Source organism: Thermobia domestica, chromosome 9, assembly GCF_964235325.1.
Source record: "Thermobia domestica chromosome 9, izTheDome1.hap1.1, whole genome shotgun sequence".
Taxonomy (NCBI): domain Eukaryota; kingdom Metazoa; phylum Arthropoda; class Insecta; order Zygentoma; family Lepismatidae; genus Thermobia; species Thermobia domestica.
The window spans coordinates 86,026,955-86,171,133 of record NC_137462.1 but is presented as its reverse complement, the minus strand read 5'-3'; the positions used below and the strand labels follow the sequence as shown (position 1 = coordinate 86,171,133).

Here is a 144,179-nt window from a genome sequence, read left to right as displayed (position 1 = left end):
AAAGCCATAAACTTTTTTTATCTATACAAAAAATGAAACATTTCACACGAAAAAATATGCTATACGATTTACTACATTCGGAATGAACAATTTGTAAAATGGTCAAAAACTCGCTGTTAGAACCTAAATGTCTCTAGATGCTACAGGCTAGAACGGCCTGTCTCAAGTGGGAGTGTACCTTTTGCATACTTGGAGCGGAGCGTTAGAACAATACTGAATAGAAAACAATATAAAAAGACACCTTGTAATCTTATGCACTCTAGCTCAAAATCTTGTCTACGCCGCTGCAAGGGAAATATTGAACGAGATACCTGTGGCTAGTAGTTTGATAATTGAAAATGAGGAGTAATGCTCTGAATTTCCTGAGTGAGTATTTTCTTGAATGTGAGTGAAGTAAGTTCAATTACATTCTCAGGTGAACACAATTTTATTTTTCTATGTAAGCCTATTATGAAGCATTATATTTTGATAGTATTCTTTTCTTTTTCAAATTTTGCCGCCCATTAGACTTGCCGCCCTGGGCGGTGGCACGGCTCGACCCCCCCTCGCGCCGGCCCTGTGTTTCCTTAGAAACCCTCCAAGTGCATTTTCAAAATTGATATTGCCTACAATTTGTTTGTGTTCGACTGTGTAGCCAACGTTAAATCTAGGCATATCATCAGGACTAACAATAAGAGGGTATAGGAATCCCGATAAATGGGGACCCAAACCTTCTAGAGGGAGCGCGATACGCGAGATATATATATATGTATATATTTCATAACCTTTCTAGAGATCAAATTAAAATTAGATTTAAAAATCTGGATTTAGCGATCTTTTAAACACGTTTGGTGAAAGGAGAAAAATTTAGTCTATTGGTAATACAAAAATTTAGTGACTTATGTATAGTTACTGGGGTATTTTCAAGTCCACACAAAGGGCTCCCTAGTGGATGAGCGTTTAGCGTAGGGACCTAGGTTCGATTCTTGGCGGGAGCTTATTTGGTTCGGATTCCACGTTAAATTGTAGGTGCACGTCTCATATAGCCTCAATGATGAACGGGACGCTAAGACTGAAAATCAAATTTGTCCCACAGAGATTATTAAAATACAAGGGTCGGCAATCCCTCCATAGCATTTCTGAAACAAGATGGAATGTACACGAATTGGAGTGGATTTGAGCTAAGCATCCCATTCAGCAGAAGACTATGAGCCTTGGGCCTACAACTTAACATAGTTTCCAATACACATGAGTTTCCGCCGGTAATCGAACCCGGGTCTCCCATACCAAAGGCGCGTACGCTATCCACATAGCCACAAGGGAGCCCTGTGTACGATTTAAGACTATAAAACCTATGGCAGAAGAAACGGGTAGGTTACATTTCTCTAAGTTACAACCATTAATTCTTCCGGACGTTTGAAGATAAAATCTAGATCATATCAATGTAAGAAATTGAATCCCGCATTTGATACTGAACCACTCCGAGAAGAAATCGGAGAAGAACAATTTAAAATATTGGCTTTTTGATGTAATCGTACACAAGATCATATCTCAGGTGGATTCTCGGTGTACAGAAATGAGATATATTTACTTGACTTTTCAAGCAATTCTCAGAGTAAACACTTTGGATGACAGTGTCACAATTAAGAAATTAATTACAATCTACTCTGATGACTTCAGTTCTAATTTTGTCAAAGAGAAACAAGTATATAAGTCAGTCTCTGTGCAGCTACTTTCTCGGATCTTCACAATAAAAATTATAAATTGATGTTATATTTGTGTTTCCTGAACTTCAGAATTTCCTCGCGCGAAGTGGATTCTGTGGTGGACAAACACAGTGTGTCTGAGGTTTCTCGGAGTTCTTCTTCCTCCCATTTTCTTCATTACACTATTTTTCATTCATTCTTATCATTACCATATCCTTTAGCTTACACGGCATAAGGGTAGGACGCATCGGCGCAAATCTGTCTTCAACATTGGTTGGGACGAGTAAGACCGTTCTCATATATATATATATATATATATATATATATATATATATATATATATAAGCGATGTTCAAAATATTTATGAAGTTGAAAAACAATGCTGTGAAGAATCAGAGGAGCAGAATTGTCTTCAGTGGCGTATTTAGGAGGCTATCGGGCTCAAGTCCCCCCCCCCCCGAAATAAATTTGTTAGTTTTTCGCATTCCACGTACAACAATAATCCTTCTTACCATTTCTAAGAATGCAATTGACTTTCCATTTTCTTATGCTCTTTGTTTAGAAATAATACTGTATTTGTCAAATTTCATTCCATGTAAGAACTGCGTTCTTTTGTTCTTTCTTTCGTCCTTTCTACTTTTCTGTTTCTTTTTCTGGACGTTATTTTCTTTCATTTCGCCTATCATACTTTATCGACCGTTGTCAGTTGTGATTCAAGTCGGCCGTCATCGGTAACACCAAAACTAAGAGGAGTTGATAAGCGAAACTGGTGTTCCACACCAACATGCGCGGATATCAACATGACAGGACTTTAGTTATTATAATAAAGGAAAAAAAATATATCGTTTAATTATATTTAAAAGAAGGAAATTTTTGAATTAAAGAAAATCAAACCGGGGGAATAATTAGTCAAGGAAGTTAGGAAGGCCAAGAGGATGCTTCCTTTTTCTTGTATGAATAGAATAAAGGGTTAGATTCACTCATAAGTTTTTGTATCATATCATATATAGGATTTATCGGTCTGCAATTCTTGCCACTATAACTTCAATTTATGCATAAATTAAAATATATTTAATTCTCAAACTCAGATGGGCAATTGCACTCCGACTTCCTTCCTTGTGTTGGGCATAACCCTCGAAACAAAATACTAAGTACGCCTTATTCTAGAGAAGGGAGATGAAACTCATATTACGGTAGATGAATCTGATCAACTGTTGTGGAGTATATTATATATTAGGCGATGTAGGTGAAGTAGTTGTACATATCAGTATTACAAATCACTGCCGTGAACACATTCTTAAATCTGAATACACGCATATTTATAATTGGTATATTTCTAATTAGGCATCCACAAAGATCAACGTTAAAATTGTTTTATAATAATATAATAATATAAATGACTTCCCCAAAACTATGAAGAAAGAATATCAATTATGTATGACGCAACAATACTGTTTGAGCAAAATGATGATAATCTCAATAACACTACATGAATCGTTACAGAAATCTGACGCATGTCATATACTCTTTAGTTAACAGATGTAACCTTAAGATTATGGAGAAAAATATTCCAGCAATTGAATTCTCTTCTTTGCTTACGAAGCATCCTCTCTCAAAAGTAAAATTGGTACACGGAAATACGTAGGAACAAACCATGGTTCGATCTAGCAGAGAAGAGAAAACAGGCAAAATTATGTTGGCTAAAAAATTCGAATGAAATAACTACACAAAATTTCGTCGATATCAGGCGGGAAACTTCCAAACAAAGAAACGCGATTTTTTGAAAGCTAAAATTTAAGAACTTGAAAATAATAGTAAAAATAAAAACATTCGAGACATGTATAAAGAGATCAACGGATTTAAGGAAGGCTATCAACCTCGTGCTTATACATTAAAGAAAGCTGATGGAACAGTTTTCACTGATACAGATAGCATTTTAAATAGATGGAAAGATTTCTTTGACGATTTGCTTAACACCCAGTCAAAAACAAATGTGCGTGGAGAAAGGGATATACTCACCGCAGAACCGTATATTCCAGAACCCAACCGAATAGAAGTAAAAATCGCTATAAAGAAATTAAAGAAACACAAATCTCCGGATGTAAACGAAATTCGGGCAGAGTTAATTTTAGCTGGAGGCGAAAAATTGTGGAACAAGATACACAAACTCATTCTCCTTATCTACAACAAGGAAGAATTGCCACAAGAGTGGAAAAAATCAATCATTGTTTCAATCCACAAGAAAGGCGACAAAACTGACTGTAATAATTATCGAGGCATCTCTCTTCTGTCAACATCCTATAAAATCCTTTCGAACATTCTATTAGCAAGATTGACCCCATACGCAGATGAAATTATTGGAGATTATCAGTGTGGATTTAGAAGAAATCGATCAACTATCGACCAAATATTTACCATTCGCCAAATACTCGAAAAGAAGTGGGAATACAGTAGCCCGGTACATCAACTATTTATTGATTTTAGAAAGGCTTACGACTAGGTTAGGAGAGAAACATTGTACAACGTTCTTACAGAATTTGGAATGCCGGAAAAGCTAATTAGATCAATTAAAGCATGTTTAAATAAACCCCATAATAAAGTCCGGATAGGAAAATTTTTGGCCACGAGCTTTCACGTCGAGAATGGCCTGAAACAAGGAGATTCGTTGTCGCCATTATCATTCAACTTTGTCCTGGAATACGCTACAAGGAAAATCAAAGATAGCAACCAGGGCCTAGAGCTGAACGGTGTTCACCAGGTTATGCGTACGCTGATGATGTAAATTTAATAGATGATAGGAGAACAATAGAAAGAAATGCAGAGGTGTTATTAAACGCTTGCAGGGACAAGGGTTTAGAAGTAAATGCAGAGAAAACTAAATACATGAAAGTGCGTCGGGACCGTAATACGGGAAATTATGAATGCGTTAAAATATTAAATAATACTTTAGATAAAATGGATACTTTAAAATATCTAGGATCAATATTAACAGACGAAAATCTATTCACGAAGAAATTAAATGTCGACTAAAAACAGGAAATTCGTGTTATTATTCAGTTCAAAATCTCTTGTCGTCGCGAATTCTGTTGAGGAATGGTCGCTTATTCTGAGGGAAGAACATAGACGTAAAGTATCTGAGAACAAAATGCTCAGACGAATATTCGGACCCAAGAGGAATGGGAATGGGAAACTTCATAACGAGGAACTACGTAAATTATACTTCTTATCAAAGATAGTTAGGGTCTTCAAGTCTAAGAGGCTCAGGTGGGCAGGACATATAGCCAGGATGGAAGAAAGTAGGAACGCTTTCAAAGTGTTAGCGGTAAGACAAATCGGAAAACGACTATTAGGAAGACCTAGGCGCAGATGGGAAGACAATATTAACGCAGCATTGAACCTCCGGGTTCCATAGGCTACAGAGGTAGTTAGCTTACGAAGCATGAGTAGATGCCTAGGCTGATACTACAAATAGATTAAATACGCATTTACTGAAAAGATGGGTTCTACTGACGTTGGATAGTCTATACTCTTCCCGTGCTAGGGCCTAGGGGAGAGGAGGAGATAAGATTTCATATCAGGTTACGTCACACACAGTTGCACGCCTTCATTTTCATTAAAAATGGAAAAGCCAAGAGAAACAAACTTCATTTCACTTTCCTTTGTGGCAGTCGGACACAAATCATCACACTTATCTGCAAAAAGGCACTTTTCAAATCGGATTATTGGGAGAGTCTCTAGTTCCTATTTTGGGGGGGACATGTCTCCCCATTTCCCCGGAATTTGTCTTGGGGTCAGTGACTGAATGTTGGCTTGAGATTCTCGGATAGACCTCAACGGTTGACTATCCCGAGAGGACTTTAGTCTGGTTTTCTCAGTCACAACAGTTGAATACCGGAACGGTATTTTAAATATCCAGAACCGGGCCGCTATTTTGCCCAAGTTTATCAATTGTGGAAACAGTATAGAAAAATCTCTTCCAAAATACCGCTTCTCTAATAAAAAGTGCACATGTTTTCTGTATGTGGCATGTTCTCTCATTTCGGTAACAAACAGGCCCGTATCCATAGGGGGCAAGGGGGGCCGGGCCCCCTAAACTTTGGCTGGCCTCCTAAAAGTTTCACGGTAGGCTTGCAAATGAACTATAATATGGTAATGAAGTATACTATGATTGGGTCGGGCCCCCCTAACTTCTACCGGACCCCTCTAAATTTTTGGGCTGGCTACGGGCCTGGTAACAAAGCGAATAAAATGCATATTATTTTGCATTTGTCCACTGCAGTCACGTTAACAAAACTAATGAATGACAATAGTTGATGCGATAGACATACGAAAGTAATTATTAAAGAATTTTCCTTCGTCTTCCCTTAATTGTGGAAACAGTATAGAAAAATCAGGGTGAACCCATATGTGTCTGTGACGTTTTTCTTTTCTGCCTGTGTCTTAACAAGGCGAGTAGAAAACACATTTTGCGTCTGTCCCTTACAACCACCACAACACGACAAGAGTCACAGAGTTTTGTTTCTTCCGTTGCACAGCAATTCTGCTCGCATATTTTTCATCCACGGCAAAACGCTGGATAATATGAAAGGGGCCGAAACCGGATCCGGCAAACAGCCGGAAACGGATCCGGCAAATCGCCGGATAATGTGAAAGAGACCTAAGTGCAGGTCCTATAAACATTATGATATTATAACGACTCACCAAGGGTAGTCGTCAACCTGGTTCGATCGATGATATAAAGAACTTGAGTGGTAGTAACTGTTTTCATGTAAAAATATTTTTAATAATTATGTATATAATACTATTCTCACCTTCTCTATCAGAATTATAAAGTAGATGAACGGTTTTAAATGGTTTATTAGTTGATACACTTTTAATGTATTTTTCATTCGCACTGTCGTGCACATACACGAGAATTCGGTATCCATAAACAATTACATAGCAACGAACTATCTATTTCTCTCTAATATCTTACAGATTTTAAAAACCTTCTTCTTTTGTTATTATTAAATTACCATTCTATAAGGTATAGTGCTTATGTATGAGCACTTTCTACCCAAGGTACAGGTAATTATTAACCTATCCAATATTTCGTTATATAAAAATGTCGCCCGACGATGGGACTGAATATAAAAGTCATAAACGAACTTGGCTTTTATCTTCAAGAATCACTGGTCCGTTTACAATAGAGATCTTACATTACATATGTCCTTTACATTTTGATCGCCCTTCGTATATCTTCATTACATTTCATATATATATATATACATTTATAACAAATCTTTCATTTCATTACTACTTATATTTTATTACATTAATTATATTCATTTCATTATCATTTATTACATTATTATATTTTATTATTAAATGTCGTCGCTTAATATATAATTTTTGAAGGGTACGAAGTCAAAATCGTAAGAATCAATTACGTTTTAATACATGAGTCACCGTGATGCAGGGCGCATTATAAGGAGTGCGATTTAAGTTAAGGTTATTGGCAAAAAGCATGCATAAAACGAAAACCACTCGTTCGATCTCAAAGAAAGTTTCACCCTTTGCTTGTCATAGTATCTCACGAGTGTATGCTAAGTGTGAGCGCGTAAACATAAACGGGAAGTGAATGACAGCCGAACAGGGCAAGGCTGTGCGCGAGAGGCTTATCCAAATCTACGAGAACCAATGGACATGTGATTTTACGGCTGCTTTAAACCATTTTAAGTGTGAATATCCTTATAGTACAGTGCATAGAATGTTGAAAAATTATGTGGAGACTGATGAAGCATCACGAAAGAAGAAATCTGGTTGCTCGATTTCAAAATGTACACAAAAAGTGAAAAGTTCGATTAGACGAGAACTCTTGAAGAACCCTAACTTGTCAAACCGTTTTTTAGGACGAAAATATCAAATTTCTGAATTCAGTGTAAGTAAGATCAAGAAAGAATACGGATTCAAGGTTAAAACATGTAAAAGTGCACCATTTTATACAGACGAACAGAAGAAGCGCGCTAAGATCAACTGCCGCAAACTCTCCGACAAGAAGTTCGCGAACAAGATTGTGATCATGGATGATGAAACTTACTATTACCAAAACTTAGCATTCGCACTTGTTTCCAAGTATGTATCGTACATCGGTAAACGTAAAGTTAATCCTAGCAAGTTCGTGAAACCTAAAGACAGGTATACGAAAAAGTTTTTGATCTGGCAAGCAATCGCGGTAAACGGTAAAGTTTCGTCTGCTCTTGTTCGAAGTGGGACAATCAACGGTGACCAGTATTTAGAGTACATTGAAAAGGTTTTGTTTCTATGGATACAAAAAGAGTTCACCGGACATGACATTGTGTTTTGGCTTGATATGGCATCCTCGCAGTATGTGAAAAAAGTGCGAGACGCGCTTACTGATGCTGGTATCAGGTTTGTCAATAAAAACGAGAACGCCAGAATTTCCTCAGGCTAGAAACATTGAGCATTTTTGGGCTCTAGTTAAACAAGAAATGGCTAGAAAGCTTACTTTCATCAAGGATGTGAAAGATATGCAAAACAATGTGGTCGGAAATATCAAAAGAAGTGGCAAGAAGTAGTGGACAAGCGCTTTTCCAGAAGTTCATGTTCAAGCTTCGAGAAATCGGCCGCAAGGGTGTCTACAGCGTCAAATAGTAAACTACTTCTTTTTTCAGATATCATTTGTTTATTATATTAAAATGTGTTGTGGTTTCTCAAGAAATAAAAAAGTTATTACAAAAATTCAAAGTTCCCTTAACTTAAATCGCACTCCTTATATATTAATTATTTTAGATGATATTTCAAAATAAACATTGGATCTATAAGGCATCAGAATAATGAAGAATCTTATTCAAGATAGTCGTTGAATAATTAGCTTAAAAGAATGAATCTTATACTTAACATAATCTCTGACAATTAAGTTTTCAACACAAGTCAATCTAATATAAATAATCTTTGCTTTTAATCAATTATGAACCGAATTATAATTCCTCATATTGTCTGTATACCGAAGTTATAAGAATTGTTTTCATTATTGATATTAACACATAAACTTAAAAATAAAAATTCACAAGAATATATAACTGATATGGGTTTAACCCTAACTTCATTAACTAGAATCAATTTAAATTTGTACTAGTATATGATTCTAATAAGGTACATTGTACGGCACAATCTTGATTAGGTTCCACCATATGTGGTACATGTATTGCATCGTGATTCTGATTTTGATACGAAGTGCCATCTCTTGAACAGCGATTATGTCTATCCACGTAATTTGTCGTATTCCTGGAATTTCGCCATATCTTTCGATTGTTTTTATGTCTACTTCGATCGGGTGATCTGACATAATTATTGTTGTGATTGGTTAGGTTAGGTTGATTTCCTACATAGCTTTGCCTATTTTGCTCGTTTGGATTGCTAGAATTTACTCGACTTCGGTTGTATTCCGTATCGTTCATACTACGGATATCTAGATTCCTAACAGGTACAAAATGATCTGAATTATTCTTATTTTTACTCACACCTGCTTGTTGATTCAAAGCATGGTATTGGGTTTCATAACATTGAACGAGCATTAACAAATGGTTGAAACTCATACACTGTGTAGAAAACAAGATCTGTTGTAACTTAAATGGAAGCAAATTTCGAATGGATGCTATTATTCTAGATTCCGACTGCAATGGATTAACAACTTTTAATTCGTTGTAGGTATTTACAACAAACTCGACAACAGATTTGTGTAAACGAGGATTGAAATGTTGATTTCTAATCGTGGCATCTCTATTTGCAAGCAAAAAATCATTTTCATAATTGGCGATCAGTGCTGCCTTGAATTCCTCATATGTATTGATGTGATCACGTATTGCCTTAAACCATAAGGAACATGGTGGGAGTAATAAATGAGGGATTAGCTTCATATATTGTGATCTATCTATACACATTATATTGCATTCGTCCTGAAATTTTTCCAGGAACGAAGTAGCATTCTCATTACATTTACCACTGAATTTACTCATGGCACGTATTTCACTCATCTTAATGCTTAACTTTACCTTCCTTTTATCGTTCCGAGTACTTATTGGGTGACAATTCCTATCCATGACGTGATGTGTTGTTGCACCGTCTCTTATCCGTCCATCAGTACTCTTCGGATGAATTTCTTCCAAAATAAGGTCCTCATCAGATGTGGGTGGAGGCGAGGTCATCTCTTGTGAATGGGGAAACTCCAAATGATCACTGACCGTATGATTGTGGTGTGAGTTGTCCTTGACCTGTAGCTTCCTCATTTCCTCCTGTAGAGTAGCTATCAGTTGCGTATTTGCACGTATGTTGTTTGAATTATTGGTGACCTGAATCTTTTGCTGACGAACAGAAGATTCCATTACTTCTAAATCCTTTTTTACACCACTGATTTCTTGAATAATGTGGTCGTGATTATCCTGACAATCCTCAGATATTCTTTTTAACTTTTCCTCGAACTGTGAGGTGATGTCATCCATCGCCTGGATAATTGATTGTTTCGTTTCGTCTGACTTCTGTTCCATTCGTTTACTTAATTCCTCATATCGCTTGTTGGATTCTTCAGACTTCTGGTCTATCGTCTGTTTCAATTCTTCATATTGCTTGTTGGATTCTTCGGACTTCTGTTCTGTCGTCTGTTTCAATTCTTCATATTGCTTGTTGGATTCTTCGGACTTCTGTTCTATCGTCTGTTTCAATTCTTCGTATTGCTTGTTGGATATATGAACCAAAGTTTGTTCCAGTCGCTTCATGGCTTCCGAATCGTCTTTACGATATTGTTCTTGCCGCTGTAAGGCTAACAAGATTCGGTCTTCTAGTGTCATTCCTGGTGTTACACTATGTTCAACGTTGTCACTATCATTGGGTTCATTCTTCATAGCGTTACCGTTCATTTTTCTTATTATTATTCTACCACTTCTCAGTCTTGTGAAATTTGTATTCATTAACTTTATTACAAAAGTAAATTCACCCTTACTTTGCTTCGGGTAGTGAATTTACAAGAAATCCCGGGTGAGGTAAACCAAAATTTTTATAACGACTCACCAAGGGTAGTCGTCAACCTGGTTCGATCGATGATATAAAGAACTTGAGTGGTAGTAACTGTTTTTATGTAAAAATATTTTTAATAATTATGTATATAATACTATTCTTACCTTCTCTATCAGAATTATAAAGTAGATGAACGGTTTTAAATGGTTTATTAGTTGATACACTTTTAATGTATTTTCCATTCACACTGTCGTGCACATACACGAGAATTCGGTATCCATAAACAATTACATAGCAACGAACTATCTATTTCTCTCTAATATCTTACAGATTTTAAAAACCTTCTTCTTTTGTTATTATTAAATTACCATTCTATAAGGTATAGTGCTTATGTATGAGCACTTTCTACCCAAGGTACAGGTAATTATTAACCTATCCAATATTTCGTTATAATATTAAGGAAACGAATAAAAAGCAAGAAGAAAAGAATAAAAGAAAATTGGACTAGGGAATGATATTCAAACGTAAGAGTACTTTTTGTTTCTTTTTCATAGTATTGGAATGTGAAATTCCCGTAGAATGTCTTAACAAAATTAAATCAGACAATTTTTTTTTTAAAAAAAGAAAGAAAGAAAAACAAAAGCTAAATGCATGATTTTGCGAAAGCAGTAATTGAATTTAATATTTTTTTCCACTAAATTTGTTAGATTTCTCGAATAAACAAATAAATCTACCCTCTGTGGCGTCACATATCTCATGGAAACAGGGCCTACCATTCAGCTTATGTCACTCATGTCTTTAGGGTAGGGTGCGAATCCCGGGGCGGAATTTCCTTCTATTTTATGTAATCCCTTTCAAAAAGTAACAAACTGAAACATTGATTCTTCACAAAACAACCAACTATCTCCTGTTAGGAACTATTTTATCCCCCTTCAAATATACACAACCTAATTCGCGCACTGCTTTTGGGTAATATATGCTCAGCATCTGCTGCTCTTGTAGAATCTAGTCCTTAATGAAAGGGTCAAGAAAAAGAAGGAAAGTCAACCGTCTCTAAGTACAAACAAACTAAGGTTTTAATTTCGAAGTGTGACTTGACAAGTTATTTAAAAGTTACAAAAGCACATTTAGAATAATTAAAATTTAATATATAGAAAACGAACTATCACTTGATCTGAAGTACAACATAACCAAATCAAAACAATATCAATTATGTTGTTGTACTTTACTAATATGAAAGGCGGCAACTAATTCACTCTCCTGTTTTCTTTCCCAATCTTTCAAGCATGTTCTAACAGTGACGGTATAAATGCACCATGCTACATTACATTGGATAGTACATTTGCTCATAATAATAAGTTCCTTGGAAGTAAAATATCTTTTTAAGATAAAAAAAATACTTTACCTTAAATACAATTAATTTTTAAATGTGTAAGTGCTTGTGTTATCTCTTATTCGTTTAGCAACTGTAGAATAGATTGCTGTATATTTAGAAAAGTTCTCATCAGAGCCGCAGTTAGGGTGCGGGCGAGCGGGGCGGTTGCCCTGGGCGCTGATAACAAGAGGGTGCCGAACGAGCAAGAAGAAAGAAAAGGTATTGGAAATGAATAAACGACGCGTCGACCCGAAAAAGTACTGCACTTATTAACAAAATAAGTGCAGTAACTACAAGAAGTACAGAACACCTATACAAGATGGTGTTTATCTTCGGTACATATACAATGAGCAACACCATCTAAGTATTGCATTAGAGAAATCTGTTTACTACTCATTCTACATTTCAAAGTACGCAGGCGAATGTTTAATTGTTTTCACTTCTATTTCTGGTGTCTCAGTGGTAGAGCGTTCATCTCTGGTGCATAGGATCCTTGGTTTGATCGCAGCTCACGCCAAGTGAGCTTTGTTGTGGACAAACACCCTGTGCGTGTGTTTTCTTGAGATTCTCCCGTTTCCTCCCACTTTCTTCATTTCATCATTTCATTCATTTCTGATCATCACCGTCTCCTTTAGCCTAGCCGGCATAAATGTGGGACGTAAAACTTTCATTTCATTTCGTATGAGAGAACTTTCAATCTGCTCATTTCTTGGAGGATGTGTGTATTCACCAGATAAAGATTCAAATTCAACACAAATTAGAATAACAGTAACCTTACACCCTTCACTACAATTGCAATATTATTTTGACTCACGACAATAGTTTATCCGATAAATATGTTCTTCCTAACACAGTAACCTTCCCCTTCGTTTATATGCAATGAAAGATATAGCCATTTAACACACTTTAACACACTTGCACTTATACACTTTCCAGTGACGAACTCAGTACTAATCAGGAACTTTTACTCATTATACACAGTGTGAAACTACTTGAGCAACGTACAGATCTTTAAATGTGAAATCTAATCTGAAACCTGTTACCTGATTGACTCGTAATAATCAATAATCTTACAGAAAACAAAGTTACACAAAAATTCCAAAATCCCTTCCCTTTCCTACTCTACCTTCGCAAATACATAGAAATAATCTAATTACATGAATATAAACATTAATTCTTATACCTTTTCAATAATTTATCCCACTGACAAGAGCGGACTTGCCTACCTGGCTACCCGGCAATCATTTCTTTCAACTATTTTAACGTATTAGCATTGTTCATATTTTTAAAAAGTACTTCATTTTATACTATATTCTTCATTTGCTGTAGGCACGGGGTGTGCCTGGGGATCCGAAAACCCCTCCCCAAAATCACGACTTTTCTTAAATTTTGTCTAATTTTAGGGGCGATATTACAAATTTTAATACAATTTGTCCTCATATTGAATTTGGACAGCTTCCCCCCGAAATGAATTCCAGCTCACTCACGTCCCTGGCTGTATGTAACTATTAAAAAAGTTTAATTAAATATAAGCGAACTCTATTTGGCAGGATATGGTTTGAAGGTCCAGCTCTTCGTTCCACTCTCTGGTTACCCTTCTGTATTGTACTCCTATTGCAAGTTCCTTGTTGCATTTTTTTGTCAACTTCACCAAATAAACCTATCCTCCCTTTAGGTTGTGAAAGAGTTCATTTATATTTTTTTTCTGCCTAAGTATAGTTGTACACTTCTTGCTTGAAATTTTTTGTATACTATGGAACTAGGGATGCGCACGAGACAAGATTTGTGGCTGTCTCGTCTTGAAAATGTGCTGTAAAAGTGATGTCTCGACTCGAAAAATGTATATTTCTCTATTGGAAGAGCCGTGTCTCGACTCGAATTTTGTCAGGAAAATCCTGTCTCGACTCGTCTCGTGTGCATCCCTATATGGAACGTTAGGCTCAGACTGTTTGATATCTGGGAAGTTTTCTGAATCTGAATTTGTGCAAAAATGTTTTCATTACGCAATAAATGAAACATGATTATGAGAACTATCATTTTAGTTTGTCTCTTTTCTTTACACATAAGCATTGAGCATCGGTGAAGACTTTTTTCACTCTTCAAAAATTTTCTGCGTTCCTGATCCAAATTAAGTTGTTTTCGAGGAGTTACAATTCTATTTCTGTAGGCAGAAAAAACGATTTATATTGAGGTAAAAGAAATAAAATCCATGTAAGGTGGATACATGTAAGGTTAAAAGGCAGTGGCGGATCCAGGATATGATCAAGGGAAGGGCTAAACCATAATTTGCCGTTTTATCCAGTGTAAAGCAGAATTGAAGCCCATTTTATCCAGTGTAAAGCTGAGCGTCAAGGGGGGGCTATAGCCTCTTATCACCCCTTCGATCCGCCCTTGTTAAAAGAGATTCTACTGTTTTACGTACAAAAACAAACACTTACGCACTCCAGAACTTGTAGGACTATGTTCATGCCGTTTTTCTTTTCTTTTTTCTTTTTCTTTGTTCTTTTCTTTTTTCTTTCTTTCTTTATTTTATTATTATTATTATTATTATTATTATTATTATTATTATTATTATTATTATTATTATTATTATTATTATTATTATTATTGTAATTATGTATAACTTTGTTCCCATGAATTGCAGTAGGGTGTCGAAAATCCGGATTCGTGAGCCATAATGGTCGGATTCATGGGTCAAAATTTTGATGGTGGGCCAAAGTTTGCCAGTCTACCCCTGCTCTGTGATAATTAATTCTTAGTTCTGATTTCGAATCCATTACATTGTTACCTTCTTTTTCAATGCAACTTATTTCTTTCCAGTATTTCAGTATCCTTCTCTTGAACATTTTAATTACATTTATATTTGCTAAAACAGGGCTACCAATATATGAAAATTATTCTAAAGCGAAAGGGGAATTCCCATTTTGCCTTATGATAACAAGTCATTAAGTACCAATTTTTGGTTGACGTTTCCTGTGATAAGAATCATAAGGCAAAACGGGAAAACGCGAACAGTGAAGACACGATTGGGATCTTTTCCCCATCAACCACTTGTATCGCCAGGATTTCTTTTGTGTGTGTGTGTGTGTGTGTGTGTTTACGTATCTAGTTGTGTGATATTTTGTATGTTTATTAATAATAAGTAACCTTAAATTCAAAATTTTCAGTCATTAAGAAATTAAGTAAGTACTATAATTTTAAATGTATATAGTAGCCAAACTATATTTTGGATTTCAAGTACAAACATTAAACTATTCTTCACCTCTATCGATCAATATTAAGAAATTCGCAAAGAAGGTCCATTCAGAGCTTCCGTTACATTTCACAAAATATTTTTTACTGTAAAACAATCAAAATTAAAATCTTCTTTATGTGGTCACATACAGAATAAATTTACAAAATTTTACAATTATTACTGGAAATTGAAGCTGTTACCCATTTCGAACATTTCTTTTTAAACACATAGTTTCAAACATATTAAAATTTCATTTCTTCTAGATAGTATGAAACGTAAACATTGTAAATTTTCATAACTGTTCTCAAGGTGGATGTGTACAGCCAGAGGCAGTTTTGTAAGTTCAACAAAAAGTCCAAAATAAGCCTCTTGAAAACAGCTTTTATTTGTAAAAGAATAGAGAATGATCACTTTTGGCTGTTGCAATAATCTGTGCAACTAGACAACAGCTGTTTGTCTTATTTGTAAAAAAAAAAAAAAAAAAAAAAAAAAGAAAAAAGAAAGAAAAAAAAAGAAAAAAAAACGAAAAGCTCGATAAGGTGAGTGTAGGGGCGCCGAAGTCTATAGCTACGGCTCTGTTTTTCATCTCCCTTCTAAACATTTGTCTAGTTTACTGACACTTATCGATTCGACTGTGATATTCCTCATTGTTGTAAATATATATATATATATATATATATATATATATATATATATAGAGAGAGAGAGAGAGAGAGAGAAAATTTTTCGAACATTTAACATTCCCCTTCACCGGACGCAAATTCTTATTAATTAATACACTGAGAAAAGTCGGTTATCCGGACAGCGATACATTGTACAAATATACGGAATCATTGTTTACTACAGGAATCTGCAAGGAGCACACGTTATCCATATGCTACAGATTTTCCTCACTTAGATGCTACTTAATGCCGTTTTAAGATGTATGACATCTAACAGTCTTCCATGTATCACATACGTATACGTATGTTACATACGCCAGCTGTATGTTACATGCGTATATCTGTATGTGACATCCTGATCACTTATATACAGTTCTTTCGTTCGTACAGAAAGTACGTTTATTCGAAATATTTATACGGAAAGTATCTCTTAGTTATACTTTTTTAGTTATACGTTTTTTTAGTTCTACCTTAAGTCCAAAAACTACAGGATTTACACATGTAACCTACGTTTTTACGTACGCCACATACATTTTTTCTGAGTGTATAACTTCACAATACGCCCTATGTCCGTCTCTCATGTTAGTGTATAAGATACAATAAATTTACAGCATTCAATGTAAGGTCTACTGAAAACATTTTGACGCAGTAAGCAGACACTTTTGATCGATGTAAACCAACTTTTAAATTGAAAAATTATTAATTCAAATGACTGGACTAAACCACATGTTCAAATTAAATATAACAAATTTGGTGTTTTTTTTTTTAAATTATTTAGTTAACTGTAAACAAATTAATTTAAGTTGTTGGCCAATGCAATGATTGTTAGTGAATATTCTATGTTTGAACGCATCGTTGGATGACTATCAATTAATGAAAATATAATGAAACTAATTGTAGATCTGAAGTGAAGTGATTCAAATAAAAGCGTATAGATATAATTATATACTACTAAAATTATTCCTCAACAATGTCTTAAAATTCAGTTAAATTGGGAATAATATTAACAAGTTTGCTGTCCATCGGCGATTAGGTGCGTGGAGGTAATTGCTGCTCTCACTTTTTTACCTTTACACTATAACCTAATTACATGGCCCCTTTATATTAGTAGTGTTTTGTCCCCCTTTTTAGTGTTCATACCCAATTGCCGTACTTTCTATTACAAGTGGATGGATCTGTTTTTGCGCAACTACAATCGATCACGGAAAGTAAGATAAATTTAACACTTTATTAAAATTGTTATGGTAAGTTAGTATACTATATATTGATTTTTTCTAAGAAGAGAGGTTTGCACGTGTATATTATATGGGAACAACATATAATGAAATGTAGGGTTGTTACAAATCATTGGAGCTGTTTCATGAATTTGGCGTAGATATGATATTTGGCATATTATCACGAAGCTTTACCATAATATAGACCTTAATTTAGAGCCTATTTAATTTCGAATTTATAGTAGTCAAATTCCGTTCAAACATTAGCCATTCACAACTCTCTATCCTACAATTCAACTCAGATTAGGTTATTTTCAAACAAAGTTAAACTATTCTGAACTACTAGTTTGTTTAAATTTTACTACATGTTGGTACAAACATCTAACTGCTTAATTAAATGAATTGAGAACTACCCAATTTTGGTTCAGATTTTTTCTTTCAAATGTTTAAACTGTTAACTCATTAAAGACACTTTGAACCAAATCCATTCGTTGATTTAAATTTATTTTTTTACTACATTTGTTTCACAACTTATGAACCAATCAGTTTGAAGGAATCTAAGTCGAAAGAGTTTCCATATTGGTTCAGAAAATAAACAGGTTTGTTTTATTTTAAATTTTCATTTCTCTCAGTGTAAAGATCCCGTCGAATTGTATGTTTTTAATACTCATAGTTCTTATATTCATTACATAAGGCATATTTCACTGTAAGAAATCGTGGTTATAAGGAATTAAGGAGAAAGTAAAAAGAAAAATGTAAACAAACTTGTATGTTATACGAAACTGAAAACAATTAAATATCAATTAATTTCGAAGCTCTAGTAGTTAAAATACCACTAAAATAACACACTATTAAGTAGGAAGTTGCGTCAATTATTATATCAATTCTTCTGACAGTGATGGACATGCTACTTACAAACATAGTAAAACGATATAACTTGAGTTGATTTTGAGTTTAACGTCCCTTTCAACAGCGAGGCTATATGATATGAGACCTACTGATTAACGTGGAATCCGAACTACATGACTCCCACCAGGAAGCGAACCCGGGTCTTCCACGCCAAAGACACGTACGCTAACCGTTTAGTGACATAGGAGCTCAGTAAAACGATTGAGTTGTTCAGGAAAGAAATTATTTAAGTGTCAGGTATTCATTGTTATTTAATATTTTGTGGTAATATACCTTAAGTTAACGTTTGCCTGGGAAAGATTGATAGTAACCATACCACAAAGGTTGAGAAATGCTTTAATGGAATACTACAAGTTAACATGAACTATTATGAGTGTATTCCTTTTTCCTGCAAATGGGTGTCATTTAAATTTTGATGTTAGGTATGTTCTGTTTTGAACCTACATAAGTTTTCAAGTAAGCGGTGGTACAGTCCCCATCATGGCGAGATATAATATGATGTTGAAAAATATTCAACATAGCTGGTATCCTGGATTGAACTAGAACTTTTATCACTGGAAAGCAAGCACACTAAAACAAGCGGTACAATGATTCTTCTATTTATACTTAGTATGTGAGCATTAATAGAGAAATAGGATTATTAGGTCTATTAAATTTAAACATGTATACATTCTGAGGTTTGAAATAATACTCAAAGAAAGAAACATTAGGCTATGTATTGTGGTTTATCAAATTTTCTTTCTCACGAGTAAAGTCACGTGGAAAAAAATAGTGACTTTCTGAACCCATTTTGCTACAAGTTCTTGTAAGATTGAGAAGATACTTAAAATAACAAGCAGCAGGTGGTCGAAATAGCAAAAAAGTTTTATCGAATTTCGATACTCAAACGCAAATTTTTGCTCAGTTTTATCAGGCAGATATCGAGATAGTATCTTGTTGAAGGTCAGGATTACTACTTTTTATCTTAAATATACCTAGTAGGTACCTCTAGCCTCTATACTGGTGATGATTTCTTCTAAAAGTATTGTATGGGTAGCGTGGGACAAAACAAACTATCAGAAAGCTGCACTTGGACATTATTTGGTGAAGTGTTCTTCACAAGAGTGAAATGTAATTTATCTTTGCTACTGGGGACATTTTTATTCATATTTGACTGAGAGAACCAAGTGCCCGAAAGTATATCTGGAAGTAACATTGCTGTTGGTTGCCCTAACCTTCCTTCTTTCCCTTCTCTTGCTTTCTCTCTCTTTTATAAATAGCGTGACATTTTCAGTTTGCCGAGAATTGGTCACACCCTATTAAAAGTCATGTTATACTTCTCTTTTTAATAGCAGAACATGAGCAATTCTAAAGGGGTGACTTCATCTTTATAACCATCTCGACCTCTGTGTCTGTGTGTGGGGGGGACTAATATGCAAATACTAAATTTAATGTTAAATTCGTAGTCGAAAGACATCATGTTCGATTGGATTGGATTTCAATTTAGCGACCTCTTAAACAGCGAGGCTATATGAGAAGTGGGATCCAAACTGCATGAGCTCCTGCCGAGAATCGAACAGGATGTCCCGCGCCAGAGAAGCGTACGCTGACCATATAGCCACGGAGGAGCTCTCATCATTTGCGAATTCTGATTAGGAAGTATTGGATTTAAATAGCTTTTTCTCTATGTACTGAAAATTAATTATGAATTTTAATTAGGAAATAATATCTCGTTTTGTGCAATAGAAAATATTAATTTAGCCGAAATCATGTATTGTATAGAAAGACTGAAACTAGATTGGAATGATGATTTCTGGTGAGTCTGCCAGCAAACCTCAGCAACGATCCGCGAGGACAACACAAGAACAGGTTTTCTCTTCTGAAAACAATACAACCAGAACGGGGAGAAGGCCTGGAAAGGGCAAGAGACCACCTACTGCTTGAAAACTCTTTCATCTGAGCCGTTTTTACGCTCGAAGTTAAAAGCAGACAGACTTTTCCAGCGTATAAAAATTCGTTACGTAAACTTACGCCAGGTCCCATACACTAACGTATTGACAGCTGCTAACAAGACTAGCGTATGAAATTTTATGGTTACGACCGAAAAATACATCAATGTATGGTAGACTTAAATGTGCAATTCGCATTTCCTGAGCAGCTGTCAGTCTCTTAACTCGCCCCAACTGAGACAATATTCTCTGTAATTATCTTTTAATTCTAATTGTACTGAATGAGACATGACAGAGACACGGACACAGAAAGATCGAGGACAGTTAAAATCACAAAGAATCTCCACTGCGGATGAAACCTCGGACCCATACACCAAAAACCCACCCACCAGCCACTATACCAGCTTAATTTCCTTTAATTAGTTGCAACAGCGACACCCGATTGTGTAGTCATCTTTTTTGGTTGCAATTCAACTTAAGCATACACGTTAGTGACAAACAGAAATATAACGGACAGTCCAAATCACAAATTATCTCTTACCAGGAATCAAGGCCGGGACCCCTTATACAAAATGCTCACGTACTAGCGACTAGATTAACGCGAAAGCTCAAAGGGAGGGTTTATAGATATTGTAGACAAATGTGCAAAAAGGACATTCAGAAGATTACAATATTAGTTTAGGACCATTTTAACTCTTATATACTCCGAGGATTACAATATTTGCTTTAGACCATTTTAACTCTTATACCCTTTGATGTCTGCCCCCATTCAAGATAAGTACTTAGAATAAGAATTCATTCATCTATACGATAGCTTGCTGAAAAGAAGAAGGAAAACTTGGTGTTCATGACTGCATCACTTGCTCGCATCAGACATACATTATAAAGGCTGTAAAAAAAAACGCATAGTACTCATGTTAATATCACCTTCCAGCACAAACAAACTGATATTTGAGCAGGTATATAGTCTTAAAGTAGCTAGGTGGTGGTCGTAGGAAATGCTGTCATAATCATGTGTCTGTCAGAATCGCATGCTAGGGCTATGTTTGATGAACCAAGGGTAGGTTATCAAACGAGAGTAGAAGGTGTACAGTGACTAGAATACACCTGATTCATGTTATGAAAATGTGTTACCCTCTTCGAAGATGAAATCGCAAAAAGTTGTTCAAATATTTATAGAGTTGACAATTGAGGATGAAAGCACCCATAGCGGAACAACAGATGTGTGAGATATGTAGCTTAATGCCCTATAGTAAAATTTTGGTATTCATCCTATATGCGAAATTCATACACACTTAATAGTCGTCATTGTGTTAAAGGGTAAAAGGGCAATATTATCGAAATATCAGCGTCCTCCATGTGCCTAGTCAATGACGAAGATCCTGTAAGCGATGAACAGATGGAGAAAAATCGTAGGAAAAGAACATAAACGTGCGATTCAATAGTAGATTGGTTACTGTTCGTGCGTTCACATGGGCCCACACATGTTCCAATGAAGTTGGTAGTGATCGTCCTATCAATTATGGTTATTCGCACGTGTCTTACTTACGACTTACAGCGAATAACTATATACATCATTACCCACGAGAATGGTCTATAAATAAATACGTAAAATAGTGGTAACATTCAGAGCAATATTTTAGTTTACCTTTAATAATTCAAGTAATAAATTACTTTCTGTAGAAAGGAAATAAATATATCTATAAAAATTATCTTTTTTTTTTTTTTTTTGCTTCAGAGATGAAAAGAGTTGAAAATTAAGTATATGTAAACAGTTACTGTAAGCAATAATGAAAGTGATGTTTAATTTTGTGTAGGTGAAAATTCTTTGCATCTCCTTAACATGCACAACGATATGTTCAAAGAATATTTCTAACGTTAAATAAACCACCTGTAGACCTTGTAAATAAATTTTATATTTAACTCAATTGTCATGACAAGGTACAGCATTTTTAGTAAAAACACTATAAAATGTAAAGTTTCAATACTATAATAGTATCTTCACCAGACTTAACACACTTATCTAGAATGTTGTTTCTACTCTTTCTACATCTCGTGGTGTAGCTCAAGGTTATGGTTGCAATGAGGTACCTAAAAGAACACCAAAAGCGATGCAACAAATGGGTCTAGGTCAAAACCCCCACAGCCAAAACCCCCACACTCAAGAAATGTCAAAACGCCCACACAAACGGTCATAACCCCAACACAAATGAACAAATCTCCCAAATACACGAACGGTCATAACCCCCACAGCCAAAACCCCTACACTCAAGAAATGTAAAAACGCCACACGATCGGTCATAACTCCCACACAAATGGACAAATCTCCCAAACGCACGAACGGTCATAACCCCCACAGCCCAAACCCCCACACTCAAGAAATGTCAAAACGCCCACACGATCGGTCATAACTCCCACACAAATGGACAAATCTCCCAAACGCACGAACGGTCAAAACCCCCACAGCCAAAACCCCCACACTCAAGAAATGTCAAAACGCCCACAAAATCGGTCAAAACTCTCACACAAATGGACAAAACAGCCACACATAGCAATGGTCATAATCCCCACATAAACTCCCACATGGAGAAATTGTCACAACTGCCACACAAATGGACAAAACTCCCACACAATCGGGCAAATCCCCCACACTCTGACATGATCGTGATTGCACGTCTTTGTTGCGGCTCTTTATGACGCCCACTTTAGTGTTTCTGTCATTAGAAAACAGTGCAAGAAGAATAGTTGCAACATCAGTTTAAGTGGAATAAAAAATGTTATTAGAAAGTACAAGGGCAAGACATACAACCAGGATCATTTCAGAGTGTGGGAGATTTGTCCGATTGTGTGGGGGTTCTGTCCATTTGTGTGGCAGTTGTGACAATTTCTACATGTGGGAGTTTTGTCCATTTGTGTGGGGGTTTTGTCCATTTATGTGGGGATTGTGACCGTTGCTATTTAAATATGTGTGGCTGGTTTGTCCATTTGTGTGGGAGTTATGACCGTTGGAGGTTATGACCGATTACCAGTGTGGGGGTTTTGGCTGTGGGGGTTATGACCGATCGTGTGGGCGTTTTGACATTTCTTGAGTGTGGGGGTTTTGGCTGTGGGGGTTATGACCGTTCGTGTATTTGGGAGATTTGTCCATTTGTGTGGGAGTTATGACCGTTTGTGTGGGCGTTTTGACATTTCTTGAGTGTGGGTGTTTTGGCTGTGGGAGTTTTGACCGGTTCCCCAACTCTAATGTAATGTCGTATAATGCATTGCCCTTCTTCCTAAGACGCCACTATTGATACATAATGGGTTGTAATAACTTTATCAAAAACGTGGTATTTATAAGCTTTAATGTATGACATTTTAACGAACATTTATAAGATATTATAATATTTATATGCCATTAAATTGTATCATTGTGACTCTATATTACGTCTGCAATTGTAAAAAAGACACAGTACATTTTTTCTGAAAGAAAGTGACTGAATGAGAAATGGAAGAAGAAAACATGTTGATTTCGAAGTTATGACTACTTACTTTATAAATTTATAGTTTACAACTATTCTCAGGTTATCGAAATGAATAATGAAAAATATATAAGTAGTTAGTAAATCAAAGAAATATGAGTCGAAATGTTAAGTTTTGTATGAATAAATTTATAAGTACAGAAAAGGGAACATGTCATACACATCGTTATTTTAGAGAACCTAACCTATTCATTGAAAACCATAAAGTAAAAATTGTATGTAAGAGAATAACACCTACACAAATAATAAGAGAATCTATATACTTTATATATGCTGTATTATAAGTAGGCAATTTGTGATACTTTTATTGAAGTTATAGCATTTGTTCCAAAGGATCAATCTATATATGCCCATGAATATATTATAATGAAAGATATACAAGAGAATACGAAGATAGATATGTGAGTAATGTGTTGGGCTATCGTATATTATTTATTCTTAAAAAGAATCTAAAGGTATGTCGAGGAAATATTATCTTGTAAAGGACAAACTGCGTTTCTTTACTAATGTGACCACAAAGGGGGTAACCGTGGCTAATATTGTGGTTTTTGGGGAGCCAGTTTATTTCTTTTCTTTGTTTATTTTGTTTATTCCGTTATGAGAGCTCCTCCGTGGCTAAGCGGTTAGCGTACACGCCTTTGGCGTGGGATACCCGGGTTCGATTCCCGGCGGGAGCTCATGTGGTTCGGATTCCACGTTAATCAGTAGATCCACATCTCATATAGCCTCGCTGCTGAAAGGGACGCTAAACTAAAATCAACTCAACTCAATTTATTCCGTTATGAGTATTTCAAGTTTGAAATTACCGACGAAGTGCCTGTGGTGCATCATCATGTAAGTAGCCCACTATGAGAGGGATACACTTTACACAAAAGCTCTTTCAATTTTCAAATTTAAAAGTAGTAGAAGAAATAATAAAGAAAAAGGACTTGAACCGTATAAATATTGTTACTTGACTATTTCAACAAAAACGAAGTTGCAACTGTGCTGACGACCTTTACGGGGATGGAGATTTCACAAGTTTGGTTGGACCTCGCATAGAATTTGTGTGAAAGACCATGAAATCTACGAGCTATGGCTGACCTAATTCATTAAGCGGATGTCTGCTTCTTTTTTACATTTTCGAAATAAACCAATATATGTATTCCTTATTATAAGTAGAAAAATACAGTCGGTAAAAGTTAATAATAAAAAGTCTTGAACAAGAAGCTATAATCTTTAACAGAAAATGAATAAAGAAAGTAAGAAGAAACGCAATTATTTTAGCAATAATAACATCGTTAATAAGTAGGCAGTAGTTAGTATAATCATGACTTGTTTGCAAACACGTACCTTGAGATCTTTTTTGAGTACTCTATTTAGAACGTTTAGAATATATAGTTTTTTATATATATAATTTATTAAGTCAGGTTTGCGGGGTTCTTAGATTGTAGGAACTTTGCCCATATTACAAGTAACTTTTGTCCTCTTGACCTGATTTACAGTCGTGAATTTTAAAATCGAAAGTTATAACAGAAAAAATTCTTTTACAACTATAAATTTTGGTATTTATTTTTTATACGATCTTGTACTTGGTGAGAAATTCTAGTTTGTAATTGTGAAAGTTGTGAATATTTGAAAAAATGTGAAGAAATATTTTCATAGCCTTGTAAAATATAAAGTAAATATTTTAAGTAAACACTTTTGTAATTTTCTTTAAAAAGATTCTAAAGTGACGGCTTATATTTTGATGTCCCTATTCAAATTACCCGTTCCGAAAACAGGTTCGTATTCATTTTAACCAATTTGAAAATACTTATTACCAAGACTTTTTAATTAACTTGATTGTTATTACCTACGATTACAACTAGCTATCATGTTCGAAAAAGTGTATGTGTCACCTTACGAAAAGACAAGGAAACTGCTAGTTCACTACTGCCAGGACAATGAATAAAAGCTGCCACTGATTATTGGCAACGAAAGATACAGTTGTTAGTGCAGCATATTTTTTTTTTATATAAACTAAACTTGTATTCGAGCATCTCATTTTATTTGGTTCGATGTGATTTATCGATTTATACATATATAATGTGTTTGACAATGTTATTTTTAAAGGAAGAAAATCAATCAACAGTGTGGACTATATCTCATTAACTGAGTAATGTAGTCTTAGAATTGGTGTAATAAAGATCTTAATGACAGCGACGACGACTTCTGTATAATTTTGGGGAGGCATTGAAATATGTGTATTTCCTTGTCACAAATTCGAATAAAGATATCTACATTCAGGGAGGCCAATCTCCAAGATCAGTGTGCATGGTTAATGACGATGTAATTCAATTTCACTTTTATATCAGTAAGTAGCTGTAACAGAGCATCAATGTTCATATCTACGAATACGATATTTTACTACATGTTCTAGGAAAGTTTACATGGGTTTTTACACGCATGTATAACATTTTGTTTACCTCAATATTATCAATGGAATGATATATGCCTCGTCATTGGAAGACTGTTAGAACTACGCGTTTCATTCTTGGAAATATGTGTGTCAGTGTTAAGAGGAAATCAAGTAACAAAAGGTACAATCCGGTTGTTAACAGTTAATATTTTTTCACTTTAGAAATCTGTAATCAGGATCACAAAATTATTACAAAATCACTAAGCATACAAGTTACAAACACTAGTTACTAATGTGTATTTACTAATAGATGCGAAGTGAACTCAATTATACTAATTTTCCTTTTATATGAACTAATCTTGGATCATATTCAATCCACTTTAAACGTGTTAACTACATAAAGAGAAACTTACTCTGAAAATTATTTGTTGGCTATCGAATAATTACAACAAACATTAGTCTTTTCGGGTTCGATTCCTAGTAAGAGGGCATTAAAATTCAAACGCGTTACTTCACGTCTCATATAACCTATGTACAGCAATGGGATACTAAACTCCAACAACCAACATCAGTAAACATTCATTTTGAAACATAATTGCGAATTAATTAAAGTAAAACACATCAAAATTAAAATACTCTTTTCCGCTTTCTTTCATAAATAATTCTTCTTCTCTTTCGTAATATTGTAGGATGATGATTGAAGAATACATCTAAAATAAAATGATAGTTCGGTGACTTATCCTTTGGCAGATTTGTCCATTGGCAGATTTGGTAATTGGCGGATTTGGTAATTGGCGGATTTGGTAATTGGCGGATTTGTCAATTGGCAGATTTGTCCATTGGCAGATTTGTCCATTGGCAGATCTGTCCATTCTCACGATTGGCGCATTTGGTCATTTTCGCGATTGGCGCATTTGGTAATTGGCAGATTTGTCAATTGGCAGATTTGTCAATTGGCTGATTTGTCCATTTTCACAATTGGCGCATTTGGTCATTTTCGCGCTTGGCGCATTTGGTAATTGGCAGATTTGGTAATTGGCAGATTTGTCCTTTTTCACAATTGGCGCATTTGGTCATTTTCGCGTTTGGCACATTTGGTAATTGGCAGATTTGGTAATTGGCAGATTTGTCAATTGGCAGATTTGTCCATTGGCGGATTTGTCCATTGGCAGATTTGTCCATTTTCACGATTGGCGCATTTGGTAATTGGCAGATTTGTCCTAGGCCCATCGCAGGGATAGTAGACAAAACAAACTCTTTATTAATAGTAGTTTCTGACTCACGAGTCCAACCACCAACAAATGTAATAATGAATATCTTTCACTTCGAAGGTATATACAACAAAAATTATAGACTGGTTGGAGTGGAACAACAGTAGATTTTTAAACATACACACGAGAATTTCAGGAGAGCGATATGGTTGTGTCCGTTGTATGACTTTATTACCTAACTTATGGCTTGCCCTTCTGAGGTCGGAAGTTTGTTGAAGGAGTAAATATAAAAGAGATTTCTGTTATTTTTTCTTCACCCTCCTGGCTTCTTTAATCATACATTGCAGGACGTAACCAAAACATATCCATGCATCGTATCATTGGACCGTTTTGTGTTTTATATATTAAAGTGTTCAAAAATATTTAACATATTCGCATTTGTTCATGCGATATCAGGTTCAATTCTCGGTAGGAACATACATGAGAAAATTGAAAGCTGAAACAGTTACTTGAATAGATATTGATGCTATCGTAAAACAATGCAGAAGAAAAAATAATAAAATGACTGTTTATATATGAACCAAGGAAAAAAGATTACATTTTCATACGAAAAAATTAGAAACATAATGAAATTCATCTCCCAAAACAGAACTAATAGAGAAACAAACAAAACTATTACTGTTTTCTACAAGTCCTAACGATGCACTATGGATTGCACTAGATTTTGTCGTTAGTGCTTTTTGGTGAACTAACGTGAAGTTAGCTCTTTTTTTTTCTTTTTGCTCCTAGCATCCAAACTAATGAAGCATTAATGTTCGGATTTGGTGCTCTAAGAAGTATTAACGATTGCACTGGAAGAGATCATTAGTGCTTTTGAATTTGTCGGAAGTTTAACTCAACGAAAAATTCAGAATGTTTTTCTTACGTGAGTTTCGTGAAGCACTAATGAAACTATTAGTGTTTTCTAGGACCACCAACAATGTATTATCAATTGCACTAGGTTTGATTGTTAGTGCTTCCTGGGGGGCTAACTTCACGTTTGTACTTCAAAGTTTTTTGCTTCTAGTGTCCAAACTATTGCAGCACTAGTGTTAAGAGTCACTGCACTAGGAAGCACTAACGAAGCACTAACGATTGTATTAAAAATATCATTAGCTGTTTTGAATTTGTCGGGAATTTGTCCCAGTGAAATATTCTCCATGTATTTATGGGAGTTTCGTAACCAGAGGTGACCACTTTGACCTAACCTCACTCAACCTCACGCTCAAAAACTAATTTCGACCTGAACTCACGAACTCACTTCGACCTCACGCTCACACAACCTCACGCTCACATCACCAGTCTGACCTCACGCTCAAATAACCAGCCTAACCACACGCTCACTCAACCTCATGTTCGCATCACCAGCCTGACCTCCCGCTCACTCAACCTCACGCTCACATCACCAGTCTGACCTCACGCTCAAATAACCAGTCTCACCTACAGTTCACTCAACCTCACGCTCACATCACCAGCCTTATCTCACGCTCACTTCGTGAGGTTGAGGTCGAGTGAGCGTAAGTTTCGAACTCGTGAGTTTGGACATCTTTGTGACATATAAGAGCGCAGATCTACAATAATATTAAAGCAAAACAAAACCATTAGTGTTTCCTGGAAGCACTAACGATGCACTAACGATTGCACTAGGTTTAATCGTTAGTGTTTCCTGGGGGGCTAACGAGAATTTGCACCCCAAAAGTTCTTTGCTTCTAGCGTCCAAACTATTGCAGCACTAATGTTTCGACTTGGTATTCTAAGAAGCACTAACGAAGCACTAACGATTGCACTAGAAGAGGTCATTAGCGCTTTTGAATTTGGCGGGAGTTTGTCCCAATGAAAAATTCCCCATGTATTCCTTACGGGCGTTTCGTGACATGTAATTCGAAAAAGCCAAACTAATAGTGAAGCACTAACAAAACTATTAGTGTTTTCTGGAAGCACTAACGATGCACTTACGATTGAACTAGGTTTAATCGTTAGTGCTTTCTGGGGGAGCTAGAGTGAAATTGCCCCCAAAAGTTTTTTACTTCTAGAGTCCAAACTATTGAAGCACTAATGTTGGCAGTTTCTGTTCTAGGAAGCACTAACGATTGCACTAGAAGAGGTCATTAGCGCTTTTGAATTTGGCGGGAATTTGAGCCAATTAAAAATTCCCCATGTATTCCTTATGGGAATTTCGTGACATATAACTGGCCATAACCACACTAGTAGCGAAGCACTAACGAAACTATTCGTGTTTTCTGGAAGCACTAACGATTGCAATAGGTTTAATAGTTAGTGCTTTCTGGGGGGGTTAACGTGAAGTCCCCCCAAAGTTTTTTGCTTCTAGCGTCCAAATTATTGAAGCACTAATGTTGGGGTTGGTGTTCTAAGAAGCACTAACGATTGCACTAGAAGAGATCATTAGCGCTTTTGAATTTGGCGGGAATTTATGCCAATTAAAAATTCCCCATGTATTCCTTATGGGAATTTCGTGACATATAACTGGCCATAGCCACACTAAATTTGAAGCAGTAACGAAACTATTAGTGTTTTCTGGAAGCACTAAGGATGCACCAGGTTTAATTGCACCAGGTTTAATTGTTAGTGCTTTCTGGGGGGCGCTAACGTGAAGTTGCCCCCCCAAAGTTTTTTGCTTCTAGCGTCCAAACTATTAAAGCACTAATGTTGGGGTTGGTGTTCTCAGAAGCACTAATGAAGCACTAACGATTGCACTAGAAGAGATCATTAGCGCTTTTGAATTTGGCGGGAATTTGAGCCAATTAAAAATTCCCCATGTATTCCTTATGGGAATTTCGTGACATATAACTGGCCATAACCACACTAGTTGTGAAGCACTAACGAAACTATTAGTGTTTTCTGGAAGCACTAACGATGCACTAACGATTGCACTAGGTTTAATCGTTAGTGCTTTCTGGGGGGCGCTAACGTGAAGTCCCCCCAAAGTTTTTTGCTTCTAGCGTCCAAATTATTGAAGCACTAATGTTGGGGTTGGTGTTCTAAGAAGCACTAACGAAGCACTAACGATTGCACTAGAAGAGATCATTAGTGCTTCAATGGGGGGGGGGGGGGCAACTTCTCGGACGTAGTCATTTGTACGGAAACGGTTGGATAAATGAAAGGCTCGGCTAACACGTATCCTATCATTTCAAGGACACACTTTTACGGATAAAAAAGTTTGCCCCAGGGTCCCCCGTAGGGTCGAAGACGGGGTCCAACTCAAAATTTTCAAATGACAAGGGGGGTTAAGTAGCACATCGTTTGAAAGCTGTTGCAAAATGAAAGAAAATGGAGCTAGTCCTGACTCTCTACGACAACCCTGTGCAAAATAGCGGCGGATCAAAATGTAAACAAAAACAATTGAAAAGTCCATAGTCACCCCTATAAATCGGAAACGGTGAGACAAATGTGAAGACAGGAAAGGAAGTGAGCCATTATTTTCAAAGTACAACGATTTAAGTTAAAATATCTTGTCCCAGAGCCCCCACAGGGTTCCAGGAGGGGTCCAACTAAAAAGTTTCAAATGACAAGAGGAGTTATGTAGTACATCGTTTGAAAGCTCTTGTTAAATGAAAGTAGATGGAGCAAGTCTTGGTTTTCTACCACAACCCTGTGCAAAATGGCGGCGGGTCAAAATGTAAACAGAAGCTTAATTGAAAATCTGTGGTCACCTTGAATCCAAGATGGCCGCTTAAAACCCATGTCATTCATAACATTACAAATCTAAATCTCTATTTGTCTCTATTATGTATTTAGAAACAATATAAAGACTAATGAACAATTGAATTTCGATTCACTTCAACTATTATTTCATTCTGTAACAACACATACAATTGTTTTATTCCTAATGCGCGTTCGTCACGGTTCTCTCGATATCATTTACGTAAATATAACGAATATGCGATGAACACACAACTCTGACTTCCTACTCATACTGCTAAACAAAAGTTGAATACCTTTTGATTGAAGTTGATCGAAAAACTTCAGAAAGGTTTCTTCATTAGACCGTCCTGATACACTGGCGGCTCCAATACTTCCTGAGGGACTGCCAAATAACATTCTGTCCTTGAAGTGTACCTGGAGAAAAATTAACATTGGTGGAATTGAATTTCCAACTGCGTTGACGGCCGTGATCATGGTGATCAGGTTACCTCTTTCTCCTGATGTTGCACAACCGACCGGCTTGACACCTTTAGGGGCACCTATTTTGGACTGTCCCTGGACAGTGTTGAGCCCAATTTCATCCAAGTTCCAGATCTTTTAATGAGGAATGGGACCAAATCTATTGTGAACGTCTTTGATGTTGTTAAAAAATCATTGAACATTTTGGCGATTAAAGCTGGTAGCCCGACTTAGGCTAGTTTCTTCGGGTTTCCTTATCGAAAGTTTTGTGGAATGTCTTTTAAGAAACACACGCATCCATTCTTCTGCGGCTATTTGATTTTCTTCCCATGTTGCTGGATACTTCTTTTCATTCGCTTTAGCAAATGCAAGTACTCTAACAAGTTTCTTAGTTAGCCCGTATTGCATTTTTGCAATAGTTTGAATATAAATTACAAGACTTTCTTGTTCGACTTCTGTAAAAACTTTCCTCATTGCATAATTCACTTTATATTTGAATTATTTCTCTTTACTGTTTTTAAATTTAAGTAAATGTCGAGTAAGAGTAGAACGGCCTACATTAAACACTTTCGATGCTTTTCTATAGGATATCTTCTTATTTGGAACATTGGAACGAATAGCTTCAAGCGCATTTCATAAGGCAGTTGGATTCACAGGATCTCTCTTCTTTCCAGATTTGCTACGGGGCATCTTTGTGGCAAGAAGTCTTCCTGAATTTTTTTTTTAAAAAGAAAAAGAAAACAATCTTGTAACCTCTTGTACCATGAACCAGTTTGGTCCATTTTACACGACGTAGGTTTGGCCCAAGGTATCATCTGTCAAGAAAGTAAATGTACACCTATTTTTCGAGTCTGGCATCCGTGGAGAGTATGAGAATTAAATCAATCAAATGTTTACTGAGGGGCAAAAACAAATGTTTAATCTGAATAAGACATTGCAGAGGGGCAAAAGCTTTGAATACGAATAGTGCATAGTGTAAATAAAGGACGACACCGAAAGAGAAAGCCAGACACAGTTGTTAAACTTAGAAAAAAAGAGTAAAAATTGTCAAGTGGAAACATAAAACACAAATACAACAAATACGCCGACAATTAAACGTTCACCATGCCATGATCTTGGTGTAGTGGTTAAGGTGCTGGCTTATAAATGCACAGTTCACCAGTTTGCATCCTCGGCAAGGACATTTTAAAATTTTTTTGTTAATAATACATACAGCTCATGAGAGATGGTAAAAAAGGTCGTATTTAGTTTTTCGTAGCAATTATTATTGGTAATGTTTAGTACTGATAATACCCTTGCGTATTGCTTTTATTAGTTTCTTCATTTCGAAAGAAAAGAATATCCGAACAAATGCCACCGAAATTCCTCTTATTTTGAATGTAAACGCCATTTGCAATTAGTAAAGAATAAAAATTGAACGTTCCGATGTAGCTGCAAAAAATAAAAAGAAAAACATGGAAGTGGAGTGTTCGAATCCATACTCATGGTTATTAAAAATACAATTTCTACATGTCTTACACCTCCCGACCACGTTTCTACGTTAGCAAGTAAGAGGTTTGTGTTTAGGTTAGGCTGGTCAATACGTTTTGCAAAGGGTCCCGGTTTAACTCTGACGCACCACAGGTGCGAGAAGTAGTGTTGCCACGAGACGAGACGAGACGAGACTTCAGGGCGTCTCGTCTCGTCTCGTGTCTCGTCCCGAAAAAATTTGCTCGTCCCGTCTCGTGTCTTGTCTCGAGAGGTTCTGTCCCGTCTCGTCTCGTTTGTCTCGTTTTGTCTCGTAAAAATATAGCAGCATACCATAGGAACGAAAGTAAAATGTAGCAGGCTGCACCATGCTAATCAAGATACAACTAACTTGTAAGTTACAAGTATTACCCAGAACACACAAGACAAGAAATGTCACGGTAGCTACACCGTGAAGCCTTCACCTCTGGTGTATGTGGTAGTCGGTTCGATCTCGGTTAGTGTCATGTGAACTTTGTGGTGGACAAACATTGAATGTGTGTGGGGACCGCGGTGACTCAGTGGTAGAGCGTTCACCTCTGGTGCTTGGGGTCTCGTGTTCGATCCCAGCCCCGCCAAGTGAACTTTGTGGTGGACAAACACCGTATGTGTGGGTTTTCTCGGGGTTTTCCCGTTTCCTCCCACTTTCTTCATTCCACCATTTCATTCATTACTCATCATCACTGTCTCCTTTAGCCTAACCGGCATAACCGTGGGACGTAAAACTCAAAGATTTCATTTAATTTGATTTCATTTTTCGAATGTGTGTGTTTTCTCGAAGTTTGTCTAGTATCCTACTACTTTCTTCATTCCACTAATTTCCCCATCATCATCCATTCGGCCAAAGTTGCCTAAAGGTCTTAAAAATAAATTCAAATAAGCTCACAAGGCAAGGACAAATAGTTTACAAGATAATATATCTCTGCTGTTAGTTGTCTGAGGCTTCTCGACCTTGGCTTCTTTTTTTTTTTTTTTTTTTTTTACATTCTGAAACTGAAATTTGTTTCACCAGTTTCAATACACGAATATACAGTAAAATGCTCATAGGTACGTCGAAGATGAAGACACTAATGTCAAATAATGTTTACAAGACAAGCACAGTTCGATGTAAAGGTGTCACCATCCCCGACACTACGGTATACTATCAACCCACTTGCTTTATAGTGTCTGTATATATATATATATATATATATATATATATATATATATATAATATCAGAGAGAGAGAGAGATGGAAATATACCGTATTTATCCGTGTATGCCGTGCACCTTTTCTGCACAAAAACGAAGTCAAAAACAGGGTGCGCGGCATACACGAGGAAATGTAGAATTGACTGAGCCACCAAGCATTTAAAATCACGGGGAGTTTTTATTAGCCTAATACTGGAATATTGTGAATAATTTTACAAGAGTAGAAAAGTTTTAACATAAAATGACAAGTTGCAGCTCATCTTTCCTCTAACCGGCCTTTCAAGAACTACTTGCGGCGACTGTACACTGAATGGATGGCAACTGCAGTACACGAAACTACGCCAACTGGCCGAATTAAGAAACCTGCACTCCGCCTTTTGTGCGAATGGATTATTGAAGCATAGAATTCAATTCCAGAGGATCTTGTCGTCCGCAGCTTGAAAAAATGCTGCATTTCCAATGCCAGCGATGGGAGCGAAGTCCGATATTTAGTCCGATGGTGATACGTGCTCCAGCTCCTCGGCGACGAAGAAAGCTACGCACGGGAGTGATTTCTGTTAATAAATACAGTATTGTTGGATTGTCTCTGTGTATAACAATTTTAATGATTAAAAGTAGGATGAAAAATACAGAAAATCATCCTTTTTTGTTCAGAAAATTGATGTGCGCTGCTTACATGAGTTTTTATTTATTTATTTATTTGTTTATTTATTTATTTATTTTCAATTTTAACGTTCCAGAAATTGGGGGTGCGCGGCTTACACGGGGACGCGTTATACACGCGTAAATACGCCATATAGATAAATAGAGAGATAGATATGTGAGTACACTTTGATTTCATATATTCCAGCCTTTAGGTTTCACAGTGTTAACCCATACCAATCAAAAAACTACTTTCCATTTTAGCATGTTTAGATTTGTTGCAATTATTATTTTTTTTAAAAAAACGCTCGGAACCAAATAATTTTATTGATTAATGGAAAGTATTTGATTGAAATTTTATATGTTACTGCACAGTAAGCTCTACTTAAAGTGCCATAGTAATGGGAGCTGAACGACACATCGGACGAAAGAATGCTTGGAGCCAGTCTTCACCTCCATGGTTCAAATCTGTTCCCATAACCGCGGGATGTGTGATACTATATGGTGATTGCCCCGTTTGTGTAACAAACTCATGACAACAGTACACCCAGATTAGCTAGTGGTCTAAAAAAAGTTGATTTTTGGTGGCCATGGATTAAAGTTTCTTATATTGTCGTGATCTATTCGCAATCATACAACGTACATCTTCATACCAAGCCGAGCGGTCTGCGGCGATAGACCATCGGCTTAAAGTCCCCGAGTTGAGTCCCGGAAGGGTCATGTGTATGGATTTTAACAGCATTTGTTTTTTCGTATTCTGACAGGGGGTGGGGGTAAGTCGTACGGGATAAAAGGATTTCAGTCTGAAAAAATTGGAGAGAATATCCTTCCCCAAGATACTTTCATGGGGGTAAGGAATTAGTAAAAATATAGGATATACATTTTATAGCAGGTTTAAAAACATGGTTTGGGTATCCTATTTCTTTTCTGTTAATTATGTTCTTCAATGTTCGAATTTTGATCATTCTCATGATATTTTCTGCTTTCAACGGAGTTCCATGAATATTATACCAAATGTTCTTTACATTTATCAAGTTCGAAAGGTTTTATGCGCCTGTAAGAAACCATTTTTGAAGATAATTCAGGTCCTAATGAATATTATTCACTAGGAAAGGGAAGTATTCCAGTCCTCTCAACATGGAAGCAGAGGGCAATTTCGCACTCTGGTCAGATCAAACATTTGCGCGCAACAAAAGGAAGGCCCCTCTGTAAAACCTCTTCGCCTCCACTGGTATTGTTAGTACCATAAATTTGCTGAAAGCAAACAATTCGAAGGCTTCGTCGACAGTATCTTTGCTTTCCTTTGTCCTTCGACCGGCTTCCAAACAAAGAGGTGAATTTTACAACATGACTGCTGTATAATAAGCGAGCGATTGGTAAAATGGTATAAGTGTGTTTTTATGTGTATGTGTGTGTGAGAGAGAGAGAAAGAGAGAGAAAGAAGAGAGAGAGAGAGAGAGAGAGAGAGAGAGAGAGAGAAGACAAAATTTTAGTTGCAAGATGACATACTTCAATTGCCGTTTTCGGTTCATATAGCAAAAAGAATACCGCAACTACAGCCTGTGATGAGTGTAGACCTTACCCAGTTTTCCAATTGAATAGCTGGTGGTGGTAGTTCGGTTTCTTGACCTTGTAAAAATCTTCCCTGTCTTTGATTTTGTTTGTCACCATTCCAGCCAGAAATGAAAAAAATGAAAATTCTTCAGTTTACACCAAGGGGAATTGGGGACAAGACATTAAGGATGATATTCCTGGAAGCTCATGTATCACGTTTGTTTCATTCAATAGACAGAGGACACTTTTCTATGAAGGCTTTTCAATATGTTTTCTCACAAAGGGGATTTTCCTTTTGCAATCTATATGACCACTGCCAATTTCAATCTTGGCCATTCCCGCCAGCGTTTTCATTTTCGAGACACGAGACGAGGCGAGACATTTCACGAGACGTCCCGTCTCGTCTTGTTTTCGAGACGGGACAAGTAGCCTGTCTCGTCTCGTGTCTCGTCTAAAAGCGTTCTCTCCCGTCTCGTGGCAACACTAGCGAGAAGGGAGCAAAACACTTTTTCTCTCTTCCTCTGTGTGTCTATTTATCTATCTATCTGTATATATATAACGCTATTTGTGAATGCCATAACCACCCTAATTTTCAGCGGATTGAGACAAAACTTGGCACAAACATTACTTGTTGAAATATCTTGATGAGTTCGTTAACCAGAATAATCAGATGAAAATGTTCAAAATGGCGGACCTTCAAACTCTTAAAAAGTTCAGAAAGTTTGAATAACTTTTCCTCTTTTACTGAAATATTTGTGTGCAGGGACTTATTGAAATATTGGACCCGATTAATCGCCTAAAGAAGGTTCACGCCCTTTCGGTACAGTCAGGCTTTTTTTCTTTCTTGCAGGAGGGGGGTTATTTTCCTATCTGAACAAGATGATTATTAGTGATAATATGGAATTACACACTGAAAATGAAGTAACTTGTGAAACGTGTTATTTGAAAGAATAATATAATAAATGTGCTTTCCCGAACACAGAGAACTGTAAATCACGTATTTCGAGTTCGGGAGCGTTAAAGGCGAGGAGTGTTATTTGATTTGCTTTTTAGTAACACATTGCATTGCAAATAAAGGTAGGCAAGATTAGTGGTAAGTAAAACAATAATAATAATAATAATAATAATAATAATAATAATAATAATAATAATAATAATAATAATAATAATAATAATAATAATAATAATAATAATAGGTGTTTGTGGCAAGGCAATATCTTCCTCAATTCTTCTTCAAACGTAATGTTTGTAACGCCATATCTCCCTTAGAAACAAAATATTAGAAATTTATTTCGAGACAACGGGAAACTGTAGAGTGATGGGAGCAACGTCGGACAGTATGCACTCATAGTACTCAGAAAAATAAGCGATTTCAATGCAAAATGAACGAAGAGTCATTGTCATGGGTAGTCATGGGGCCACGGCAGAGCCTCTTTAGGCAAAATGTCGATAATTTATATCGAGAGAACAGGAAGTGATAGTGGGATGGGACCAACATTGGACACCGTGGACCTACAAGGCGCATCGAAAAAAATATTGGGGGGGGGGGCGCCAGCCAGCCTTACTTATTTCCATATAATAATATAAAATTATATTGTCGAAATACACACGCGAGTTAGCTACTAATATTTCATATTATTATTATTATTATTATGATTATCGACAGCGTCTTTTCATTACGTGTGCATGTTTCACATGAAACCAAAGAGAAGATCCATCATTCGTAGAAAGAATAAGAATAGCCAGTTACTTTAACTGTGAACAACGGCGAAAAATACGAAAAGAGTGTCTATCTGTAGCGAAAAGAAACATTACTTTCTCTCAAATGGATAAAAAATAAGCCGAGATAGATTCGAACTCGCATGGACGGCGCGAATAGCCAGTGCTTTGTCCACTTTTTTTTTTAACTGACTCACCGGACGTGTTTCAGTAACTTACTTATTGCTAATTTTACTTGCTTCACTCGTTTAACTTGCTTTTTCTAATAACCTACAACGACAGGGACACGAACACAGAAACATCAAGAACAGTTAAAAATCATAGATGCTCTCCCGCCGGGAATCGAACCCGGGACACCGTACACCAAAGGCGCACGCGCTAGCCACTTTTTTATTTGCCATTTGCAGAAGAATTACATGAAGCTAAAACAGCTTAGGACAGATATTCAGTACATAGTATACGTAAATAATTTGAAAAATATTTGTGAGCTACATTTACAGAAAATTGTTTACAAGCAGTTTTAAGAAACATCACATATGCATATTCATTTCCATACGGATATGTGTCCATAAGATAAAAAATCGTTTGACCAATTAACCATGTGACGCTATTGTTTTTCGTGATTGGAAAAAACTTATAGTCTGGGAACAAAGCATAATTATGATCAAACTTATGTGCAGGTTCTCGGCAAATCACACTTAACAGGTGTTGTAATTTAGCCCAGATAGAAGAAGAGTGAAGACACAACGTCAGTCTGTGTTGTAGCGTGTCTTCCTGATTACAGTGTTGACACATATCCGTAGGGAGTACACTAATACGTTTTAACTTACCATGAGTAGGTACGAGCTCATTTACTATCGTATACCAGACACTCACGACCGCTGATGTCAACGTGGTGTTATGAATATTGAACCAAATTCTGGACCAATTTTTTGTTGGAAATTTCATTTGGATACGCGGAACGATATTATTGCAAAGAAGTGCGTGGAAGTGTGTGGATAGAAAGCGGATATGGGAGTAGTTTGTAGGATCAGAGATAGGAACATAGGACCAACCTTGCACGCAGTGTTGAATATACACCGGGACCTGTTTGAGTGACATCATATTAGGAGGATTAGGTGCAGGGAGGGAAGAGATCCAACAAGAAATCCATTGGTGGGTGATTTGGTCAGTAACTTGAAATTGTTTATAATTATTAGCTAGAAAGAATGCAGTACATTTCGCTCTGACTGATATTAGGTTCAAGCCCCCACGGTCAAGGGGTAGGGTAACAGTGTCACTCTTGACACGAAAATAATGCCCTGCCCACAGAAACCAACCAATCAGGGAATTTATTTTACGAACATACAAATCACTAATGGGATATATATGAGCGGAGTACCACAATTTAGCACATAAATAACTATTGATGTACCAAATACGTTGAATTAGGTTTAAGTTGCGCAATTTGTGATTTAGACTGAGCATTCGTAATTTTTGAATGAGAGGATCCCAAATATGTTCATACTGTAAACTGTCTGAATTACTAAACGTTATGCCCAGGATTTTCACTTTCGTAACCAGTTCAATTTTGGCAAATGGTAGGGGTATGCCGTCCATAGTCCAAGAATGAAAGGGCAACACTTTCGTTTTTTGTAAATTAAGCAGTTCGCCACTAAGAGCACTAAATTGTTGTAATTGGTCAATAATATAGTGAAATTGTTGTAGAGTGGTACAGCTAAGGCTAACATCGTCTGCGAAGGCAGTAACCGATATATTTTGCAGGTCATTCAGATCAGGTTGTATATAGGCAGCTAACTTATATAATAAAGGTTCTAGTGCGAGGCCAAACAAAACATGGAAATTGGACAACCCTGACGTACTCCTTTCTGTAATGGAATGGGAGCAGTAGAAAAACCATTTATTTGAAGCGTAGCCGTGGCTGTGCTGTAAATATGAGTGAGAAAGTTAAGAAAAACTTCCGGAAAATTATACACTCGTAGCACAGCAAACAGAAAGGCATGAGATAATCGATCAAATGCATTTTGAAAATCAAGGGATATCAGGCAAGCCGGTTTTCTATTAAACGTAAAATAACCTACAACATCCCGAATCTTGGTCAGCGCATAATAAACATTCTTATGTGGGTTGAGAGCAGCCTGAAATGGACTAATTTTGTCTTGAAATATTGATTTGAGGCGTCGCACTAGAACTTTACTAAGCAATTTGAGATCGGTGTTGAGTAAGGTGATTGGCCTATATTGTGTGACAGTGTTGGCATCAGAAGACTTAGGAATAAAGATCACATGACCATCATTTTGAAGGAAGTGCGGAGTAGCATAGAGTTCATTATATAATGTTACCATATCCACGCCTATGATATCCCAATACTGTTGATAGAGTGCATACGGCAAACCGTCACTCCCGGGACATGAGGTAGGATTACATTGCTTAAGCGTGTGAAGTATTTCCGCTTCTGTTAGTGGTGCAGTTAATGTCTGATTATCAGCCGCTGATAATTGTGGGAGCAACAAATTTAAATAATCGTGATACCCATGGGGAGGGTCCGTAGTGGCAGTATATAACGTTGTATAATGGTCAAAGAAAACTTTTTGAATGTCAGGGAGGGCCGTAAGTTTGGTATTATTATGATTCAGGGTGTCAATCACCTTCCCAACACGACGTTTATGTTTCGCCATATAGTGATAAAATGTAATGTGTTCATCGGGCAGACAGTCTCCGTCTGGCAGGGTATGAACATATTTGCGTACATCATTAGCATGAAGTTGTTTTATCCATGCCTTCGTTTTGTGAATTGCAATCATATTTTGCGGAGAGCTGGGCAGGATCCAAAGTTCATGCAGCGCTCTGTAAAGATACGCTAGGGTGTCACGCTGGTCACGTTTCTTTTCATCTCCTTGCCATTTGAAAAAACTTCTTATTTTAGGCTTCACATATTTGACCCACCAATCATTTAGTGTCGGGTAGTAGTGACGTTGGCGGAGCCAGTACGTCCATTTAGTTCTAAACAAACATTTCGTGTCGGCGTCAGTAAGTAATTGAGTATTCAATTTCCAAACTGTTTTTCCATAGGTTGTAGTAACACCTAGCGCAAATTTACATGTCCAGATTACTGCGGCATGATCACTGAACGGAACTAATTTCAAATGAATATCAGTGATGGAGGATACTAGATTAGTCGTTGCCAAAACTCGGTCCAACCGACTGCTCATAGTAGAATTTTTAAAAGTGAATTGGAGATCTCGCCGGTGGTGGACCCAGACGTCCTTGAAAGGTATTGATGAAACTAGCTGCTGTAGGGCAGGTGATGGAATAAACTTTCCCGTGGTATCAATTGCTCTAGAGACAGCATTAAAATCGCCTGCAAGTATTATGTTATTCGAAACATTTGGAAATAATGGTAAGATTTCAGTAGAGTAAAACTGTTCCCGTGCTATTCGATTATTAGTGCCAGAATACGAATAAATATTAATGATCATAATATTGTCACAAGTAATGCTAATACCCCTGCCAGACGGCAAATGAATAACATTTGAGACCTCTATACCTCGTTTACATAATATAGCTGTACCCCGGTGCGCTGGTCCTATATTGACAAATGCAATATATTGGGGTAAAAAGTCAAATTCTGCAAACGCCACTTCTTGTAATAAAATAAAGTCAGTCGATGTTTGGTTGATAAAGCTTCGTAAAAGATTGCGATTAGCATCACTTTGAATTCCATTCAAATTTAAGGTAATATATGATCGAACATTTGGCTTAAGAACTTCTTGCATTGACCCGGATATAGCGGACAGGAACAGCAGAAACAAAAAGAAAGGAAATGACCTCGCTGGTACGTTTCTTAACAGACGGTACATTTGTAAACAACCTATATAACAGCATATAATAGAAAACAATGTAAATAAAGCTTTCGTATCGCAGGCACTATTACGTAAATCTTACTTTAGAGTCAAAATGACTATCAGACCGGGAAACTATCAACCTTGAAAAAAAGAGAGAGAGAGAGAGAGAGAAGAGCTGTGCGGTGTGTTGTTGGTCTCGTGTCTGAAACGTGTAAGATCGCAGAACGATATAAACACTTGGAACATGGTTTGTTTACGAATTCACTGGCTAACATTGTTTTCACCATTTGCTAGAGTGAGGGAAGACACTGCACTAGAAGGCCACACGGATAAAGCACTTGTTACGTCATTCCGTTCAGTAGATACTTTTGTTTTCCTTTTCTTTGACACGTTTTCACTTTGCACTGGCTGTAACGGAGGCTCTAATACAACAGGGGGAGTCACATGTGCTTCTTGGTTAATAGACACTTCAGGCTGTTTACAGTCGGGCGAGAGGTCAGATGACAGGGTCGTTGCAGTAGTGGGAATCATCTTGGAGGTAGCACGAGGGGCACTGCCCTCTTTACTCTGCTTCTCGGATACAGCTGACTGAAGAGATTCACTTTTGAGGGGCAACTGGGGAAAATTCCTCTCATCCTGTAAATTAGGAACCGAAGGGGAGGGGGTGCTCTCTAGGACCATTGGTTGGGCAGTAGAAACCGTTGGCAACTGTAAATCGGGTGAAGAAGGGCAATAACTAGGAGTTGTCGGCATCTTACCACTGAAAAGTTCAGTCATCTTAAAAGCAGTGGGAGCTGAAGTAGATATCACCTGGGGTTTAACTTTCCGTGGACAGGCACTTGCGACGTGGTTCGGGGCCAGACAAATAAAGCAGGTAGGCGGTTGACCTTGATACATGACACTAGCACGACACCCACGAACCACAATTTTAGAGGGAATATGTTTCCCTAAAATCATTTGAACGAGTCTATTGCCATTATAAACTGGAAATGGTAACGTACTGGACCACAGTTCCTCCGTGACATGTATCACTTGTCCATAGGGGCGAAGCACTGCACTAAGTTCATCATTAGTGATTTCCATGGGGAGATCCAATATGCGTACACGGGTATATTGTATACTTGCACTGGACAACTGTACTTGACTTATTGTGCCATTTTCATGCTCAAAATTCATGGTTTCCGGGTGCTGACGAAGAAAGGTGTCCACGTGATCTTGACATTTAAACTTGATGTACAAACTATAATCCTCATTATGAAGTTGAATCGCTGCAATATCCTGAATATGTAATTGCAATTCGGTAGTTAACCAAGCCTGTATCCTGGCTACACTGGGCCTGATAGTACGCGTCATCTTGTCAAATGCAATTCGAACTGTATTTTTACGTAAAGCATTCATTGTAAGTGGTACAAAACTATCGTAGAGTGACACAACAACTAAGATTCACTAAACAAAACTATTCAGAAATCCGGGTTAGGTACACTGACAGACACACTACTGAAATTGTATCAAACACAAAGGCCGTCAAGGCGAACGTATAACCTAGTTACAGCGGAGCTCACACACGAGGTGCACTACACCGCGTCTCACAACGAACTGTGCCACTAGACCAGCGGGGAAGGCACCGACTCTCTGTGTCGTTAGGGATTACGACCATTGTATTGCGAGCTATCACTTCTGTGGGTTGGAACTATGATCACATGTTTCTTCTTTGCTGGAAAAGTTAAACCTACATTCTATGTAATACATGAGGTATTTAGACCTACATGCTCTTCATATAATGTAATAAAAGGGTCATGCTGGGAATAAGAAAAAGAACATTCCTTGGACAAAACGGAAACTATTGGCATCAGAAATATTTATTTACGAGGCATGCGCAGTAGTATATTTCAGAATAGTTACTGTTTAGTTCAGTAAACGAAGAAAGGGGTATAAAAAACAAATATGTCGCGTCAACGAGATCGACCAGAGTTGACAGAGGCGGAAGCAGATGCGTAGTAATACAACAACTTGGTTAAATTGATAATTGGTTCTTTATTCTGTAGTAGATTGTATCACAACTTTACGGAAGAGCAGAGAAAGACTTACTAACGTTATTATATAATATCATATAGTAAGCTTTAGTAACACGATCATATAGACACAAATGGATGTAACTGTGAGTACTACAACCAGGCCCGTGCTGGCCCACCGGGACACCGGGACGTTTCCCGGTGCGCCCTCCGAAACATCATAGTATAAATAAAGGTACAAGTTTTTAGTAATAAATTCTTACAGTTTTATTGGCAAAGAACCCGTGAAAGGCGCAGTGCGCCCTTTACATTAGGCGCCCTTGCGAAACCACATTAAATATGAACGACTTTATTCACTCTTCTGTATACCACAGTTCTGTACAATAAATACATACAGTTACTGATAGTAAAGAACCCGTGAAACGTAAAGTGCACCCTTTACATTAGGCGCCCTATGAAACATCACATTATAGATAAGTGGTTTTAGTTATCCTGTATACCAGATTTGTATAATAAATTCAAATAGCGACTGTTAATAAAGAAGTGGAGGATACAAGGCGCCCTTTATATAATATGTCCTGCGAAATATTATATTATATTTCTTTTAATTTTATTCTTCTATAAATCCGAACGAAATAACTACATAAAATTCCATTGTCATTTGGTGGAAAACTTCGAAAACTCTTAGAACAAAGAAACGCGATTTTTGAAAGCTAAAATTAATTAACTTGAAGATAATAGTAAAAACAAAAACATTCGGGACACGTATAAATGCATCAACGAACTAAAGAAAGACTATCAGCCTCGTGCTTATATATTAAAGAAAGCCAACGGAACAGTTCTCACTGATCAGGAGAGTATCTTAAATAGATGAAAAGATTTCTTTGACGATTTGCTTAACACAAAGCCAAAAACTAATGTTCGTGGAGAAAGTGAAATGCATACAGCATAACCGTATATTCCAGAACCTAACCAGAGATAAATAGAAATCGCTTTAAAAATATTTAAGAAACACACATCTCTGGGTGTAGACGAAATTCCAGCTGACTTAATTTTAGCTGGTGGGGATAAATTGTAGCGCAAGATACACAAATTCATTATCCTTAACTGGAACAAGGAGGAACTACCACAAGAATGAAAAGAATGAATCATTGTTCCAGTTCAGAAGAAAAGCAACAAAACTGATTGTAAGAATTAATGAGGCATTTCCCCTCTCCTGTCAACTTCCAATAAATCCTCTTAAACATTCTGTTAGCAAGATTGACTCCATACACATATTAAATTATTGTAGATCATCAGAGCGGATTTAGGTAAAACCGATCAACTATCGTCCAGATACTTAACATTCGACTAACACTTGGAAAGAAATGGGAATACAATATCCTGGCACATCAATTATTGACTTTAGACTCGGGTAAAAGGGAAACATTGTACAACATGCTTACAGATTTTGTAATATCGAGAAGTTAGATTGATAATATTAAGATATGCTTAAGTGAATACCAAGTTATTATTGACCTTTATTCTGGAGAACACTATAAGGAAATTCAAAGACAGCAATCAGGTCCTAGAGCTGAATTGTATTTACCAAGTTAGGCTGATGATTTAAATTTAATAGGGGATGATAGAACAATAGAAAGGAATGCAGAAATCTTAAGTACCGCTTGCAGGGATATGGACTTGGAAGTAAATTCAGAGAAAACTAAATACATGGAAGTTTGTGGGATCGTAATACTGCATTTTATGGATGCGTTAAAATACCAAATAATATTTACTTTCGACAAAGTGGATACTTTCAAATATCTAGGATCATTATTAACAGACCAAAACCATAACAAAGAATGGGAAACGAGAATGGGGAATGGCGGAAACTTCATAAGAGGAAGTGCATAATTTATACGTTTGCTAGACATCGTTAGGGTCATTATGTCTAGGAGGCTCAAATGGGCAGGTCATGTAGCCAGAATGGAAGAAATTAGAAACACTTGCAAAAGCTCTAACTGGAAATCCAAATAGGAAAACGACCATTAGGAAGACTGAGACGCAGATGGGAGGATAATATTAAAATGGTTCTCGCAGAGATTGGAATATAAAGTAGAAACTGGGTCTAGTTGGATAAGAACAGAAATCAATGGAGATGTTTTGTAATCAGTGGAGAGCACTGAACCTCCTGTGTTCATAGGCCATAGAGCTATATTACGTTATTGATATGTTTAACCTTTTTCCAGAGTTACATGAGCACTTTCTTTTGTATATATATTCCCGTTTGTATGGTCGCCCTTTTAGTAGATTTGTCCACCGCCCTCATTCATATCCCAGCAAGGGCTGGCTCTAAGGGATTTCTACACGCAGATTGGTGTATACTTTTCGTTTTCGTTTTATGTTGGGGACAGGAACCATCTACCGACGTTTACTACATTGACAAAATTACACCACACACACACACACACACAAATATTATATATATATATATATATATATATATATATATATATATATATATATATATATATATAAAATACGTATTCATCTTTGTATGGGCGCCCTTTTGGTAGACTTATCCACCGCCCTCGTTAGCATCCCAGCACGGGCCTGACTACAACTTGGATTTAACGAAAGCCGTTTAGATATTCAGTGGTTTGCAGGGTTGTATAAGACACAATAAGATAAGAGACAATACAATTCTTCATACCTCAGCTTCCAATAGCTAGATACATGCAATTTTTGGTTAGATACTGAAACTGCTGTCGAAATTTAATACATGACGTATTGCAGGATACAAAATTCTTTGAGTTACTTGTTTGTTTGTAGACAGCTATCAGCTTAGTGTTCTGAAAGGTTGTGTATAAACTAGGGATAGTCAATTCCGGAATTATTACTTTTCGGACTCCCGAAAGTAAAACCGGACAAATTCCGGAATTCGGAAAGTTCCAATTTTGGAATAATTCCGGAATTCGGAAAGATCCGGATTTTTTTCGAAATCCGGAGTTTTTCTCAATTCCGGAATTTTCTAAATCCCGGATTCTTTCCGAGTTCCGAAATTCTTCTGAATTCCGGAGTTTAACTGAATTCCATAATTTTCCGAAATCCGGAAAGTGAAAGTTCCACTTCCAAAAAATGAATTTAATTTGGTTAATATGAATCGTGGCGGAAATAAGTCTTTGACCAGGTAATTGCGACTGCTTTGAAAGAAATGGGGCGTATGAGAATTCAATCTGTCATATTTGTAGTTTCGTGTGGAGAAAAAAAAACAAACTTGTGAACCAGCGGTTTAAGAAAAATTAAAGTTATTAATGTAAACTTTGCCGACTTCATAAAAAAAACGAAATACATTTTGAATCGAAGAAATATAACATACACGTTTGCAATCGGAGACAAAAAAGCTAACGTAACCAGACTAAAAACGAATCGCTTACCGCGTAGCGATCGCGGTTCAGTGGTCAAAGTGCTTGTGCGAATGCACGTTGTAATTTTTTTCTTTAGGATTTTTGATGGCGATAACATACGTTTTATTATATTCAGATATTTGAATACTCGGATGTTTCAATACTTGAACTATCAAATCTTTAAGAATAATAATAGTAATAATAATAAACTAATAATAATAATTATTATCTCGTAGAAGATTAAAAGCTAGGAGGTAATTATCGCTCAGGTCATACCATTACAAGCAGAAACATGACATTTGGAAAGAATATTTCGGTTTGGTTTAATGTTGCTCACGAGAAGAGGAGTTTCTCATCTCGTTTCTAAAACAAATAAAATAACATGAGAATTAACATTTTACATTCGAGACAGGTCAAGGCTAACTCAAAATTTTAGTCTCTCTTTGGAGATGAGAATCGAGACGAGACGAAAAGTATCGTAAACATTTCCCGTCTTGTCTCGATTCTCGAAATAGTGTATGTCCATTCTTTAACTAACAATTGCTCTGTAGACTGAACCTCATAGGCTATTTCGTTACATTGTATTTCAGAGCTCATTGAATTATGCTCTGTGTAGGTATTTTGTAGCAAAGCTTTTATATTTACCTCTGCATATCCTAAAAATTAGTTTATTACCTAGGTATATGCCTTACTGTTGCGTGATATTCAGTTATATTTATTATAGTTATTTTCCTTAAAACATACAGTAGAATACTATCTACATGAAACTTCAATGGAACGTTCTAGTTTAAAATGTTGGTAGTTGCAGAGGTGTGTCTTGAAGGTACGGAACCCTTTCCCCGAAATCTCTACTTTTAAGTAAGTTTTGCCAAATTTCAGGGCAAGTTTAAAACTTTTATTATTATTATTATTATTATTATTATTATTATTATTATTATTATTATTATTATTATTATTATTATTATTATTATTATTATTATTATTATTATTATATCAGCACCGTGTATAATCTTTAAAAATATACGGTTTGTATTTGAATAGTAAAAGCTAATTGGCTGTCGATCTCGATCGTCGAGAAGTTTTCAGAAGGCAAGGACATCGGTCACGTTCTGGGTTTGAGTTCCGAAGAGGCAAGTATTCGGGCTCGAGCCAAAAATTGTTAAAAGTTATAGGCTTCAGCCAAACATGTTCAAAACAGCTGGGACCGGGTTTAGGCTTCTCAACGGCTCGAGCGGCTCGGCACAGCTCATTCACTATCGAACCGAACCGAGAAGTGAGCCGAGCCAACAGCTCACCCAACAGAGCCGACTTGAGCCATCGGTTTAGTTGAGCTGAGTCGAAACGCGCCGATGGACTAGTTTCAACTTAGCTGGCTCGAACCGGTTCACATGAGCCGAGTATATGACCCGTCCCAACCTAGAAAGCTCGATCCATCGGCCCAATTAAGCTGAGTCGATGGCTCGTTCCAACTGAGCCGGCTCGGGTCATCGGCTCATCCCAACCGAGCTGACTTGAGCTGCTCGCTCAGTTGATACGAGCCGAGCCGGTTGATATCACTACCCGAGTTGGTCTTCTGCTTGGGCTCAAGAATTCGACCGTGCAACTTTGGGATTCGTTTAGTTACAACATATCAAATGCAAACACAATTGTCTCGTTCGGATCTCAGCGGACTCACTGCGTGACCCTCCCTTGTCAGACGAGTGATTCTGAGTTAGTAGTCTCGAGACAACTACTGTGCTACTTTTTAAGATAGTAGTCATTGAATTAGAGAATTAATTAGGAACTCTTGATATTTTAAAATTAAAATGTATTCGTTTTATGGATATTGGATTTCTTGTTCTATCAGAGTCTCCAATTCTATATGTTTTGGTTCTAGTCCTCCAGAAGGCAGATGACGTATACAGCCTGTTAGATAGAGTGTGATAAGCCTTACTCTTAAATAATGGAGTTTCAGGACCATATTTTTTGTGTTATACCTTTGAATTACCTGTTCTGTATTAAGAGACATTTCCCTATATCTATGAGGGAATTTCCTTTCTAATATAAACAGAGCCGTAGCTAGAGATTTCGGCTCCTGGGGTGAAGTAGAATTCGGTGCCCCCGACAGTCATCTTACCAAGCTAAGTCTATGGCTATTCGAGGATGCGTTTCCGATGCGTTACCCCCTACTGCGAACGCGATCTAGGTGGCTACTCGGTAATTCTACTTTCGCCAGAGATAAAACATACGGTACTGTGAGCCGGTCAGAGTTTCCAGGTTCTTTTTCTTTTTTTTTAATTTCCTGCGCCAGAAGGTAGAATCAGAATGACTTGCTTCAGTTGGTTTCTTGTGGGAAGACATGAAGGTTATCGAAGAAGTATTGCTCTTAGCTGCAGATTCTTCTTATGTAAAGAAAAAACGACGCCCAGGCAAACGCCGATTTAAAGCGTATTGCATTAATAGACAAAGACTACTGCACAGCAAATTTCACTGCCAACCAGGTCTGAATCTCTCCCCTCCAAAAAAAAAAAAAAAAAAAAACTTTATAACTTGACACATATTTTTTTAAATAAAACTATTTTTGTTAACAGAGAAATGATAGACCTTATATGTAGACTAAAGATTTGACCTTACTTATTACCCACACTTTTTTTGTTAAAAGCAATCTAGTTTTATCATTTTTCGTGAAAGTGCAAGTGGCAGTGCATAGAAACTACTTATCTTTTTCTCGGCTGTAGAATAACATCTGTTCCATACTACATAAACTTAGTATTTTGTATTATTGGACCTCCCCAAATCTTGGAACCCTGCCAACAAAAATTTCTGGGTGCGCGCCTGCTACAGGTTTTTCCGTTTTTCTCGAATTCACTCAAATCATGGTGGAAAGACTACAAGGTGGTTGAATGCGCATGTCGCCTGGAGCGCTGTCGTGGCTGTGACGTCATCTGGTTTGCAAGAGACAACGGGAAAAGGCGCGGCTTTAAGTGACAAGTGGAAATCCTTTGTTACTTTGTTCTTTCAAATGATATCGAGAATGCCTAACTGTGCAGTATACGACTGTAGTAATTATTACAGAAAAACTAAGGGAACTAATATAAAATACTTTAGATTTCCCCAAAAAGAGGGGGAATGTCTCTAGAAATGGATTTTAGCTTGCAGGCGATAGGACAAAATAATCTTAAAATATGGTAAGTTTTACATAAAAGTAATAAATAAATGCAACGTTAAATGAAATTATAAAAAAGCGATTTCATTATGTAGTTTCTTTTTAGTATTAATAGTATGTAATAATAGTATATAGAGCTACAGTAGCGTGTGTTAATTCTGCATACAAAAATCCAATAGTACGATTTAAAAAGACGAACTTTGAGGCAAGACCCGGATTCGAAATCATGAGGGAGGAGAACCGACAGAGGTGATCATTTCTATCATCATTTCCTTCTACATAAGATATTGAGACAAAATTTTCCCCACAGAGGCAGGCATGTAACTCGAGAAGGGAGGCACGATGATCTAGGAGGCTTACCTCCCTCGAGTTACGCAAATGGAGAGCATTGAACGCGTTAAAGTAGTTCAGGTCCCATTTCATTCTGGAGGTCTGCATTCCCTGTAGCTTCGGGGCTAAAACGGGACGTTGCACTTCAAATTAACTAACGAATGGAAGGTTCGTAATAACGATTAACGGTTACAAAGATATATAACAATGTATTAGATCAAGAGAATAAAGTATCCACCTACCATGTCAGGGCGACATTGTCGGGACATTTTTACACTCAGATTTTGAAATTTTTATTCATTTTAATCATAACTTTGGATAAATTACATATACATATTTAGGGGCCCCTTCCAGAATTACAAGATTAAGAATGACTGCAGTAAATTTAAAAATATGATAGATTCTCAACCAATCAAGGAAGCACGGTGGCTTAGTGACAGAAGGCTCACCTCTGGTGCAAGGGATACTGGTCCGATTCTCGGTCAAGTGAATTTGTGGTGCATAACATCGTGTCCGTGAGTTTCTCGGGGTACTCCCGCATTCTCATTCCACCAAATTCCACATAATCATTCACTTGCATTTATCTTTTGTCTTCTTTAGTCCACAGGATAGAAAAGAGAAAACTTATCAAGAAAATTAAGAAAATTATGTAATTTTATGGTTTATATGTTTTCTAGTCTAGCTGTAACACCCCTACATCGCCTTCACCTACGCCTAGTACTTTGTTTCTTGCTTGAAATAGCCAAGTTGCAATTTCTTTGTTTGAGGTGCTTTGTATATACATATTTATTTCTGTATATTTTTAGAACACAATAGTATATGTAACGTTTTCTTTCGTACAAATGTTTAATAATACAGTTTGTTATGGCGTAAATTTTGACACTAATATTCAGAGAACTGTCAGTTTCACCAAACCTTTTGTTTAAATACAAATTCTATAAATAAGCGGTCAGCGACTTCAAATAAGATTATTTTTTATAAATCAAAAATAAAAACGATGTTTAAAATATTAAATACGTGCGTTCCTGCTCAATAAAGTTTTTAACCTCCCCTGAGATTCTGATGAATCTTACGTGGGAGCAACCTCTTAAAAAAAACTGTCTAAGCATAAGGAAAATATACGTACGTGCATTTCTGTTTACGAAAACCATGAATTCTTCCTTGAGATATTCTCAAAATTTATATGGGGTCATCAGTAAAGAATTCTCTTTCAAGCACAATAATATTGATAGCAAATCAAAACCGATCAATGTGTTACGAAAATATACTTGAGCATAATGCATTAACGACACACTGTGTTATAGATTATTCAGGCCTATACATACTCGAGTGTATTACTTCAGATATTTAAAAAAAGAAACGAAAGAAAGAAAGAAAGAAAAGAAAGAAAAAGCAGAAAATGTATTGAGTAATATTGGCTTGTTCAAGCTTCAAAGTTGTTTAATATGAACTGGTATTGCTGTTTCTTTTGCTATTGTAAATATCTTCCTTTGAATTCACTTAGCTTAAGCATTGATTACATTACGTTTATATAATTATTGTTTGTACTAAAATTTTTACTTCGTTGAAGATCACTATAAATAGAAGAGAAGTTTGCGTATAAGATACCAGCGAGCAAGCGCTTGTTAAAAGTTCATCTGACTCTCGCTTGCCACGTCTGCGACCAGGATGACGTCATGCGCCAGAGGGACAAGAATGTAGCACTGCATTGCATCCACCTTGTAGTCTTTCCACCATGACTCAAATATGCCATGCAGCATTATTCGGTGGGATGCTTCAATGTTTAGTGTAAAGTGGCTTCACAACTTTATTTCGAACTTGTTAATAAATAAATATATACTGTAGAAAGTATGTTCATAAGAATAATTACCAATATGTTTTTAAAAAGATTTGTAGCTTATATCACAGATCTTTTGTTCTTTTTTAAAGTTAATGTGTTCACTTCTTTTTCCATAGGTAATACATACAACTATAGGGAGGTAGTAAGCCTTTCTATTCTGTTCTATGAAGCTCAAAGATCTGGCAAATTGCCTCCAGACAATCGCATTCCTTGGAGGAGAGATTCTACTCTTAATGACAGCGGACAAAATGGTGAAGATCTAAGTGGGGGCTATTTTGATGGTAAGTATAAGCCAAATTAGTTTCAAGGAAATAGTATATAAGCTTTTAGATTTCCATTATTGCAGTATGATTGTGCGTGCACAACACTAAGTGGTGTACCCTCTTTATGGCCAACACGCTGAGTGTCGGGTTTGATTCCTGTTTGTGGTATTTTCATTTGGTTATTTGTTGAGAAAGAGCATACTTTTCCGGAGGTTCAATATAAATTTCGTGAGGATGTAATGAGACCAAGGAGCTAGATCATAAAACACATAAATGAATTAATATGAAAACCGTAATTAATCGATTTCCACATAGATGCACCGATTTTAACGGTTTCTTTTTGTTTTAAAAGAAGACTCTTTTCTTGTGGTCCTACGTATACTTCATAAGGAGCTAAATATATCCTCTGACGCTAGACTACGAAATTCCTCACTGAGTTACAATGTATTTCATTAATTTTGTGTATGATTAATCATAACTTCCACAAAGGTGCACTGAGTTTAACGATTCTTTTTTGAAAGAATTCTCTTTCCTTGTATACAAGGATCTAACAATAGTTTCGGAGCTAAACCATAAAACTCCTCAATGCCTGACTCCTCACTATTCATCATATTTTTTTATGTATAATCATTCATATCATCGACAAAGGTGTATCGATTTTGATGGTTCTTTTCTGTTTGAAAGAGTATTCTTTCCTTGTAAACTTCACAAGGCTCTATCGATAATGTTCAAAGCTAGTTCATGAAATTTCTAAGTGACTGACAGTGTTCATACTATAGTTGTGACTATCATCACCCATAAATTCGACATGCATGAGTAGTAACTTCAGGAAAATTCGTTCTCCGTAATCGAGTTTATTGCGCCGTCGAAAAAAAATATCTTTCTCTTTGTCCTGAGGGCAGGTTTACTCGTTTTGTGATATTGGATAAAATGTTGTAAAGGGTGAATGTTTTTTAGTTTTATTTTCATTTCACACGATATTTTAACCGGGGTGAACTATGCCACGGTAGAATTGGCAGAAAATTATATTTTTAATTACGTATAATGTGTACTCTCCGTCAGAATGACGTCGTTGTAAAAAATGGCGGGAAAATACTTATTCATGTAGGAGGACATGGTCTTAATTCGATTAGCATGTATGACCTGAATGGGTAAAAATGGCAGGGAAATATTTACTAATGTAGAACATTGCTTTAGGTCGCTCGGTCAGCATGACCTCGGTGTAAAAATCAGACTAATGTAATTTTTATTATTATGTACACATTTTAGCTCGGGTGGAGAGCATAGCTGCACTGTAATTTTTATTGATACGTAAACATACATATTGTGTACTTGGAGTACAGATCGACAAGAAGCACTGTGATGGTTCGTCTGCTTTCGATGGATACGCTGAACTGAATGAGAACTAAATACGTTCGCTTGAAACAATCTTGGAAGGAGATCCCTTGCAGTGGTGAAACTTGTTACAACTGCAAAGAACAATAACTCTGACGTTGACATCAACAAGAATACCAGTTGAAATGCTAAGTGATGTGGATTATCTCTCTGAATTACTGAAGAGTTTATCAAGAAAAGACATAAATTGGGCACACCATTTTAAAACTATATTTCAACAGTAATACTGGCGGTAGTTTTTCATGCGTTTTATGCAGTGATGAAAACATTAATGTGAATTTTGTAACTTGTGTAATAATCCGATTTATTGTGATATATGGGAAATAAGTGTTCTTCATAAGTGCTCTTATCTTCATAATATTGAAACATTTGCAGTGAAGTGTCTATCCATTCATAAAAGCCTTGTTGAACTATTTGAACAAGAACATAGTGAAGTTTCATTCATAAATTTAGCTTAGAATTTGTGAGGTTTTAACAAATACAGAACTTCTTGAACAAATTAGGCCACTTTTTGTACTACGTTCAAGCGAATTTTCACCATATGTGAATCAGTTCATTATTGACATTTAAGAATTTAAAATGTCCTATAATAAATTTATAATTCATTAATTTTGTATAACTACATGCGGTGATACAGTTGATTTTTAAACATCAATGAATGAATGTTGCGCAATATACATGTTATAACAGCTACAAAAATGAAATCAAAACCCTAATAAATGTATAGTTAACCTTATGTCATGTGAGGTTTGGGTGGACAATGTGGCCTAAAATTTTCTCTCTGGAGTTACTCCATTTTCTTTCAATATCTCCTCTAATTCTTCCGCCTCCTTATCACATATAGAAATAAAAGTAGACTTTAATATTAAATTAATATTCTTTTGTTTGGTGCTCTTTTGGTGGTATTTATGAATTACGTTTATAACAGTGGCGTATATCCCATAGAGTACACGACATGACAAATAATAAAACATCCCATGCCTTCAATACATTAAAGTATCTATATATATAAAAGAGAACGTACAATTTTTTGTCCGCTCATCACGCTAATACGGCTGAACCAATTTCTTTCATTTTTGGGGGGTTATTAGGATTTGGACCCTAGATGGTTTTTATCATATCACTTTAATTTTTAATTACCAGTGTCTTGAGATAATTGACCATTCAGGTGTCCATAACGTACAAATCCTTTGTTATTAGTTCATCATAGGTAAAAATAAACGTATTTATATGCAACCCGCATGACCGTGTCACTCGGCGGGTTAACATAAATGACAGGCGATATACAGCGGAAAATAGCTTGAATCTTCTGTTTAAAATTTTTTAATTGATTTGCTTATTTTTACAGACACTTTTACAATATGCCAGCACCGGGATGACCGCAGCGAAGCGGGGCGGGTTAACATAAATGACAGGCGATATAATGTTAAGATTTACTGCAATCTTCTATGGTTTTTATCATATCACTTGAAAGCGAAAAAGTAAAAATTATCTAAGTAACAAAGTTTATTGCGTTCCGGGGTGACCGCAGCGAAGCGGGGTGAACGCTGCTAGTAGCCTATGTAGCATTGTGAACGTCATGGAAATATGTCATACAATATATAAACATTTATATATTTGTGACGACGAAAACTGGATAAATTAAATATACTTAATAAAAAAATAACCGACTTCAAGAATACACTAAAAGCAAAAAATAACTTTTGAAAACAAATATTAACCGACAAAAACGCTAAACGACAGAAAACAGATAATAATAATAATAATAGTATTGAAGTTAAAAATAAGGATACATTTTCACCCCTATCCCAAGCTGAAGTTTGAAAAATGGTTTCGTAGAGCATTAGATCTTGTGAAGATCTTTTTATGTATAAAATTTGTTGATTCTAGGTTACTCCTTTCTGTGCGAAAAGCTGATGATAGACATGCTGACACACACTCAGATTATTTTATTATTATTAAAAATAAAATATATTGTTGAAGACAGAGAGGACGCAAAAGGGATTAACCCGGTTGCCAGAAGGGTCCTGTTCACCTCTGCCTGTTTGTAAAGGACATGAATGAAAATAACAAGCAAAAGGTTGCGGAAGAATTAGTGGAACGGAGATATTGAAAGAAAACGGAATAACTCGGGAAAGAAAATCTTACATCTACATTGTCCACACCAAGTTCACATTGCATGGGGATGACTATACGTTTATTACAGTTTCGGTTTCATTTTTGTAGCTGTTATAACATATACAGGGTGTTTCAAATCAACACCGACAACATGTGGGAGGTGATTCCTGACATCAAGATAAGACAAAAAGTATAGACCAACCTGGGTGTAAAAATGCTTCCTGTCGGAGTTATAGGCTGCCGAAAATATAAGAATATCAACTTTAATGGCCCATAGCTCAAAACCATGGGACCTACCGTAGTCGGGTCAAGACTTCACTTAGAAACTAGTATTACCCTATCCAAAAATCCATGGTTTAGAATTCTAAGATACTCACGCGACGATTTTTATAGAGGTAGTACGACTACGGGCATACAATTTGAAGTACTCACCAACTACTTATATAAAAGTTATTGCGGAAGTACCGCAGGTTGGTCTATACTTTTCGTCTTATCTTGGCGTCAGGAATCATTTCCCAAACGTTGTTGGTGTTGTTTTGAAACACCCTGTATATTGCGGAACATTCATTCATTCATGTCATACATCAATTCGACTCCCACATAGTACAATTTACATCTATATGAGTTAACATAGTTTATTTTTATTTTACAGCTGGAGACTATGTGAAGTTTAATTTTCCTCAAGCATATTCTATGACTGTGATTGCGTGGGGTGTCATATCTAACAAAGAAGCTTATCAGGTGTCCGGTAAGTTTCTCTGTAATATATTAGTTTCACACTACACATGCTTACCATAGAGGTAATAAACCTGCATCCAAATGAAAAATTAAACGAATGGCCATTTGTATCAATAATCAGGATACTGGAGAGATTTTATGTTAATATTTTATTACTAGAATTTCTGGGAAAAATAAAAACAAAATATTCCCTTATGTTGTATATAGAGAATTATGCACAAAAATGTCAAAAAACGAATTTTTGTATGAACGATTTTTAAACAATTTCTCGCGGGACCACTCCCGGACCTCTACTCAACTGAGGGTATTCTAGATCCCCAGAAAGTTCGCCTGCTTCCATAGCAGACAACCCCTATATTCGCTCATGCTCAAATTTTCAGATTTTATGTCAGCCACGCATGTTCTTTAAATTTGGCCTACCATTGTGCTTTAGTAAGATAATAAAGAAATGCAGGAAAATTCATGTCATGAGGATTAAGTTCCTCATAAATGAATTTATCCTGAAAGGATGTAAGGAACTAAGAACTTTTCCATATTGAAAATATTTAACTTCTATTCACTAACAATATCAGATTAAATTAAAAGTAATCGGCACAAAGATCTAAATATTAGGGATACTCATGCACACAGATAATGACCACACACGTATTCTCAGTGTTATCCAATTATTGGAAAGACGTAAGAATACTTTTTTAATGAAAATAACAATTTTTTGATTGGTTAACTTTTTTCAACATAGATACCGGACTTAGTAACGCATTTCTTTAATATTGTAGGTACAAAAGAAATACCTACCAGTACCAGTTATACATGTGCAACACATGCATTTCAACGGGGCAGCAACATCTGTCATAACTATATTATTTAAAATAAGTATTTCTTGTTGAAAACAGACTTCATGATGATGGTAATTAAATTTACTAAGCTGACCTTCTATTTGAATACTACATTCGTAAATCATGTTTTGGTCGATTGAAGCTTGATATTGAATTCTGTATAAAGGATTACAATCTTTCCTCTGCAGGCGTGTTTTCTATATCTTTCACTAACATAATAGATTATTATTTACAGAAAAATAAACACAACGAGATTGTATTTGCAGTGCTTAGGCCTTTCTGAGTGCGAGTGCCTCTCCGTTCCCTTCGTTGTTCATGATGGGGTAGCACACTTAAAATCGTAACTTTTTCTTTCTGGAGAAAGGGGGCGGCAAATCATGCCATTGCACGAGACGCCAAATTGCCTAATGCCGGCTCTGGTCCCGGTCCCGACGAATTCATAACAATCCTTTCCGATTTCAGTTTAAACGAATTGCCTCAATATACTATCTTTTGTTTGGATTGTGCCTAATACTTCCTTTCTGTCATGACTCTTATCGGCAACAAACACAAATTCTTGTATAGGAGAAAGAAGTGAACTTCTTTGTATACATCTCATTTTAAAAACAAAAGGCAGGGAAAATAACAAAAATTTCGGTGTTGGCAACTTAGAAATTATTTCTAAATAAGAAATTAAATCTTTGACGTGCAAAATTATTTGTCAATTACTTTAATAAAAACAAATTTATTAAAGGTATAATAGCAGTGATGAAAATTTTCCGGAAAATTTTGAAACGGAAAATTCTTCGATTCATAAAAACATACTCCACTTATTCCTACATCGTTGGTTAGCCGTGATGTGAGGTGGAAAATTTTCTTCTATATTTTTCGGGAAAATTTTCCATTCTTAACAAATATCAGTGATCAAGTAACAATTCCATGATCACTGATATTTGTTAAGAACGGAAAATTTTAGTAACAGTATCATCAAGTATCCATTAAGTTCCATCAAGTATCAGTGATCAAGTAAGTACTCATAAAATCGATTGAATTCATGTATAGAAATGTTAAAAAGTGAAAGATCGTTAAAACAATCTGAAAATTTTCATGGTACAGACAATTTTCAGTACTATGTAGGAACAAGTGAAACAATTTTTCATGAATCGAAAAATTGTCTGTCCTGTACAGTGATGAAAATTTTCCAGAAAATTTTGAAACGGAAAATTTTCCGATTCATAAAAACATACTCCACTTATTCCTACATCGTTGTTTAGCCGTGATGTGAGGTGGAAAATTTTCCGTTCTTAACAAATAGTGATCAAGTAACAGTTCCTCAGTATTCACAAAATTGATTGAAATCATGTATAGAAATGTTAAAAAGTGAAAGATCGTTTAAAGAATCTGAAAATTTTCATGGCTCAGACAATTTTCAGTACTATGTAGGAACAAGTGAAACAATTTTTCATTAATCGAAATATTTTCTGTCTTGTATGGAAAAATTGAAGAACTTTTTATGTCCGAAAATTTTAATTATTTTGAAGCAAAAATTAAAACAACTTTTTGTAAATCGGAAAGTTTTATTGCTCTGTAGAAACAAGTGAAAGAAATTTTCATGAATCGGAAAATTTTCATCACGATGTAGAAATAAGTGAAAAAACTTTTCATAATCCGGACAATTTTGGATATTATGTATAGTGATGTTTGGTGGAAAATTTCACTATATTTAACTGCACATTCAGCTATAAGATTCAATTTCTGTAGAGGAAAGTTAGACAGCAACAAATTATAATTTTCCAATTAGCTTTCGGGAACCGGAAAATTTTCTAATATTTCAACATGGGAAGTAAAAATATACAATATTTCTCTCTCTCTCCTCTCTCTCTCTCTCTCTCTCTCTCTCTCTCTCTCTGTGTGTGTGTGTGTGTGTGTGTGTGTGTAAAGTACAGGGAACATATATCGAGTTCGTAGAGAACAAATATCCCACTCCAATATTTAAAATGTAACAAGATATTGAAAAGAAACCTTTGTGAACTTATCAAGTTCAGAAACAGAAAATTCCACAATTTCTTCACATGTAGGCCTGCCTATGTAGTGAAATAACTACATAAAAGTTCCTTATGACGATTATTTTTGTAACAGGAAATAAGTGTAATGATTTTATTGTTTAACACTCGTAAATCATAATTTCAATATTGGAATTTTGTATAATCAACATCTTAGAGCAGATATTTGTATTGTAAAACTACCATTATATATAAAACTGTATTTAGAAATAATGACGATTCGATAGAACATCTACATATATATATATATATATATATATATATATATATATATATATATATATATATATATATATATATATATATAGAGAGAGAGAGAGAGAGAGAGAGAGAGAGAGAGAGAGAGGGAGAGAGAAAGAGATAGAGAGAAAGGAGTTGAATTGAGTTGATTTTGAGTTTAACGTCGCTTTCAGCAGCGAGACTATATAAGACGGGACCAACTGATTAACGTGGAATCCGAACTACATGAGCTCCCGCTGGGAATCGAAGCCAGATCTTCCATGCCAAAGGCGCGTATGCTAACCGCTTAGCAACGAATTAGCTCGAAGAGGAAGAGAGAGAGAGAGAAACACTGTAAAATTTTACTTCCCAACTTGAAATATTAGAAAATTTTCTGGTTCCCGAAAGCTAACTGGAAAATTATAATTTGTTGCTGACTAACTTTCCTCTACAGAAATTCAATTTTGTAGCTCTATGTGCAGTTAAATATAGTGAAATTTTCCACCTAAAATCACTATACATAATATCCAAATTTATCCGACTTATGAAAAGTTTTTTCCATTCGTTTCTACCTCGTGATGAAAATTTTCCGATCTATGAAAATTACTCTCACTTGTTTCTACAAAGCAATAAAACTTTCCGATTCACAAAAAGTTTTTACTTTTTGCTTCAAAATGATGAAAATTTTCCGACTCATAAAAAGTTCTTCAATTTTTTCATATAAGACAGAAAATATTTCGATTTATGAAAAATTGTTTCACTTGTTCCTACATAGTACTGAAAATTGTCTGAGCCATGAACATTTTCAGATTCTTTAAACGATCTTTCACTTTTTAACATTTCTATACATGAATTCAACAAATTTTATGATTGCTGAGGAATTGTTACTTGATTACTGATATTTCTTTAGAACGGAAAATTTTTCGGAAAAATATAGCGGAAAATTTTCCACCTCACATCACTGTATATTAGCATCTACTTTCCAGTGACGGTATGTCTTGATCAATGAAAAACCAGAGACGGTATGTCTTTATCACTGAACAAACAGAGGCGGTATGGCACACCACTGCATAGTGTCTCACTTCGACCACTGCTTCTGACAAAACCGGCACACATGATGTTGACCATGACATCATATACCATTGGACCGAAGTAGGAACTGTTCGCTCCTGAAATGAGCGCTCTACCAGTGAATCACATGCCCTTTGGCTTGTATGAGTTATCAATGGAAACACGTGCAATTGGAAATACATAAAATGTCTGGGTTGACAACGGCCAGGCAGCAACAGTAGCACAGCACTGTTGGCAGTGATGTGTTAAGCCAAACTTAGTACCACGTCACAAGCAATGGAACGGCATTATGCAGTGATCTGAGGAGACGCTGATAAGGTAAAATGGGCAATTTCTCTTATATCTAAAGAGGGCAAATTGTTGTCGTTTGGTAATGTGCGAGCATTAATACACACATCGCAGTTGTATTGGAAAGAACAACACGAGAATTTAAATCTCACGATCAAATTTAATTATGTGCACTGAAATCTCACATTGTGTACCTCAGTCAAATTCATTGTCTTTTTCTTTTCAGGAGAGCTTAACAATGTTCGAAAGCTTTTAAAGTGGGGGACAGACTACCTACTGAAGTGTCATGTGAGCAGCAAGGTGTTGTATGCACAAGTAGGGGATCCAATAACTGATCACGGTGAATGGGGAAGAACTGACGAAATAAAAATTGCTAGACCAAGCTTTAAAATAGACGAAGAGCATCCAGGTATGATACCTTTTTCTAACCGTCTTCAATTTGTATCCTAAGATTCACGAACTAATAAAGCAGTAAGAAAACGGTGCTTATCAAATATATCCCTACCTTTTCTTCAAAAACTAATTTCTCTTCACTTCCACATAATTTCTTTTGTTTTAGTTTAACATCCCACGGTTATACTCTGAGTCTAAAGAAGACAATAATGATGATGATAAAGAGCGAAGTAGTGGAATGTAGAAAGTGGGAGGAAATAGGATGACCCCGAGAAGCCCCCACACGGTGTTTGTCCACCACAAGGGATCTCATTCACCAAAGGTGAGAATTCTACCATTAAGCCATTGTGACCACGCCACCTGTCTATGTTGGCCACTTTTTATAGAAACGATAATGGCCAAGATAGACAAGTTTAACTGTGATTCACTTTCGAAAATCCAAAAGATGAATCAATTTTCTCCTTGCGCACTACCATGATTTGGGGTTCCTTCTAGATCTCGATTATCCCATTCCCTGATTAAGTAGTGACACTGTGCATTGTTGTTGCAAACGGTCGCACTTCTAATTAATTTCAACCCCGATCTATAGAAATAAGTCTCTAATATCCAACAAAACACATAGAAGTTTATACAAAGATTACGAAGTCATAAATAAAATGTTCATATAATATACACCAAAGTCGATCATTCTTTAACAAAAATATCGTGGAACATATTTTTTTTTTAAATTGGAAGAGGGGCAAATTCACAAATACATTTTTAGGAGATTTTAATCACAAACCATGAAGATCTTTACACTATGATATATATATATATATATATATATATATATATATATATATATATATATATATACGAAGTTTTGTCATAGTTGAACAACTTTTACGTAGTTTATTCATACTCAAACTTAAATCATGTGGTAGATTTTACCAAATTTTGTTTATTCTTAGTGATTGTCATCATTACCATCATCAGCATCATAGGTATTCTATTCTGCAAGTCATTTACTGCAACTGACTAGCGACAAGCCTCCATTCTCCATGGTCTTCAGCTAGCCTCTTCGTCTTCACGTACAATTTTTCTGTTTCGATATCGTCCATCAATTGTAGCCTTTTTTGTCCCCTCCCTCCCTTTCCTGCCATCATACCCTCTGGCACGTCCATCATGATATAGTTTCTTCTTAACCAATATCCCAGCCAGTTTCTTTTCATTTTTTTCAATAATATCTAAAATTGTTATTTTCTCACCCACCATTACTAACACCCTCTCATTCATTTTCCACTCGATCCATTTAATTCTCTCCATTCTTCTTCACACACACATTTCGAAAGCTTCCAGTCGTTTTTTAAATTTTGAGTTTCTGCCCCATAGAGTTCAAAACTCCACATGAAACATTTTATGAGTCTTTTTCTCAACTCTTTATTCAAGGTTCCACAAAGTAAACTTTTCTTCCTGCTAAAGGCTTCTTCTATCCTTGCTTTTATTTCACGTTCGCAGTTCAAATCATAACTAGTAATATTACCTCTAGAATTCGAAAAGTAGTCACCTATTCTCAGTGTTCGAAGTGCAAAAAAGCAGAGGTGGTATGTTTTATTACAATTTTCACTCGACATATCGCCTATCAAAATTTTGAAATACAGTGATAGTACGTTACCTCAAATATTGCACCTCTATTTGCATAACTCAAAACCATGGGAGAACTTTTTGTAGTTACGAGTGGGGCATGGAGAGGCTTTACACCTCGTTCCCAATTTTCTGCGAATAATAAAAAAAATATCCCCCTTCGTTGTTGAATGAAAATGCTCTAAAGCCGATTTTTTAAAAGATAATTACAATTTTTAAAGAATTTCCCGCAGGTACACTACCAAAGTGCTCACTCGAATGAGGGGTATTCCAGACTCCTGGAAGGTTCTTATCCAATTATTAGAGAGACACAAAAATCGTTTTAATGAAAGTATATAAGCTCCATCAATTTAATCGTCTTAACACATTACACAATAACTGATCATAAGCAAAAGAATAGATTTTTTGATTGCATAAACTATATGTTTTTCTCGTAAATACCGAACTCAGTTATGTTTCTTTACCATTGTAGATACAAAAGAAGTCCTGGCGAACTCGTAACTATACTTTCCGATCTCAGTTTAAACGAGTTACCTCAATACATTGCCTTTTATTTGGATTGGGCCCATGACTGATTCCTTTCTGTCATGTGACCCTTATCCGCAACCAACACAACTAACATGAGTTCTTGCATAGGAGCAAGGGTAAGGGGTGAATTTCTTTGTAGACACCTCATTTTAAAAACAAAAGAAGGAAAAAATATATAAAAAATGTTGGTTTTGCCAACTTAGAAATTGTTTCTGCATAAGAAATAAAATATTTGACATGCAAAACAATTCGTCAATTACTGCGTATGAAAATGGATTTATTAAAGGTATATTAGCATCTACTTTCCAGTGACGGTATGTCTTGATCACTGAAAAAACCAGAGGTGGTATGACATACCACCGTATACCGTCTCACTTCGACCACTGCGTATTCTACTTTCTCCTCTCCAATTTCTATATTTGATATCGACCGCTTCGTTCCAATCATCATGGCTTTTGTCTTTCAAACATTTATTTTCATCCCATATTCTTCAGAACCCTTCTTCAAGTTTTCTAGCACCTTACTGATTTTCTTTTGATTCCACACCAAGCGCTATATCATCTGCAAACCGTATACACCTAATCATTCCACCTCCTACCGAAATGCCGTATTCCTTATGTAAGCTCTTTTTCACTACCTCTTCTACATAGATGTTAAATAATGTTGACAAGAGATGAACTCCCTTCCCAACTTCATTTGCCTTTGTCATTTTCTCCCCTATTCCAACACTTACTCGTTAGTTCATATATAAACTTCTTATGAGTCTTCGATCTTTCCATTCTAACCCAACCTTCTTTAGAATTCCCAATAATAATTCCCAATTCAGTTGCAGCTGCCGAAGATAGGGTTATTTCTGAAAGTCGAAAGAAGCCGACTTTATTATAAGTTTTATTAAAATCAGATAAGTTTCACGAGCGTTATTGTGGAATAGCCGGACAGAGACACAAATGCTGATCGAGTCCAATGGTAGAAGATTCGCTACGTTCGCCTGCTTACTATTTCCAATATAGCATTTTTTTTTTCAAGAAGCATGTGACAAATAGTTATTGTTTGGCCTTGTATTGCACTATAGTCGAACGCTTACAGACAGAAACCAAGCAACTTAATTCTTTCACAGTATGTTGGATGAATCGATAGATTGATAGGGATATATTTTTACGACTCTTTTTTGGTACAGAGGCTATAAACATAAAATGCACCCCCCTCAGAAGGCATCAGGAAGTTACTTCAGTTAGATTCAAGTAGGCTGCTTGGCCGATAATACATTGCTATTTTTGATTTTATCTTCCATGAGGAATAGTCTAAACTTTTCCTATTCTTCACGTCTTCGTACCTGGATATTTAAGTGTGAAACAATCGATATCTCGATTAAAAAAGAGAGAAAAAACTATCAACAGCAATAGCCGGAAAGTGTATTTTCGAAATTATCAAGCAGAGTTTTCGTAAGTAGAATTTCTATAAAATACATGGCTCTTTCATTTAAATTACCGTAAAACCTGTATAAAATAATCTAAAGTGCGACCGAGATTGTTATACACGGTATATTTGACTCGAAGTGTTAGGTGCACACTTTTTTAACTTTGGAGAAAAAACGAGCTCTGAAAGTTCTCAAGCTGTAAAATATTATTCTCTGAATTTGACCCCGTCCCCCACATAATCACTTTTCCTTCCTACTCTTTTGCTACTACGTTCAAAAAATAAAAATAAAAATAAAGAAAATAAAAAGAAAAAGAAAAACGAAAAATCTTCCAATTTTCCGGTCATCGTGGATTGGGTATGCTATTCCCTGTTTGAGAATTTTGACAAGGTCAAACAGTTCGTGCTTTCTCTGGATGCAAACCACGCATGGACTATAATTTCCAAGGCACATGAACTTTTTCAGCAAGAGAAAATTTTTTATTTGTGAACATAATTCGTTTGTTTTTACGGAAGTGAAGACTGACATTAAAAACTTGGAGCAAAACGCTTAGGAAAATAAAGTGGGGTATCTACTTCCGTTAGACAACAGTTAAATAGTTTTGCCTTGAAGAAGTATCCCAGTATTGGTCCTGAGAAGATCCCAATGATGTCGAATTTGTAACACTTCCAGAATTGTCAATCCAAGTGAATATCCCACTAGTCTCTTCAGATGTGGAAAGAAGCTTTACAATCTACAAAGACATGTTATGTCCAAATAAAAATATGTTTAGATTTAATAAGTTAGAGATGCTTATTTTTGTTAGCATAACATATTAATATTTCGCCTTCCTATTATAGTTAGATTTGTGTACTGTGTTCAGTAAATGTTATGTAGACAGGAACATGGTTTATATTTCGATATTTTCATTGATATAAATGAACAATTGTCATGGCAGTTTCACACCTTCCTTTCCTTTGTCGTCGAATTTCCCTTTCGTTTTCTAAAAGAACTACTCCTGAAGGTCCTAACCCATGTATGTTTGTTATTTTGTGGTGGTATCCTAGAGCTATTCCTAACTGGAGCTGGGTTGCATGGGTAGCGCAGATGGATACCGTTACAGGATTGCTCCAAGCTGGAGGAGCGAAGTGCCGTTAGATTTCTGTTGAGTGGAGGCGCTTTGGATTTGATTTGATTTGCGGCTTGTTCAGCAACTAGACTATATGAGACGCGGACCTGTAACTTAATAGGGCCCATACACGATCCATGGTTTGTGTAAACAGTTTGATCGTGTATGTTGCTGTATGAGCTGTTAGCGCAAACGTTTGTGCAAACATTTTTCACATCAAACTCGTTCGAAAATTGTTTACACGAACATGATGTTTGCGCAATCACGTGGTGGACCATGTATGGGCATGTTTGTGCAAACACGAGGTTTATTTCCGAGTAGCAGTCCTAGTGGACAAACGCTTATTTCTTGTGCTATGGCATCAATGAATAAGATTCAAGAATTCTGGAGAGAATTTATTGAATTTTATCAAAATTTATCTGATCTGTGGAAGGTAAAAAGTGAAGATTATAAAAACAGGAATTTAAAAAATGCGGCCTCACATATTTTATAATAATTTATGCAGGCGTCTGGGGTGCAATGGCTATTTCAAATCTAAGTCCTCGTACATGTTTCTGCACAAGATAACGCAAAGTGGCAAAAATCCTCTGCTCGGGAGATACCGCATCCCTCATATTTGTATCCTGTTTTCGAATAAGAGGGGTAACCATTTCCAGGTTTTACCAAATGTAGTTGAATTCATTCGTAAATAAGTCCACAATCGAACCTGTCTCAAGCTAGGTTATTAAATTTTGATGACTAAACTAGACCGTTTCTTGAACCACTCTGTCATCCACCCCCTCTTCTTCCTTTTTGGGATTCGCGGGTCTTTCCGCTTCGAAAGCACAAGCAATTACTATCGCTAAACAAGCTGCTTTAGTGGGCTTGTTTAAGCGATCAAACTCAAAATTGAACTGAAGTTTGTGCAAACAGTTGAACCGTGTATGGCCGAGTGCTTGCGCAAACACAGTGTTTGCACAAACATGATGTTTGCACAAACCGTGGACAGTCTATGGGGTCCTTAACGTCGGATCCAAATCACATGAGCTCCCACCGGGAATCCCACCTAGGGTCTCCCGCGACAAAGACACACACGCTATCCAAACATCCACCAGGAAGCTATTGAGTGGAGGCGCCAGGGCAATAGAAATAAGTTGTATATACGTGCTAGCATTTAAATGTTTGTAATACGATAGATGATTATACAGAAGACGAAGTAGCAGCCATTTATACACCAATTTTAAAAAAAATGAGGAGCATCCCTTTGTCAGCACTCCTTAATGGATGGAGATAATCACAATGCATTACATTAGGTTGGAGAAATGTTATTCAAGCACTCTACCGGAAGCAATGATTGAGTTAATTGCTATAATATGACGTAAGGTACTCTGGCTTTATAAATAGATGGTGACACTGCTCTTGCTTCAATTGTATCCCTTCATGAGCCTATATTAACTATTATTTATGATATCTTCGTTATTTCTTTACGTCAATCATTTGCATTTCCAGGTTTTCTTGTACTTTAGACAAATATAGTACATACAAATAAATTTTATACATCAATTGTCGGTATATTATCGTTACAGGTTCAGATCTAGCTGGTGAAACGGCATCAGCATTTGCAGCCACGTCCATTGTTTTCCGAGGGTCAAAATATGCGAGTATTTTGTTGGAACATGCAAAACAACTCTACAAGTTTGCAATGGATAATCGAGGAAAATATTCAGACTCCCTTCCAGAAGTCCAGGAGTTTTATAAGTAAGTTAAAATCGCAGTGTAGGCTAATACAAAATTACATGTACGTACGCCATACTATAGTGAAATAGAAGTCCTTAGGAATTGTGTTTTGTAGTGAGAATCTGCTTACTTTCATTACACACATTATTCCTATATACAATCGATAGCCAAAATATGTCAAATGAACATCTCAAAATAACAAATCTTTTCATCAAATTGAATCTTAAGTTTTAATTTTGTCTAAGTTTTTCATGAGCTCTGTCGGTCAAGAAATGAGGTGTGGTATCTCCCGTGAACTAACTGTTACTGTTGATATTGTATATGCACTGAATAATATTGTCCTTATCTAATCCATGAGAGGTAATACTTTATATTAATTCATGCGTTTAATTGCTGTAGGCTGATCGAACTGCAATACAAAATGGACAAAAACGAACATTTCCAGGATATGATGTTTGAGGATAGATATCTGCCAGCCTCGGAAGTCACTAGATGATTATTGGTGCAGTGTATGAGGAGAATTCAATTTGTAACATAACTGGGCATAGGTGGCATGTTCATTTCAAGAATGTATGGTTCACTATGAACGACTCTCCATGGTGTGAATAGAAATCAGACTTTTCATTATGATAATTTGAATGGGTTAATTCATACGAACCCACACCAAAGGACACTAAAATTTACCAGAGATATACTCTGGCCATAAAACCATGGTTAGACACTTGCTTCTCAAGAAGGCGCAGAAACTTGCTATGTAAGATGCCCCCACATCTCAGCGACAACATAAAACTATCTGATCTTCCTTGCTTTCTCGTCAACAACATCAGTTCTTTTTGTCAAAATTTTCTCGGGTGTCGAATAGGGGCCTAAAGATGCATCTACGTCAACAGCACACCCAAGAAATAATGACCGTACAGAAAAGGGACACCTTGTATAAAAGATTATCTATATTCACGCAAGATATTATTGTCCACACAACTGCGTAAACTTCAGAGAACTGTTGCAGAGAAACAACCACGAGGATCCGGTGCAATGATTCCCAGGTCGACAACCCAAAACCTTCCATTGGAACCATAACGAAAACAAGCCCTCAAAAGCGAAAAATGAAGGTCTTTTCACATTAGATCTCGCGCCTTCAAACTATTGTCTGTCCCGTGCATTGCCAAACGCAATGGATAAACTATCCTTTGCGGACGACAATTGCCTTTATTAATTCTTCCTCAGAAACAGGTGAAATTTTACCGCAAAGGTATCGAGATGCTCCCTGAATAATAAGAAATAGCCATGAATAACGATAGAAATTGTTTTATTAATAAGTGGTTTCTAGCTTTCGTGGTTAGTGATTGAATTGAATAGTAAGAAACCAACAGTATTCTCTAATCAATATGTTTAGTTTGTACACTACTGAAGCCAACGAACTTTCCATGTTGATCCGGATTTGTATCTGAGTGGTGTTCGTCTCTATTTTTTTTTTTTTTTTTTTTTTTGACACAATCCGATTCTTGGGTTTGAGTTTTGAGCATCGCTTAACGTGGGGATCACACATTCGGAATCTTAAATGCTCTTGTCTCCGATCTTGAACTTGCTTCGAGTATGTTCTTAGCGCATCTCGGATACTCATTGTATTGTTTTCTTGCGATTATATCGTAGTCTGATTCAGTTCAAAATAGACTATGATCGTATTGTTTGTTCATCAGCCCGTTCTTCTCTGTTGAAGCAATTTGACACTACATCATCTGGGAACTCGGATAGATACTGGTACTTTTCGGTCTAACCACGTTCATATCATTTGTGTTGAAGCAAAAGAACCATCGTTAGCCTGTTGACACGCGAGAATTCTCCCTTGTATACATGTCATGTGTGTTATATTTCCGCTCACATTTGCACCTTTTCTTTGAGTGGTGACATGCTTTACGATTGGTATGCAGCACGTCCACGAGCCTGACGCTTATGGTAATTTGTGTTTACGAGAGCCTTACTGCAGATAAATGTGTATGGCCATCTCTTGGCTTGTTGCATGTTTGTAGTCTTCCAACATGGTTGTTGACTCCGTCAAGGTTTTTACTTTTGGCTATCAGCACACACCAAACAGCACACAAGTGCCCATAAATTCAAGCAAGAGTTTGGAACGTTACTGGGAAAGCTCCCCGATCTTAATGTGGTGTATATGGACGATTTCGAAGGAGATAATTCCGTTGGCTGTGCCTGTCACGGACGAGGACAGTCAGGATTTAGTCTGTATCGCACGTGTTCAGTATTTTCTGTCGAACTAACTTAACACCAGTTAAGGCAGTAATATAGACAGCATTTTCTTGTCAGGAGAGCTAGTGTCAAGTTAAGTTACTTCGGCAGGAAATATTGAACACAAATAATATAGATAAAATTCTGAGCTGTTCTCTTCCGTGACAAAGGCACAGCATATCTTACCAATTTAATAGAAACACCTGGAATTGCAAAACACGCCAGATGTCTGTTTTGGCAACTGTTACGCGACAAACGCAGGGCCATGCTGTTAGTGATGGTGTGTTACAGCGAATTCCGTACTACGTGAGGAGCATTAGAACGTCAGTGAACAATGTATTGAGCAGACGGTAGCAGTGTAAAATGGATGATCTCTCTAATTTCCAAAAAGAGCAATTTCTGCCTCCACTTTCTCTCACGGAAGACTGCATGTGATGTACTGAACTATGTTGTGCATAGAATGGTACAACATTCCCTTTGCTGCCTATATGACGATTTCTGTGACTCCGTTCCAAATCGCATCAGAGCTGTAGAACTGTCCTAGCTTGAAAACTATGAGGTATATCATAAACGGTTCAAGAAACTACACAGGAACTAGTATTCACTCTATCTAAATATCTGTTGAAGTAAAATGTTAGGCATTACTCAAAATACAGTAATCTATTATACTATATATAGATTGCGCAGGAGACACAGTACAAGTGAAAAATCACAGGTTTTCAGGAGACGATTGTTTTATTTTACCAAGCATAAGTATGAATCACTTACATTAACAGTACCAAGACGCGATTATTCAACTCACGTTTAGAATTGACTTATACCAAGTTAACCGGAGGTGGAGTATGATGCATAGATCTCCAATTTTGACTTATCTCACTTGGGCAAAATTCTGACTTACAGTGTTTCTTCCGCGCAGTCTAAGTATATTCGTATATAAACTACTTTATATTCTATATATTAACTTAGAGCTGTATCAAGAACACAATCAATATACAGTTACTATGGAGACGTCAAAATTTACTCTTGTCATCTGTTATAATATGTACCATAGATAATTTCCAAATGATATATAATAGCACACCAACTAAGTATCTTTATTTCATATAATTTCTGACAAAATAGTACTATGACAGAAACAACAAATTTGACCGAAACTATGAACAATTTCAACAGGTTTTCCTTTCCTTTCACCTCATCAGTTGAATTAATTATGAGGGAGCTATTAACTCGAGTCCTCTACAATAGCAGATTTGTTTTATAAAGTTAATAGTGCGAAATTAGTATACATTTTCCAGCTTTGAGGAATACATGGAATTGATTAATAAATAACACTACCCAGCACGATTTTTGCGGCAAAACATCTAATAAGTAATTTTAACTAAAATAAGGTCTGCTGATTTCAGGACTGTAATTAGTTTTCTTGTATCAAGTCTAGTTTTGGTAATAATCTCCATTTACTGTCTCCAAACTTGCCTTTGCGGATATGAGTACTACTTTGCAATAACAGCGAATCGCCAGTTACTAGTATGGCCACGGTTTGCTTTATTATTATTGAGCATATGTGTCAATCCAAACTCCTCAACCATCAAATTTGCCCCATCCATCCAATTCGTCCGGTATCAGTCTATTGTTAGAACTGTTACCATGTGAAATGCAGTATTGTCAATTTAACTTTTCACTCGCTAGATCCAGCGTTTCTGTAGTTCGTAGTATCCGAACAAATTAAACTTATCCAACCTCGTTTACATTAAATTTCCTCGCCATTTATATGAATGGGACAGCAGGGCTAGGAACAAACACTAGTTTACATCTGCCTGGCCGGAGAAACAAGTGTTGACACAGGATGTGAGAAATGTTACAAATGCTGTCTTAGTTGATCCTAAATAGATGTTCTGCCATCGCTACACATCAAACTGAGAATCATGAAGCAGTTTATGAAGGCCTTCAACAAAGATATCCCCTGTTTTCAATACATTGCAAACAATGTTCCGCATTTATCGGACACAAAGGTCAAGTAAGCCATTTTTGACGAACCACAAGTTAGGAAACTTCTGAAAGACCGAAATTATGAAGAGACGGTGAATGCCATAGAGCATGGTGCATGGAATTCAATTAGGAAAGTCAAGGATGAACAGTGTGAAACAATAGCGAAAACGATGTTGGATCCCATGAAAGACTTGGGTTGTAAAATTATTCTGAAACTGCACTTCATTTTTCATCTCGATCATTTTCCGAAAAATCTTAGGGCTGTTAGTGAAGAGATGGGAGAGAGCTTTCATCAAGACATCAAAGAAGCAGAAAGAAGGTATCGGGGAGGGTGGAATATATCCAAGACGGCCGACTACTGTTCGTGTTAAAAGGAGATGGCAAACATACAGGATGACATAGATGCACGAGATATTCAAAAGTTGTAGTTATTATCTGTAAAATGACAATTTTTCCTTTAACATGTGGCAATTTATTAAAAGTATTTTCTCTAAAAGATATCAAAAAGTAATATAAAATTATGAAACGACATGCATGTGTAACAAAAACAAGTTGAAATATTTCTAATAAAATTATGTGCAGACCACTGGAAACCAAAGTATTCTATAAGAGTGAGCTACTTGAAATCAATATTTTTCTAACTTAAATTAGAGAAATATGTAATGAATATATGAAATTTCGTTTCTACTACTCAAATGATATTGAAGAAATGTGAAGAGCACCACAATAATGCAATATATATGATTAAGACAATAAAATGTGGAATATGAATCAATTTAAAATAAAAAGGTCAAATATAGCTTAATGTTACTTACCCCACACATTTGTTTCATTTTAGTTTAGCGTCCCGTTCAGCAGCGAGGCTATATGAGACGTGGACCTACTGATTAACGTGGAATCCTAACCACATGAGCTCCTGCCGGGAATCGAACCCGGGTCTCCCACGCCAAAGGCCCGTACGCTAACCGCTTAGCCACGAGAGAGCTCCCCCACACATATCACCACTGACACATACGAACATGGTGCAAATGGTATCTCCTTTGCTAGCATTAATACTTACAAGAAACAACACACAATCAAACTTTCAACAGTTTTCATTCATTACTCATTCTCTTCTAATTTAAATGCCAACAACTGGAATGCAAAGAAGGAGCACATTTGGATTTTTGTTGACTGCCAATTAGATTACATTTCAGTACGCCAAATTAATTCGTAGCATAAATTATATTTTTCTATGTTAATCTTTCGAGAAATTAACAAGAAATGCCTTAGGATACATTCACTTGTCAGTATTTACAATTGTCTCACAGGTACAACTCATTCCATCTGTTGACGCCCCTGCAAAAGTCCTAGCAAGCTTGATATTCCAAAGAGTGGGTGCCAACTAGTGGCCATTATTGAAGCACATCACCTTTACAGACAGCAATATAAGTTTTTCTAGCAAGAACTGTTGTTTTTCAGTTTAAATTTTTTGGCTACAATAAATTTCTCCGGTTTAGGCAAATAATTTTGAAACAATCTGTACATGTGACAAAATAAATTGTAAATGAACAAAGGATAATAAAGTTTACGTTACTGATAATGTTGGACTACAGTACGCCCCCATTTATTTTCATTTTTTAGAAACCGAAGATCAGCTTCAGTTACTTCACACCTAAACGAATTACAAGTGACGAAACATACAATGACAGTAGGGATGATATTACATATGACGCAGTTACATATGGCAATATGAAGGTTGCTGTTGTAAGAAATTGTTACAAAAGATGGTCATCTTTAACAATTGTGTCGATATCCACAACATGAACCAACAACTCTTTTACGGACAGTTCGTACACGAATAAAATATAGAACGACAAATACACATGTTCTAAATATACATAACACACAAGTAATATGTATCTTTCTACATAAAATACAATCAAAATACCATACTTTCATTAGATATGAACTCTTAATTACTATTTTATCATTACTATCATTATTAAAATTACTATTTCTCCCAGGAATATACATTGACACTAACATGACACCGCAAAATGCCCAAGCCTGGGATTAAAATGTCTCTCTATATACTAATATTTTATTGAAGTTTCTAACAAGTATTTCATTACTTATTTCTAAAGTAACTGGAAGATGTTTACGAGAATAGGATTTCTAATGTCTTTTTGAAGCTTTCTGTATATTTTACTAAAATTTTATTTTTTCTACTCAATGTCATAATCTAAAATATTTAAGTCAACAATCCGTCTAGCATATATTGGATTGTACGTTTTACGTCCAAAATCTAATTCATAGGGAGAAAACTCTATATTTCTTTCTGAATAAGGTATTAATTATGCACAATTCCTCTGGCTATAGCTAATGTAACCTTTATGAACCCCTTTTAACAAACGATTAGTACGTTCCGAATAATTAGATGATGGATTGTAAGGATAAGTGGAGACATATTGAATTTTTAAGCTATAAAAATGTCGAAATATTTACTAGGGAAGTAAGAAGCTTGGTCGTGAACGCATTTTTCTACATAACATAACCATACTTTAAGAAAAGGAAGTATAATTTCTCCCACTACAAATGGTGATTTACAAATGATTTTTGATTACTGATGATTCAATGATTCTAATATTGCAAAACTACTACAATATTCAACGATAACAAGTCTATATTGACAGCAATTGCAACTTGGTAATTGTTCAGTAGTATCTACGAACCAAATGTGATTTTGCTTAACCAAATGTGATCTACGAACCAAATGTGATTTCCTTCTCTGATATTAGCTATTGACTCTATATTAGGCTCTTTACAGCGTTGGAAAATATCACACATTTCATATTTCTGTATCAGTAAACATGTTATTGCATGCAAGTGTGCACTCTATTTTAGCAGTAATACTCGGCTACATTGAATACCTACCATTTATTAACTAAGAATGAAAATAATCAAGTATAGATGTTACTACAGCAGCAGGAAATACAGCTCTATATTTCTCACCTCCTTCACCAACTCCAAATAATCTTTACTTCGTCAGTTGTAATTGTAAGATGGAGGCTTATTTGAATGCAGACCAATAGGTATTAAATACTCAGAGATTTGTGGAAACTGCCATGGAACTGTCTGTTTCAATGAGAGACACATAAGTATTCTCTAGACTCTTATAGTGATATTGGCGATCTGATGTAACGTCACTGTTCGTTACCTTTCACTGTTTAAATCCTATGGCTGGAAAGCCAAACTTGAGACGATCCTGTGCTGGATCGCTAAACTTGAGAATGCCATTTACTCTAAACTGGAAAGCCAAACTTGTAACTACCTTAAAATCTTGTGGCTGAAGAGCTAACTCTGTAACGTACAAGTTAACACTAATTGTTTACACTTTCATTCGTAGCTAATATTATATTGGGGAAAGGAAAAGAAAGAAAGAAAGAAAGAAAGAAAGAAAGAGAAAAAATCAAGTGGGTCGCCGAAACTACTTCCTTCCCTGAACTACGATTATGGACCAGTAAGCACAACGCTACTTAATTCCAGACTCTTGCACACTAATGGTATTATCGGTACCATGAGAAGGAAAAAAAATCCATTTCAAAACAACACCACATACTTTGCATATTATATTTATTTAACTCTTTCGCGAACAGCAGATAATGGTAAGAATTATATCAATGTTAGCGATCATAAACAGCTAGACACAATAACCATAGTTTAAAAAAATCATCATATATATGTACTTCAGTCTCTTGAAAATTTTAGGAAAACTTCTCACATCAACGCAACTAAGTAGCTAGTAACAACAGCGTTTAGACATTATCTTAGTAACAATTAAACAGTTGTTTATATTCCTCGACCAAGCATTTGAGACAGAATCTTTAGTAGGCTACATCATAACGAGTGAAGGGAGATTACAAATTACGTTACTGTTTACAGAACATCTCATCACAGAGGGAGTAAGTACGCGACTGCGTCGATTAACCTTCCTCTCCAAAGCATAACGTTTCCACTACTCTTCCGCAACCAACTGTTAAGAGGGAGCTATCCCTCGACTTAGCTTACAACTAAACAGCGGCGATAATAATATATATGGTAGAAACATTTAGAAAGTACCAGACCAGCCAGGAATCTGAACTCTACCCCTGACACCATCACATCTAGGCGTGAATACAATGCCCACCGTCTTCGACGCGACCAACTGGACTATTTAAGCAGCTTTATAATTAAAGATAAAACATGGAAACAATGCGAGGATTTACATAAATCTTTTCCTTGCGTAGCGACTTAACAATTTAGACTATGAACTATAGGTTACAGTAAACAATACGGAGTGCCCAATACTGGGACGAACATGAGCTAGCTGTAAACGAGTAATACATTATACATCTGCGCAACTCAAGAGACAAATTTCACTTAACGCAAGATGGAAATGGTGTTGACATCGGACTACCCCGTCGGCGTATGAATTGACTTACCGGATGGAGAACTCACTTCTGTCTACTCAGACATGTTACAAGCGAAAGTTACGATAATAGACAATACGTATTGTAGACATTGTAGAATAAAGTTATATATTGAGTGAATTCAGTAAGTAGCAAAAGAATTGAGGAGTGATATATTGTCCCTTTACTAAATAAAGTGACTTGAAACAACAGAGTAAACACACGATATTGATATTATTGTACCAGCTAATTACGAACAGACAAACAATTGAATGAGTTATATGAATTATTGACAAAATTCTCTTACAGTTCCCGGAACGATGTTCACTTCTTCAATAGATGGAGTCGGAAAGATAATAATGACAAGAGTTACTTGGAGGCGGCGATCAAGGCTCGTCCGACAGCTACTTACAAAATACCCACTGGTAAACAATATCAGCACCACGGACTAGTTCCAAGGGCACAGCTTCGGGCAGCATCTTGGCAGCAACCGATCTCCAACGATCCTTCAGGTAGCTCGATATGAGGTGATCACAAACTTCAGCCAAAGGTACAGATTTATCAAATGGCGACCCTTTTAAGTTGAGAGCAAACTAGAAGCACATCCTCAAGTTCCACTAGATAGACGTAAGTGAACCGTATAAGTCGCTGTAGCACTCTGTCCACATCGACATCACAGACAGTCAATCCAAGGAAATGCAGCAGGGCCGAGCTGGAACTAAATCAGAAAGGTGGCTTCTGATGCAACTGCCATAAGTTCACCCCAACAATATCATGATGAACAGTCGGAAACAGCAAGTAAGTCCCAATAGTAACAGGGGAAGACACGGACAGAATTTCAGATGATCTATTATCGTTTATCACATATTACACGAATTTCGCAACGTCACTCCACTACACCGTCTCCTACAGAGAATTTTTGATAGAAACTAGGCACATTTTTGCGTAGATATGAAGAAACTTCGTATTCAGAAGACGGAACGGAGCACAATCCACTTTCTCTCGACGCCATGTTTTTTAGTAGTACAGAGAGGTAAAACAAAGGAGAACGCGCTCAGGGATCCCGCTCGTTCCCTGATTGGCCTCTCCTAATTACGCAACACTTCGCAAACTTAAACGAAGATTATAACATTTACTAAAATATAACGAAACTAAAGACAAAATTCTATAAAGTGTTATATAATTATGTATACCCACAACAGATTACTCAATCTTAAACGAAATACAAAATCTCCGGTTTTCTCAAGCAACTAGCGCCATCTATCGGGATTGAGAAATATCCACTCGATGCAGGTCATAGACGTAGCATACTTTAACTACACATGCCAGTCTAATTGTCGACCATCTTGAATCCTTCAGGAGGGTCGAGTATTGAGAGCAAAATAAAAGAGAAATAAATAACACTAACTAAGAGTTAATTAATGATTCTATAAAATAATCTCTTTGGGAAAATGTAACGCTCAAAGAGGAACGTTACACTGAACACATTACCGAACATGCTTGGAGACGGATGAAATATCAAATTTACTGTGATGTTTTGTAAAGTGCAATTTATCCATCCATGGGTATAATTCCAAATAGTTTTGCAGTAGTTCAGGTAAGTTAGACTTTTTGGGCTAAGAAAATAATCTATATGATCTATATGAAAAATTGTTCCACCATATAATTCACATTTTTCATATAACGCATTTGTTGAGAGATATTTAGCTCTGAATTCCTTTGAGATTAATATTTTTCCCTATCAATTTTGAACATTAAATTCCTTATAAATGATGAGGAATATAAAAATTTGACCTGAAATAAACTTAAAAGATGTAAGCTTCCTTGTGCTGCCTTTATACCTACACTGTAAAAAATGAGGTGTTGAAACAACACAAAATGACTGCCACTTTAGCGTGATACTTGTGTGTTAATTCAGCATCAAGTTTCTTTTGCTAGCCAGGGGCTAGCATTCTCTTAGAGGGATACACCCTCTTCTAGGTGGAGGAGTTTATGGGATAGGGCTTAAGGATTATCAGATAGATGGGCTAAGTGATTTTGTATATTATTGTTATTTATTTATTATTATCACAAACCTGGACATTATCATCCTTGAGATCATAATCATAAAATTGTGGTAAGATAAACAGTTATATATTATTAAAATAGTAAGTTATTAGTTAGGAATGAAATGAACCTAGATAAAGAAATGAAAATATGAAGAAAGTAACCATAGAAAAGAAAAAATATATAAAAGAAAAATAGAGATATATTGATTGTAACATGTAAGAAGATAGATATTTGCATACACCTAAAACGAATTTCGAAATACAAATATGAAATGTTGATGGTATTGAGATCCTTAAATGTTCAGCTACGGATTAGGAAATAATGAAGGTGAGTGATGGAGCGAAGTGCAATACACAGGACAACACAGGAAATGTTAGCAACACAGACAGCAGGAAATGTTAGCAGGAAATGTTTTGCCTAAGGGTTGCTCAATGCTGATGAGGACATAAGGAGCCCTGATAGAGACAGAAGGACTTACTATGCAAAAATGATGGAAATACGTGAGGTAGATGTACATGAATTTGATAGTCGTCGAGTAAGAGTAAATCTGGGTGGTCAGGTGGCAGTGTATAGCAGTAGAGAGTGAATAGCAGACTGAGTGGGGAGTAGGCTTAGCGAGGACGAACAGGATGGAGAGCACGATAGTACATAGTATCGAGGAGTAAGGGCTGATGAGAAGTATATCGGACTGTGATATACTTCTATCGAAGGGATTCAAGATGAAACGTGATGTCGGGGAATCTGATGAGATTATATAAGTTGCGGGTTGGACTGGGTAACTGGATATGGTGTGCGATGCGGAATGCGTGACGTTCAAGGACACGTAACTTTTCGTAGTAAGTAGGAAGGGCGGAAACTCAGACGGTAAAACCGTATGTAAATACTGGACGCATAAAGCCTTTGTATGTGTTAAGAATTGTTTTAGCTTGTAGGCCCTAGGCTTGCCAGTTAGGCGCTTTAGAATGTTTAGGCGTTGATATGCTTTGACAGCTACTTTGTTTAGGTGAGGTTTCAAGGTCAGGTGTGAATCATAAAGGATGCCCAGATAGGTAACTGTTAGAGTTGGAACAATTGGAGTATCATTAACTGTGAGTGAGAACAGTGACGGATTTCGGTGAACTCTGGGCGTTTTCGAGGGCGTATAAAAGTAATGGCCTGTGTTTTTGCGGTGTTTATTGAAAGACTCCACTTCCGACACCAATGAGTGAACCGATTAATGGCTTCCTGTAGGGCGTGATTGATCTGGTGGATAGTATTTCCTAAGGCTAAAAAAGCGGTGTCATCAGCATATTGAAATAAATATTGTAATGTACCATTACAGTTGAGAGCAATGACAACTTTTTTCTCACCTTGTACCTAGTAAAAATTTTTAAAATTCGATTTCGGTTTAATTACACGATGTATTTATTCTCTTTACTTCAAATTAAATGTAATGAATCGAAAGGTCTCATTAGGAATCATATTTTCACTGAATAACATATTTATTTATATTTTGATTAATTGTAAATCTCATTTTCGCATATATAAGTTGAATAGTTACAAGGTTTACCATTCTGACGTCATACCGAAACATAGTTCCGCCATTAGATATAAATTTCTTAATTTCAGACCAATGTAGAATTTGACCAGGTAACTAAATCTTCCCTCACCCCCTCTCACTAGTCCATAGTCACTTTCAGATCCGGTTATATCTGGATTTCACAAATTTCTATTTGCTTTGTAATTTCCGCGGCTGAAAGATTTCGCCCTGATTGGAGGAATCCTCCTATCCCTGTCGTTTTCGGCGCAATGTTATCATTCTCATCGAAACGTCTAAGGAGGCGCAGCTTGTGATTTTCGTGCCGCATATCTTTTGGGAAGGACTCAAATTTCCAAAGAAATTCCAGGTAAAATCTACTCCGATTTAATAGTTAAACACTGACAACGGCATAGGAGCCCGGAAATCCTCAATTTTTGGTAAAGAAGCGGCAATCCAGTGATATATCAGATTCCGGTTTACAGGACGCCATGTTGCTGCCTAGATAGTATAGACAGTATAGGAGAGTGATTTTTTGATCTTTTCAAATTCAGTTAGGGATTAGGGACAATACGTCCTTTTTAGTGCATTTTGTTCGTGTATTCGGTAGATGTGATATCTTTTTTTAATTAATCAATAACTGCATGTACACAGTAATAGTTCATAGTTGTAATATAATCATCATAATGGCAGCTTAATCTAACAAAAAGTGGCTCCTATTCAATTTCCGAATTGAACCAGTTGTAGCGGGGAATGGGTTAGTTATTGTTTGTTTTAGGTCCTTTTCCCCTCTCAGGGGAAAGGTCCCTCAATAAATTTTGTTAAGGTGCCCCCAGGGCTTCAAACTCCAGTAAACATGTTTTAAATTCGAGGGGGAGTCAAATGAAAACCATAATTATTTTTTTAAATATTATTTATTGGTCACACAGGGTACAGAAGTAAATCACTTTTCAACATAGTCCCCTCCTCGTTCAATGCAAGTCCGCCAGCGCTTCCAGAATACCTGCAGAAAAAAGTATTTTGGGCGACGGCGCAACCACTCGTGCACCGCGTTGCGTACCTCTTCATCGAAGTGGAACTTCCTGCCGCCCATTGCTTCCTGCCGCCCTGAGCCACTCCTTGCTCGCTCACTTTGTTTCAGGCTGATGGTAATGCACCCATGTTTCGTCACCAGTGACGATTCGTGACAGGAAGGCATTACCGTCAAGTTCAGCACGCCACAAAAGGTCTTCGCACGCATCAACACGTCGCTGTTTCAGTTCAGGCGTCAGTTGTCGGGGCACCCATCTTGCAGAAACCTTATGAAACTGGAGAACATCATTCACAATATGATGTGCCGATCCATGACTCATGTGTAAACATGCTGCAATTTCGTCTATTGTCACACGGCGGTTTTCCAAAACGATGGCTTCAACGGCTGCAATGGTCTCTGGAGTCACTACGCGCCGAGCCTGGCCGGGGCGTGGAGCATCGGCCACAGACGTAACACCATTTGCAAATTTCCGGCACCATTCATAGATTTGTGGCTGTGACAAACACGCATCTCCATACTGAACCTTCATTCGCCTAAAAATGTCAATCGGTTTCACACCTTCACTTCGCAAAAACCGAATCACATAACGCTGCTCCTCGCTGGTGCATGTGGGTAGTGGGGCTGCAATTTTGGAACTGTTGTTGCGCCGTTGTTTGTGCATCTGCCGGCTGCTGCCACCTAGGAGACATCCGGCATACTATCGTAAGCAGGCATGCCAAGTTACAGCTCACTGGCGCCATATGCGGATTTTTATTTCTACTTTTATGGTTTTCAGTTGACTTACCCTCGTATTTGGCCAGGTCAATTGGACCTAGGATTACTCTTCTCATTTTGTCCCCCTAAAGTTCAATAGAGCCAACTTTATATACCGACAAGGAGTAATGTGTTTAGAGGTACTTGTCTTTAACATGCCTATAATAAATGGTGCTTGTTTAGTTAGTAGTATTTATGTGTAGTATTTATAGTGGTGTGTGTAGTATTTATAGTAGTGTGTGTGTGTGTTTAGTTAGTGGTGTGTGTATGTGAATGCGTGCTTTTTTACTGTAAGGACAGTGTTTAACATGCATTAATTTAGTACCATTTGTCTAACTCGAAGTATACAAAACAAGAGTAAATATTATAGTTCTGATTAATATGTGTAAGGGTATATTTTATTACACAGTAAATTATTTCTCTACCACAGCGCCATCGTGTTCGTTTTCGGTAATTAATTGTTTGTTGACATCACGTCATTGCATGAGTTAGCGATTTAGGTTGTTTGATTTCGGCCCCTTATTTCTAAATTACATCCAGTAGACATGGTTTTCGGTTCATATGAGTGTACGTTTCAATGACATAACATGAGATCTCGTAGTATTGAAAATTACAGCTCGTTACCTCAATTAGAAACCGAAATATCCACTGAAACCAAGAATGCCTATTTTCTTAATAGAAGTAAGCCTACATGGTGTTACTGTTTGTTTCAAAATGCAAAATTAAATTCTCTTTTCCCGTTGCTGTAGATATTCCATTGTTGCTTTAGTTTTATCAGCAAATCAGAAATAGAATCATCGTTGACAATTTAACTTTCAGTGAATGCACGTATGAATTTTTTTTTTTACAAAACTGCGAAGTAAATATAATTGGGTGCTTCGGAACAAAGAGTCCGTGGTTCGATGAATGTTATCGTGTAGTAGTTTAAGCGTGACGGATTGTGATAATTATAGATTTATTAGTGCATAATGTAATATGTGTATGGCCTGCGTGCAAATGTATGTAATAGGGTGTCCCTAAAATATTACTTCGCGTGAAAATGAGTAAATAATGAATAAATGTAATGAACTAATAATAATACAATTGTGATATAAAATATGAATGAGATGATAGGACACCTGTACTTAAATGAATAGCCCCGGTGTATATTATATATTGAGAATATGAATATCCCCTTCCGGATCCTATGGTACAATTTGTACCATACGCATTTTTCATGGTATATTGCGTTATTTCTCTTCTGTTTGAGCTTTTTCGTCCGTTTTTTTTTGTTTTCCAAGTCCAGAGGCCTTGTAGAGGACATTACGTATGGTTTCAGACCGTCCTGCGTCCAGACATAGGAGGTGATGACGTCATAAGTCAAAAATTGCTTTTCTCATTTTCTAAGCGTATGTTCAATATATTTGGCGGGCTTATTTTTCTACGTAGAAGATTGAAATTTTGCACAAACATTCAGTACACCGAGTAGTATTTACCAGATTTTTTGTTCCGATGTCAGTGCTAAGACAGGGGGGAACCAGAGGGGCAAAGGGGTGAAAAAAGGAATATTTTTACCCCCAAAATCCCGCTTTTCGTCATTTTCCCGCCTCACATACATGATGGGAACACTTGAGTCATACCGTCTGAAAAGCAGTTCCATTCTGAAGAGAATGACCTTCGAATTATTATTCTAGGGTAATTAGGGACGTCTCAGTGATTTTTTTTCAAAATATACTTCAGTATAGGGTAACATGGGGAAATTTCTGATTTTTTTCTGGCGGGTCTATTTTTGCACCTAGAAGATTGAAATTGTGCACAAACATTCAGTCCACCGAGTGGTATTTAACGGATTTTTTCAGATTTCTGCGTTAAAACAGGGGGGTCCAGAGGGGCTAAAAGTTGAAAAAAGGGAAATTTAGACAAAAAATCCCTTTTTTCTGCAATTTCCCCCGCCTTAAATACATGATGGAGACATATGAATGGTACCGCCTGAAAGGCAGTTCTATTCAGAAGAGAATATGGGCGACATATGACCCTAGGGTAATTAGGGATGTCTCAGGAATTTTTTCCCCCTGAGATCATAGTGTTTTGTGGTAATTTGGGGCATTGTGGGAAATTTTGATAAAATTTCTCCCTCCCTTACTATTCAAGATAGAAACTTGAAATTTGGCACATACGTTCAGTATACCAAGTACTATTTCTCAGATTTTTTTAGATGGCTACGTTCACACAGGGATGTCCAGGGTGGGCCAAAGTTCGAGAAAAAAATTTCCCTCCGAAACTTTCACTTTGACATTTTCCCCGCTTCTGGTATATGGTATGGGCATGGTACCATTTGAAAGCCAGCTCTATTCTGAAGAGAATGAGGTATGAACCATGATGCTAGGATAAATAGTGACGACACAGTAGCTGCTTCACTGAAAGTCTAAAAAATAGCCCAAAAAGCCAGGATCCGGAAAGGGATATGTTTATTGAAAATCTCTCGCGTTTGGACTTCTACACCGATATATTCATCCAACCGAGTTTGCTATTGGATAGTAATGTGTAGTCGGGAATTATATGTTACTTCACATTTAAGTACCTCATATTAACAGCCCTGGTTCTTAAGCCTTTCATCAGATAGGATAGCATCCTGTAGGAATTACCTTTGAAGGTTTACGGAAATGAAAATTAATATAAATAACTGCTATATCTTGTGATCATCGGAAAGTACAGGTTTGGTCAGTTGTACCTTTAACATTCATCGACTCTCCGAGATTTTTTTCTCTACGCTGCTTACATTATTTACCATACAGTGTTCATATAGCCAATAGGACAGACGGGGCAAATCAAATTAAATTAACCGCTACTAAAAATTTTTAGGTCCATTGCGTACCCGGACGTCGACCCCTAGTCCTCTTAAGTATTTTCGTTTCTTTTCTCAGTTTAATTAGATGATGATGGAAATTAACGACGTCCCAGACCTTGGCATGTCTGCGCAGGGTAGCCATCGGTGATGTTTGGTCACTGAAATCACCGATCCAAAATTCAGTTTAATTTGTTTTATTTTGGCAATTTACTAGTTAGGGATGTCTTTGCTATTACTCTAGTTTCATTACTATTCTGGACTTTCTTAGTTTCTGAGAGGTCGGATGATTTTTTTTCTTTTTGAAATTCCAAATTAAGGACCTTCTCTAACCTTCCGGCATGGCCGGGGTCTTCAATGGCGTTGACCGGATACGGTGAGTGGTGGGATTTCCCTAAAGCCTTTGTCTTTCTGAAAATCCCATTGAGGGCACAGACTCGTCTCGTTGTTGAAGATATTTGTTTTTCGGCTATTTATTTGGTAAGCCGAACCCCTTTTGCCATAAAAGAAAATATTTGGTTATAGTATGTTGTATACATAAATTCGACCACTTATCTTTCGTAGTTGTAGTGTTCTGTCTCCTTTCTTTTTACCTATTCTTTCTTCTACTCCTTCTCTAAAGGTTTTTTTTAAATTTTTGAACCTTCCCCCCGATTTCTGAAACTCATGAAAACATACTATGTTCATATCACTTATTTCGATCGTATGTACTAACTGAGACATCGAGGGATACAATTCGTGGAGGTATTTCCCGGTATTTCAGCACACTCAGGAACATTTTCACGATACTCAATCCACCATGAGAGGGACTGACGAGAGGGTACACTACGATTTCAGATTCCCAGAAACTTGATTATTGTTCATCGATCGTACAAACTATACCCGTTGATTACTGACTTCTGATTTCTTTCTATTGATTGGTTATATGGTGTGTATGTATTAGTAGTTTGGGCCCACTTATTTCGAATAATCTTGATTTTTTCTTCTTTCTCTGTATATACATTTATATATGTATGCTTACATAGTTTGAAAGTTACGCGCCTGTTCTACTTGCTGTATTTCCACTTCTTGTGGCAACTTATTAAATAATATCAACCATTTCTCTATACGCGGATCTTAGTAAATGGAATTATTATTTATTATCGGGTTTATATATACATTTCAATGTTGCAACCTTATTAAAAGAAAAAAAATGTTAGTCAGGGTTTTTTTGTTTTGTTTTGAGCCAAGAAAGTGTGAATACTTATTGAATATGAAAAGATTATGTAGAAAGTTAAGTGTCGACGAAATACTAAGATTGATATTAGAACAAAATTTATTATATTGAGTAATATGAATATATATATGAGCGAATATGTATGTAAGGGCTCGGTATTTACCCTGGTTGTTTTAGGTTGCCATAGATTTCTGACACCCGATACTGACCAACTATTTGTGTTTGTAGAGTATTACCGCGTAACTTGTAATAAATAACATCTTACGGATTTGTTATTGATGTTCGTAACTATTAAATTTTTAATACTATGTTAAATATTACATGTAAATAGAACAAGTAACAGGTCGTAAAACTAACCCTAATCCGTATCCAAAGTTATTTTGTGAAACTGTATCGAAATCAGTGAATTATGAAACAGTGTGCCCCAAATCCTTCCCCTACGACCGGAAACATAACTATTTGTCATTCGTCAGTTCAGTGACTCGAATCTCTTGACTCCACGATCTAGACCAGGAATAAAATTTAGTGATCTTAAATTGAACTGAAATTTGATTAATAATTTCGTAGTGTAAGTACAGGACCTAGGATAGGTCCGGAAATCTAGCTCCATTGAACTATCGTATAATAGAAATATGTCCCAATGTTTGGAACTAAATTCATTATTTTTAAATCTCATGAAATTTGGAAATTTTCATACGAAGTGCGTCAAGTGACGAAATGAAAAATATATATAATGTGAAGCAACTATCTCTGTCTGTAGTTAAGACAAACGACTAACTACTCTCATGGACGCTAATCATAGTGTATAAAGAGGGTTGATAATGGAGTTATTATCGACGTGAGAAAAGGACTCATAAAATTGTCGAAATTTTCCCTCTTGGGATAGAGACTCCATACAAATGCTATCAAAGTTTTTTTAAATGATTAACCAATTATTTTTTTCCCCACATTGATATGTAGTAGTTCGTACTGAATCTTCAATGTGTTCAATGTTAAGCTTTGTTTTTTTCTTTTCCCTCTTTTTCTTTCGTTTTGTCGATTTTTTTAAAAAACGTAATCCAACTCTTAATGTATCTACAAAGAGAAATGTGTTATTCGATATTGAAAAGTAACAAATTTCTATGCACGTCTATATACTATATTATTATTACTATTATTGTTTTCTTTTCATGTATCGAAATTTCTCCTGTACTGTCAAATTAAGTTTTCTTGAAATGTAATAAATGTCTATAGAAATGTAGTTAGGTTAGTTTAATTCCACTAAATGCAACCCGAAGTATACATTGTCCTGTATGAATGTGTGTGTGAGTGAAATGTAGGTTTAGTATTAAGTGTACCAATTGTTTTAACATATATGTGTGACTTACTGTAATTAATGGTAGTTGACAATTAGTCTTGAAAAGTCAATACTAACTCAATCTAAGTTGGCTCTATAAAGGAAGCAAAAAGGGACGGAAATAGCCTGAACGAGTGATCATCATGGGAGAACTTTCAAAGTCAAAATCTTCGTCAAATATGTGTGTTGCTTTGATTTTTTTTGTTCTTCTCTGTGGTCAATTATAACATGCCATCAACTTCATCGTTTATGCTTCAAGTACTGGATACTAGTTAAGAACTTTCGAAAATATTGAATAAACTGTTAAATTAAACTTTCTCATCTATCTCAGAGCTAGATTGGGATAATTCGGTAGTTGGGGTTAAATGGATCTAGGTCTGGGAGGTATGGGTTAACATGTGTCTACCTTTGATCACCTTAATACCAAATACTCACCGAATAGCTATTGGAAATAATACGAATTTGATAATTATCCACTTTCCTTTACTATATTTCTCAAAAATATCTAGTAACAGTTTCCCTATTTCCTCGTCTCCTTACTTCTCTTTTTCCTTTCTTTTCTTCTTCCTATCCCATCTTTCTCTTCTCTTCTTTACTTCTTCTTCTATTTTGAATAAAACTGAAAAGGGGTCGTGACTGGGAATTCTATATATAATAAACACGGTCATGTATTTATTTTATTTTTATTTTTCTTCGGAAGTCCGATATAAAAGTTTTCTCATTTTGATTGAACCTTGTATGCTCAAAAGTAAGACATGGATTATATATTCCTATTAAATTAGATATAAGCTGATAGTTTCATGAATATTCCCCCACCAGGGGGTGAAGGGTTTCCACTCACGACTTATTCCATGTATCTCATTTGCACAATACAGAGTTTCTCCTCTTCTCTTTTGTTACGAGCTTTTTTCCTTTTTCTCTTTCTTTTCTTTTTCTTTTCCCTTTTCAATATACGTCAGGAGGAAGTGGAGGGAAATCGGCCACAAAGATGATATATAACAGCAGTGAAAGAGCAGAACCTTGCGGTACTCCTAACAGAGGGAAGATAGGATGAGAAACTTGATTATTCATGCTGACGTAGGAGAGACGGCATACAAGAAAGTGATAAACGAAACGAATATAAGTTATGGAAAATGCAAAATGTAGAAGCATATGAAGAGTGCCAGATGCCAGACTTTATCAAAGGCTTTTCCAAGGTCGAACAAAAGGTGTCAGGATGGTTTAACGGAGTTATAATGATTTGTGATGAGACTGGTGAGGCGAAGGAGTTGATCATTGATAGAAATCTTTAAATCTTTAACTTTCCACTCATATTCCGGTTGGGCTAAAGGAGAGATCATTGATAGAGTATGAAGGGCGAAAAAATGTTTGGTGAATAGGAAGAACATTTTTAGATTCTAGGTACGGGTGCAACCTTTTGACAATGATGCGTTGTAGAATTTTGCTAAAAGTAGATATCAACAAGGGTGAAATATGTATTTTAAATTCATTCACTGTTTGCATTTCCATTTGAGTTATTTCTCTGAAAAATTAGCTACTATAAGCAATGAACAGGATGAGTGTTTTCTCCAGACATTTTGCAGATGGGAAAACGTTATAAAGAGTAATGGGTATTGCCACTAGACTGGCAGCTAGAACGCAATATATATATATATATATATATATATATATATATATATATATATATATATATAGTTTCTTCAGACCTTGGTGCAAGTTAGTTGTAACGTGGAGCCCTGCAAATGGTTCCCAATCGGGACCCACACTACCCAAGGCCGGCCCTGAGTTTAGCCTTAATCCTCCCTTCATGTTGTTATACGCTTCATTTAAGCACTCATCCTTCCTCTTACCCCATTCACATACAATACTTTCTTCAGTTGATTTCTTTACAGTCTCAGATTCTTCTCTGCGTTTCATGCACACCGATTTTGATCTAATTCTTCACTTAAATTTCCTCATCTGTTGAAATTGATGAGTTAAGTAGTTTTGTCACTTTCACTCTTAACCTAAGTGTGAGGATATAAAAGTCACTTTTTCGTTTTCAAACAATAAGTTTGCTAGATAAAGAAAGAGTCCAGGGTACGTTTCACTTCATTTTTATGTAGTTTTATTCTCTTGCTTATGTTGGATCTATTTGCTCTTTAAAGTTCCGTTTTCCAGAAACTTAAATAAAAATTGTAATTCTCTCTTTCATTATATTAATATAAGCCAATGAAAAAAGTAACCAGTGTTAAGTTCTATATGCTGCTCACAACGTTGGAATCCTGCGGAAACAAGTGAACAACAAATACTATTGGAAATACGTCATGCTTAACCTGACCATTTGGAGATCTACGAATCTCAACTTGACATTTGTGCTTCACATTAGAATTCTACAAATCTTTCACCGCTTACAAGATCTACTATTTTACTAGTTATTTGAAAATCTAGCTCGTACCTTAACGATCTCGAGGTTGCAGTCTAAACCTCTGTATAGCCTATAAGGATGACTACGAACTTGTGTGTCTTTTTTGGCCAAGTGGCTCACCGAGCGAAGTAGCTCACGTGGTAGAGCGTTGGCTTCGCATTCGGGAGGTCGCGGGTTCGATTCCCGCTGCCGACCATCCTGATTGGGGTTTTCCAGGGTTTCCCTCAATCCTACCAGGCAAATGCCGGGATGGTACCTACTAAAACAGGCCCTGGCCGATACCTTCCCAAATCCTTTCCATTGTTATTGTTATTGTTATATATCCAGTATAAAATGGCCTCAGAGCTGAATCTGGTAATTGTTAAATAAATGAATAAGACTCATAACAATTTGATTTATTGTGAAACCGTCTAGACAAGTCCAGGTATACTTGTGGGCATCAGAAGTAATGGAAGGTAAAAATACTACGATTATTCCTTAAAAGGATTTTGTTTTAAAATTACATTAGTCGTTTCGCAACAGTGTAACATTTGCAATCTGTAGCCGTTACCAATTCATAGAGAGAACATTACTTCAGAAAAGAGAATGGAAAAAATCATTCAAACTATGAATTTCTTGATTTTAATTGTTATGATCAGCACTGACAACTACAACTGATATTTTCAATGCAGTTCATGGTCAGGCTACGAAGATGAGTTAGTTTGGGCATCGATTTGGATTTACAAAGCAACTGGTGACAAGGAATATCTGGACACAGCAGAGAGACTTTTCACAGAATTTAACTTGAACGATAGGCCCTCAGATTTTGGCTGGGACAACAAGTTAGCTGGAGTAGAGGTATGCTGTTTTTCTTTCTGATAATGGATTTAAGTCTGGTTATTATTAGAATGGATATTGAAATTCTGGTTACATTAAGGAAGTTATCCTCATTTCTGTTTCTGAATTACGAGTCTTAAAATATTGAGGGGGAAAGAGGTGAAAATGAAGCAGTATGGCAAATTTTAGGGAAGGTCATACTTGAATAATATATAGATTGTCTTTAGTCTTCATTCGGTTTCAAGGTGATATAGCTTGGAAACAGTGTTGACCACTTCTGAAATATAATACAATAGTTTGAAAGAGATATATACTTTTAAAACATCCGATCAGCGAACGAGGGCAGATAGCCGGTTTTATAACTAAAATGTAAGCAGAAGTGTTACCAGCCAGTTAACTTGTAATTAATCTATTACAATTCATGTTCGTAATAAACTATGTCACGCATATGATCAAGTTAAGACAAATAAAGTTTCGGAAGTTGTTTCCACGGGGATCGCGAAGGGAAGTAAAAATATGATCAGGACCTTCAAGCGGAAAAGTGTATTTTTACGTTTGAGTTTGGATCTCAGTGCTATGCGAGTCATGGTGTGTCTCGTTGAAGGTTTGTCCGTCGGTGCGTTACGAGTCAGCTGTGACTCGTGCACAGATCTTACTTTGAGCTTCTCTTCAGAGTTGACGACACGGTATTTCAAATTCAGACTTCAGACATCTATTGACAGAATCTGAAGCTACATTACGCCAAAGCAGGACGCATTACCGGTGTCTTGTGTAGCACGTGAATGCTAATAATGTTTAAAATCTGTACAAAAGAAAATACCATAAACGCACAGAGGTAATAGAATGCATAAAACGGCACCACACAGAAATGAAGTAGGCCCTATTGCACGAGCCATCGGTGACTCGTAACGTGTGAAAACTTCTTTTTAATGTTTTCTTTTGATACGTGTTTTTATTTCCATAGTCAAATACAACAAATAATGTTAAACAAATAGAAATCATTTAAAAATAATTAGAATAAAAGAGGAATGAAACTGGTGAAAAACTGCATATTGAAATACAAGAAAAATACAAATATTAGAAAAACTGCGTACTGAAGTACAATTCAAAATTAAGACTAGTGTGAAACCTGATCCTAGTATGATATCACTTTGTATTAAAAGCGATAACTATCAATAATAATAATAAAACAAGATTGCTTCAAACCAGAAATTACTTTCGGAGGTCGCAGTTGAAAGTGAATGATACTAAAATTAAATTTCATCGGGAATCGAATCATGGGCCACTCACACGTCTAGTTACTAGACCAGCGGACAATACTTTCACATAACTCGAGAAAGAAATTTATGTGTCAATTGAAAAACACATTGAAGAAGCAAACACAATCATCGTAAAGTTTATTTAGGATTAACTTGTTTTACAGTTATATTTACAAGAAATCGTACAATTCTCTAAACAAAAGAGCTCCGCAAATAAGCCATTTAAAGCAATATATTAAATTTTACCTTTTTTTTTTATATCTCCCAAATGATTTGATATATAAAATTGCTATGAACGACATTATGATTTTTACGTCTATTGAAAACCATCCACGTAATTGTATACAATGCCTAATCTCAACACCTTTCTGAAATAAAATCCTTTAGAAAAGGTAGAATTTTCAATTTCTAGCAACGTTGTCCCTACATGTTCTAAATACGTCATATGATGAACGTAGTATTCGGCATTAATTTACTATGTATATAGGGTCTACATTTTCATATCTATCTCACTTTCGTTATTACTGTTAAGAACCGTCTTCGATATTTGTGATACTATAGTGTTCTTAGTTTGCAACACTGTATAACAAATGTGCTGTTGTAAGTTTTCGTTTTATATGTAGACTAGCCTTCGGCTAGCTGAAGGCTCTGCCCCCAGACCTCCGCATTTGCTCGGCCTACGGCCTCGTATCTCTTACGTATAAGCATTTGCATCAACAGTGAATTTCCTGCAATTGCTCTTAATATTTCCTGAATTTGGACAGATGGGGGCTTCGCCTCCATATCCCCTCCTTTGCCCGGCCTACGGCCTCACACCTCTTAAACCCAAAATTTTACCGAATTTCAGGTTTCTTTTCCCATTTCAACTATCTAAAAGTTAAGATTTTGTATCTCAAGAAAACACCTTTAAAATAACATTGGAATTTCTTCATCCGCCCTTAGATCCCTTAGAAACTAAAAATTTTGGCAATTTTCCTGTGGATTAATCCCGAAAGACTCCACAATTATGCCAAATTTCATCATTCTCTTCCCGGAAGTGTCTAAATATTTTGGGGTGTAGAAGATGTCCCATATAAATACATGGGGAAGATTTACTCGGGTAACGCTAAAACTTACAAGAATACCGAATTTCAAGTGTATACTCCAGTTCCAAGTACCTAAAATATGAGATTATAGATCCAAAAATATCCATTTAAATAACCGGAGAATTTCTTCAGCCCCCTTTAGACCCCTCCTAAAAATTAAAAATATTCACTTTTGGCAATTTTTCTGGGGGTTAGTCCTGAAAAGCTACAACCATGCCAAATTTCAACTTTCAACGTCAACCAGAAGTACCCCCTTATTTAATGTCTGTTAGTTCATGTAGTTATATATATATTAATTTGAAATATGCAATAACATGACATACTGCCATTTGAAAAAAATACAACTTTATGTTCGTTGCCAACATTAGTAATCTAATGGTAGTGTAGTGAGTAGAGTGAAACGACGTCTTCCTGCCGATATTTTCACAGTACAAAATTTTTCAGCGTTTTCTGTGTAGTAGTTTAGAAGTTACAATTGAGTATCAAGATAAATGATTTACTCCACTTTGTATTTTATATTTTTCTTCGTTTTATATTTTATTTTACCTTACAGGTTTTATTGGCTCAGTTGACTGGGAAACAAGAATATAAAACTTTAGTACAACAATTCTGTGATTACATGATGAATGATCAAAAAAGAACCCCAAAAGGTTTGATCTTTCTTGGAAATTGGGGACCTTTACGAAATGCAGCAAATGTAGTACTTATTTGCTTGGAAGTAAGTTAAAAAATAATAATCTATACTTCTGATTAATATCGTGCAATGACGTATTACTGGGAAGTGTTTATATATAGAGCACTGATAATTTTTAAATTGAAAATTGTGTTTAAGCCATGAGCGTCATATGAATTCGGACTAAGGTAGAGACAAAACCCATACTGTAGAGTTTTTAATTTTAGTTTAGGTATTCAACCTTGAAAATTGTGTGGAGGGTTTAAGATTGTGTATTCTTCAATGGGATTGCTGTCTAAATGTTAAAGGTAATAGTTGCCTTTCTTGTTTCTACATATCAATTAAAGCAGCGTTACCCAGTCTTTCTGATGTCACCTTAAGCAACTGCTAATTCTTCGCGGACTACCATGAAATTAATAATGATTTAAAAAAAAAAAAAAAAAACATATACACACATCATAAAAACGAAAATTTCAGAACACTAAGTGGGTCACTTATGGTAATGCAATACTGTTATAAATGAAGATATTCGGAAAAATATAATTGTACCAGTTAGGTCAATATTACGATTTCAACACACAAAATATGATGGATGATTCTGCCTTTCAGATGCCAATTTCCGTATATCTGGATCAAAAACTGGGTAATATCAGACGTAGATCTGACTCCACGATAAGTAAGTTCCTGAATTTGTTTTTCAGATTACGATATGAGTGTCTCACAGAGATATGTGATGACACAGGGCAACAAATGTTTTACAGCCTTTTTGGGACTTTCAGAATAAACACCCTTAGATTGAAACCAAAACTACAATGACAGTAACAAAAGGAACATCATTTTTAATGTCGAACCACAAGACTGCTCAATTAGTTGTTTTTCATTGACAGAAGAAAGTCTAAATTCAGAGTCTACAGAAAGGCAGTTTGCATCTGATCATATTTTCTTTAGGACAACTCGGAAAATGCAGGTGTACCGTAGTTGGGACGCCAATGACCTCAAATGTTCAATCGTACTTTCAACTACTTCACCAGAAAGGGATTGTTCACTGAAATCAATGAAATCATTCAGTATGTAAAAGGAATCGTATTATCCTATCTCCGAACAGTTGCATCACAAATTTAACTTCTTGATTCTTGCACAGCAAACATGGTGACAGATGTAAGTTGAAGATTCGAGTTTAAAGTATTTAAAATGTTTAAAGTGCTCGTCAAATAAGCAAGAGATGAGAGCCATGTGAAATCGTTTAAATTTTGTGTTAAATCAAATTAGAATTAACGAGGAACAAATTTGTTTCATCACTAATTTCAAACAACCACATCAGAATCTTACCAAGACTTCGAGCGAATTTCTGAATGTAATGATGAGGGTTCCTCATCATTCCCATTTCATTTACAAATAGCAGAAGATAACAGGCTGTTAAGAGGACGAACTTCAATAAAATTGACAATTTTTGCTGCCTTGTCAGAAACGGTTATCATTTTGAAGGGCTTACGGCATCTAGCTTGTCTAGTTTATTAATCCGAATAAATATGCTGAACCATGTACTACTTCCAAATTATTACCTTAAATTCTTAAGCTTGACATGTGTTTCACATACCTAATATATCTTTCAAATTTGGTTAATAATTTTGTCTTTTTTTTTTATCTTTCGGTATTCTGTTCTTCTCAATTGGTTTAAGCCTAAGTATGAGCAAATGATAAGATTCAATGAAAATAAAATATCCTGTCCATCTTCTTTAAATATCTCGTGGTCTTCCAAGGGTCCGTGGATAGGAAAAGACTGACTTCAAGTTTTACTAGTGTATAAAAAGTTATTGATACAAACTGTATGCATTTGTTTGTAAAAAATACAATTTGCTTGAAATTCTCATTTGAAACAACGTTAAAATTCATTTTTTAATTTATATTTCCTCTATTATTTTACTTGGTTGAAGTAAAGCGATCTTATTTTCAAAATATTATACACTAAGTTTTGACTTTTAATTAAACAAAAGCAGTATTACAGATTTTTTTAATGTTACAAAATAATTTTCTTTTATGTTTCCTTAATTATTCGGATTTATGCATATCCGGATTTCGTCCAGAACTAATCCGTATAATTCAAGTTTTACTGTAGTTTCTAGCGCCTATGCAGTAGTCTTGGGAAAACAGGATACAGGCAAATTGTTTTCTTGAACATTTGTACAGAGGCTGTTCAGCCTACGTTTGGCCGATTTCGTTCCTTCCCCCTCCTGGGCAGAATGGACTGACCCGACCTGGCTAGTGGCGTCCTGCAGTGTTGTGCAGTGGCTTCCTGGGAACGGATTTGTTTTTCCGCGCGGACGAAAATAACCACAAAACAGAACTATTGTTGTGAGTGTTGTGTTAAATTTGTTTCCAAGTATGTGGGTTTCCGCTGTGACCAAAATGCCGCCCAAACTAAGACGGTTTTGGGAAGGCTATGTTGCGGCTCTTTATGACGCCCACTTCAGTGTTTCTGTCATTAGAAAATAGTGCAAGAAGAATGGTTGCAACACCAGTTTAAGTGGAATAAAAAATGTTATTAAAAAGTACAAGGGCAACAAAGCTCCACCATTTCGATCACCAACAAAGTTGCCCAGGAAGCGGGAATGCACCAAGGCCACCTCCACCATGCAGAGGAAACTTCGCAAAATGGCAATGCAAGAAAATCCGCCAACACAAAGTTGTATGGCTAATCGTCTTGACGTGTATTTGGGTACTGTGAGCCGGACGTTACACCATCAACTCAAGCTGGAAAAAGTAATGAAAGCTCGCGGCCATCTTCTCACGGATGCCCACCAAAAGGAACGAAAGTGAAAACGCCCGGAATCTGTACGAACGGCATCTGGCAAAACAAAGATGGATGTACGTCGTAACGCTCGATAAAGCATGGATTTAACTTTCCGAGTGCGGCAAACCGAGAGCCATCATGTACCGAGAGAAAGGCGCCAAGAACTTCAGAAGGTGGGTCTGTGTCTGTAGAGAATCCTTCCCAAAAGGGTTCATGGTCGTTCTGGCTACTGTTACCGAGGTAAACTGAAGATTCGTAGGGTGGCGAAGAACTGCAAAATAAATTCGCAGTATTTTCAGGAGCAGATCATGCGGCCGATCTACGAGCATGAGATTCCAACAATGTACGGAAATGACGCCAATCTGGTATGCATTCACATGGACAATGCCTCATCACATACCTCACGATCGCCCCTCACATTCTACAGGGAGATAGAGGAGGCAAGTGGTATACAGGTGATACCTTTCAATGAGGTACCTGTTAAATCTCCAGATGCAAGTCCTATGGACTATTGTGAATTTGGATTGTTGAAGCGGGCTTTGGGAAACGGAGTGTGACAACTGTGGAAGGACTTTGGAAAGCTGTGCAAAGGGAATGGGACAAGATTCCCCTCCCAGTACTTCAGAGAAGCCTATTACAGTGGAAATTACGCTGTCGGGTTATTGTTAGGAACCAAGGGAAACACTTCGAGCACTTACGGACCTGGCGCCATGGATTCTTCTAAATTTTTAGGTAAGTCGAAATTGGCCAAATGTAGACTCAACAACCTCTGTAAAAGATAGATATACAAAAGTCAATAATTTTCCTGGTAGAGTATACGTATTATTAAAGTTTTTTTTTTCATTTACATAGACATGAAATTATATACAATTAATTCAAGGATAATTCTGGAAATTATCTTTTAATTTACTTATCAAGAAAAGTGTTTGCTGTTAAAGAATAAAGCATATTTTAAGAGTGTATATTTTAGGCTGTAAAAATACTTTTAAAAAAATCTGGTAATACGGTAGTGTAGTTAATTAGATATACCATGTGCCAGTAAATGGATTGTTTTTCGCTTTAAGAAATATGAAATTCTATAATTTTATAGATTTAATGTCATTACTAGGGATGGTCACAAAGTTCCGGTTCCGGTGAAACCGGTTCCGCGAGGAACCGGTTCTCGGAGATCCGGTTTTCAGAACCAGTTCTGGAACCGGTTCCAGACCTGGATCCGAAAACCCGGTTCCAGAACCGGATCTTAAGAACCGGTTCCAGATCTGGATCTGAAAACCCGGTTCCAAAACCGGATCTTAGGAACCGGTTCCAGATCTGGATCTGAAAACCCGGTTCCAGAACCGGATCTTAGGAACCGGTTCCAACCTGGATCCGAAAGCCCCCAAAGACCCGTAAGAGCATTTGCACACGTCCCCGGCAATGCCGGATCCGGCACCGACAATGCCGGAACCGGAACCGGGGCTGCTTTGCACACGCAGCCGGCAAAACCGGAGCCGGCTCCGGCAATGTCGGTGCCGGCGCTGCTTTGCACACACATCCCGGTAATGCCGGTGCCGAAAGGTAGTTTGAGTTTGAACGTGAAGGAGAGAACATGAGTCCGTTTTATACATTATATGAAAAGCTGTGTACATATGATTCGGAATTTTTTAATTAATTACTTTCGCATGTCTAAACAAACGTTCGATTTCTTAGTACAACGAATTAGTAATCATATTCAGCGCTGTTCATTTTTTTTTTTTTTTTTTTTTTTTTTTTTTTTTTTGCAAGAGCCGTGTAATATTACAGACTGACTTGAATAAATGGAAGGGTCGTTCAATATCTGAGAAATAGCTCAATGCAAAGAACAAGGTTAATTGTATTACGTCAATCAAGTGACGTAGGAGCATTAACGTCTAAATCCCCAAATATCTTTTCTTTAGTACACAAAGGTATATTGTAAATTGGTCCGTATATACTCCTAATTAAAAGCATTCGCAGAAAAACATGGCTAAATTAATAATTTTGACAAGTTACAATAGGTAGTAACCCTGTACTTAAACCCACAATCCAATAGTGTCAAATTGTCAAGAATTTGCGAAAACTGGTGGCAAATTGTCCGGTTTGTCGAATTTTGGTGGCAAATTGACAGCTGGTAAATTGTCCGTATCCCGAACATCGAAGTGGCCCATTTTTATGTCTTCGATTGTACACTCATGTCCAAAATTATTGTCGCATGTCTATAAATATGTTGTTCTAGGAATATAATTTGATAACGATTTCGCCCGGTATTTCTTATAATGTTAGTATGTGTATAATCGGCAAAGACATGTATGTGGTAAATTTCATGTCAAAGGAGCAGTAAATAAGAACAATAGAACGAAAATAAAACTTTCTTGTCCATTTAGCAACATTTTGTTTTACTCATTCTAATTTTAGTATTTATAATTGTTTTCCTATGAAATTTACCACAAATATACATTTCCCGATTATACACACAGTATCAGTATTAACAGTACTCTGCAAAATCATTATCAAAGTATATTCTTACAAGAAGACAGTTATAGATATGCGACAATCATTTTGGACATGAGTGTATATTTTATTTTCATTTACATATAATCTACATTTTATGTATCAACTGTAAGTAAACAGAAAGCATTTGAATCACTATTGTTTTATATTATCCTATACATACCTGTCGCGTCTCATTTCTTTTTGTCCATAGTGTCGAAGTCTTGTGCAAGGTTTGTATATACTTCTTTCCAGGCTTTCTGCTTTTCGACCTTGTCTTTATATGAGTCTGTAGTCTTGCCCCATAGACAAGGTCTCACTTCCACTAATTCAATGAAATTCTAGACATCGTACTGAAACACTTTAGTCATTGTCACTCGATGAACGATGAAATGAATTGTCACTGAAGCAAAACTTCAGTGCACTGCAGAAAACAACCCACTAAATCAAAAAGCTACTTCAAGCGGAAATAAGTAACATAGGCTATAGCGACACTCACGCAGAAAGTATGGCACTCCAGAATAGTTTTATATAAATGATAAACGTCAGTTTATTCCACCCCCTGTCAAATTGACCTACTTCTGTCCTTGATCCCCTGTGGGCTTGCATAGTTGCATACAGATAGACGAATCGAGTACATTCCTGGAATCGAACGGAGGAAACGGAACTAAATTATAATTTTCTTCAGCATAGGAGGATTTTTTCCAGGGGAGATTTTGTTCTAGATAGGCCTACATATGTAGTATGTCCGATATAACATTCATAGATAACGTTTTGCAATGCATCTTGGATCTTGTAAAACAAAAACATAGGCAATTTCGGCTGTAGCCTGTTGTGTTGATTAAATCAAATCATACTGTTATACAAGATATTCTTCTTTATGCATTCCTTTCCCTCTTTCAACAAACACCCCCCCCCCTTCCAAATTACGTACTATGATCTTGCAGGAGCCAAGTAAGACAATCCACACAAAAGAAAAATGCTTAGGAGAAACCTAATCGCTATCAATGATTGATAAAAGGAGTCTTGCAAACTATTATTTTTCTATACTTTCCCCCCGGGGGAGACTTAACAGAAGATCGAAAAAACGAGGTTATTTGCTCTTTGTGTGTGTGGATGTGTGCGCACGAGGTATATGGCCTTCTTTTGGTTTCTTTCTCTTTTTTCCACTTTTGTTGCCATAATTTTAACATCTATTTAAATTTCCCAAAATTGAAACAGGCTGAGATCAAACTATTTAAAATAATAATAATAATAATAATAATAATAATAATAATAATAATAATAATAATAATAATAATAATAATAATAATAATAATAATAATAAGATGATAGTTCTTACGTCCGAGCCGTTTCAGGCTGGAAAGGCAACATTGCGGCTGCCTATTTACTCAGTATACAATCGTTCTATGGAACAAATACCAGACAAGACAGAGTACATATTTTTATTATGATATATAAGGTAAAACAGTATGCAACCACAAGAATAGAAATTTTCTTGTTCTGTTTGTGCATTTTCATTTCTTTCTGTAGTTGTGTTGTAGTTTTTATTTACTTTAATTTTATTTACAACCTTTGTTATGCTTGGGAATGCCTACTTCTACGATTATGATGGATATTTATTACATACATACTGGGTTGCATAATTAACAGGATAAGCACTGGACAACTATCCTAGATTCATAATTTCTTCGTATCTCCATTTTGTTCATTTCCGTCATGTTGATTTTTTAAAAATTATGACTTCATATATGCTAAGACATATTCTCTATCAAAACGAATCCAACGACCCCTTTGTTTAAATCGTTTAAGTAAGTTTCAGCTGTAGAAGATAACAAATTAATATACATACATACATGTGTGAAACTCACTTTCCACGTTGCCGTAGTTGGATAATTCAAACAAGATCCGAATTTCCCTTGCTGAGAATTTATGTGAATAGCAAGCCACTATATTTGTGCTACCTCACAGCCATTTTGATTATTTCATTCTTCATTATATATTCATATGATGTGAAAAAAAGAAAATAACAAAAAACCTGAAGTAAACAAAAAATCCTAATACAGGAAAAGAAACAAGAATACACAACGCCTTGCCACTCACTCACTGTAGCTAGATTGAAGAAACCTATCAACAAGCCGGCTCCGTCTTTACCGGCTGCGTGTGCATCCACGCATAATAAAACATTGCCGCCGACAAAACCGGAGCCGGAGCCGGCACCGACGTGTCGGCGGCTAGTCCGGCTGCATTTGCCGGAGCCGGGAGTACCACCGGCTTTTTTGCCGGGTCGGAAAGCGTGTGCCAGCTACCATTTGATTACATTGCCGCCGACTCCATCGCCGGCATTGTCGGAACCGGATCCGGCATTGCCGGGGACGTGTGCAAACGCTGTAAAGGAGGCACTAAGTTCACCTTCTGAAATAATGCAAAGAGGATCATGCGCTTGTGCCTTCCCCGCCCAGACCCGCTTGTGCCCCCAGAAAAAAATGTTCGTCCACCAGTGGGTGTTTAGCCAATGAGTTTGCCAGTTACTCAGTTTATTTAGCCAAATGAGACAAGCTGCCGCCGCTTGGGCGCCTGCCTGTCGCTTCCACCATTTCATCTAGCATACTGTTCACAGCTTGCCAGAAGCTCGGGTTTAGCATAGGGATCGTCACAAAGTTTCGGATCCAGCGGAACCGGTTCCGCGAGGAACCGGTTCTGTTTTCAGAATCGGTTCCAGACTTGGATCCGAAGAACCGGTTCCAGACTTGGATCCGAAGAACCGGTTCCAGACCTGGATCCGAAGAACCGGTTCTAGACCTGAATCCGAAGAACCGGTTCCAGACATGGATCCGAAAAACCGGTTCCGGAACCGGATCTTCTAGAACCGGATCCGTTCATACCCGAAAACCGGTTCCACCAAGAACCGGTTCTGGCCATCCCTAGTCATTACTCTGTAGAACTATAATTACATTTAATTAAAAATATACTTATCATTTTCTCTAAAATATTATGATTATTTCATATCATACACTTCGAATTCACTTGAGAATATAAATAATAGTACTTGACTTCTGTTTTGAATGTGATGATTAACGTTCTTAACATTGCGTTGATTTCTTTGAATATAAAATAACAAGTTGATTTTGAAAATGACGTGATTATTTTTTTAAACATTAGTAATTGTCACTCTTGTTTTTAACAGGCAGCGAAAATAAACATTAAGCCAAAAGAATATCGAGAATTTGGCAAACAGCAAATCCATTATATCCTTGGAGATACTGGCAGAAGCTTTGTTGTAGGATATGGAATTAATCCACCACAAAGACCACATCATAGACCTGCGTAAGTGTCTAACTTAAAGTTTGTTTAATAGACAGAATATATATATGAAATACAATAATAAATGTTATGTTTCTGTAACACTTAATTAATACTTCGATCAAAATGGTTAGCGCAAATCTGTAGTGAATTACCTAAATGAAAGTAAGGTTCATTCCCAGAATAATCGTGGGACGTAAAACATTTAAAAAACCCTCTCCTCTTTCTTTCCTATTTCCTGTCATGCAATGGACTTGCGACTATTCGAGTCCCGGTTTACCGAACCTCTGGATTAGCCGAGAAAGTTCAAAAGAAAAAAAATGCCAGTTGACACCAATTGACCTTCTCAACTTATACCATCAAAGAAAGGCCAAACGATATTCCAAAAAATAATCATTGGTTTTAAAAAGAAGTTTTGTAGTTTTGTTTGATACTGTGTATACATATAAAAATACTGTTTTCTAAATAAGTTATAAACAATTCCTGTATAAAAAAAATATTTTGTTGTTTACAGTATGTAACTGTATCTTGTAACAGCAATCTATGTATTTCCGAGTTTTTGTATATCTGAGGTAGGATCGGTCTCAATTACCTCAGGTAATCACGAGTCTGCCGTATAGGGCCTATATACAACAGTAGTGTTGTAAATAGAAAAAAAACCGTTCGTATTTTTTCAGAAATGTACGTTTTTTTTAGAAAAAAAACATTGCCTCTCGTTTTTTTTCTAAATTTCGTTTTTTTTCAAATAGTCATTTGTAATGCATCTTACGTCTATTTCAGTACTAAATATTTTTATGTAGGTATAATCACCATAAAATGCAACATAAATTAAACGCTAGATACTGATACGCTACAAATATTTTACAATTTACATGAATACCATACCTATTAACAATTCGGGTTTCAGCAGTTTCCATCAATATCAACTAAGAAATAAAAGTAGAAATGAAATTTTGTGTTTTCGTGAAAGCAGGCCTTTAATAACTACGAAAATAATGTCACGAACAGTATAAAATTCAAATAACTTGTCTAATGGTAAAAACTAATACTAATTTGCCATAGTATTTTTCTAAATGTCATATATAAATAATTTGTCGACTAGATATATATGATATGCAGAGCCGGCTCTACCATACTTGTAACACGTGCATTTGCGTGGAGCGGCAAGTTTGGATGGTCCGGCAAAAATCTGTCATAAATATATTATTTAAATTAAATATTTCTTGTTGGAAACAGACTTCATGATGATGGTAGTTACATTTACTAAGCTGACCTTCTATTTGAATACTATATTCATAAATTATGTTTAGGTTTCATTAGTTTAAGGCCACATGGACAATGCTAAAGCAAATGGTCGAATAAATCCGAGCACAAATTGCTTGATTGTTGCCAAATGCAAGAATTCAATTCTCGAACAGTAGTGACTATCTGTTCCATTTAGTAAGTTATCACAGTTTTGATATGACAACTAGTCTTGTTTTTGTCAGAAACAAGTTCCTTATCATTGAAGATAGAAACAACTTTTTTTAAAAAATGTTAACAAATATAGAAGAGAAATCAAGAAATAAAGATAAAAGAGCTAGTTGCACTGGAATTGCAAACTGATACATTGAGATTGAAGCTCGATAGTGAATTCTATAAAAAGGATTACCATCTTTCCTCTGCAGGTGTGTTTGCTTTATCTTTCACTAACATAATACCGGTAGATTAATATTTAAAAAAAACAGACACAAGGGTATTGCATTTTTAGTAAGTATTTAAGCATTTCTGAGTGCAACTTCACTTACCCTCACCTTTGTTGTTCATGCTGGAGTAGCATAATTAAAATCATGACTTTTAAGATTTGTTCTTTCTGGAGAAAGAGGGAGGCGGCAAATTATGCTATTGCACGAGGCGACAAATTGACTAGGACCGGCCCTGATGATATGTATATAAAAGACATGAATATAGGATTACACAATTTGAAGTAATGCAGGGTGTTTCAAAATTAATATTAGGATATTGAAACTTTGTAATATCTATTACAATTAACTTACAATTATAAATATTATATCAAATGAAAGAGCAACTCAAACAGTTTTGTACGCACGCATGTACATGCATTATTTCTTCTGTCTGCCGTTAGAAAGAGCAAGCAGCAAAGATGTAGACTAGAGAGCAGAATGTTTTTTGTGTTTTAATAAAAACTGAATCTGTACAGTGCAACGGTCTGTGTGAAGAATATTAAGGAGACACTTGCAACTACGTCCTTATCGTTTGCAGTTGCTACAGGTCTAAAGCCTACAGACTACGGTTTACGTGTCAATTTCGCAAGTGAAATATTGCTGCATAACAATGAAGATCGTGGATCGTGTCGTCTTCAGTGATAAATCGACATTTCACCTAAGAGCTAATGTGCACTCATAATGTTTGTATCTGGCCGTCAGCAAATCCTCAGGAGATGGTACACTTGAAACGAGACTCCCCTAAATTCAATGTGTTTTGTACCATATGGCGGAAAGTTTATGGGCCTTTCTTGCCTATCGACTAGATGTGTGCCGTGTGACGAATGAATATCACATTGAACACTTGTAGCAAAGAGGTGCTCTTTTACTTGATGCATTGCTTTGAGGTGCTCTTTTACTTGATGCATTGCTTATAATTGTACGTAAAATGTAATAAGTACTACGAAGACTTAAAACCCCAAAATTCATTTTGAAACACCCTGCATTTCTCACCAACAGTGTTGGAACTCAGATGTAAAAAGGAGTGAAAATTTTCCTTATAAAGTTATTGTTTACAACAACGATATTATTATTAGTCGAGACTAACAACGATATTATTATTAGTTGAGACTATAACTACAACAACAACACGAGTTAGTAGTCAAAAAATATATAATCTAATGTATACTCGATGGCCCAGGTGGCCAAAGTGGCACACACGGGTGCGTCATTTGTTTAATCCGCTCCTGTGTGGACATTAATTAAGATATCGGGATATTATTCTTGCAAAATATGGTTGCACTATAGTTTATCATATTAATTTTTTTCTTCTGGTGTCGAATTTCCTTCTCAAATTTCACCCCAGTCAAAAATTCAAGAATTTTCTAATTTCGAATTTCCTTTACTTCTTTTTTCCCTGTAGCTTCCTTCAGGCCCGTAGCCAGCCCAATAATTTAGAGGGGGCCCGGTAGAAGTTAGGGGGGGCCCGACACAATAATATTATACTTCATCACCATATTATAGTTCATTTGCAAGCCTACCGTGAAATTTTATGGGGGCCAGCCAAAATTTAGGGGGGGGGGGCGGGCCACTCTTGCCCCCCGTGGATACGGGCCAGGCTTCCTTCCTTGTAGAAAGACCTCCTTAAGACTTGCCAGGTAGATACCTCGGATGGATACCTAACTGTTGACATTAATTGGACGGGCCTGCGCGCAGTGTTGCCAATTAGGGAAATTAAAATTTTCCTAAGTTTGGGCAAAAAATTAGAAATTTTTGTTTATAAATCCGTACCTATACGTCCGAGTGCAAGTCAACTTACGCCAATCGAACATTTGTTCTTACTTAACAAATGCAAATACAGATTGTTACAATGGGTTAATTAGGGAACGCACGAAAAATTCGTATTTAGGTTTTAACACATAATTTTTCTAGTTTTTCCTGACTTTTCTGTTTACCTTAATATATTTTTGGTAATTACAAGTTTTGTTCCTTAAATATCGTCATAATACTTGTAGGATATATTAGTGGTGTACCAATGTTTAATTTAAGATAGTTTGCATCTGTCTGGTCGCAGTGTTACCAGCTACAGAAAATTTTAATTCCAGATTTTAGGGGGAAATTTTGGAAAAATTATCTGTTTTGTCTCTATTATTTCTCTCTTGTCGGCTATATCGGACCAAACGTACCAGTATCTGGAAGTCTCGTCTTTACTTTACACAACGCACTATAGAAAGTTTCAATAGGATAATTAGGGGAAGTACAGTAGACCTTGTTCTCTAATTGGGAAGATAACTGTGATTTTTTTAAAGGTAGAATGAGATATTTTTTTTATTGGCATGCTTACTTTATTATATATCGTCACAATACTTGTAGGAGGGATATATTAGAGGGATACCAAAGCTTATTTTAAGATAGTTTGTGTGTGTCTGATAGTAAGTAGTGTTGCGAGCTACAGAAAATTTTAATTCCAGATTTTAGGCGCAAATTTTGGAAAAAAAAATCCCTTTTTTATTTCTATTATCTCCTTCTTGTTGGCTACATTCGAACAAACGTACCAGTATCTAACAGCCCCATCCTTAGCCTACATAGCGCACCATAAAAAGTTTCACTAGAATAATTAGAGAAAGTACAGTTGAGGTTTATAATAAACCATGTTCCGTAAATGGTAAGAAACTGGTGAATTTCTGAGGTAGAATGATATTTTTTTAAAATTTTCTTGCTTACTTTGTTAGATATCGTCATGATACTTGTAGGATATATTCTTGGAGTACTGAGGTTTATTTTTAGATAGTTTTCGTCTGTCTGATGGCAGTGTTTCCAGGCAAAACAATTAATTCCCGCTTTTAGGTGAAAAATTTGGAAATTTTCCCTTTTGCCCTCTATTATTACCTTCTTACTGGCTACATTGAAACAAACGTACCACTACCTGAAAGCTTCCTCTTTGCCCTACAGAACGCACCATAAAAAGTTTCAATAGGATAATTAGAGAAGCTGTAACCCCGGCATATTTGATTTTTGCTTGTGAGGCGTAAAAATTGTCAAAATTTCATGTGATGACAGAATTTTTTCTTTCCCTCTTTGGATGCAAGCAAGCGACTTCAGGATTTCACTGTACCTTGTCAACACACCAAAGATTTTTTTAGGTGACTTGAACCCATATAGCAGCAGTGGTACTAGATACAAAATATTTTGAAATTCGGTTAGGGAATTTTTTGTAAATTTTCACCCCTACATTTCCCTCAATAATTTCCCACCCATTGGAAACACTGCAATGCAACTTATACCAAAAAATAACCACATCCATTTTCTAAAAAACAAGGACTTAACCATATCAATCGAATGAATGGTTTTTGAGCAATAAGTCACTAACTGGAAATGTAGGAAAACGCCAAAAATGACCTGGGGCCGAAAGGAATAATCACACAATTTTGCTAGTATATATGTACAAAGAAACAAAAAATTTGTAAGTTACGAGGGCTTCGACTCAAGTTCTGTTGATTATTTCAATAATCTGCAACGTAAATCAATAAAAAATAGTTGCCAGAAAAAAAACAGAGATTTGAAAAAAACATGAAAAAGAACGATGTTTTTTATTGAAAAAAAACTTCACAGAAAAAAAACCGTTTTTTTACAACACTATACAACAGTATATCAAGAACAAACGTCTTGAAAAAGGACGACGTTAAAGAAAGAAAGAAAGAAAGAAACACTTGTGGAAGGTAAGAGTTCTTAACTTTCCGTCATATTAAGGTCTCCAATCAGCACTAATCCGTTATCAGCAGTCCTTTCAGTACCAAACAACAACGTACAGCTTATCCTGGGATCCGAACAGCATGAACTTCCACTTAGAATTGTAATATATTTTTTGTGTGTTTTATGTGCTGCAACTATTTATGATGAAATTAGCGCTGTTTCGAATTAAAATTATTCTACACTACTATGTGATATAGTATATGTTTGTTATGTAAATTCTGAATATCACTTATCTTCCATTTGCTTCCTAAAAATCGTAAGATCTTCATGTTTCACTGAAAAATCTGACAACTTTTGTTGATTTAATTTTAGAAATAGTTTCAATGAATTATGGATGAGCTCGATGTTAAAAATCTACTGTTTTCTACAACAATTATCGTTAAGCTAAAGTAAATGTTTTAACGCTGTTGAATACCATCCGCCATCTTTGTTTCTTTACCCAATTGATTAATATACAGACTAATTTTTGTTTTCTTTGCAAATATACTGGAATTTTAATTGTTTGACTTTGTTTAATTCTTCTCCAAATCTATAAATATCCCTCTCTTCGTGAAAATTAAAGTTTTGTTATATTGTATATTTTTCAGTATTTAATAACCGAATTTAATGTAATATTACATGTGTTTACTACAGGGTGTCCGGAAAGTGGCACAACCTGAATTTTAGAGCATCAGAACTTTTGAAATATAAGTGTAAATCAAATGAAACTGCCACCTAATTTGTAGATATTTTTGAGATATGGACCACTAACTAACTAACTCTGTAGTCTATGGAACTCGGAGGTTCAATGCCGTATTCACAAAAGCTCTCCGTTGACTTTTATCCTTAGCCAACTGGATCCATCCTTAATATTATCCTCTCATCTGTGCCCAGGTCTTCCTACTGGACGTTTTCCGATTGGATTTCCAGTCAAAACTTCTAAAGCGTTCCAACTTTCTTCCATTCTGGCCACATGACTAACCCATCTCAACCTCCTAGATTTGATGATTCTAACAATGTTCGGTAAGCTGTATAAATATGAATTATGTAGTTCCTCGTTACAAGGTTTTCGGCATTCCTCATTCCAGTTCCTCTTGGGTCTGAATAATCGTTTTAGGATCTTGTTCTCAAATACTTTCAGTCCATAGTTCTTCCCTCAGAGTAAGCGACCATGTTTCACAACAACTTTGAGTTATTATTATTATTATTATTATTATTATTATTATTATTATTATTATTATTATTATTATTATTATTATTAAGAAACGTGAAAAATCAGGAATTGAAGGCAGGTGTGACATATCTTCCGGGCAAATTGGAATGTTAATAAATAGGCTCGGTGGGGATGTATCATTCTGAAATAAGGGGGACACATTAGCACAAAGTGCAGACATCCCACGACCGAATTATTGGCGTGGAGTAAAAAAAAAAAAGTTTTCTGGCGTTATAGCGTAATATGACAAATGACAGTAAACCAGTGTCAATACATGTCCCTGGATACGGATAGACTGCTACAAACAAACAAGAAATTTGCAAATCATTGAGAAAAGTAATAATCATGCTACCCTTGCCAACGACTTCCTATCCTCAAATCAATGGGCTAAAAACATAAAGATGGCTAGAAGTTAGTGCCGTTAAAAAATTAGCAACGTAATCTAATGTTTTGTTTTTATTTATTTATTTATTTATCTTTTATAGTTCTTGTCCTGATCCGCCGGTGCCCTGTGACAGGTCCTACTACAATACCGATGAACCAAATATACACACACTGTATGGTGCTTTGATTGGCGGTCCGGATGAAAATGACAATTTTGCAGACAATAGAAGCGATTTTATATCAAATGTAGTAGGACTGGACTACAACGCTGGTTTCCAGACTGCTTTGGTTGAATTAATACAACTCCGTCTGAAGATAGTGAAACACTAAAATGAAGAACTTTGAAAAATAACTATTTGTGAAGAACTGTACATTTGCCTAATAAAAATGCAATAATTTTTTTGTGTGATATTTGTGTTTATACAGATTAAGATCAGGGCCGTAACTTATGAGAGGAGGGCAGGGGGCAACTGCCCCACAGAGAAGCTTCCCACCGTTCGAAGGAGCCCATTTTAAGACAAAATTTTCTTACGCCATATACGATACTAATATGCAATTATAAATGAAAAATCAAACAAGTTCACTACATTACATAACTTAAACAAAACAACACACAAAAGCTAAGTAGAACAAAAATGAGTCGTGGACCCATTTCAGTTAAAAAAAAAATCTACTATTACGGGCCCTAGAAATAGTATTAATTCGTTTGTCTTTAAGATTTATCAATATTGTCCCCTTAATTAATTTGTCATGTATGGAACGGGCTCAGTGGCGTAACTAACGGCCCTGCAGATCTTGCCGTGCGGGAGGGCTCACAGGCTCCGGGGGCCCATAAAGAGTAAGAGAAAGATGGAAAGAGAGGGCGCAGGTATTAGAAAAACAACTTTTCTAGGGGGCCGAAATACGCGTATTAATGCTTGCCCACCCAGAAAAAAATCTAAGTTATGGTGCTGATTAAGATGGAACTTGTTACGAAAGCGAATCTAATGTTGGGAAAAAGGATCATGGGTTGCATCCATGATGTTACACTTATAGCATGTAGATAGGTTACAAAAATGCAATGAAATTCAAGTCTTATTAACGTTTAAAGGGAAAAAATTATCCAAAGTGATGAGGCATCAGCGGTGCCAGATCTAGCATAATGATGCTAGATCTAGCATAATTTGCACGTCTTTAGCATCTAGCATCTTGCTTTTAGCATCCTGCCCAAATCTAGCATAACTTCAGCAAGTTTATCAAAAAGCCGCAAAACCTGGAAATGAGAAAGAAGTTGGTCATGGGAGGAAAAAGAACTGTAGAAATGTACCCTCTCCCATTCATTCATACAGACGGTAAACCATACAGACAGTCTTATTGTTCGAATCAAGTTCGAAACGGCAGTAGGTCATCCCTTTACCGATGCCTTTAGAAAAGGGGCGGGAAAATAAAAACAATTTAGTGGTTCTGAAAATGAGTTTTATTGGAGACGGTAGCTTCTTGACATTAAGATGAAACATATAGCACACAAATGCAGGTGACTCAAAGGCCTTTCGGTGGGGGCCGCGGTGGCTCACTGGTAGAGCGTTCACCTCTGGTGCTTGGGGTACCGGATTCGATCCCAGCCCCCGCCAAGTGAACTTTGTGATGGACAAACACCATGTGCGTGGGTTTTCTCGGGGTTCTCCCGTTTCCTCCCACTTTCTTCATTCCACCATTTCATTCATTACTCATCATCACCGCCTCCTTTAGCCTAACCGGCATAACGTGGGACGTAAAACTAAAAGATTTCATTTCATTTTTCAAAGCCCTTTCGCCATGTGTTTGACCCAGTCCACCCCAGAGATGCTTTTTTTTTTTTTTTTTTTTTTTTTTTTTGCTCCACCCAGGGTTTTCTAATCCTTTGACTACGAGGTCATTTTCTTTCAAAATATGTAAGCAAACACTTTGCATACATTTATACGACATATTTTTCTTTATTTATTCTTCTTAGAAACCAAGATTCAGAATAATTCCAAACTGTGAGTCTGGCAACAAGTGCACTAGTTTAGTTGAGTTAAAGATTTGGTGCATGAAGTATTGAGTTGTATCCTCGCACACTTGCGCTCTGCTTATTTTAAGTTATGTTATCGTATCTCAACTTCGGTTTTCTTTTCGTTAAAAGCTTCTGAATTAGTAATTATGAGGATCTAGCGTAATTTGACCGAATCTAGCATAATTTCGATCAAATTTTGGAATAATTCCGAGCTGTGAGTCTGGCAACGCTGTGAGGCATACAGCAATTGACAGATCATATTGGGATCAAGAAAATGACATGCGTGAACGTAATACGAGGGTCATGCAGAAAGTAAAACAATGCAAAATTATATCGTTTGCTTTTCTACAAAATTAAAAGCACAATATTTATTGGAAGAAACAATTGTTACATACCTGAAGCTTCCTTCACATTTCTACATAATCACCTCGTACATTTAAATATTTGTCGTATTTGTTAACGAGTTTCAAAATTCCCATGTTATATACTCTTCTGCTTCCTGTTCATTAAACCAGGTGGTCACTGCATTCTCCAACTCCTGTCATAAAATCCACAAAAAAAAAAAAAAAAAAAAAAAAAAAAAAAAAAAACGCCTTTACGATCCAATTAGACAGTTGCCAGGACCTTTCATGTTGAGAGAGTCTGAATTTTCTTGGTTTTATGGGTCATTAGGGATGATATCATTCAAGTGATTGGCATTTGCTCTCTGGAATGATGTGAGACACCCAGATCTCATCACCAGTCAGAATCTGACCAATGTGTGAGAGCGGTCTTTCGTTTGAATGCAGTGACCACTTGGGTTAATGAACTGGCATAGCAGAAGAGTATAACATGGGAATTTTGAAGCTCGTAAAGAGATACAACAAATGTTTAACACTTTCGAGACAGGAAATGAAATGAAATGAAATCTTTGAGTTTTACGTCCCACGGTTATGCCGGTTATGCTAAAAGAGACGGTGATTATGAGTAATGAATGAAATGGTGGAATGAAGAAAGTGGGAAGAAACGGGAGAACTCCGAGAAAACCCATGCACACGGTGTTTGTCCACCACAAAGTTCACTTGGCGGGGCTGGGATCGAACCCAGGACCCCAAGCACCAGAGGTGAACGCTCTACCCCTGAGCCACCGCGGGAAAGGATCGGGAAGGTGGCACACATGGATGTACCGCTTTCTTAATCCTCTGCTGTGTGATCACCAATTAAGATATCGGAATTATTTTTTTCTATGCCAAATATGGTTGGACTACAGTTTATCCTGATGGTATTTTTTTCCTGAGTGTCGAATTTCTCGCACAAATTTGAGTTCAAAGTAGAAAATTCAAGAATTTTCAAATTTCCACTTTTCTTTTTTCCTTTTTTCCTATAGCTTCCTTCGTTTTAGAGAAATCTATTTAGAACTTGTCAGGTACACGATATTATCTTGTAAGGATACTTAATTGTTGAGACGAATTGGACCAATCCGCAATCAGTGTTGCCAACTAGGGAAATTAAAATTTCCCTATTTTGGGACAAAAAATAGAAATTTTCGAAATTTAAGTTTATAAATTCGTACCTGTACTTATGAACGCAGGTCAACTTACGCCAGTCGAATATCAATCCTTACTGAACAAAAGCAAGTACAAATTTTTACAATTGGGTAATTAGGGGGCGCACGAAAAATTTCAATTTAGTAGGTTCTAAACCTTGATTTTTTACTTTTCTGTTTAAAATAACTTTTTTTTTTTAAAAAAAAATTACAAGATTCGTTTCTTAGATATTGACACGATATTTGTAGGATATATTAGTGGTGTACGAGAGATTATTTTAAGATAGCAGTGTTTCCAGCCACAGAAAATTTTAATTCTCTATTTTAGGGGGAAATTCGTAAAATATCCCTTTTTTCCTCTTGTTGGCTACATTGGAACAATTGTACCAGTATATGATAGCCTCGTTTCTAAGTTACACAACGCACAATGGACAGTTTCATTTGGGTAATTAGAGGAAGTACAGTTGAGGTTTACAGTAGACCTTGTTCTCTAAGTGGAAAAATAATTGACTTTTTTTTTTAGGTAGAATGAGATATTTTTTAATGACATGTTTACTTTATTAGATATCGTCACAATACTTCCCAAGTAGCAAGAAAGCTTTCTGCCAGTTGGCGCGTGTTTGGCTTTTGGTTTTCTACGCTTGCTCTTTCAACGCGTGCTTTCATACAATCTGTCTTTTGTTCTACTTGCAAGCGATACTTTAGATCCTTCGCTGAGTGTCATAGCATCACTGGCCGTTCATTAGCTATTGACTTTTACGCCAGCATAAAACGCTTGCGTCAAGCTTGAATGGAATGGAACACTGAATAAAAGGTTACCCCCATATAACTTCGTTACTGGAATCCAGGTTGCAGCATGCTTGCACGCTTTCCAATCAAGACGGATATATGCTTGCCGACTTCCAATGCAAGCTTACAGCAAGTGTATTGCAAGTTGTCTCTACTATTATTGTAGGACATATTAGTGGGGTACCAAAGTTTATTTTAAGATAGTTTGCGTCTGTCTGGTAACAGTGTTTCCAGTCACATGAAATTTTAATTTCCGATTTTACGTGAAAAATTCGTAAAATATCCCACTTTTGACTATAATTTCGCTTTTGTTGGCTACATTGGAACAAACGTACCAGTACCTGAAAGCCTCGTCTTTGTCCAACACAACGCACCATAGAATATTTGAATAGGCTAATTAGGGAAGTCGCAGCACGTGCATAACTGTTTATTTTTGCTTCTGAGGCGGAAAAAGTGCCAATATTTCGTGTGTACGATGAGAGAGATTTTTTTTCTTCTGTCTTTGTATGGCAACCAACGGCTTCAAGTTTTCACTGTGCGTTGTCGACACACCAAAGAATGTTTTGAGGTGACTTAAACCCACGTGGCAACAGTAGTGCAAGCTCAAAAAATACCCCTACATTTCCCTCCATAATTTCCCTCCCGTTGGCAACACTGTAATCAAACTTATGTCATAAAATTGCCGCATCCTTTTTCTAAAAAACAAGGTATATCGAGTAAATAGTCTTTTAGTTATAATTTATTAACAGAAAGTCTACGGAAACGCCAAAAATAACCCTGTTTCGAAAGGGTTAAATGAAGGTGGTGATTACGTAGACAAGTGAAGGAAGCTTCAGGTATGTAACAGGATTGTTTTTTCCAATATATATATATATATATATATATATATATATATATATATATATATATATATATATATATGTATTGTGTTTTTCATTTTGTAAAACTAGTCTTTATTTTCTGAACGACCCTCGTAGTTTTCAAGAAAATGGAGATAAAATGAACTTCTTTGAAAGGCTACAGAAGTGGATGCTGTTTGACAACCATGCCACTTATGAGGTGAAACTTGTATTGATACTCCATGTAAGATTTTCACTATGGTAGCATAGTGTGATTAATGAAAATATAATTAAATTGAAACTGTCATTAAACTCTTAAGTTTTAATTTATTTTTAATTCAAATATTGTTATATTTCAGTCGATAGACCACATCGAGCTGAAGAAAATGACGCATTTGAGGGATAAATTGTCATGCGAAGTTTCTTTTATACTGATAAAAACTATGTCGTTCGTTACCAGTAATAATTTTGCTTTAAAAAATTGTATTTCTGTACGGAATAGGTAGCTAATTTCGTCACTAACTAGCAGATTGTATCTATTGTTGCTTATCTTTTCCTAACGGTGACACGTATACAGGGTGTTGCCAAATAACACCGACAGCGTTTGGGAGATGATTCCTAACACCAAGATAAGACAAAAATTATAAACCAACCTGGGTGCACAAATGCTTCCTTTCGAAGCCGAAAATATGAAAAAATGAACTTTAAAGGTTCCAAAACTATGGGACCAGACCTGATTGTAGTCGGATCAAGACTTCACTTAGGAAATAATATGTGTGCTTTCCAAAAATACGTGTTTCAGAATCCTAAGGTATTCACGCAACAATTTTTGTAGAGGCACTTTGGCTACCGGCATATAATTTGAAGTGCTCACCAACTATCTCCATAAAAATTGAAACAGAAGTACCACAGGATACTGAAACATGGATATTTGGATAGGACACATACTAGTTCCTAAATAAAGTCTAGACCCGACTACAGTATGTCCAATAGTATTGGAGCTATGGACCTTTTCATGATTTCGGCAGCCTATAACTCCGTAAGGAAGCATTTGTGCACCCAGGTTGGTCTATACTTTTTGTCTTATCTTGGTGTCAGGAATCACTTCCCAAACGTTGTCGGTGTTGTTTTGAAACACCCTGTATTCCTTTACGCACACACTACCTGTAAAATTAAGAGTGAAGTTTCTAACTCACAAAAGTGTTTGTAATTACAATCATGCGAGGCTTTGCTAAATGTAAATAAATGTGCGTATATGTAAATTGCAATTTTTATTCTTTATTGTGAGTAATAACCACAATAGAAGTTTCGCCCGTAGCACAGAATCACAAACGGGAGTGTAATAGTGCATAATTCCTCATTTATGTAGTATAGGATTATTATCTTCAGTTTTATTTTCGCCGAATCCACTAGCCTATACTGTGATGCCTTCATGGACTTTCTCACCGTCGCTAATTGTGAGGCAAACAGCGATGTGTGTAATTCCCAACGAAAGTGAATTTCTAATGTCGATAGCTGCGAAATGATGTAACTGATTACAGGCACGTAGCCAGGATTTCGTGAAGGGGGGGGGTCCGTTACATGAAATACTGTGGTCATCATAAAAGGGGCTCGATCACTCTAAACTACTTTACTGGAACATATATTGGTTCGTTTAGCCAGGATTTCGTAACGGGGGGGGGGGGGGAATGACATGGAATTCTGAAGGCCCAGGAGCTCGATCAATCTAAACATATATTGGTATGTTAGGACAATAAAATGAGGATATGTTGGCAAATATTTTAATAACAAATTATGAAGAAATTTCAAGCAAAATAATAATAATAAAAAAAAGTATTGAAAAAGATTTTGCAATATTTACGTCCTTCTCCTGTTTATTCAAATATAACAATTTACCTTTCGTTATGACCTCAATTATTATAAAAAGTACATACTGAATACTGTCTTGTAAACTATCTTCTAATATAAATAAAATAAAGAGTTTGTGTGTTTGTCTGTCTGTGTACGGCCTGGGACCAGACGAGTGGACCGAGAGTTACCAAATTTTGGTCAGGGGTACCTTGGCCTAGGCCCCAGATCAAGCCGAAGCGCTTTTTTTTTAATTTCGAAACAGTGGGGTCTCAGGGTGCGTTTACCGGAACCGGCTTGGGAACCACACAAATTGACCGACAGTTGCCAAATTTTAGTCACGAATACCTTGGTCCAGGCTCCGGACCAAAGTTAAACGTTTTTGTCGAAATTCGAACCAGGGGGGTCCCGGGAAAACGTTTACCGGGACATGTAAAAGTAGTAGAAAATGACCGATATTTATTTATTTATTTATTTAACAATCACCTGATACAGCTCAGAGGCCATTTTACATTGGATATCTAACAACATTAACAATGGAAAGGATTTGGGAAGGTATCGGCCAGGGCCTGTTTAGTAGATGCCATCCCGGCATTTGCCTGGTAGGACTGAGGGAAACCGTGGAAAACCTCAGACAGGATGGTAGGCAGCGGGATTCGAATCCACGACCTCCCGAATGCGAAGCCAACGCTCTACCACTTGAGCTATTAGTGTAGAAATTCATATTTTCGCGGTCGCTGAAATTAATGGTGAAACTCCAGTCGCATTAACTTCCAAATTCACGCTATTCGGCTCCGGGCCGGGGGTCACCGGAGGTGGGGTGAGGCACCAAGACATAAACCAAAATAACCTATATTAATATCAAATCCATAGTTTTCGTGGTCGCTGAAATCAATGGTGACACTTCCATTAGCGATGACTTGCAAGCATGCGGACCGGGAGTCAGCGGAGGGTGGATACCGAAACATGTAAAAAAAAAAAAAAAAAAAAAAAAATTCCCAAAATGACCGATATTAGTATCAAATCCGTAGTTTTCGCGGTCGCTGAGATCAATGGTGATACTGCCACAGGCGTTCAAATACAGCCCCTGTGCCAAGCATGTGTACATTCAACTAGTTTTACAATATATGCGTTCCTTTCTCTGTTGAATCAAATGCTAACAGAATCTTTTTTAACATAATTTTTTTGTTTCCATTATTCCGTCAACTATTGTCGGTTCCAAATGACAGGTTAAAGGAACAACAGAAAATTTATCTTTGAAATAACATGTTTTATACTGCAAGGATGCGATGACGAAAAGTTATGATTAAAAATGTCCATGCTGTTACACAACGGCACTTATGCTTTCGGAAGCTTGAAATCTCCCTGAAATTTCAAATTCCCTGACTCTTCCAGAATACCTCGCTTACCTCGCCACCATATTGCAAGTAATACATATCTCCTCATAACAAAGGGTAAGCAAAAGCTTCCTGTAGATTTCTTTTTAATTTTTAACGCTGATCCTTCTTTTTGTCATTTCATTTTGTTTTATCCTTCCTTTGTTTCTTCATTTCCGGTCTCGAAGGGGGGGTCCGGACCCCCCGGACCCCCCCTGGCTACGTGCCTGCTGATTACACCCAAAGAAGCATGAAACCTTTTGTAACCTTCAAGGGACATAAAATACAACATATGCTGATAAGGAGAACCTCCCATGAGGTGGGCTCAAGGGAGTTATGGGGGAACTACAAAATTTTAAATAGCAACCCCATTATGTGGTATAACACAACCAGCGAACGAGTGCGGGCGGCCGGTTTGGAACTAAAATGCAAGCAGCAGTGTTTCTAACCGGACTACTTGTAATCAATCTATCACAGTTCTTTCTGTCTTGTTCGTAATAAACCACTTCACGCATATGCTCAAGTTAGGGGCGGAGCGATCGGGGTCTTGAGTAAGAAAATTCGTTTGCATTGACATCATATTCGGATGTAGTTAAAAAATTAGTTGAGAGAGAGAACTGATAATTTTTCACCGCCACCCTCCTAACCGTCTCCCCAGGGGTCCTGGGTCCACCCCCTGATTGAGATGGTGCATAAAGATAATTTTGTCTAATCTCTGTCATTACTTAGCATGGTTTAGTAATTTTAAAAAAAAAGATATTTCTGCCACATTTTGAAAACTTTCAAATTAAGTTTTCAAAATGTGGCAGAAATATCGTTTTTTTTTTTAAAAAAAAAAAATACTAAACCATGCTAAATAATGACAGGGATTAGACAAAGTTATTTTTATGTACCATCTCAATCAGGGGTGGACCCAGGACCCCTGGGGAGACGGTTAGAAGTGTTGCATTTACAGCGGAGGGGGAGCGATTAAAATGGGGTGTCTGGTAATTGAAGGTTCCTTATAACTCCAGTAAAATTCAGACAAAATCTCTGAATTACGTAAAAAACAAAACATACAAAATACATTTTCAGGATAACTCTTACAGCCATTACGTTATTCTAAGATTAATGTTACTTCTGAAAGCGCATTTTAATACTTACACTTGAAATAAAAATACAACTGAATAAAGACGATTGACTTTGCCTTTGAATTTCATATGTGAATAATAATATAGGACTTTTCAGATAGAGGACTGGGAGGAGCAGGTTTTATTAAACAAGACCGTACATCTGATATGTTTGAACTATAGGCAACTTGTGTTTACGGGCTAAAATCAGTCCTCTGAAGTCAATCGACAAATACCTTTAAGATGTTCAACAGAATAACGTATCAGCATTATTATATACTACAGACACAAATATAACACTAGGCTCCCAAGTTTCAAAATTATATTGTGTGTGAAAACAGTTAGTAGATTTAATTCTTTGTGATCTGATAGCTAAAACCTGAGAGAAATTCAGAGTTAGTCCAGAGGTAATTTCTTTCCTCATAAATAAAATTTATTGTGTGCTGAAGCAATGATACTTACTCTTACACTACCCATACGCTGATGTTTTATCAATACTTTTATTCGAACTCGACCAAAGGGCTGGATTTCTATAATGATCCTAAAAGAAGGGTGCATTGAACCAAATTGTACAAATCAATCCCTAAAGGCAAGCTATCCAATCCCATAAATCTTTAAAAAAAAAATGAAGGAAAAATTTCTTCACCTCCTTTTCCCTCAAAGGGTTCACATTTCCCGAACAAAAAAATGAAATTTCTTTATTTTAACGTCCCATGATTATGTTGTTTATGCTACAGGAGACAGATGATTAATGAAAGTGAAGGATTGTAAAATTAAATTTTGTTCTCTCAATGGGAATCAAACCCAGAACCACATAAAATAAAAGCACATGCGCTGGCCAATAGACCAGCGGAAAGGACTTTCACAGTTCTCGAGAGGAAACGTTTCGAGATTCCTCCCTGGCTAAAACTCGAAAAAATAGTTTCCAAATTTTGGTCACAGGCACCTTGGTCCAGGCCGCAGATCAAAACGAAGCGTTTTTTTCAAACTTCGAATCAGGAGGGTCTCAGAGGGGCGTTTAGAAAATTAGTACCAGAAAACAACCGATATTAGTGTCGATATTAATAGTTTTCGCGGTCTGGGGCCGCGGTGGCTCAGTGGTAGAGCGTTCACCTCTGGTGCTTGGTGTCCCGGGTTCGATCCCAGCCACCGCCAAGTGAACTTTGTGGTGGACAAACACCGTGTGCGTGGGTTTTCTCGGGGTTCTCCCGTTTCCTCCCACTTTCTTCATTCCACCATTTCATTCATTTCTCATAATCACCGTCTCCTTTAGCCTAACCGACATAACCGTGGGACGTAAAACTCAAAGATTTCATTTCATTTTTTTCTTAACTTGATTTAAACTTACAGTTGCAAGATATTGCGCAAAACTCTAAGCTATCAACCCAAAATTAATCTTTTAGTCACTGACATTGTCATTCCTGCGTTTTACAGGCTGCTACTGTTTTACAATGAAATCGAATAAAACGTTATCAATTTTTATACAATCTGCTTAATACACGGTAGAAGCTCACTGAATTGTCAACTGTGCTATGTTGTTCTGGTAATTTCCATTGGAATTGGAAATTTCTGAATGGAATTGGTAATTTCTGAATGGAATTGGAATTGGAATTGGAATTGGAATTGGAATTGGAATTCTGAACGGAATTCGTAATTTCCATTCATAAATCACTATTCACAATACATCGGCATTACTTCAGGGATGGTTCACTACAACACATACATAAGTTACGGCGTTTTTTTATTAAGCGTAAAGAGATAAGACTATGTACAACATCTAAACTGCAACTTTAAAAAACCGTTGGATACACTGCAAAGTGAAACTCTCCGCTCCCCTGTCCCACCGCGCTTGCCAGGAAACTGATGTAAACACAACAGCTGCGCCATCCTCCCAAAACCGCACAGCTATCCTGGTCAGGTTATACCTCGTTTGAAATGTGATCACGCCTAGAAACCAGTTTTAGAAACTACATGTCGCTAGCGTGTTCCTATCCAACACAGTGGTCATCCGTAAAGGACGGTCGAAGTATTCTATGTTCCACACATAACGCTAAGGCTCGTCTTCTGAAGAAACCAAGGTTGGTAGAAACATGTAACCTTCAAGGGACATAAAGGACAACATTATGATGATAAGGAGAACCCATCATGAAGTTACGGGGGATAAATACAAAATTTTAAATAGCAATCTCCATCGTGTAGTATCTCGTTTGAAAGGTAATCACGTGTAGAGAAAAGTTTTGGAAACTACATGTTGCTAGTATGTCCCTATCCAACATGGCGGTCATCCGTAAAGTATGTTCCACACGGTGTAGTTACCCCATGTAACTTCCTTAGGCCTCCCTCTTGGGGGATTCTCCTTATCAGCATAATGTTATATTTTATGTTTCTTGAAGGTTACAAAAGGTTTCATTTTTCTATCTGCCTTGGTTTCTTCAGGAGACGGGACTTAGTGTTATTCGTGGAACGCACTATATATATATATATATATATATATATATATATATATATATATATATATACATATACATAGGGTAACTTCGGCAAATAACGCCACCAATTCAACATATTGTTCTGGTGTTCAAGTGTTTTTACATCTAGAACCGTGCAAATTACATGGGAGATGGAGTGAACTCTTCGCTATAATGCAATGAGAAAACAAAGATCCTACACATATAATGTCGACCACAATGCACTGAGAATCGGAGTAGTATGAGATGTCGTTATTACCAGATGTGTCGGCAAATAACACCACTTGCTTTACAACAACGTAAAGGTGTTGGAATCGTAACGAAATACATTTTGAACACAACTAAGCAATGTTCTTGGCAATGTGCTACTTGCTTTGCTGGTGCACAAAACTCATAGTCATCGTACATGTCGTTAACCGGTAACTCTTGTGATGATTGCCAACCTCTTAACACAACAGTTGTAGTCATATGGATTACTACTCGTCGGAGCCAGACAACAATGCACAACCAGCGTCACAAAATGTTCAGAAGCCACATTTAACAATGCTGTCAGAATCACATAATTCGTGAAACCAAATCTTGCATTCAATACATTGAATCCACGTTTTAAGATCCCTAAGATCATAGTGATATACTCCACAGTCCTCCCGGAGCATATTTCCATCCTTCGTCTTCCCAGAGGATGCTTGTTTCTTCGTGCTTGGCTCCCTTTCTGTGCCAAAATTTTTAGGCTACTGTTGTACATTAGTTATAGTCCTGCATTTAATCTGCATTGTAAATAAGTTCAGGATTGTCACAAAAGGTTTATAGCATCAAGTGTATTTCCCAATAGCGTATACAATTCGTTCACATAATTTTGTTGAAACGCATGAGTTTACCATAGCTCAAATTCTCCGCCTTTGTGCACACGATATTAGAGTGTCTTGCCATGAAAGCATAGAACTAGACTTTTCCGGATCTACCACTACTACAAAGAAAAACAAACTTTTAACACTAGTATTTGTTTCGATTAGCGATTAGATGGAGTGGCGTTATTTCGCGACGCGATAGCGGCGTTATTTTTAGAAACGATAAACTTTGTTTTGGCCATTATTTCTATACCAAGAATAGCGGTCCTGCATATTTTATCTATATCATAATATTATGCAAGTACGGCTCTGTCAACGCATACCTTTAGTAAAAGTAAAATCTCACTTTTACCCAAACAATTCGCCTACCTCGTTTGACACACTAAAAGTTTGCGAGCTGTTTCCTCTGCTCCGCGGCTGTCAAGTCAACATTTGTTCATCTGATTCCTCTTTAATGACGCCTGACTGACCTCTAGTCTTTGTGACTACACAGACAACAGGCATCACTGTTTATCACACACTCATAAGCGGTCAACTTACGAACCACGTGTTTATGCTAGCACTGTGGAAAGTTTTAAATGGTGTTATTACCCGACTGGCGTTATTTGCCGAAGTTACCCTATATATATATATATATATATATATATATATATATATATATATATATATATATATATATATATATATATGATAACTATCCTTTAATGCGCATGTTACCATATCGACACATAGTATTTTAGGCAGTAATAGAAATGTTGCCCTTTATTTAGTTCCTGTGCGGAAATTTACTCCAATTTGAACGTATAATTATTCGAACTGAATACCGTAATGTTTATGAAATATAAGAAACTTTTTATAATTCATGAACAAGTAATTCTAAGGATGTAACCTTCCTATTTTATTCGGGTCTATTTGACCAGAAAGAGATTTTGGCTTTTTAATAAATACTTTCCTACTGTTAATCAGGTTTTTGACTTTGTTTTATTCAATTCACTTTATGTTTCCTGAAAATTTGGTATCTTAATGTTCCGTTCGGGTCAATACGACCCGAATACATTTTTCGGTGCACCTATGTATTGAGAGTAATTTTTCAACTTGTTTTTGATTCTTCTCTCGAAACAGGTTCCTGTCTCTATTTCTTGGTCTGCTGGTCTTTCTCTCCTCTTTCTTTATGTAATTACGTTGCGTTTTCGGGAAAAGAGAAAAGTGGATAAACATTGCTTTTGTTCTCAACAGAAGGATTGGAAAACGAGTTCCACCCTTTGATTCCTAAAAGTAATACATGCTAATTAATTTTCGTTTTCTATTGTAAAGAGAAAGTAGGGGTAACAGAGAATGGTTAGTGATTAGGTTCAAAGAAAATATATAGGAACGATTGTAGACAGGTTATCATAATTTGATACAGTAGTATAAATAGATCTACAGGCCCAGCAAGATATGCAGTGACAAGTATATTGGATATCAAGTCTTCATTTGAGTCCATTTTTTTATACTAATATCACAAAAATCATAAAAAATGACAAACATTGAAGGAAAACCAGTGTATGGTGAAAAGTGAAATTATATAGGTAGTATATTTTTCAGGCTTATATTGAACTATTGATTCTAGCAGGTGTGTACAAATTGAATGGGGAATCCACTAAGGGTCTTTGGGATAAGGAACCAGGGAGATCTATCTTTCGTCCACATTCTTTACTACATCATGTGTGCTTCAATTTGACAATGAATCTACTCGAGAAGAAGAAAGATAAATGAATAATCTTGCAGCATTTCGAGATGTGTGGGGTGGGGAAAGTAGGTGGAAGTTCTTCTTAAACTATGAAAGAAAACAAAAAAAAAAAAAAAAAACGAAGAAAAATAATAATAATAACGTGCAATGTACTGGAGAGAAGTCGCTAAAATTAATTCTCTTTAACGAGGACGATTACGAAACATCACCTACTGATTGAAATCCGGATTATTTTCCAATAAAGTAAATTCCAATAAACTTTCTTGTTATTGTTGATTATTCCATATCGGACTCCCGAAGAAAACTCATCTAAACAACTTATTGACCGTGCCAATAGCGACTACTCTCAATCATGACTCCGTTTTCTTTCATTTAGAAATAGAAAAGAAAGAGAAGAAAGTAGAAGGGTAAAGAAGGAGGTAGAAAAAGAAGAAAGAAAAAGACAGGGTATTTTAATAAGAAACAGATTACTGGATAATTCCGGAAATATAGTCAAAAAATCGAGAAAGTCCTTGAAAGATGAATCATTCTAAATGTTATTAACGACTAATCAATTTTGGAATGCTTCGGAATAGACACATGTTCCCTCATACCACCCAGACCTAGCTCCAGGCACCACGACCGTGGGATTGCCCAGACCTAGACCTGGAAACGAGAAAGGTGAAATCATTCTTTGTACTGTTATTCCGACCGGTGATTGATAACCATCCAGCATCTGAACTCTGTTCTCTAGGATCGACCACACATATGAATTAGCCAAGAGGAAAAAAAAAATCAAACTTATCAACTCAATATAAATTTATGTATCGTGTCAATAAGAATTTCAACTTCCTGGAAGAAAGATGTCGTATTTAGGCTCATCCTGCTATTTTTGTTTCACTCCTAGAGCCGATTTAAACCATTAGTAGCGGTCCTTCATGACCTAGGTTATTTACCTTAACACATCTATTAAAACATGTCACATATATTACAGATGTTAATATGACAAATGATATCACACAAATTACTTAAATTAAATCTATCAGGCATTCACACGCTCACTCACTCAGGACAGTGTATATATGTTTAAAGGAAACCAACTAACTACAAAGATACAAATAATTTATTACATCCATAGTGAAAAGAAAAGACAAACAAATAATTATGAAGAAAATATTAAAAGCACAAGTTATTGGTTATATATCAATAGAGTACATAGTATTATATTCTAGTAAATTTTTATATATTCAATCATCTTGACAAATAAAAATAATTACATATATTGTATCTTAGGCATGCTAAATCAAAATTATGATTTGCGACATACGCAAAAAGACACTTATTTCACTTGAAAAAAAAATTGACAAAGAGGAAAGAAAAGAGGAAAAAAAAAAGAACTTTTGGTGTATCAGAACTTATATGAGTCTCTACCTCACATTGGGTAATAAAATATTAATAATTTTGAGCGTTCAAATCACAAATCACGCACTAGTCGTAGTGTCCAAAACATTTCGCTCCATTTAAATTAGTTTGTATATATATATATATCTATATATATATATATATATCTATTGGTTTACAAAAACCATTCATCGACTATATTTAGTTTGCAACTCCCAGCAGTTTATATCTGCACTCGCACACTGCGATGTTTATACCCATCTGGGGATTTCGAAAAAAAAAATCACTTTCGGCAGAGGATGTTTCTCCTCTTAGACGGTCCATTTCCAAACTTATTAATTGAATAGTTTTAAGTTATTTATGCAACACTGGGACACGTTATGAGGCCTTTCCTTTAGATCACTTTTGTATATATGGATATATGGTTCGAATTTGAAACGATCTTCCACAGGAGTACGGAGTGTGATGGTTTAAATTGAGAAAAAAAAAAAAACTGGTCAAGTCACAGGATACATATGAAGGTGAGAAGGATTCAAGGTACACTTTCCACAATGGTTTTTGGGTTGGTAGTTCAAGGATAATATGCGTTATGATGTGAGTTACGTTTAGACCTGCCGTTACTTTCCAGTACATGCCATTACACAATTACATAAGGTATCATTTACATTTATTCAACAGAAAAGGAAAATTACTTGAGTGCACGGCGGTATTCTTAACAAAATCTACATTCTTACATTCGTCGGAGAACTTACTAGTAAACTATAGCAACCAATACACGTTTAGGGGGACAGACACGAGCGCTCTTACATATATTCATAATACATTTAATATCATACTTTTACTTTAAAATCATATTCACATACTAATTACATATACATCTCGACGTATTCATTTCTCTCTCTATATATATATATTTATTATAAATGCGCACACATTTAAATTAATCACCCCCAACAATAAAATTTTTACAAGGTTGCAAACATTGTCCCAAAACAAATGACTTCCGACATTACGTATGAAAAAAGAAAATCGCTTTTCTACCTGATACCGCGCATCTATAAAATTTTTCACTTTTATATATTCAATTCGTGCCTAAATCATGAAGGGAAAAAAAAACTTTGGAAGGCAGGCACGTAACACAAAGATATAACTAGATAAGCATTTCTAAAGATATAACTAGATAACCTAAAATACAATTTCTGGGCCCAGATCAACTACAAGGTAATCGAAAACCAAAACAGAAAGGAAAGTGACCAATGGATTAAAAAAAAAAAACTTAAAAGGGACGACGGTGAAAGAACGTAATTTAAGTGTCGTCAACTACGAAGTCTTTGTTCATTTCGGCGATAGGTCAAAATGTGATGGAGGAACCAATCACTATCTACTTTATCCATGAATCGTGTCTTGCAACGTCTCAGCTGGTAATTTCAGATCAGAGTTGTACGTTAAATAAATCGTAAGCGACAAGTTCAAAATCGGGGGGGGGGGGGAAGGTTGAAAATTAAAAAAAAATATAAATCTCGAAGTAAGAAGGAAGAAAGAGACAAGAGAGAGAAAGCGGCGCCAACGAAAGGAGAAAGATTAAAGTACTACTCACTACACAGAAGAGTGATCGAATTTAAATATATAACAACTCATAGCCAAAATATTCACATATGCCGAAAGAGGGTGGTTTACTTAAATACGTAAACTAAGAGGGAGTCCCTGCTGCCAAGGATGCAAGTTCTGTGTCCATCAGATCCCAATCCCACAAGAATTTGCTTGTAAGATTGAAATCCGATCCCCGTATCCGGCCCAGACCAGCAGGATAAAAGGAGAGGGGGAAGGGACCGGGTAACTGAGTCCCCAATTTTGAAATCTCTAAGTAAGAAAAAAAAACATTCGACCCCTCAGAAGAACTAAGGAGGTTCTAGGACAGTAATGAAACTAGAGTAATAGCTAAGATATCCCTGATTAGTGATTTGCCAAAATAAAAAAAAATAATTAAACTGAATTTCGGATCGGTGATTTCAATTACCAAAACATCACCGATAGCTACCCTGCGCAGACACGCCACAGTCTGGGATGTCGTTAATTTCCCTCGTCTAATTAAACTAAGAAAGAAATGAAAATACTTAAAGGGACTAGGGGTCGACATCCGGGTACGCGATAATAAATTTCAATAATTAATTGTTTTGATTCTGTAACCCTGTCAGAGCTGTCGCCTCCATGAACATTGTAAGCTAGCCCGAGTAGGTGACGTGAAGGAAAAAAAAATCTCACGGAGCAGGATATTCTATTTTAAAACTGACCAGAAAATATAATTCACTACAGCCCTGATGTATAACTACTACTGTCTTTTCATAATTTATTATTCAACATGTCTAGTCAACGATTATATGATGCTACCCTTTCTATCAGATGGTATTACTATGGTTGATTATTATTATAACACATAAAACTACAAAATATTACCATAGTCCGACTATATATCGCCCTCCGGTCCGCGTGATATCATGGTGCAGGGGTCAGAACCTGAGATGTTTGTAGTTACACGTATCTATTTAATATCTATATATCAACACGAGGCGAAGTATTCACTGGGCTACTATACATTTAACTATATGGGTGTCCTATCTTCTATATTCATTTACTACAATATTCATATACTTCATATTCATATTCACATTAATATTCATTTGCCACGACGCTATATTCTACAAACACCCTGTTTCCTCTATCTACGCCCAGCCTATTTACACATTTCATCATAACACTTTAAAATCTATAGTCACTACAAACATTTCCCATTCCGATCACCGCACGACAACCTCACTCGAACCCAAGACTCTTTCATCCCACACACAATACTATGTAATACTCGGTAGCTTTATTAAGAAGAAAGAAAAAAAATCCTACGTATGTTCACTGAAAATAGAATTATCCGCGATAATATTTAATGTTTATAAAATTCTGCAGTAACAATGAACTTCTGCAGCCACGAAGAAAAATGAACATCTAATATAATTCCAAAGCGAAGAACTAGCATCATATCGCCCGACTTCTGTTAAAAAATTACGTATTGTTTATTTACTTAAATATCTCGATTTCTAGACTATGCAGAATGTTGAAACTTTCAGAATATATTAATTTTGGGTCACTTGACCTAACTGTACATTCATATGGGCTGTGAATTATACCTTCTAGGTTTTATTTCGGAAAGAAAGGTCAATTTCATGAAAACTAAATCACTAAGCACCTCGACAGAAGAATGGCGGTTAGTACTGACTTTTGACACTAGGGCTAGCGACGATATAATCAACCCTTGAACAACTGAATGTGACCTTGTACACGGAATTATTATACTATATTACGTTCACTTAATGACGGAAAAATAAAGAATTTATCGCATAGTAAATACTACACTGTCCATATTTAATTATCTCACGCACTCTTTCATCACTTAACTACCACAATTACTACTACTAGATTACAAATATACACATACTACTTAAACTACAAGACACATCATGCCAATACACACCAATCATCACTATCATTAATACATGTTATACTAATAAATATACACAGAAAACATTCATATTTTACCATTTTAAATCGGCTCGAAAGGAGAAGGAAAGAAAGGGACAGGGCCAACTGGCCCTTGTTTTCACTGAATCACACTCTTTACTCAACCTGTTTAATCAATGCCCTGAGGGGACATATCGAAGTATTAGCTAACAATAGGACCCCTGCCCTGAAGGGGCAGGAACCCGGAAACAAACTAAATGTTCAACTCATCCCGCTGGAAGCCGTACTCCCAATTTGGGAGTCAGATAGGAGCCCTCTTGAAACTTTACACGTGCATTATGATTGCTATACTAACTACAACAGAATTAAATGCCGCCATGTATGTTAAAAAAAAGAAATCACTCGCTACCTACATAAGCAAATCTATATACGGACAGGTCTTATAACCCTCAATTAGCAGGAAATTTGGGAGGTGAAAATATCAGGGGAAACACTAATCTTCCGAAACTGTTTATAGATTTTTTCTTTCTAAGAACAACTAGCAAACTGATGCACTTCACAGAACCTGTCCACCACTAATTATATCAGCAAAACATGGCGTTACCGAGTTGACTTCCTATTTCTGCTCTACAGTCCGGTTTTTTACTATAAAAATTGGCAAATTATGGCTCCATAGCTTCCTGGACGGTATTTATTCAACTATTATACTATTTTACCTTTTACTGCAGCTTTTCGAGCTCCCTTTTGACTTTTATATCCTGGGAAGATCTTAGTCCGGCTGTTGTCAGTAAAATTCTTGCAAGGAATGGAATAATTGCGCCCTAATATCATAGCGTGGGTTTATCATCCAATCAAAACTAAGCATTTTGGCGGTGGGGCTTTGAAACGAATAAAATTTGGTAAAATCTGGATTAAACTAGATTTTAGAAGGACCTAGGTATCTAAAAGAGAGGTGAAGGGTGGTCCTGAAAATTCTGTCGAATTTTAGATTGGTTATTTGATCTGGAGAGTTCCGTCCAATAGTGGATCTATGTTTTCAGATAGCACTGACACCGTAAGAATTGTAATAATCCATTTACACATCCATATACAAGACTTATAACTAATTTAAAATATAAATAAAGATATTGATTCCCAAAACTATAATCCGTAATTAATTTTTTTTACAGTTTTCCATGTTAATTTGAAATAGAATAATGAACAATATTACGAATTATATGAACAGCCAGAAATTTTTTGTTAAACGTCAAGTACAGTCGGTGCAAAAAATTTCGGGCACCATCCTGTTAAGAACATAATATCATTAGACTGTAATGGCATATTACAGTTCCCCGGCGTCGTTAAAAAAATTTTGTTTGAATAACAAAATTTTGTTGAATAGAGTTAACATGTATTAATACTAATAAACTAACTACTCACTCATACTCTCATACACTCAAATGAGACAGTGTAACATTCACTTTGGGTATTGAGATAGAAGTTCCCGTTTATTGTCCTCGGTACAGTTGAAAAGCTTAAGATTCTGGAAATTGTGAGTTCCGATACTTTCACCTTTTAGATTGTGTAATACAGCGCAATTTTTCAATAATTTAACTGCTAAAAACGGGCCGGTATAGACTTTCATCCATTTTGCTGACTCATGCTTTATAAGTGAGGATAAGTTATGCAGTTTCAACATCACTAATTGCCCTTCTTGCAGATTTATAGCGTTTGACGACTGTTTAGCATGACTTTTTAATTTTACCTCTACTTCAGCGTATCGGAAACGGTTATCTATGGAATCTAACTCTTTGGGCCATGGGAACACTTTCCTATAGCTATCAACGGCAGAATAACTAAGAAAGCGTTCCGCAGGCGTACAGCCAATACTGGAACAATATGAATTATTTAGGAGATCCTGAATTTTGACTAAGTACTTGTGCCAAGTGGTTTGATCCTCATGACACCATAATCTAACTAACCTATTGAGTTCTTTATGGCTACGTTCTGTAACGCCGTTAGCCTGCGGGGAATAACTGGAAGTTTTCTTATGTTTAATTTTGTATTTGTTACAAAAGTCCTGCCATAACTTAGATTGGAACTGTGGTCCTTTATCGGATAAGAATTCCTGTGGGTAAGGCAATAGATGAAAGTATCGTCTCTCTAATACTGTGATTATTTCCTTAGTATGAGCCTTTTTCAGTGGAAGGAAAGTAACGAAACGAGAATAAATATCTGTTAGAGATAAAATATAATAATATCCCTGACTGGGTGGCAATTTTCCAATAAGGTCCACCCCCAGAGTCTCATGGGGTACGGTGGCTTGAATATGATATTCCTGCTTAGCTATAGCACGGTTTGTAAAGTTTGTTTCGGCACATTCTATGCAATTTCGTATGAAGTTTTTAATCGTGGTTTTTTGATTCTTCCAATAAAATATAGCTCGACAAAAACGATAACACTTTTGAACTCCAAAGTGACCGGTAGAATGGACAACACTGATAATTTGGGGTATACAACTCTGCGGTATCACTAAGAGCCATTTCTGAATACGCAAAGGTTTAATATAAATTAACCCACAGTACATTGTTACTCTGTCCAGATTACGGTTGTTTTCATATTGCTTTAACAGGTTCTTACATAATTCATCTGTTATTTGATTTTCTCGAATAAAGTCTAGATTAATATCAGCATCCTGCGTTTTGGTTAAAAAATGGACATAATGTGTTTCGGGCTCAAGCAATACCTCCGGTGGGTATCTACTAATTGTGTCGGCTACAAAATTTTCTCTGCCTGGGCAGTGTTGGAAAATTAAATCGAATTTCTGCAATTTCAATAGAATGCGGGTGGTTCGTGGCTCAAGGTTCTTTTGGGTGAATGCATGTGTGACTGCCGCGTTATCTGTATGGACATAAGTAGTACGACCCATGATATACTGCTCAAAATGTTCACAGAGGAACAGGACTGACAGGAGTTCCAGCTGAGATATTGAAAGAGACAACTCATAGGGTTTCACCCGTCGACTGGCATATCCAATGACGTTAGGATTATCTTTATCTGAAGGATATTGTGCAAGTAGGCCAGCCAAATTTTCCATGCACGCATCACTATGGATGTGAAAAGGCAAAGAGAAATCCGGCTGACTTAATGCAGGTGGATTACTAAGAAGAGTTCTCAGTTTATTGAAAGTTTCCAAGGCTTCGTTATTCAGTACGAATTTCTGATCCTTTTTCAGGAGTTGATACAGATTAGCAGTGAGGCCAGAAAAGTTTGGGATGAATTTTCGTCTCCATCCTATAAGTCCTAAAAACTTCTGTAGTGCTTTCTTGGATTTCGGTACTGGAAAACAACGAATTGGCTCATTGAGTCGAGGGTCAACCCTTATTGTTCTGCCACTAATTATATGTCCTAAAAATTTGATTTCCCGTGCGAAGAACTTACATTTCTTGAAATTTAATGAAAAATTTGCTTGTTTAAAGATTTCGAAAGTTCTCTCTAAATGAACCAAATGCTCTTCTTCAGTAGTTGATTTCACTAGTACATCGTCTAAGTACAAAATAACAAAAGAACGGGTCGAGTCATTAAAAAATTTTGTCATTACTGATTGGAATACGGCAGGACTACTTTTCAGCCCCTGTGGCAGAACAGTAAGGCAATATTGTCTTCCCTTGTATACAAAACTGGTGCATTGGTAAGAGTCTGGGTGTAAACTGATCCCATAATATGCGCTTGACGCGTCAAACGACGAAAACCACATTGCCTGCGAAACACGGTGTAGTAACTCATTGATAGGTTCTACCTGCACCTGTGGAGATATAATTTTTGAGTTGGTAGCCCTCAGATCTAAAACTGGACGTATACCGCCAGAGGCCTTCCGGACGACATGAATAGGATTTCGATATGGAGACATTTGTTCTATTGCTATCCCCAACCGTAACCATTTATTCAACTCTGCTTCAAACTCAGGTTGTATAGCCTGAGGAACGGAATAACATGGTCCAACAACTGGTTCTTCATCCTTCAACTGTATTTTATAGGGAGGCGCGTTAACGCGGCGTGGGTACTCAGAGAAAAGAGAACGGTACTTTATTAATAATTTCCGAAGACCTGATTTAATCGGTGATGGTAAGTCATCCCGAGTGGCAATATATGAATCAATCTCTTGTTCCGAGACATTGCATTCGGTGCCCAGGAGTGGATCCAGCTGATCTCCCCTGTTAAACCCTCCCTTGTGGAGAGGTGTCACTGCACAGGCAGCTTGACAATTTAAACTGGGGTCAAGCATGGGTTGATCCACCACCGGCCATCCTGATTCACCGATTGCAATCTCTTCTACTGGTAATTTCACTAGCATTATGTTCGGTCGATCCGTAGGAACGACAACAGTGTTTCCTAAACTATCTTTCATTCTAATCTCTTTCTTTTCCCGGTCAATGATACAATGGAATTTGTCCAGAAACGGACATCCCAGTATTAGGTCCGTTCGCAAATATTTTATGACGAAGATGGCTATTTCGAATATATGATTTTGTATGTTTAGGTTAAAATTTTGAACGCCCTGAACCGAAAAACTCTCTTTTCCAGCGAAAGCGCCAAGTGTAAGGCCCGTGTATGGTCTCAATTTAGCGGATGGAAACCGTTGCTTTAATTTTTTCCACACCTCCCAGTCCATTAGGCAGAGCTCCGAGCCACTATCTATTGTAGCGACAAGTTCAACGCCGCCGATACTTCCTCGTAGGCTGGGAGAGGTAGAAAAATAGCGTTCTTCATTTGAAGCAAAGGGTTCCTCATCTATAACAAATTTTATAACAAATTGTAACGAGTCCCGAAATGATAAATTTTGTGTCCACAAATTAGATTTACATTCGTGGTCAGTCTGGTTTTTCAAAATAATGGGGTATATTTTCCCGCAACTATCCTCCCCCATTTCACCAGGTAGTTGCGGAATTAGTTTGTCGATTTGACAGCGGTCTCGCGACTATCAATCCCTCGAGTGGCTAGAATTCCATTTCCGCCATTAGTTGGTATTTGCGAAGGGGCAGAATTCTGAGATCTACTTGCACAGTTATTGTTAACATTGCCGTTTTGACCAGTACCGTTTTCTCTTCTCCGGTACGCCCCGTTAAAGTTCCTCCTATTATCGTCCCTATCCGGGTTCGATTCCCCCATTGTGCGGTCATAGGGGCGATAACCCCGGCGATTGTTAAACATCGGTCGGTTACGGAACAGACGTCGACCGTTATATTGATTGCTTTCTGAGCCACTCCCACTCGGATAGCGAGATCCAGCTTGGGTGTAACTCAGAAAGTCCGTTTGGCAACTTGCCGTTGCCTTGCTTTTCACGGGTTTCACAACTTTTGCTTGTCGGGCGAAATACCTCTTCGGTGGGCCTCCAGTTTCTTTCCCACACAGGGCAGCTAGGCGTGACGTAACTTCTCGCACCGTTTGGCACAAGTGAGAAGCAATAGCCCGCGACTCATCTGGTGGAAGAGCGTTCACTATGATGTCTACTAGTTCGGCTTGCGATGGATTTTCTGCGATCTGGTAGTACAGTTCGATGATCTTCCAAGCATAGTCCAAAAGGGACCCATACTTGGCTCGATCATATCTTAAAGATTGGAGGTTGCGTTTCTGAAGCCTCTCTATATGTTCGTTGCAGTATTCTTCCTTAAAAAGGATCAGAAAATCATCAAACGTATGAATTCTATATTTAATAGAAGCAAACCATGCGCCTGATGCTGCAATTAAAAGTTTTTCAACTATTTGTAAACGTTCTCTATCGGTCAGCCGATACATTTCTAAACACTGCTGCAATCTACGCAGAAAAACACGAGGCTGTCCATTGGTAATATTCCCGTCAAAAGTGGGAAAACGTTCGATGTCCCTCAGCGAAACCTTGGAACCCATACTAACATAAGCAGGGGAATAGTTACTGGGAATTAACATATTATCCTGCACAATCGGAGTCGTCACCGGATTTACCACCGACGACGTAGTATCGGTGTTATAATTACCCATGTAAGTGAAAGGGATTCTGTTGGTCGTATTGAGTATGTTGGGCTCCATCCCCGGACCAATCGCACCCATGAACAACGACTCAGAATGGCACCCATCTCCTCTTCCCGGCAACACGCTATGTGATTGTATACCTCCATGTAAGGAGGGAGCACTCACGCTAGTGACCGTAGTCGTCACAACACTCGACTGATTCGGCACACTATTGGAATTGAACCACGACTTTGGTTCTGACCGATGCATGGGGTAGTGCGTCGCAATATCCCGTGCATCAACTGACATTAAATTTTCTTTTCCTGCGCTACAGGTAGTTGTTATAGCGGGTAATATTTCTAAGGAATCGCTACCGGGGAAAGGATAGGTTACCTCTGATTTTTCGCGACTAGATTTTGTCATTTCTTTCTGAATATTTGCTATCTCGTTTTGAATTTTCGAAATTTTCTGGTCAGTTACTTCCAGTTTGGTTTCCAATGATAAGTCTGACAAGGTTGACTTTAAACTATCAATTTCGGCCTGCTGTGTTTCTAATTTATTGTTGATTTTATGCAATTTGGTATCCATTTGTTCAATTTCAGAATTTACATGATCTAATTTACCCTCAGTCTCCTGTTTAAGTTGCTTTACAGATTGCTGAGCCTCGCATCTGACCGAGTCAATTTCATTAGACATTTGCTCTCTCAATGTAGTTATTGAGGAAGCAAAGTCCGAACATATGTTGTCGATTTTCTGAGTTAGTACCTCAAATCGAGATTCGGTTTCTCGTTTCGAGGTATCAAATTTTTCATTTATTTCACGTCTCATCTCTCGGCTATTCTCATTCATTTCGCGTCTCATTTCCAGGCTATTTTCATTCATTTCGCGTCTCATTTCCTGTAGCATTTGTTGCAATGAAAGGAGAGCGTCCTTATTAGATGACACAGTCTTCCTTTGCTTTTCTTTGGGTTTATCACCAATTGGATCCCCATCTTTTTCATCATCATCGAGGTCAGATATCTCCACTGGAGATATTTGGCCTCGGTTCTTCGGGGTACTATACCCTCGCTCACCGTCCGAATCGGGATGTTCATTTTCCTTTTCAGAGGATAAACTCATGGGTTCACGCGACTGGTGGAGCTTCCCCTCACATTCTTTACAGTATTTAACTATCTCACCAGCCCGGACCTTTTCTGCATTTTCAGCAGTATCCTCTAAATTGGTACAACTGAAATGAATCCATTTCAGCCCACACTCGTGACACCTCACTAGCCTACGAGAGACGCGAGCTCTTTTCTCACCACTTTCTAAAGTACATTGTGTACATGAGACTTCCGCGTTCTCGTGTGATACTACTTCCCTATTAGTTGCCATAGTTTCCATATAAAAAGACACAATATAAACACATGCAATTATATACTTATAGACTAACAATACTTATTATTCAGGTACTATTCATAAATTAAGGAACTCCTATCTAATTCCCTCCTTGGGTCAACTTCCAGCATTTTCAAATTTTAGAAGTCACTTTAGCAAATTCCTTCATTTCCCCCTTTCTACAGAGAGAGACAAAGATAGCAGAACAGACAATGACTATAATTATTTAATCTCACTGTAACTTTTTAATTATGCACCTTTTGTGGCCAAGTCAATATGTGCTCGATCCTAAACAGTGTTTAATAAATAATTTCAGATTCGTTACCAGGGAAAACAATTGTTTCCATGGTAACTATCCTGTGTCAACGGTCGCCAATATTGAAAGAAAAAAACGATAGTCGTTGCCATACAAACCGCCGTTTCCAGGGCAACAGATCCTGTCACGGTTAGCCAATATTGAAAGTAAACGAAGAAAAGAGAGCTAATGTAGAGGAGTCGCTACAAATTAATTCTCTTTAACGAGGACGATTACGAAACATCACCTACTGATTGAAATCCGGATTATTTTCCAATAAAGTAAATTCCAATAAACTTTCTTGTTATTGTTGATTATTCCATATCGGACTCCCGAAGAAAACTCATCTAAACAACTTATTGACCGTGCCAATAGCGACTACTCTCAATCATGACTCCGTTTTCTTTCATTTAGAAATAGAAAAGAAAGAGAAGAAAGTAGAAGGGTAAAGAAGGAGGTAGAAAAAGAACAAAGAAAAAGACAGGGTATTTTAATAAGAAACAGATTACTGGATAATTCCGGAAATATAGTCAAAAAAATCGAGAAAGTCCTTGAAAGATGAATCATTCTAAATGTTATTAACGACTAATCAATTTTGGAATGCTTCGGAATAGACACATGTTCCCTCATACCACCCAGACCTAGCTCCAGGCACCACGACCGTGGGATTGCCCAGACCTAGACCTGGAAACGAGAAAGGTGAAATCATTCTTTGTACTGTTATTCCGACCGGTGATTGATAACCATCCAGCATCTGAACTCTGTTCTCTAGGATCGACCACACATATGAATTAGCCAAGAGGAAAAAAAAATCAAACTTATCAACTCAATATAAATTTATGTATCGTATCAATAAGAATTTCAACTTCCTGGAAGAAAGATGTCGTATTTAGGCTCATCCTGCTATTTTTGTTTCACTCCTAGAGCCGATTTAAACCATTAGTAGCGGTCCTTCATGACCTAGGTTATTTACCTTAACACATCTATTAAAACATGTCACATATATTACAGATGTTAATATGACAAATGATATCACACAAATTACTTAAATTAAATCTATCAGGCATTCACACGCTCACTCACTCAGGACAGTGTATATATGTTTAAAGGAAACCAACTAACTACAAAGATACAAATAATTTATTACATCCATAGTGAAAAGAAAAGACAAACAAATAATTATGAAGAAAATATTAAAAGCACAAGTTATTGGTTATATATCAATAGAGTACATAGTATTATATTCTAGTAAATTTTTATATATTCAATCATCTTGACAAATAAAAATAATTACATATATTGTATCTTAGGCATGCTAAATCAAAATTATGATTTGCGACATACGCAAAAAGACACTTATTTCACTTGAAAAAAAAATTGACAAAGAGGAAAGAAAAGAGGGAAAAAAAAAGAACTTTTGGTGTATCAGAACTTATATGAGTCTCTACCTCACATTGGGTAATAAAATATTAATAATTTTGAGCGTTCAAATCACAAATCACGCACTAGTCGTAGTGTCCAAAACATTTCGCTCCATTTAAATTAGTTTGTATATATATATATATCTATATATATATATATATATATATATATATATATATATATATATATATATATATATATATATATATATATATTGGTTTACAAAAACCATTCATCGACTATATTTAGTTTGCAACTCCCAGCAGTTTATATCTGCACTCGCACACTGCGATGTTTATACCCATCTGGGGATTTCGAAAAAAAAAATCACTTTCGGCAGAGGATGTTTCTCCTCTTAGACGGTCCATTTCCAAACTTATTAATTGAATAGTTTTAAGTTATTTATGCAACACTGGGACACGTTATGAGGCCTTTCCTTTAGATCACTTTTGTATATATGGATATATGGTTCGAATTTGAAACGATCTTCCACAGGAGTACGGAGTGTGATGGTTTAAATTGAAAAAAAAAAAAAAACTGGTCAAGTCACAGGATACATATGAAGGTGAGAAGGATTCAAGGTACACTTTCCACAATGGTTTTTGGGTTGGTAGTTCAAGGATAATATGCGTTATGATGTGAGTTACGTTTAGACCTGCCGTTACTTTCCAGTACATGCCATTACACAATTACATAAGGTATCATTTACATTTATTCAACAGAAAAGGAAAATTACTTGAGTGCACGGCGGTATTCTTAACAAAATCTACATTCTTACATTCGTCGGAGAACTTACTAGTAAACTATAGCAACCAATACACGTTTAGGGGGACAGACACGAGCGCTCTTACATATATTCATAATACATTTAATATCATACTTTTACTTTAAAATCATATTCACATACTAATTACATATACATCTCGACGTATTCATTTCTCTCTCTCTATATATATATTTATTATAAATGCGCACACATTTAAATTAATCACCCCCAACAATAAAATTTTTACAAGGTTGCAAACATTGTCCCAAAACAAATGACTTCCGACATTACGTATGAAAAAAGAAAATCGCTTTTCTACCTGATACCGCGCATCTATAAAATTTTTCACTTTTATATATTCAATTCGTGCCTAAATCATGAAGGGAAAAAAAAACTTTGGAAGGCAGGCACGTAACACAGAGCATTTCTAAAGATATAACTAGATAACCTAAAATACAATTTCTGGGCCCAGATCAACTACAAGGTAATCGAAAACCAAAACAGAAAGGAAAGTGACCAATGGATTAAAAAAAAAACTTAAAAGGGACGACGGTGAAAGAACGTAATTTAAGTGTCGTCAACTACGAAGTCTTTGTTCATTTCGGCGATAGGTCAAAATGTGATGGAGGAACCAATCACTATCTACTTTATCCATGAATCGTGTCTTGCAACGTCTCAGCTGGTAATTTCAGATCAGAGTTGTACGTTAAATAAATCGTAAGCGACAAGTTCAAAATCGGGGAGGGGGGGGGGAAGGTTGAAAATTTAAAAAAAAATATAAATCTCGAAGTAAGAAGGAAGAAAGAGACAAGAGAGAGAAAGCGGCGCCAACGAAAGGAGAAAGATTAAAGTACTACTCACTACACAGAAGAGTGATCGAATTTAAATATATAACAACTCATAGCCAAAATATTCACATATGCCGAAAGAGGGTGGTTTACTTAAATACGTAAACTAAGAGGGAGTCCCTGCTGCCAAGGATGCAAGTTCTGTGTCCATCAGATCCCAATCCCACAAGAATTTGCTTGTAAGATTGAAATCCGATCCCCGTATCCGGCCCAGACCAGCAGGATAAAAGGAGAGGGGGAAGGGACCGGGTAACTGTGTCCCCAATTTTGAAATCTCTAAGTAAGAAAAAAAAACATTCGACCCCTCAGAAGAACTAAGGAGGTTCTAGGACAGTAATGAAACTAGAGTAATAGCTAAGATATCCCTGATTAGTGATTTGCCAAAATAAAAAAAATAATTAAACTGAATTTCGGATCGGTGATTTCAATTACCAAAACATCACCGATAGCTACCCTGCGCAGACACGCCACAGTCTGGGATGTCGTTAATTTCCCTCGTCTAATTAAACTAAGAAAGAAATGAAAATACTTAAAGGGACTAGGGGTCGACATCCGGGTACGCGATAATAAATTTCAATAATTAATTGTTTTGATTCTGTAACCCTGTCAGAGCTGTCGCCTCCATGAACATTGTAAGCTAGCCCGAGTAGGTGACGTGAAGGAAAAAAAAATCTCACGGAGCAGGATATTCTATTTTAAAACTGACCAGAAAATATAATTCACTACAGCCCTGATGTATAACTACTACTGTCTTTTCATAATTTATTATTCAACATGTCTAGTCAACGATTATATGATGCTACCCTTTCTATCAGATGGTATTACTATGGTTGATTATTATTATAACACATAAAACTACAAAATATTACCATAGTCCGACTATATATCGCCCTCCGGTCCGCGTGATATCATGGTGCAGGGGTCAGAACCTGAGATGTTTGTAGTTACACGTATCTATTTAATATCTATATATCAACACGAGGCGAAGTATTCACTGGGCTACTATACATTTAACTATATGGGTGTCCTATCTTCTATATTCATTTACTACAATATTCATATACTTCATATTCATATTCACATTAATATTCATTTGCCACGACGCTATATTCTACAAACACCCTGTTTCCTCTATCTACGCCCAGCCTATTTACACATTTCATCATAACACTTTAAAATCTATAGTCACTACAAACATTTCCCATTCCGATCACCGCACGACAACCTCACTCGAACCCAAGACTCTTTCATCCCACACACAATACTATGTAATACTCGGTAGCTTTATTAAGAAGAAAGAAAAAAAATCCTACGTATGTTCACTGAAAATAGAATTATCCGCGATAATATTTAATGTTTATAAAATTCTGCAGTAACAATGAACTTCTGCAGCCACGAAGAAAAATGAACATCTAATATAATTCCAAAGCGAAGAACTAGCATCATATCGCCCGACTTCTGTTAAAAAATTACGTATTGTTTATTTACTTAAATATCTCGATTTCTAGACTATGCAGAATGTTGAAACTTTCAGAATATATTAATTTTGGGTCACTTGACCTAACTGTACATTCATATGGGCTGTGAATTATACCTTCTAGGTTTTATTTCGGAAAGAAAGGTCAATTTCATGAAAACTAAATCACTAAGCACCTCGACAGAAGAATGGCGGTTAGTACTGACTTTTGACACTAGGGCTAGCGACGATATAATCAACCCTTGAACAACTGAATGTGACCTTGTACACGGAATTATTATACTATATTACGTTCACTTAATGACGGAAAAATAAAGAATTTATCGCATAGTAAATACTACACTGTCCATATTTAATTATCTCACGCACTCTTTCATCACTTAACTACCACAATTACTACTACTAGATTACAAATATACACATACTACTTAAACTACAAGACACATCATGCCAATACACACCAATCATCACTATCATTAATACATGTTATACTAATAAATATACACAGAAAACATTCATATTTTACCATTTTAAATCGGCTCGAAAGGAGAAGGAAAGAAAGGGACAGGGCCAACTGGCCCTTGTTTTCACTGAATCACACTCTTTACTCAACCTGTTTAATCAATGCCCTGAGGGGACATATCGAAGTATTAGCTAACAATAGGACCCCTGCCCTGAAGGGGCAGGAACCCGGAAACAAACTAAATGTTCAACTCATCCCGCTGGAAGCCGTACTCCCAATTTGGGAGTCAGATAGGAGCCCTCTTGAAACTTTACACGTGCATCATGATTGCTATACTAACTACAACAGAATTAAATGCCGCCATGTATGTTAAAAAAAAGAAATCACTCGCTACCTACATAAGCAAATCTATATACGGACAGGTCTTATAACCCTCAATTAGCAGGAAATTTGGGAGGTGAAAATATCAGGGGAAACACTAATCTTCCGAAACTGTTTATAGATTTTTTCTTTCTAAGAACAACTAGCAAACTGATGCACTTCACAGAACCTGTCCACCACTAATTATATCAGCAAAACATGGCGTTACCGAGTTGACTTCCTATTTCTGCTCTACAGTCCGGTTTTTTACTATAAAAATTGGCAAATTATGGCTCCATAGCTTCCTGGACGGTATTTATTCAACTATTATACTATTTTACCTTTTACTGCAGCTTTTCGAGCTCCCTTTTGACTTTTATATCCTGGGAAGATCTTAGTCCGGCTGTTGTCAGTAAAATTCTTGCAAGGAATGGAATAATTGCGCCCTAATATCATAGCGTGGGTTTATCATCCAATCAAAACTAAGCATTTTGGCGGTGGGGCTTTGAAACGAATAAAATTTGGTAAAATCTGGATTAAACTAGATTTTAGAAGGACCTAGGTATCTAAAAGAGAGGTGAAGGGTGGTCCTGAAAATTCTGTCGAATTTTAGATTGGTTATTTGATCTGGAGAGTTCCGTCCAATAGTGGATCTATGTTTTCAGATAGCACTGACACCGTAAGAATTGTAATAATCCATTTACACATCCATATACAAGACTTATAACTAATTTAAAATATAAATAAAGATATTGATTCCCAAAACTATAATCCGTAATTAATGTTTTTTTTTACAGTTTTCCATGTTAATTTGAAATAGAATAATGAACAATATTACGAATTATATGAACAGCCAGAAATTTTTTGTTAAACGTCAAGTACAGTCGGTGCAAAAAATTTCGGGCACCCTCCTGTTAAGAACATAATATCATTAGACTGTAATGGCATATTACAACTACATTATCCTGTTGATAGGATGCACACCAAGAGTTACATTTATCTTCCCATCGATTGTGGTTGAAGCCGTATGTCCAGCTGTAGCTATACCCCAATCTTCCCCAACACCGAGAAAGGACCAAGGACCAATGTCTACTAAAAGAGGTTCTGTGCTATCCTACCCTAGCGTTAGAGTACATCTCTTCTCGTTGTTGTTACTCTTTTTACTCTTTTTACCTTTCACATAATCTAGTCTGTTTCTCATATTTCATAATAGTTGAGTTTCATTTATGCAATCCTTAGTATAATTTGAATTGCATGTATGATCTGTCAGCTTTATCCTATTTTTATTCTCTTGTTTTATAGTCTCTCCTCAGCTACAAGATCTGACATTTCCCCTCTGTACAATATGTAATCAATGCAATTCAACAATTCAACCATGTCTTCATGTGCCAGGTGAACTAGAAGTTCAAAACTGACACATGTTATTTCTCCTTTTGCACATAGCATGCAAAGTAAAGACAAAGCAAACATTTCCCCATTACACCAATGCAAAGTAATGCATTTCTCTAAACAGTTTTTAAATTTTCACAGTCATTCTTTGTAGAAAGTAATTTACATTGAAAAAATAAATCAGTGTTTTACAATGGAAATTACCTTAACAACTGAAGGAAAAAAACCTTCATTTCAGACTGATTCATATTTGGACACAACAAATCAAATGGCACGAGGTCAGGGAAATATGATAGAGGAGAAGTAACTGGTATAGTCTGACAGAAACGACTTGACCGCAGAGGTCTCATTCTTAATAGCTCATTACAATATTTCACAACATTGCAACGGAATTCGTTAATAACATTTTTTTTTCTAAATAAATCATTTCTACAATTCCTTCCCATTTAGTTACCTAACAACTTTTTTTTAAAAAAAAATATTTTAAACTTTAGTTCTAAGTTCTGTTAATGATCAAGTCATCATTGTCGGACTGTAGTGTAGGCTTTGCGAACATTTATTGTTTCCAGTGCCAAGTGGGTGAGAATATTTTCTACTAATAGATAAACATCTTTGGTAAATATATACTACGTCACTTTTCCTTCAGAGCATCACGAAGTTTTTCAGCAGACTTCTGTAATAGGTCCCAGGTTGGTCATGACCATATGTTAACACTTTAACTCTAGCTTCTTCTACGTTTAGTTCACTTTAGAAAGATATGTATTTGGTAGAAGAAAAAAAAGTTACGCATGCAAAATACATGGCAAATAAATCTTTCAACGTTGTATTTTAAGATGAATACAACGTTTATTGTTGGGTGGAATTACTACAATATAAGCGAGCTCGTTCGTTCTTGTAAGCTACTTCGAGCCACGCTTAAGCGTAGGAT

At 36.5% G+C, this 144,179-nt stretch overlaps 1 protein-coding gene across 1 annotated transcript; it reads left to right on the top strand.

Annotated features, from left to right (window-relative positions):
* The first annotated feature begins 49,452 nt into the window (after nucleotides 1–49,452).
* On the top strand, nucleotides 49,453–109,980 carry LOC145660921 (endoglucanase E-4-like). The gene is made up of 9 exons (XM_081726356.1): nucleotides 49,453–49,534; nucleotides 52,580–52,744; nucleotides 56,892–56,987; nucleotides 61,660–61,842; nucleotides 68,068–68,239; nucleotides 90,681–90,846; nucleotides 93,723–93,887; nucleotides 102,308–102,447; nucleotides 109,557–109,980. The coding sequence occupies exons 1-9, from the start codon at nucleotides 49,453–49,455 to the stop codon at nucleotides 109,783–109,785; spliced, it is 1,398 nt and encodes a 465-aa protein (XP_081582482.1). The 3' UTR covers nucleotides 109,786–109,980.
* The last annotated feature ends 34,199 nt before the right edge of the window (nucleotides 109,981–144,179 follow it).

What these genes read in the sequence shown, in the direction of transcription:
- LOC145660921 (XM_081726356.1), top strand. Translation starts at nt 49,453, where the DNA reads ATGACTTGCTTCAGTTGGTTTCTTGTGGGAAGACATGAAGGTTATCGA. An exon ending in TAGCTGCAGATTCTTCTTAT is followed by an intron (nt 49,535 to 52,579) that starts GTAAAGAAAAAA and finishes CTTTTTCCATAG; the next exon opens with GTAATACATACAACTATAGG. An exon ending in AGAAGCTTATCAGGTGTCCG is followed by an intron (nt 56,988 to 61,659) that starts GTAAGTTTCTCT and finishes TTTTCTTTTCAG; the next exon opens with GAGAGCTTAACAATGTTCGA.